General features: G+C 30.0%; 1 long non-coding RNA gene across 1 annotated transcript; it reads left to right on the top strand.

The window, feature by feature from the left end:
- Positions 1 to 8553: 8553 nt before the first annotated feature.
- LOC142326992 (uncharacterized) lies at positions 8554 to 101867 on the top strand. Its single transcript, XR_012756887.1, has 3 exons — positions 8554 to 8628; positions 93554 to 94033; positions 101760 to 101867. It is a non-coding gene; the product is annotated as an uncharacterized LOC142326992 (long non-coding RNA).
- The last annotated feature ends 1105 nt before the right edge of the window (positions 101868 to 102972 follow it).

Raw genomic sequence — 102972 nt, 5'->3', positions numbered from 1 at the left:
TTGTTTATAGTAAGTAATTCTAGAATAAATAAACTGGTAAAAATTTCCTATGTTGATCAGAAAACTGGGAGAAAATCGTCAACCTAAAATTTAAACGTTTAACATCACCATCATCATTTTAGCTGTTATCGATCCACTGCAGGATGAAGGCCTCTTAATTACGTTTCCAATTAATACGGTCTCCTATGATCTTCTGCCAATTTGGTTCGATGTAATTGATAATACCATCAGTTCAACGAGCAGTTGGTCTTATTCGTGGGCGTTTAATATCTAATGGTATCCATTCAAGTACTAATTTAATCCATCTGCCATCAATTCTTCTTGCTACATAGCCTGCCTAACGCTATTTTGATTCTTTAACTTTCACGACGGTATCATGTATTATCGTCTGTTTTCTGACCCGTTTATAGGTCTTCCTATCTCGTCTGATAACTCAAAACAAATATAGTTTCAAATTTCTTTGTACTATCCGAAAACTTCTGTCAATGATTGAACGGTTAATGCTAAAATTTCGCTTCCATAGGTAACGACAAGCAGGATGCATCGATCGAAAACTTTCCTTTTAAGGTAAAAAAGGGATTTGTTCTTGAAAATGCTGTTAAGTCTTCCGAGTGCCTGCCAACCAATCTTAACTCGTCGTTCAATATCTTTGAATGTATCACTCACCCTCAGTTGACATCCGTCGGCTAAGATATATGTAGTTATCTACATGTTTTTCTTCAGAGACAAAAATCTTTCCTTCCTTGGAAAACTTGTTGAAAAAGACCTGGCTCATTTTTGGGTTTATCCTTAGGGTTTACCAGCCACCTGCAGTTCCTGTATGTATCTTTGTAGTTTTTCTGGTTCCTCAAAACAGGCTGAGAAGTATATGGGTGATACAGTATCGCCTTGTCATACACCTTTTTGAACATTTTTCTTCACTTTATGTTCTTTGATACAGATGGTAGCTTTTTCTTCTTCGTATATCGATTAGAGAAAGTTTGTATAGACCGTGTTTATACCCTGATTATGTATTGTGATTATTATAGCTTGCGTTGTCACCGAATAAGATGTCTTTTCGTAGTCAATAAAAACCATGCATAGGGGCATAAATTCCATTCAAAACGAAAAAAGAAATAGTAAATTTGTTTCATCTCGCCCAATGAAATTTGTAGCTGAAACGAATTTCAAGTCTATAAATGAAAAAAATAATAAACAAACGAAAAAGGAGAACGAATTTTATCTTATTTCTAATTAAAAGAAATTCATTCTACACTTTTTTTAAAAGCATTTTATGTATCTTTATGTCTATTACAGATTAAAATAAAAAAAATACCTTCGTAGTCAAAGCCCTTTTGTTGTGTACGTCAACGAACAGTAAGTAAAATTGCCATAGTTTTCAGGAAACATGTAACTATACCCTAAACAATCAATTTTGTAGACAGATGTCTTGATTCAATTTAGATAAAACAACCGTTTTTTTCTGTCTAAACGCAACGTTTCACCTGATGCGTTTCAATTGATCTAGAAAAAATGAAAGGTAAAATGTTACGTAACACGGACTTTAACAATTAGTTCCTTTGCGTCAAATTAAAGGAGAGTTTTCTGCTTGAAATTTATGTAAGAAGTTAGTTTCATTTCGTTTGCAGTAATACAAACCGTATGTATGGGTTTCATGTCCCTTTTTTCTAATTACAATTGATTCATCCTGTTTTATTAGGTGTCCTGTATCGAACCTTTGAATCGAATAGAACTTTGATCAACGTTAGCTAATTGTTAAAGTCGTTACTTCTCTGTTTCTCTTTTCTTTATTATATATTGTTTATTGATAATAATTTATCGTTATAGGCTCCAGGAAATCTTTTCTTATCATACTAAACTTACTACATCGAGAAGATCCTGTAACCGTCATTGACCTTGCAAAACTAACTTTCTGCACCGAGTCATTTTATTTCTGTAGTTTTTTTATGCACGTACATTTCTTTAGTCAGATTGTTTCCGTTTTCATTAAATCGTAACTTTTTTTTTTGTAATTCGGAAACTATTCCTTAATTTCTCTAGAAGAATTTCAATTTTTATTTGTAACAGTACTATTTTTTTTTTTTTTAACATCTTATGGAGTTATTTGTTGTTACTTTCCTTTTTCCAATTAACTTTGCTTTTTGAATAATTTTAATACTCTCGATTACATTATAATAAAAATATATCAATATCATCTTATAAATACAGAATAAACGTAAAAATACGTCTGACATACAAAGCTACTAGTAATTACCAGATCGATTTTTTCACCACAACGACTTACAGAAATGAAAAATATTATTATTGTTTTCAATATTTGTAATCGACGTTGTGTGTTTGGATGATTAGTCACATCTGTTACGTATTTTAAATGATTAAGAGAATTACTCAGCAAAATTTCTGCATATGTTAAATTTTCGCAGATCTGTTTTAAATGTATTCTGTATAGAGAAGTTTGAATTTGCTGTGTCGTTCAGATATGTAGAATAAATTTATACTTAAAAAATCTATCTACATTTTAACACACACACACACACACACACACACACACACACACACACACACACACACACACACACACACACACACACACACACACACACACACACACACACACACATATATATATATATATATATATATATATATATATATATATATATATATTGTAGCGTATTCACGGTTCGACCAGGATATTGAGAACTAACAAGCTAAAAATCTCTTATAGATATTATTTATTAACCAAAACATCGAAAACAAAATAAAAAATAACGACAATAATGATAATAATAATGAATATACGACTCATAATATAGTAATTCAAATACAGAAAAGATTTGTTTAAAGACGGTTAAATTATAAAACCTAGATTGCACAGTCCATTTTAATAAAAACGCTTATAATGACTGATACAAATTAATATTGTATTAACAACAAGATAACACTAATTTGTGTTGGAGTTCTGTTGGACTGGCTAGGAGTCCATAGCCACGTGGGAATTCCACGTAATGAACGTGCAGATTCTGCTGCTAGACTCATGTAGTCAACCTCCCTTCACCACTCGTGTTGCTGCTTCTGACTTTATTAATTGTATGAAACAGTTCCTTCGAGCAAAGTGGCAAAGGGACTGGACGGTACGGTTGATAACAAACTCCGGCACATTAAAGATTCTGCGTTGCCATGGGACTCCTCATGCAGAAAAATTTGTCGTGAGGAAGTAGTCCTCTGTCGATTGTGATTAGGACATACCAGAATCACATATGAATACCTGATTACAGCTGGTCACGTACCACTATGCGCACGATGCAACTGCCGCATGACTGTGGGCCACATACTTGTAGATTGGATAATTGGATTATCCAATCCTGTAGATTGGATTATGCTGCGTTGCGTCGTAAATTTAAATTACATAGAAACATTCGCCAAATTCTGGGCAATAATAAGGAAGTTTTACACCGGGTGTTGCTATTTTTACGAAGTGTTAATATTTTGCAATTATTTAAATTGTGGTATATATTTTTTATTCTAGTGCTGAAGAATTATTTTAAGTGTTTTTTTTCTTTTCATTTAAGTATTATGATTTTTATATATTTTTATTTTATTATCATATATATATATATATATATATATATATTATTATCGATGTTTATTTAAATTTTATATATTTTTATTAGTTGTATATTTTTGTTTTATTTGTTTAGTTTTTAATCTATTTTTGTTTATTTTTTGCTATTTCTTTTCTTCTATAGAATTTTATTCCGGGAGATGATAACACCAAAGCGTTCTTCACCCACACAAAAAAAAATACACTTTATGAACGTGTAGAATAGTCACTTTCACTACTGTTAACCAATAACCCACCGATAAATTTCCTGCATTCACCCACTGTCTACAGTGGACTGCTTGATGACCTCTTCACTTGTTACACACGCTTACTGATATCACCGTTACCGCAACCGCATCGAACTCGGACTAGCGAAACTATTCTGTCATCGCTTATTATCAAGACCGCACCGAACTCGTCCTCGCAGAACTACTGACTCTCCCACTGGTCACTGGCAATATTTATATCAACTGGCCTGCAGAACTAGTACCTTCTCCTCCCTTTAACTGTTGAAGCGTAATAATTTTCATTATTCGCGCCCTTACATTTTCCCATAAATTCTTATTCCGATCCGGTAACCCTTCCTGTCGAACAACAGCTTTTAGAGGTGCTATTGTCTGTATTACAAATAACAGACCTGTTAGTCTGAGAAAAAAATTACTTTTAGTTCCTTCTGGATTCTTCTTTTCATTATTATTTTTTCATTCTTTCTTCTTAATTGGTAGAAATCCGTTTTCCTATTCCTGTTACAATATATATATTGACAAAGGCTTATTAGACAGATGTTTCTCTATACGGAATTATCATTGTGGGCAATTATTAAATGGGTGTTTGTATTTCCAACAGCTGGTGCCATTTTACTTAAATAGGTTGTAAGTATCGATATATAATCACTTAGTGGCAGCTTCGTTAGCATTGCCAACTGAACTTTTTTGTCAATCGATTACTAAAGCATATAAATTATCGTAAAAGCATATAAATGTGATGTATTATACATTTCCATTTCAAACCGATTTCTAGTGTGTGTGCTCCCCATAATTTTCTCATTTAATTGAGTGAGGAGTATGGAGTGCGCTCTAAATAAAGGTAAGAATGGAGTGAGTAGATACTGCTGAATTGGGCGATATGATTGTTAAAGTAATATGTTTCAACAGCAGAGAGCGATATTTCAACAGCAGACTATAACTTCCAGGTGTAGTTACTTATCTCAACTAACTTTTGATCTCGGAAAGATGTTTGAGACGTTAATGATCTGAGAAGCTGTTATATCATAATTATTTGTTTTATTTTGATATATTCTGTCAGTTGAACTAGTTTATCAGAAATTTATTTCTCCTTTTTTATAAATCTAATTCTCTTAATGAAAAACTAAATCTTATTTTTGAAATTTAGATTTATCTTGTCCAATTTTTAATAATCCTTGTGGTTTTAGCAATTTTTAAATTTTGAGATCTTATATTTTAGTCAAGATTTGAAAATCGAAATTTTAATTAAACTTTTTTCCAGATTTTTATAAACTTGTATCTTGTTAGAATAATCAATCTGACGGTTGTCTACAACAAATGCTATTAATGTAACGAATTATAGAATTATACCCATAGTTTCTTACATAAATCTCTTTTTCTGTTTAGCCTCCAGAACCACCGTAAAGTATTACTTCAGAGAATGAATGAGGATGATGTGTATGAAAGTAAATGAAGTGTAGTCTTGTACAATATCAGATCGACCTGAGATGTGTGTTAATTGAAATCCAACCACCAAAGAACACCGGTATCCACGATCTAGTATTCAAATCCGTATAAAAGTAACTGCCTTCAATCCTGGCAAAGGGAGTTTCAATTTAGTTTGGTTGGGTTTCAATTAACTACACATCTCAGGAACGGTCGACCTGAGACTGTACAAGACTACACTTCATTTACATTCACACGCATCATCCTTATTCATCCTCTGAAGTAATACCTTACGGTGAATGACCACGAAAGAAAGAATCATATATAGTCTATTTACATTACTAATATTCGTGCATATCGTATTAACTCGTGTAATGATCGTTTTTTTTCTTTTCACGTAAATATTCGTTGAAAAATACGGTATTATAATAATAAATATCTTCATTAAATATAAATAAGAGTACCCATAATTGCTTACATAAATAGCATTTATTATAAGCATAATCGTTAGAGCGAGTATTTTAAAAAGATACAAGTTTATAAAATGCACGGTTCAATAGTTTAAATCACAATTTAATTATTTTCGTGGTGACTCGATCTACTTGTTTTTTTTCTGTTCATTAAGTTAGCATAAATTTTATCCGTAAAATTTATTTCTACATTAAAAACAATATATATGTTTTTAATTTACCTATTTTTTCACAGACTATCAATTTTCATGGTAAAATGGTCACAATTAATTAACTTCTAAAAAAGGAAAAGATAATATAGAGCAAAATATAGAAGTAAAATTATTGTGTTTTTTCACAGATCAGCTGATAGGACACTTTTTTAAAGTTACAGTAAAAAGGGACTTTTGATAACTGAGTAGAATGAGAAATAATTAATTATTGCGGAATTTATTCCAAGTTTTTTTAAATAGTGTTATAATTCTAAGTCATATAAATTAAATTTTATAACGTAATATTTTATCTAAAACAAAAGCGTAATTTTTTTTTCTTAAAAATTAAGAGAACCCTTTGCCTACAAAAATACAATTGGACGAGAGAGAAAGATATGTGCTTGACTTATTTATAAATAACCATACTTAAAGATGAGATTTACTCAAATAAACGTTTTAGTACTGTTTTAAATGAATTAAATTACTTTTTCTATGGTTTTTGGGGTTAAATAACTGGCATTGCCTCAATACTTGATTAATTTAACCTTTTATATCTTTGCCGATTAGTTACAAACTTTAATAATTTAAAAGATATAACCGGTAAATATTCAAGAATAATTTTGTTTTATTCTGAAATTAATCTTCTGTTAATCTAGCCAGTTTCATTTTATTACTGGAATTTATCTTTAAAAAAAAATAGTTGTGCATCACCACATGACTTCCTTGTACGCCTAATAAATTACATATACACATTTTTTGCTGCAGTTCATTTAAACTTATTTCATTTGAAATTGAGATACCATTGTCCAGTTCTTTAATAAAGTGGACAGTTGCACAGCTACTGAAATATTAGGTTTTTATTAATATCAGATATTTATATAATTATTAATCCAACAATTTTACATAAAATATTAGGAAAGAAGAAAAGTCCATTTATTACTCGTATTACTAGATCACTATTATTCGTATCTTCGAGAGTTACTGATTAACAAAAGTTTCAGATTTCTGGTGTGTTGTATAAATAAAGGATAATTATAATTAAACTATTCTGTCTAGTGAACTCCTATATACTGGTTACAAATGTTAATTTCGGCCTTACGGTGTAAAATATTCAGTTTTTATTATTGGATTATTTGTGAAAAATCAAAAATGAGAAAGAAACAATCAGACAGGAAAAAGACAGATAACATGAAGGAATATATCTCAAAAAAACGACAAGAAGATAAAATATGAAGAGAAAGAAAATGTTATAACAAGGGAAGAATAAAAAAAATTAAGAGAAGATGATAAATATAAAGAGGAAGAAAATGTTAAAAACCAAAGAAAGAATAAAAAGAACAGAAGATGATAAATATAAAGAGAAAGAAAACGTTAAGACCAAGGAAAGAATAAAAAAATTCAGAGGATGATAAATATAAAGAGAAAATTTGAAAACTAGAGAACGTGTACACAAATTAAGATCAAAAGAATTACGTCTAACCAAAGAGCGATTAAATGATTGGCAACAAAAAACAAATAAACGAAATGATGATCAACTTCTACTTACGGAGAATATTGTCCGACAATATCGGAGGAGTAATGAACAAAAGATAACAATTTTTTGCAATTTATTAAAGATCGGGCATGTATGCTTACTCAATGTATATTTTGTTCTTGTAAGGGTCTATTGTTTAGTCACTCGGTAGTTAACTTTAATGTAGATAAAATTAAACAGAGATTAAAGGAGAAAATCCAAAAATAATACGATTCTAAATTATAATTTTCAATTAATATTAAATAATCCGATGTTTCACCAAATCTATTACATAAATACATATGTAATATTGTCTATTAAATTACATACACACATTTTTAAAAGTACATGAAATTTTATTTCACTAATAACTTTTGATTTTTTTCGTATTTATTTTTTGTTATTATTGAATAATTATTTATTATAAAACATTTTTTTACAATCACGGGTTAATAATTATTAATAAATCAATATATTTAAATAAAAAAATTAATTAAAAAAAAGTTAAAAATAAGAAAAAGGAGATGAAGTCTGATTCGAATCGATGTGTCTTCCCCTTGTAAGATCCAAATATTTCATTAATTAAAATTTTATTTGGCTATAACTCTGGAACCAATGAAAATATACAGTTGTTTTTCTACATGAATTTGTCCCTGTAATTATTCAATGTCACTCGTATAATTAATTACCCATCTAATTCTTCGATGTTAAATATTGCTTTTCAAAAAGAAAATTATTAATAATAAATATTTTGAAGTATTTTTATATTTATTTGGTTATTTATATTTTTGGGTTTGAAGTTAGATAAGATTTGATTAAATTTGAATTTTTTAAATCGCCTGTTTCATTGATGTTATATGATAGTAAGGTTTTTAAATGTTAATTTTTAATATTGCAATAAAAAAAGGAAAGAATTTTATTTTTATTATTTTAATATTATCAGTAAAATAAGAATCTACCGTGTATATTACGAATATTTATAAATAATGTACTGTAACAGCACAATAAATATGGTGGTAATTTTTCAGGTCTGTAGGTAAATTAAACTTCAAGGTGTGGCAACACTGTTAGTCATTCATATCGTTCCTTCATCTCATAGCTGACATCTGTCTGTGATAAGCCGACGTCGTTTCGTGTCCTGTAAGCAAGAAAAATTGACGACTTTCCTTATCAGTTTACAGTAAGTTGAACATTTATTTAAATACGTATTTATTTTATAATGTTCGTTGTTTATTTGTTTAAGTATTACTACAGATATTGATCATTAATTTTATATAGTATTTAGGTAATATTTTTATTTCATTTTGTTTTATTAATGTAATCCTCTTCAATCATCATGTTATTTCAAAATAGATAAATAACAACTAAAATTAAGTTAAATATCATATTCGATTTTTTATTTTAATTTTATATTTCAGGTCATGTTAATAACGTTTGTAATTTCTATATTATAACCTAACATGAATATTTTTGAATTATGATCCGTTTTTAAAGAGCGGTAAAATTGAAAGATTATATTTTTCATTTATCTCATTTTTTATCTAGTTTTGGCTGCATTCCTATGACTGGTTCGATGCTATTTTTCATTCCTTTTAGTTTTATTCTAATCTTTTTCTCCGGTATTATTTAGTACATCCTGTATTCCCGATTATCTAAGTTATCTAGTCCTTTTTTATTTATTATTTTGAATCTCCATGTTACATCTCAAAGTGTTATTATATATAACGTAATTTCTACAGAATAACTTTATTCCTGTCGATTATTTTGCTTTGATTCGTTTACAAGACTGTTTTATCTTCGAAATATTATTTTATCTTACAGAAGACATCATTTGAAGAAAGAAATGTACATTTGAAAAAACAATGGGAAAATGCTATGCTGATTTTAAAAATCGGCTGTTAGTTACGATTTTTATTGTTCTAAAGTAGTCAAAGATTACCGTAAGCAAAGTTTCAAATCACCGTTGTTTAGGCTTTAACAGTATTAATCAATTGTCGCACTAAATAACTATTGAAAGGGTTGCTGTATTCTTTCAACAACCATTTGGCTGTAGTACCATCTATACAACAGCTACCTGGTTTGCGAGGCAAACAACCTGGCTTGCGAGGCTCTCCCGCTAACTACGCAGCTCTCATAATACCTAGAGGGCGTGATGTTATAATAATTATAAATATTCTATTATAAAACCGATTTCCTTTAAAAAATACTCGATCTTCTACTTTTCATTTAATTCATTTAATTACGGTAAGGAAAGATATAAAATTTATTTACCGTATTATTTGAATTTATAATTATATCTATCTTTCAAATCAAATAATTTTATTTTTAAATTTATTACAGAAATCAACCACTTGATTTGTTTAACTTATAGTAATTCTTTTTTTATTGATACGACTAATTTCATTTCTTCTAAAGCTTTGTAAAGAAAGAAATTTAATTATAATTAATGATGTTAACAAAACTCCATTCTTTTATTTAATTAACTTCTATATTAGTTTTTACTTTATTAGATTAATCAATTTTATTAAAACTAAATTAATTCAAATAAATTACTCTAGTACAAAGACTAGCACAAGAAATAAAACAAAATTTACGATGATTTTTAATAATAAAAAATAATTATTGTCATGTAAAACAAAAGAAAAAAATATATAGAAGGATATATAACAAAAATATGGAGTTGCTAGATAAATATGCAAATAATAAAATCTCTCACGAATTATCTATCTCCAAATTAATAAAAAAAAACCTGTTTGAGATTACCTTTACAATAATTTTTCAATCAAACTTCAACACATAACAGTAATGAAGTTTCTGTGGCTTTTTTATATTTACTCAACATTATAGATTTTATCATTCACTCAAAATCAATTCTATGATTAGAAGTTAATAAATGAGTAATTTTTGTGACTATTAGTAAAACCTGACCATTATGTTGATAAAATACTAATTATAATTAAATAAAAACATATTAACAGAGGTCGATAACAGTCAGTAAATCAATTTATCGCTTAATCGCCTTTCAGAGCTAAAAATTGCATAAAAAAAATTTAATTAGGAATAAAATGAACAAATATAACTAAATTACGCAGCATAATTAAAATTCGTAAGTAATGCATAAAAAAACATTGAATCGGAAATAAAAATTAGTTACTTTATTGCTTCAAAAAATATCCCCAAATTTACGGATTCACATAGCAATATGTATAATATAGTTAACAATATTTTGGTTAATTTTTTTCGTTATGAAATTCAGCAATCTATTGAATAATTTTGAGATAACATAAAAGTAAAATTTTTTAAACGCTTCGATTTTCTACCGCTGTAACATAACGTTACCGAACGATCTTAAATTTTTGCGTATGTACATTTATACTACCAATATTTCTATTTATACTTCTCATAAAAGAATAATTTCAAACTGTTATATAAATACAAGTAGCGTAGAGGAAAATTCCATGTTTAAGAAATAAAGGAAAACTACGTTCCAACATTTTTTCCCGCTCTCAAATATATAAATTCGTTTTTCTACAATATCAGTAGTTGTTTACTATAGGCAAAATACAAACCACTTCTTTAACTAATACCGTATTGAAGTGTAGAATTAATAAAACGGGAATAAATATATATCCTCTGTTTTAAATATATTTAAAACAGATGATGGATGAAAACCGAAAGCGTTAATAAAAAAATAATCTTAGAAAAGAATTTAAAATTTGGATTTTTACATTTTTAATATGATCAAATTCAAATAAGTGGCCTATCTAAGATTAAACATAAGTCCTTAATAGAAATAACTTGTTTTACATTTAAACAAATATAACAAAATAAAATGTTACATACATCAGCGGTATGTTAATTATTATCTTTTAAATAAAAAAAAAGAAAAACTTACAAGTATGTAGACTCAAACTCTGTAATTTATATACTATTGTTACTTGAAAATTATTGATAATATTATTATTAAATATATTTAAAACCTGATCTGACCCTGGAACAATGCTGCTGTATATAATAATATTTGAATGTAATGAAAAAACGTTTTTTTTTCAAAAAGCGTGACTTTTTGCAGATATATATCAATAATAAAACATAAAAATAGATTAATAATTTGACCGACGTATGATTTTAGTTCCAAACAAAAGCTTGCAAAAAATCTTGTATGCGGGAATGAAAAAATGGAAATTTGTAGCGTATTAAAAATACATGCCTGACCGGGATTGTAACCCGGGACCTCCGGATGAAAGCCCAAGCTCCATTCCATCACGGACATCGAAACGAATAAACATACGTTCTAGTACACGTCTCTAATATTGCCTTGGTTTTATACAGAAAATTATATTTGATTTTTTTTAAGCACTTTTCATTAACAGGTTACGTTATTAAATTTTTGTTTTCCTGTTGTAATGATTGATATCCAGGAAATTTATGTTGTGTTATTGTTATTTATAAAAGTATTTGATATTAATAAGATAAAGAAAACGATATCGTACTCTAACAAGAAAGCATATGACTTCGTAAACTTCATTTTTCGTACGGTATTTTTAATAAAAAAAGTTGACATCACAGCTGGGTGGACTTTCCCGTCACACAGCTATCTATAAATAAAATATAATTTATATAATAGTGATATATTAAAAAATCCTACTTTTTAATTACAAGATAACTATATTGGGTTGAGGTTAAAACCGCAAATTTCAAATCTGGTATTACCAAAAAAAAGCTTCTATTTCATGGACTTTAAATAGTAAAATCGTTTTCAGCGCCCTTGAAAATATATAAATTGTTACCTCACACTACTATGTTTATTACTTTTTACCCTAACCTTAAAACTAGAGTCAAAGTTCAATTTTATAAAATTTTGTTTTTAAAGCAGTCTAGATTTCAATAAAAAAAGGGAAAGAAGAAAAATGCATGACTTTTGTTCGAGTCCGGTAGTTCTGTGGGGTTTGGGGCTCCCAATTTAGTAAAGACAATTTAATTTATATGCGTAATTAGACGAAAATAGAAGAAACCAAAATGAAAAACTACAATCATTGCGAATTACAACAAAGCTTAGACCATTTTTGGGACGGGTGGGATTTTGCCAAACCTTTTTTTGCAACTATTGTTATTTTTTAATCGTTAGAAAATGTGCCTAAGGTATATCCGACCTTAATCATGCAAAATCTCGAGATACTGAGGGTGACCTTGCTTTAAAGTCTCATCCTCTTGACCTTTTAAGTTGAAGATTAAATGGCATCAATGTCTCTTATATAGAAGTAATCTAAGTTTGATCAAAATCGGTCCAGTACGTGAGGGATCAATTATTATTACTTCAATTATTACTGTTGCTATTTGATTCCTGTAAATGTTAGCGATTGATCTTCTAACTCCGTACTTGATCCCTAATTGTTTTAAAATTCTGAACATTTTATTCCAGTTTACGTTATCGAATGCCTTTTCTAGATCTATAAATGCCAAGTATGTTGGTCTGTTTTTTTTAAATCTTCCTTTTACTATTAATCTGAGCGCTAAAATTGCTTCCCTTATCCCTATGCTTTTCCTGAAACCAAATTGGTCCTCTCGTAACACTTCTTCCACTCTTCTATCAATTATTCTGTTCAGAATTCTAGTTAAGATTTTTGATGCATGACTAGTTAAGCTAATTGTTCTGTAATCTTCACATTTATCTTCTCCTGCTTTCTTTGTTATCATGGCTATAACACTCTTTTTTAAGTCTGACGGAACTTCCCCGTTTTCGTAAATATTACATACAACTTTGTATAATCTATCTATCGCTTCCTCACTTGCACTGCGCAGTAATTCTGCAGGTATTCCGTCTTTGCCAGGAGCCTTTCTGCCATTCAAATCTTTTAATTTATCTTAGATTCAGATCTCAGTGTTGTTTCTCCCCTTTCATCCTTTTCGGCTTCCTCTTCTTCCTCTATAGCACCATTTTCTAATTCATTTCCTCCGTATAACTCTTCAATGTATTTCACCCACCTATCGACCTTTCCTTTCGTATTATAAATCGGTGTACCATCTTTGTTTAACACATTTTTAGATTTTAATTTATGTACCACAAAAATTCCCTTAACTCTCATGTATGCTCCGTCTACCAGTGATCATTTCTCTTTCCATTTCTGAACACTTTTCTTTAATCCACTCTTCTTTCGCTAGTGTGCACTTCCTGTTTATAGTATTTCTTAATTGTCGATAGTTCCTTTTACTTTCTTCATCACGAATATTCTTATATTTTCTACGTTCATCCATCAGCTGCAATATATCCTGTGATATCCAAGGTTTTCTACCTTTGTTCCGCCTAAGTTCGCTTCTGCTGAATTAATAATTTCCTTTTCAACATTCTCCCATTCTTCTTCTACATTATCTTTTTTACTCAGACCTCTTGCGATGTCCTCGTCAAAAATCGTCTTTACCTCCTCTTCTGACACCTTTTCTTTAGGTTTTTAAACCTCAATCTACATTTAATTATCACTAAATTATGGTTGCTATCAATGTCTGCTTCAGGGTAAGTTTTGCAGTCAACGAGTTGATTTCTAAATCTTTGCTTAACCATGATATAATCTATCTGATACCTTGCAGTATCACCTGGCTTTTTCCATGTGAATATTCTTCTATTATGATTTTTAAACTGGTGTTGGCAATACTAAATTATATTTCGTGCAAAACTCTCTTTTTGCTCAGTCCATATTCTCCCATAGTATTTCCTTCTTTGCCTTTTCATTGCTTGCATTCCAATCTCCAACTATTATTAAATTTTCATCCCCTTTTATGTGTTTAATTTCTTCGTATACTCACTCAAACTCATCATCATCATGTGTACTTGTAGGCATATAAACGTTAACCATCGCTGTCGGGTTAGGTTTTGATTTTATCCTTATTACAGTGATTCTGCCGCTATGCATTTTGAAATACTCTACTCTCTTCCCTATTTTCTTTTTCATTACAAAACCTACTACTGCCTGCCCTTTATTTGAAGCTGTGTTAATTATTCTAAAATCACCTGACCAAAATTCGTTTTCCTCTTCCCACCGAACCTCGCTAATTCCTACTACATCTAGATTTAATCTATTCATTTCCCTCTTTAAATTTTCTAACCTACCAACCTTTTTTGGACTTATAACAATCCACGCTCTGACTCGTATAATGTAATTTTTTAATTTTCTGGTGACCCCTTCCTCAGTAGTTACCACCCTGAGATCCAAACGGGGGACTTGTTTAACTCCGGAATATTTTACAAAGGAAGGTGCCTCCATCTTTGTTACATGAAAATGGAGAGAGTTACATTTTCTTGGAAAAAAGCAGCTGTAGTTTTCCATTGTTTTTAGCTGCGCAGTACTCAGAAGATTGAGTGATGTTGATGTGGCCGTTTAAGTCTTCCCGACCTGTGCCCTTAACAACAGCTGAAAGAGCTGCTGCCCTCTTTCAGGAATAAACACTATATATATATATAATTTATCCATCAAGTTAGTGGTACAATTACATATTAACCGACTAAGAAAATAAAACAGATGATATATAAGTTTCTAAGGATTAGATAATTATTTTTCTTATCGAAGGTCGAAAGAAAAAATTTTTTTCACATGAAACATATTATGTAAGATGTTCTATTTTCATAGGAAACATTTAAAGAAATTAAATACAAGGAAACAGAAAACTGAAGGAAAAAATGATTTCTGTTTTTGTTTTGTTTTTTTTTTTTAACTTTTCTATACATTACTTTAATTGATCAAATGTGCTTGCAATTTTCAGAGTACAATAAATTTTTATTGAAGAATCTTTAGTCATTTTTTTATGAAGAAATATAAAAAAGTAGTTCTCTAGTAAACAGATTTTTTCTTCTTTTTATATCAGGAATTATTAAATATTTTAGATTTTATTTGTTTATTTCTTAAGTTTTGGAGTCTGATTAACTAATTTGTTTAAAGTGCAACTAACCATCGTTTTTATTACTAAGTGACATTATTACATAAATATAATACTTGCATTAATTATATTTCGTTATATATATATTTACACACACATACACACACACACACATATATATATATCGTGTGTGTAATACACACGAGTATATTATGAAATAATAATTGAATAATGCTCAATTACTGCTATCGACCTATGATGAGATGATGAGAAATGGAAAATGTAGGGAGTGAAAAATTCCAAACAGATATATGACTGAACCTTTCCGATGAAATAAAAGACGCTAACAATCCACCATAGAAATCACCTGATGTCGGGAAATAGATGTTGGCCATGATGGGCTGTTTTATTTTATATATATTCTTATTTGTTTGTTATTTATTTATTTACGGTAATAGCTCTTACATAATATTGTTAAATAAACCGAAATTTTTTTAGATATTACATCAAGAAATAGTAAAGAATTAATTAACTTTGTTGACACTGATTTCTACTTAAAATTTCCGTAAAGGATATAATTAAAAGCTATTTCTAAGGGTTCATTATCAGTCCTATTCAACGAACTTACAAATAAAGCGTTAGTACTGCTGTTAAAAGTAAGTAAATGCCTCATCAAAATAGAATATGCAACAAGCTAAACTTTGACCGATGAAAATTCAATAATTGAACAAAATAATTCGTGTTCCTTCGTGTATTTGAATAAAACATAAGAACAAGAAGAAAATTTGTTTCGTGAAAACCCATTTCAATTTATTTATTTTTTTCTCATTAAAATTTTTTTATCTGGAATATATATTCATTGAACAGATTTCGATACAAAAGTGAGGAAGAACCTACGGTAAAAAAATAAAAGACTTAATGAAGATAATTTAAAATTCTATTTTTTTTCTCATCACTTGAAATCTGCCATTAAAATGCAACTTCAGTTAAGTAATAAATCCATTTTTGCCAAAAGGAGGAGGATCCCTGTTCCTTATTAAAGTAGTAAAAAAAAGTAAACATCCCAGAAAAGAAAAAAGGTTTTTTCAAATATTAATTTTTGTAATATGAAATTATTTTGTCAAGATCCCTGACTGTAAATTTTTTTAAATTCATTAAATTAAGAGCGGGATTAATTTTTTTATTACAGTTTTTTAAGTGTATCCTACACGTGAGTAAGTGTTCAAAGTTGTTTTTCTTTCAACAAAATGAGTTGTTCCGCTAATAAATATTTCAATTGAAGATATAATTGATAACTAAGATTTCAACACGCAAACTGAAGTATATAATTAAAATAAGTACGTTCATCAAATTTCGTTAAAGTATGTCTTATCGTTCATCCGTAATCCCATACTAACATAAAAACAAACAAAAAAGAAGTAATGGGATAACTGATAACGGGTAGAAATTTAAATATTGGACTATTACTTCGATTTTTTATGAAACGCAAAAATAAAATGCACCTTAAAATTTTACGATATAAATTAATTCAAATGTACAGAGTACAATTAATCAGGGTGCATCAAAATTACTCTCTTAAAATGTGAAATTAGTCTATGTACAAACTAATACTTCCCCATATGTCGTTAGGTGAACGCAATCATCAGTTACATCTCTTGGCATTAATCCGGTTCGTTCAGAACTTTTACGATTGTGAGACGAGTATGCCATTTTTACGAGTGGCCTTGTGTGTTGATTTCAGGGGCTAATTTTCACAGTTAATTTAATCACTAGGATATTTCTCTCCTGCCTAGTTTATGAAAAATTTGTCACAGATCTCATTGTAAGTTTTGTTTTCAGTGATAAGAATTCAAGGTGATACAAGGCTCATAAACGGGTTTCTTTTACCCGAATTTGTATCACTGACTGCTCGCTCTTTATGTAAAAATACATTTAAAAAAATTATAGTTTTTTTCTAATAATAGAACCGACTTCACGTTGCAATAAAAATTCACTTCAAAAATTTGAAATTTAACAAAAGATAGAAGTTATCTTTTACTTTTCAGTAAATTTTGGTTTAAGTTTATTCTGTTATTTAAAATCATATATATCATATTTGCCCGAATATAGGTCGCGGTTTTTCCTACAATTTCTATCATAAAATGGGAGGTCGACGTATATGCGGGGACTCCCTCAGGCGAAGGAGTGCATTACATCCTCCATTAACTAGGGTTTCATCAGATGCATTCCTGCTTGGCCAAAAGTAACTAGTACTGACAGACCTCAATTGGACGGCCTGAAGGGGAATCGTGCCGGGAGAAAGACGCAAATACATTGTTAGTTTCCCAAGGTTAGCCCAAGTAACGATTTCAACCTATATTAGGTAGGGATCGATTTATATTCGAGCAAATATGGTATATATTTTACGCAGATTCACAAACATCATAGCTATTGTATGATTATTTTTAACAAATCAGGGAGGGATATGTGTAAGATTTACAAAATATTATTCTATTTGTTTTTTTGTCCCTAAAAACATAACTTTCCATAAACATAATCGGCATACGTATTTTAGCTTATTATAATCACGTCTTATTGTAGGAATAGACTCGTTATAAGTTGTTAATCACCTATATTAATTCTTTTAAACAATGGATATCGAGCCCTCATTAACAACATTTCAAAAAATTAATGTTAGTTCTTTGCTGAATAAATCAATTTTTTTCAAACGTATTGAGTTTATTTAACAGTTGAATTTTAAAAATACTCGTATATCGGTTCCTGCAATATTTCCGAGAAAGATGTTGTTCCTCATATAAATTGTTTTTCCCCATTTTTTAATGAATTTAAGTTTTTTTAACCCAGTCAACACCATATACGACTGAAAATTTTTCTGTTTTTGAAATGTTTTTCAATTTGTCGTGCCGTAATGGACTTTGTATTAATCTAATACTATGAACTCTGATATTCTATTTTTAAAAGGAAATGCATCGGGAATGTAATTTAGTAATAAATAAAATTAGGTTAGTTTACTTTATATACGAGTATATATATATATATATATATATATGTTACAGTAAATCTGATTAATCCTGTGATTACGCATAATTACCAATAAATTTGATTAATCGCCTTCAATGTTGGAGAATTTAGTAAATATTAAGGAATTTATTAAATATATACCGGTAATTTTACACATTCTCCATATTAACATATTTTACATATTAAAATAACAACTCGACTATAAGCAGTAATTACTGAATCTATTGTTTAAATAATCAAAAAATTACTGTTAACTAGTTGAACAGTACGTTACGTTTGGTTAGATTTTATTGATTCCATGTACTGACGAATCGTAAAACTTAACCAAACATAACTTCCTCGCTTCGTTCGCTAACCTCTTCTAATTAATGATAAATATACAAATTATATTTTTTATTCTCCAACATTAAAGGCGATTCATCAAATTCACCGGTAACTATGTATAATCACCGGATTAATCAAATTTACCGAAACACACACACACACACACACACAAACTTTACAATACATAAAACAGATATATATGTTTATATATAAAAAGGTTTTATGAATAATAAAAGTCATTAAAGTAATAAAAAAGGTTCATTAATAATTTTGAACACCTAACGTTAGAAAAAAAACTTTTTATTAATTTAGTACAAAAAAAAATAACTACGTAAATATCTACGAATTGTATAATTATATTGTCATCTGAACAAAACATCTGTTTGTTTAGACCAATAAATATTCATGCTAAACCGTGTTAGAATAAATTTAAAACTAAATACACTGAAAACCCGTTTACAGAAATACAATTATCTAAAAGTACGAGTAGATTTACATTACTTATAAAAAAAAAGGCGATAATTTGCACGAATTAGATAATTGGAGAACGAACAAATTTCATCATTGAGTAACGGTGGAAGAGACTGATATCTTATAGCCTGTCAGAATTTTAGATTTATTAAAATTCTTTTGGATTATAAAAACATAAAACAATTCTTTCCTACCTTAAATTTTCTTTAACTGAGAAAATATTAATATGATTGATCGACGGTTCACGCTATCCGCGTTCTATTCGTATAGCCCACTACCGATGATATTTATCGTGTTCTTTTTTTTTACCTATTTATGTATCATTATCGTACCGTCAATCGCATATAAAAGTAACAAAACAGCCGACTTTCTCAGTCAGTTAGTTGCTGTACCTCCACATAGATACAATAATTCGGAAAACAGACTCTTTCAATAAATCAACTATTCTCAAAGGAATTAAACTCAAATCGGGTATAGAACAAACAGTAGGTAGCAGTATTAGAGAGAATCTCTTGCGTTGCTAAGCCTGTCAACAATGTCAACAGCCGTACGATCGCATAAAATACCTTCATACACCATAATGCTCTTAGGTTCTACCAGAATCGTATGATATATATGTATATATAGAATAGAATGACGAAGATCATCAAACGTTAAATTATCGTTGCGTTCTCTAGGGTATGAGAATTAGACTTAAAGATTTAAAAAATAAATTATTAGTTGATTTTTTTATCAAAAGGTCGATTATACAAGTATTTAATGCATTAAGAACGGAGAATAAAATGTCAACAACGAATCCTGCGGTAGGGCAAGATTCGCGTTGGTCCTTGGTTGGGCTATTTAAGTCGGGTGTTGAGTTTAGAGTTTTAATCCGCTTTAGACGAGGATTGTCTAAAACGATACTGCATAAGTTTTATTCATTAATTTTATTAATACAATTTTTTTTCCTTTTTTATTTTTTTGTATTTCGTAAGCTTTGTTTATTTATTTATTACTTCATCACTGCAATTACTTTCTCATTTATTTTTTTCTCAATATCTAAACATCATAATTGTTTAATATTCGAAAGAGTTATTTAATTAAAAATTTATATATTTTTAAAAAATTGTTTAACGTAACTCTTTCTATATATGTTTAAATATATTACGATCATTAGATAATTTTACACAACATACCGGGTGTACAAAAAAAAAGGGTATCAGGGCTTATTAATAAACTAATAGCTATTTATTTAAGCTATTTAATATCTCTTAAATTTAACTTACAGTAATGAATCACAAATAAAATAAAAGAGTAAGACTTACAGCTTTTCCCTAAAACTGTTCGACTTTTCGAACACCGTTCATCACGCGCCACACGTCCAGTCAATAGGAGAGTTCTTCCATATTATAGCCAGTATGTCTGCTGGACATACTGGCCATAATATGGACATACTGGCTATATATGGATAGCAACCAATAGGAGAGATCTTCCATACTATAGCCAGTATGTCTGCTGGAGTGATGGAAGCGACAGTTTCTTCAACCCTGTGCTTCAAATCGGCTAGATCAGTAGAGAGCGAAAATACATACACAATACTCATTATAAAACCCCAAAGTAAAAAAATCACACGGGGTCACAGATCGGGTAAGTTTGTAGACCACCGCAAACAAGCTCTGTTATCGGGTCCTTGCTGACCGATCTAACGATTGGGTAATTCAACCGATCCTGCACATAGCTATTTACAACAATGAGGAGGTGGACTATCTTCTTTACAAATAAAATTCTCTGGTTCATCTTGCAGTAAATAAAAGAGCATAATATGCATTGTATTCAAATAAGCAACTCCTGTTACGGTTGATTCAGCGAAAAAGAACGCTCCGTAAAATCTTTGTCGGGATATTACAAAGAAAACGTTTATTTTTAGTTTTTTTAAAACGGGATTCCATTCTCATTATAAGAGTATGAGAATTTTCTGACAGATACGAATATTAATTATGTTAAATTTTCCGCTAAGATGAAATGTTGACTCCATTTAACACATTACGATCAGGAAAGTCGAGATTATCATACTGCAAAATTTCTATCTCGACCACGTATAGCGTCGTCAGAAGGTTTCAAAACCTACAAAGTTGTAAACGATATGGAGGCATATCTAAGCATTTCCTTAAATCATTCCACACAGTAATCACTGACATTGCTAATTTACGACCGCATCCTAGCATCTTCTTTTAGTACTACGCGGGAAAGATTTTCTGACACTTTTAACATTTTCTTCAGATACCGTCAGTCATCCCGTACTCTTCCCTTTACACAGACATCCGGTCGTTTAAAATCGATTATATCTTCGACGAATGTTGCTATTACTTGAAGGATCGCAATTAAACTTTCTAAGGTACGCATGTTGAACTTTAACTACAGGTTCACGTTTAGTGAACTGCGAAATACAGAAGTTCAGGAGCCAGCATCTTTGCTAGGGGCGCTGTCAAGAGGAAAGACAGGAAATCAATATAGTGTCCTGCGCGCAACTAAAACTGTCCTTTTTGATTTTTGGTTTTAGCCTTAAACCAACATTTTAATCTCATTCTACATATATAATAAAAATAAAAATCCCGATATTTTTTTTTATGTACCCGATGTACACTTGAAAGTGGTACATCGGTACCACTACATGGTAATATGGTTTACTATCGATAACAAAGCTCTGGCATTTATCTGGAACGAAAGAAGTAAACATTCAAAACCTTGTACGGAACAGTATTTCAAAAGAAAAAGATTTTTTGTAGTAGAGTAAGTAGTATTTAGTCTGCAGTAAAATTTCTAGAAAATTATTTTTTGATGAAGTTTGTTATTTGAATTTTTAGTTTACTTTAAGATTAAATTAAATAAAAAAAAAAAACAATGAAATTGTAAATCGTACAGTAAGAATCTCGTAGATATCATTTCTTCCTCTCAAAAAACAAAAATTTATGTAATAAAAATAAAACTGCTTTTAACAAAATGATACTGATATCAAAAAAGGTAAGACACTACATTTCTATTATCAAAATCTGTTATAATTTAGAATTTTGTTTAAAAAAAGGATACATGTTAAATATATATAAGAGAAAATAGATATGCAATAACAGATAATAAACGATGTTTAAGCGTTACATGCAAAAAATATAAAAATTTGTTTCAAAACTGTTACCGGCCTGATTTCATTTATTAAATAACGAATAATCATAAGAATTGTATTATATCTGTAAATTTGATATATATTATTTGTCATCAGAAATTATTCTTTGAAATCAGTCAATTTTAGAAATTTGAAATGAAAATTAATTTTTGGAAGTTCTTTAACTATTCTAGTACAATTTTTTCTTTTAGATTCGACGAAAATATTATTTACAGAACTATTAATGAGTAAAAAAGTTTATTGGCTGTCATTTTTTAATTTTTTAAGCTAAAACATTTCAAACTTCTTAATTTTTTAGAAGATTGTGCTCTGTAAGTATGAACCGAATTTCGTTAAAATAGCTCTATCTTTATTGAAAATAGCTCTATCTAAATTTTTATTGAAAAAATAGAAAATAAGGCGAGAAGTTTATTTTAATGCCATGAATCTCAAGTTTTGTGTATAATTTGAACACCACAAAAAGACCTGTATACCACAAACATAACACAAAGATCTAGGTCAGTATTCTTCCACCACGTCAGGAGTACTTCCATCTCCAAAGACAAACGCAAATCATATCAGCATTTCTCTATTAGTGAAGAGAGGCAGCATTTTGTAAAACAAAGAAATCAAAATGAAATTTCACTTTTTTAAATTGGAAAAATCAATTGGTAAAATGTAGGTAGAGTTTAGATTGTAACAGACACAAAATATTACCACTGCACAATTTGATTCTCAAACATTTTATGTCGGATATCATGAAAACGGAGAAATTGCAATTCTGGGATCTATGTCATTCAATTCTCAGATCAAAAAAAAAAAATAAGAAACCATCAAGTTTACCCTTTATATAATGCCGTAAAAAATTCAGTCTGAACTCATTTCACCGGGGAACTGAAATTCCGGCAAAATTTTTTGCTAGCCGTTACTCAATAACAAAACTTTATAGCAAATATATTTCTCTGAACTTATTCCCTTATTTCAAGTTCTAGAATCAGTTCCCAAATAGTTACCTTTTCCTCCTGAATCAAGATGTATATTTTTATATGAATGTTGAAATATATTGAAATAGTTATGATTGTTACAAATTTTTAAAGTGGATTGATAAAAGTGGAAACAGGAATACACATGTCAGATTGTAATATTTTTGCAATTTTTGATATAAATAGCAACATTTCATTAACAAAAAAGGAGTTATTTTTCAAGAAAAAAGGATCTACATTTTCTCTAATAAAACATAATACGATTTTTTTTTGTCTTCAGTCATTTGACTGGTTTGATGCAGCTTTCCAAGATTCCCTATCTAGTGCTAGTCGTTTCATAATAGGATAAAACTAGTAATTTCGGAGAAATAGTCGTAAATGAATAAAAAGATTAATGGCCTCCATTTTCGATGTTAAAAGTTTTAAACCTATTTACTTTGTAGAAATGTTAATTTTGAGATAAGGTAATGAATATTAAATTAAAGAATATTAAAAGTAATCTGTGGTATTGAAAAGTGAATATGTGCTGTCATTGTTTTATTTTTTATCCGATATTCTATTCTGATAGATAGTTACTGAAGTAATATTTGAAGGTGGTGAATGTTAAAAGTTATCTGCGGTATTGAAGAGTTAATGTGTGCAGTTATTGGATTATTTTTCCTATTTTGATTAGATAGTTAATGAAGTAATCGTTGAGAGCGATGAAGAATAATCTGCCGTATTGATAAGTGAATATGTGCTGTCATTTATTTATTGTTCTATGCTGGTTAGATAGTTATTGAAGTAATATTTGATGTCGGTGAATGTTAAGAGTAATCTGCGCTATTGAAAAGTGAATGTGAGCTGTCATTGATTTAATTTTTATCCGATTTCCAATTTTGATTAGATATTTACTGACGTAATGTTTGAGAGCGATGAATATTAAGAGTAATCTGCAGTATTCAGGGGTGAATGTCTGCTGGCATTAAAATATACCTAATGTGTGACAAATTTCATTAAAATATCTCAATCCACTCTAACGGTAGAATTTTTTATTGAAAAAACAAAATGGCGGTCAGAGGTAAAATGAAGCGAGATAGAAGAGTTCTCCACATCAACGATTCTTTTGTTTATGTTACTGAATAACCAGTGAATGGCTTTCATTAGCAAAACAGTTCATCTGATAAATTATCATATTAGCAGTTTAATTTTTATGTACTTTTAAAACTAAAAATATTTCTTAGCATGCAAGAGAATATGAGGTTTAGTTTTTATGAATTGCGGAATAAATTTTACAAATTTATTTTGTTTTTCAGTTGTTCGTTTAACGAATCACAAAACCCTAACAGTATATATCCTAGTTTAATATGCATCGTTCTCCAGAAAGGCAAGTTTGTCGATAATATCAGTTCAATGGGAGAACGTATAAGTTGCAGATTTTACACAGTTAAACAACAGAGTATTTTATGTTATCTGGAACCCATATTGGCGTATGTTGATGCTGTACGTGAATGATTACAATTCTCCGAACTTATATCAGTATAATTTTCCTTTATGGGTACAATTGAAACAGAAGCAAAAATTTATATTAATTTTCTTAGATCATGTATATATATATGTTGTTCAAACAACTCTCCTCCACAGACTTTCTCAAACTTACACTCGCTCAAACTTTATTTCTCTTTCTCTTTAAATCTCCCACTTACCCTCTGAAACTTATTTACCGCGTTCTATATCACATTTACCCTTACAACCACGTGAGCAAGTGCACACTAACACGCACCTACCCGTACTAATATCAAGACAAGACTTAGTTAATTTCTGTTAACCTTAACAGTTTTTGCGAAATGAAAACTGAACCGTATATGTTTTAAAATTGTATTATCTCTATATGAAAATTTACAAAATATTTGTTTTCTTAAATGACAGAAAAATTATTAACATCTTATCTGATTTTTGAAAATTAATTAAAGTAATAAGGAATCTCGAATATTATATACGTAGATTACACACGTGCAACTTGGAAATATATATTAGGGCAAGTATAAATTAAACAATATTTATGATATATACTCGTATCAATCCTTGTGGAAATCAACGGACATCTTTTTGAAAGTGTGAAATTACATCAACAGTCAGAAATTTATACTCGAATCATTTTTTATTTTTGCTAAAGATATGTCCACGAGATATAATATATCCACCTATATAATCACGAGAGATACGAACAACTTTAACGTGGAATTTTTGCGTTCAGCCTGCAAACATCACTAGTCTCGATACGTTTCAAACCGAGACTGACAGGATTAAGATATTCAGTCTTACTAGTTAATCGATCGGTAACAATCCAAATAATCAGTAGTCTAAAAAGTATGAGCCTTTTCCGCACAAGATAGCATTACCGTATTCTGGCAAAAGTCGAGGAAGACCAGCATATAAGCAGTCACGACATTGCCAATGATCTAAATATCCATCACCAAACAGTATTAAACCATTTGAAACAGTCCCACATGATCTGACCTGAAAAATTGACTCGATGATTTTCTATCTGCGAATCGCTACTGAAGTGTAATGAAATCGAGCCGTTTCTGAAGCGGATGATTACGAGTGATGAAAGTGAATAATCTAGGGCAAAAATGTGCGAAAAAGATCCCGATAAAAGCAGGGTAAAGCTTCCCAGTCTGTGGCAAAGCCCACACTGATGCCCAGGAAGGTTATGCTGGGTATTTGACAGGATTGAAATAACATCGTGCATCGTGAACTGCTACCGCAGGGCATAACGATAGACTCATACCTGTACTGTCGACAATCTTCGCGATTGCACCTAACAATTCAAAAGAAACGGCCTGAACTGGTCAACAGAAAGGGTTTCGTATACCACGCTAACAACGCCAGACCACATTCATCTTTAACGACCTGTCAGCAAATGAGAGAACTTGATTGGGAGGTTTTAATTCATCCACCACATAGCCCGAACGTGATACTGTCAGACTATTATTAGTTTCGGTCTCTACAGAACTGCCTGATTGGTGTTAAGTTAATTTCAAAAGAAGCCTGTGAAAACCACGTGTCATCATTTTTTGACCAGAAATCACAAAGTTCGATAACGATGGAATTATGTTGTTGATAGTAAAATGGCTGATCATCGAAAAAAATAGTGTATATGTGATCTCATAATGTTGTTTTCAATTTTGGCTTCCAAAGGATCAATACCTTTTAAATAACTTGATAAAATAACGTAACTAATGCATATCATATTAGGAAATGTATACTTCTGGAAAATTGTTTCCGACTTTCTTTTTCCCAGTATAAGAAATAGTTTTAATATTCGAATTTGACTAGAAATTCTTGGATTTCAGACGGCATTAGAATATTAGTTTTCAGTGAGCGAATACGAAATTATAATGTATCCCTTAATATTCCCTTTTAATATATCCCTTTAAAATTGTGGACATTATAGAAAATTAATGTTTTTCTTTATATCTTTTCACCGCAAACATTTATGTTAAATATCAATATCTTTGATTAAAGAATTTAGTACTCTGCTTATTTTATTTTGCAGTTGCTCTTTTTTACTTTACCGATATCTGTTAATTCATATTCACATAGAAAGAGAAAAATAGGGCCCCATTTTAAAAGCATTACACAAAAAATCTTAAGAAGCGTATAGATTTTTGTGTTAAGTCATGTTTTTTGAGATATTCTTTTTATCTTAAACTAAGCGAGGACAATGACAAACAGTTGAAAGTTATATCTTTAAAACGCTTATGTAGGTGAATTTTTTCGATTTAATTTTTTTTTTTCACTCTCAAATATGTGGGTAAATTTTAAGTAGTACCCGTTAGAGGAACTTATTCTGCAAAAAAACCCTCTAAAAAGCAAAAAATAAGAATTAAATCAAATTGAGAATTTAAAAAAATATATATAACATATTAGCAAATATAAAAATTTACTGAAAAGTAAAAAATAATTATATAAATATCTAATAAATAACCAATAAATAAATATAATAATTATTAAATTTTAAAATTAAAAGTAATGAAAATATTAAATTAAATAAAAGCGTGGCGCAGTTTTTTATAATTTATTTAAAACAACACAACATTTATTTTTACAACAATTAATCTTCATTTTCATTTTCAATAACGACGCGAGGAGACGGAAAAGTCTGCTGGAACCTCTCTAGTCGAGACTGACTAGCTACAAGTAACAATCTGGGAAAATACACCCACTCGCTTTCTTTGTACGTGTTCTCACATAGTTGAAGTTCATCTTCGAATTCTGCTTGTAATCTAAGCCAAATTGAACTCACTCTTTCCGCTAAAAGTTTCATTTTAATTAATTATGAATTTTTATTTAATGAATTCATAATTACGATTACAATTGTCATAATTAATAATTTTTCAGATTACCGTCAAAATGTAATAACTTTGTCCAAGATTTCTAAATTTAATTTTTATTTTTAATCTTATTAACCCTTAAAGGTCATCCCGGTGCAAATTTGAACCATCAAAGAATTAAAACTTGAGTTATTTTATTACAGATAAATAAAGTATATACATATACTAAACAACCTTATTAAACAAAAAATATATTTTAAAATACAGAAAATGTCTATAAATACTTATTCGAAAACATTGTTATAAAAACTGCGTCACGCTTTTATTTAACTAAATATTTTTATTACCTTTAATATTAAAATTTAATAATTTTACATTTATTTATTGGTTATTTATTAGATATTTATATAATTTATTTTTTACTTTTCAGTAAATTTTTATATTTGTTAATATATTATATTTTTTATATATTTTTTTTAAATTTTCAATTTGATTTAATGATTATTTTTTACTTTTTAGAGGGGTTTTCTAATTTGTTTCCTTTTTTATTAATGTTAATATTAGTTAAAAGCCTTTTTAAAAAATAATTTTTTATATGTAATCAAATATATTTTTGTATTTTTTTTAAGACTAAAAAAAATGAAAAAATATTTATCTTTACACATCGAAGTTACATACGTGTACCAAATTTCTTATATACGATAGTTAATGAGAAATGAAAATTTTCAACTAAATGCATGAATTTAGCGTAGGGGTAGCGCGTGGGGGTAGGTCATATCAAATTCCGACACTGTAGTGCTGTATTGTCATCGATATTACATACGTGTACCAAATTTCATTGATTTTCATACGATAGATCAAAAGATATAGCAGTTGCAAGATTTGATTATTCCTTAAGAGAGTTAAATAAAAGCTTTTAATAAACAAAGGATTATTGAAATCGGGGGCTGTTGTAATGACTAAAAGTTGAATACGGTCAAAAATATGAACTAAGATCAAATTTTAGAAACTCCCTTTTTTATAACATTAAAATAAATTAACTATCCAAGTTATAATAACTTTAGTAATGACTTACGTCATATTTCGTATAACTAATCCAACATTATTACCATCTGTGTACTATATTTAGATTTGTACGTAACTTATGCTTCCCAAGGGTGCGACACACTACTTTATGTAATTACCACTGTTGCCGCTTATTTACCCAATTTAACACTGCACAGACTTAGCAAATACTACTGCATCTTTACATAAACCGCATGTATGGGTGGTTTTAAAAGCCAGCCGTACTGATTAGCTAGCTCCTTTTACGGTCTACACCATACATTCCCTGATCAAAGATTTTCGTTCTCTTTCCTTGACTTGTCGATTCTCCTGGGTGATTAAATAGACGATTTAATGGAGTTGATGTTTTCTGTTTACTTCTCGTAGAATCTTTTGTTTTGTAATTTTAATAGCTTTTCATAATTAATTTAAGTAATCCCTTTAAATTGTACAATCAAGGGCACGGGAATTAAATAATTTACATCGGATCTTATAGTTTAGCGTTTTTCATCGTTAAAATCCAAACGTTGTATTTATTTCTTTTAAAATTTTTAAATGATCATCAGAATAAAATTTCTTACGATCTTCTGAGATAAAGAATAATTTTTGCCGTCGTTAAAATTAGAAAATAGTTCTACGGCTTAAATAATTAAGGTGGGAAGAAAAAAAAACATGAAATTTTGTATTAGTTTTTCCCTTCAGTAAATTACATAAGACGGAAACGTTTCTACAATGGTAATTTTATATTATAAATTTATTATTTTATTAATTAAAAAAAAAAAATTATATAATTATTTTTACTCGAGTTTTTTTATCAGTTCTACTCTAACAATCATCGCCTCTTATTTATTTATTAGCTCGGTTACCCGGCTTTGCGCAGAATACAGTAATGAGAATTAATTTAAATATTTTTATTTTTTGTATGTATATAAAATTAGAAGAATCTGTTATTTGATAGCACACCGATAACAGTTTTATTTATCTCAAAGCTTTTACTGAAAAGCTTGAGAGTACACTACTTTTTTCGTTTGACCGTCCGGAACAAAGACAAATAAATTATTTGACAACCCGACTCTAGAGCACGCTACATATAAATTGGCCATGCAAAAAAATGGAATTTATAAGTTAATACCTGCCGCACAAAGTAATTACCTCTGTGCCTTGTTGATATTTAAAGCGAATGCAAGCCGAATGGGAAACTGCATTTGAACTCAAAAGGCTGTGTCATTGGATATCAACGGAATATGAAGGATAATTAAGTCTTTTTCTGCGGTATTCCCCGTCATGATTGTTGGCTTCTGTTATGTTTGACAACAGATTCTTTACGATGTGTTTTGTTCCGCTGCACAGCTTTGATCGGTCGATGCTACATAAGAGAGGATCGTTTTTTTAAAGTCACCTTATGGTGCGGAATTCCTGGACTTCCTGAAAATTTAAAAACCCCATAGGGTAATTAAACAGCGTGTTGAGTATCCAAAACTGTATCATTGGATGAATAGATAGTAGAGCTGCCCGGGAATCACATCTATGTGAAATCGTTAACACATTTAATGCTGTCGTTTTGGGAGCTAAAATGACTCTTTCGCGCAGCCATTAATGCGAGTTGTAATTTTCATGTATATTCGGAAACACAATAGTTATAAGTTCATCGAGTGAAGATAACATGTTATATATGTTATAAATTTGAGGGAAACGAAATTAGACCATTAGTTGGGTCTACAAGATATTTTCCATTGGCAAGTAACGGCAATCGTTGTGCAACTGCTCTGCACTTGTTTCTCCACGTAAGCGACCCGCATGTTCGTCTTGAAATTCATTTTACGCACATGTTTCCATAAGGCTGATGAGTTAAGACAGGCGTTAAGTTCGTTGGCTGGCGTAGCCCACGGAATTACGGGTAGGGTTTGTCGAAAATTTCCTGCCAGAAGGACAACAGGACCGCCCGCCCGTAGTGGTACAATTGTACAAAAGTTCCAATGCAAAATTTCCAAAATTATTTATTTTCCAACGTCCTTTATTCAACATAGCCATTTTCGCAATATTATTATTATTTTTCCACTTCTAATTGTCCTTCTATTCGAAAATAATTTTTTCCATAATCATCGATTTCCATGGTAACGACTTTTACTTTTTTGCTATATTTTTGTAAACTTAGTCGCAAAATTTAAGGTTGGTTACAAGTTACAGTGAACAAGTGAAAAGGGGGTGGGGTTTCAGAATTAAATGTACAGTTCCTCTTGTTTAGAACTGTTAATGTTTCATTGTGGAATTAAAATTTCATCACGATAGGAATAAAACTGTAGATTTATGTAAAAGATAAACGGACACACAAATATTCTTTTTACATAGCTAGATAGAAGATATCATTTAGTATTATTAATTAGAATAGAATCCACTTAAATCTAAGATGACACGGAAATATATATCTTGCGTGGAAATGACAAAAAAACGATGGGGTAAGAACTCCCGTTTAAAAATAAAAATTATTCCTATAAAAGTAATCTAAAATTCAATTTTCTTTCATTTTCATCGCTTGAAAGTTTTTGTAAAATCCATCCTCGGTTAGTAAATCGTGAAAATTAGTTTTACAAAATTGAGATGAAACATTCGTTTTCAGTTTTAAATTATATATAAAACTTCTAATAAAAGTTGTGTAAAAAAAATTATTTCTGTTGACATTTTTGTTCTAAAATATAACCGAACATTAACAAAAATATTCTCCAATAAGGAAGACGTTTAATAAGTAATTTTTATGTAATTTCTAATCAGTAAATACAAAAGTCTATTTTTCATCATGAGACATTCTGTCGACAAATATTTCCAGGGAAAACATAACAAATCGCTAAGATTTCTATTACGTGAGTCGCCACCTGTGATTAAATTAAAAAAATTCCTAATTTTCATTACAGTAATAGGGGTTTTACCGGTCATTAGTTACCACATACAAAAAGACAAAAGATTAAGATAATGGGCTGAAACGATAATGGGAAAACTGAATAATGGGGTTTTATTTCAGTTGGTTTTTTTTTAATAAAACTTAATGATAATGTGAAAATAGAACACCACAGTTAACAATTACTATACCGATTTGAACGCACGTCCAATAAATAAACAGCGTTCACTATAAAAAATTAATTACTCGTTAATCTACCAAAACGTGAGATTTCTTTAAAAAAAAATTAAAGTTAAATTAAATTAAAAATTAAATCTGAAGTAATCTAAAATAAACATTTGTTTAACAAAATTCATGATGAAGATTTTTTTTCATTAAAAAAAAATACGTCTTCTTATAAAATACAAGAAGTTTGATTTTAAACTACGTTCTTTTTACTTTAGAAAATTATGAGTTTTTTTTAAACGGTTCGTAAGAAACAGTGACATTCACGAATATATGGGTATACTGTTTATTCGAGAATAAATACAGCAATTTGCTACAAAATATAAACTGCGGCTAAACAACCAATTGAATTATTTAGCTATTTACCGTTAAGAAAATTGAGAAGACGTTGCCTAAAATGACTACGTGTTAGATCTTGACAGTATCATTTAAGTTGAAGCTGCATAAGTTGAGCGTTACCAATTAATTCATTATCTTGCTTCTTTCAATTTTATATATTATTCTTCCGTTATTAATTTTAATTTTATTTTCATTTTTTCTGCTCTCAGTTTTTCATCCGCTTCTCTTGTTTATTAATCCTTATGTTTTGTTTAGCTTCCGATGGTACTGTTTACCTACCAAACTTTATATGTTCAGTAAAGAAAAATTTTAAAATTGCGAAAGAATAAAATTTTCTATTTTAATAACTGATATCTCCTTGAAAAATTTAACAGATTTTTATAAATAAAATATCAATATAAAATGCAATATAAAATACTTTTGGTTCAGTCGATTACAATAAAAAGGGGAGGTGCACAACTAGATGTTACAACAGTCCTAAATCCAAAATTCCAACATCCTACAACTAATCATGTTTGTGTTATACGAGACACATACGTATGTAGAGACGTCACGTGAAATTAGTGAAAGTGGATTCAGGGATGGTAAAAATTGATATTTCCGTTGAAATCTGAAAACCGGAATTTTTCGCGATCACAATAGTTCCTTTACATCGTACAAGTAATTAAAGAATTAGGTGTCATTTTGTTTACAATTAAAAGACTTAAAACTTTATCAAATAAAACATAATTCGATAGATTTACGTATATTTACGAGCTATTAGTGTTTTAATATGGCCACCATTTTCGAAGGTAAAATTTTCAAACGTATTAATTTTGAAACATGTTCTAGGGTACACAAAATTTCATTAAAATATCTCAATACGTTCTTGAGATATAAATCTTTATTGAAGAAATACAAAATGGTGGTCAGGGGGAAAATTTAGGGAGATACGTAGGTCATTTGTCCACATGAATTTTTTAGTTTACTTTGATGTCCTAAATCAGTCCTTTAAGTCTGAGCAACGCCTTTCGGGTCACCTATATATTATTTAGATGCCTTATTTATCTTCTTTTTTTTAAATATTTATTTTTTAGTTGCTGTGGTCGATTCGAACCTTTTTTTATATAATCATAAGATTAATAGATAAACAGGATAGGTTTATGCATGCAGCGTTTAATAGTGCCATCTATAACTTTTAAATGACGTACTCCATCAAAAAAATAAAAATAAATAAATAGACAGTGAGAGAAAAAATAAAATTAATGGAACAATTTTTTTTCAATCGGTAAATGAACATGAAACACATTAAAAATTTTACATTTATTTCATTCTTGCTTTTAATATTCATACTTTCCTTCCTACTTTTATTGTTTTATAATGTATAGGATTCAGTATGATAAATTACACTGTTAACACATTTCTTTTTCATTTATTTATTTATTACGCCCTCATATTTTAACGAACAACAAATGAGATTTATTTATTCTAGTACTTCGTGTCTCTCTCCTTTTTTTTAAATTTATTTTCAGCTCATTATATCTGAACTTCCTGATATATATATATATATATATTAATTATTTATAAACATATAATCTGTGTGAATGTGTACACACGCATGTATTTTTCTTTGAAAAATGCAAATCTGATAAAAGATAAACTTTTAGTTATGTTAAAATAAAAATTAGTTTCGACTCAAATTACCGAGTGTTAGGGACCAATTTTGCGAGATATTTATTAAATACTCAGTTTCACACACATATACAGTCGGCTCTGTCTCTGCCTACGGGTGTGGCTGTTCGATAATACTTACTGATAACGATATAGTATGTAAGCTTAGTGTATACTACTCTGTTCTTTTGTGAGGCCTACGCAGTTTACTCTGCCTTAAAAAATATAGAGGTCCGTAGTGACGATAGCTTCCTCAAAATAACTGACTTTGGGAGTGTTCTTGAAAGCTTGAACTGCAGACGATTTAAGCCCATCATTCATATTGTTGAGCAAATTCATACTCTTGTGAGGGTATCTATGATACCCTTTCAAGAGTAAACAAGACAGTGGTATATTCGAATGGGCCGAATGGGTTCGAATGGCCGTTGCGGCATCCTCAGGAACGAACGAGGTGATAAGGATGCGAAGAGGACGGTAACAAATGGCTTCCGATTGGAATTGATGTGAGGGAGCGACTTCACAGAGGGCTATCCCCGTCAAACTACGTATTCAGTGAATAAGTTCTGGTTTGTGAGTCCTCCAACGGCCTTACATGGAATCCGGGAGAACGTCTTCGAGAAATCTTTTAACTCAAACAGCTGAAGAGAACAAATAATCCAAACGTGGCTGAGGATAGAGCGTACAAAACTAACCCACGTCCACGTATTTTTCTCTCCTCAACAGAACTGTGAGGCGTAAAATGTAAACCAGTTATTTCTAAATTGCCCATTGTTCGGGACAATTTGTCGTCAATTAAACTTGGGTTCAGATGTGAAGAGGTTGCTGAATCGGAAGAAACGCGTCAAAAGACTGTTGCGGTTTCTCTGTGCCAGTGAGTTGAACTCAGTTTAGCGGTTTTGCTTACGTATTTATATTCTAACATATTATTCATTTAACCTTTTTTTATAATTTTTCCTAATACCATTTTTAATTAAACTATTTTTAAATTTCAATGAGGATTTTTTGTAAAAGAAGTTCATTCTGACATTTAACGGGAATTTTAGATAAATTTATTATCAGTTGGATTTGTCAGTGCCACACGAATTTGAGTTAAAATTTTTTTTAAATCAAAAGACGGACATAAAACTGAAACTATGATTTTTCTTTATCAACACAGCAACACGGTCATGTCATCATATAAAATATACCTTGACATCATTCTAACATTCGAAGTATTTTTACGTAAAAATTAAAAAAAAAAAAAAATGATTGGAAATGTATGGTAAAAATAACACATATTTATTCTTCATTTTTAAGTCAGGCTCGTATCATCTGATATTCTGCCTGGCGTCAGGTCCCTTACTACATCTACATTTAACCTACCCATTTCCCTCTTTAAATTTTCTAACCTACCAACCTTTTTTAGACTTCTACCATTCCACGCTCCGACTTGTAGAATGTTATTTTCTAATTTTCTGACGAACCCTTCCTTAGCAGTCCCCACCCGGAGATCCAAACAGGGACTAGTTTACCTCCGGAATATTTTACCAAGGAAGGCGTCTCCATGAATCATTCCTTAGTCTGGCTCTCAACAGACACCATTCCGATATGGTTGCACCTTCAGTCCAGCTACTCTGTATCACTGAGCACTCAAGCTCCCTCACCATCGACAAGGTCTCACGACTCGTAGAGAGGGTAATATATAATAAAAGATTTTAAATAAAATAATGATGAAATAATAACGATCACTTCAAAAAAACATAACTGCTAATAACTTACCGGCTTTTATTTTATTTTAGGCAAAGCTTCAAAAAATTAAAATTTAAAGGAAAAGTATTATTTTCTCATTTTTAGTGTGGTGGTTTTGTAATAGATGGTTTTATTATAATTATTTAATTTTTTTCCATTTCTCTTTTAGAATAATTTATTTATTTTTATGACTCGACATAAAACTTGTTACGCGAAAAAACTGGCCGCAATTAAATGCAACTTTTCTATTTTTAGGCGTAACGACGGGTATTCCTTTTTATTAATGGTATTCATTGGCGTTCTAATTTATTTCTTTTAATATTAATTTTGTAATATAAAACGTCATATTGTGATGTCATCATAGTCGCATGATATCATCATTTATCATAAAACCCCTACTGTGTATAATAAATATATTTATTTTTTTAAATTAATAAAAATTATCATCCCGGCCAGGCATGGCATCTTTTCATACGCTACCAATTTCCACCGGGCTAATGAACATAACTGTTGATGCCTGCTTTTTCATAATAAAAAAAACATTATCAAAATTAACTTTTGAAAATAACAATAAACCTTTATTGTAAAGGATATTAACATGCAATTCATATTCACAAAAAGCACAAAACAAAAACAGTATTTTCCTACACAAGATCAACCAAAAAGTTTTAACTGCTTTGTTACCGTTATATTTTTAATTAACCACAACAATTTATACACATATAGATTTTTTATAGTACATTCAGTTGTATATATTAGGGAACGAGAAACGCATTTATTTCGTTATTCTTCACACATAGTAGTTAAATCCTTTTTGCTACTTTCTTTCCAGGGCAACCCTTAGTCAAGTCACCTCCTGCACTTAATTTTTTCATTTCAACTTCCCAGCCATTACACGGGTTTTACTTTTACGTTTTCTTGACGACCACTCTATAATCTTCTTATCACATCTTTTACTCCCTCAGATTAAATGACCTGCCTACTTCCATTTCCTTGAGGCAATCATTTTAGTTGTATCAGTAAATCCCGTTCGGCTTCCAATCCAAATGTTTCTTATCTTATCTCTTCTCCGTATTTTTGATCACTCCAAACTCTTTACCATACGTTTCATACTCCTGATCGTTGTTCTCAGCTTATATATTATCATTTTATCCAAAACCTACGTCTCACAAGCATACATCAAACCCGGAAAAATCTATCTTTTCCATAATTTTATTCTGGTTTGCCAATTTCATAAACTGTTTGATGTTGAGCAGCTTCTTCCAGCTTCATGTCCAATTCATTCTTATTTCAACGGTCGCCCATCGTACTTATTTTAAGTCCAAGATAAACGTTTGAAAATGATCAGTATAAAAAAAATCAAAAATTTCATTACGGAACTTTATCGCTTGTATTTTAAACTCAGCCTCTTCAAAATGGCTAAGAGCGGTTTCACTTTAAACTGAAACTAAACCACTTCCCATCCAATTTTTAAATAAATTTAGTAAAATCAGTGTCTCTTAGTAAGACCACTTGTAACCACTGTTTTATATTCAACATGAATAAATAATATAAAACATCAGGATAAACACGACCCGATTAATGCTATATGTTAAATTTACATTTTACCGAATTAAATTTAGCTGTAAGATTTGTTAGTCTTTTACCTCTGAATTACAGCGTATTTTTATAATGTAAATGTACAACTGCATTATAAATAATGCTACAGAGTCGTACCTTCCACACTATGTTAAAAACATGAATTTTAAATATTTGAAAACAACCCGGCCCGCATTCTGTATTTGTACTTCGAATCAGTACCAGAGCTATCAGCCCTTCCCTCCGTTCGTTGCCGTGGTTACGATTAACCTACTTGTGCGATTTATAATTTACCAACGCACCGTAGACCATTTATTTTAGTTTATGTTTTATTTTTTACCCATTAAATTATTTTTTTTACGTTCTATTAGCACGATTGTACATCGGGCTAACGTATAAATGTTTCGGATTAAAAAAAAAAAAAAAAAAAAAAAAAAAAAAAAAAAAAAAAAAAACAGCTATTGTTTCATAATCGTGATAAATATTTCTGATATTAGATGTTAAGCCAAAAAAAGATATTTTACGATAATTATAACATCTGGTAATGACGTAACTGAAACTTCCACTTCATTTGCTAAATGCTTAAATTTTATGTCCTTCTCTACCGATGAGGTCAAAAATAATTTTTATCAAAAAAAAACTTACTAATTTTCTTGTCTAATAAAATTTCATTTAAAAAAAATGTTGTAGATTAATTTTTTAAACCCATGTAAACATTTTAAAAGTCGCATAAACTGAAGTTTTATAAAATTTAGTTAAAATTACTTTAAATGATAGTACTTTAGATTACTTAAAGAGAAAACATTTTTATGTTAATTTTAAAAATGTATCCTCTACTTTTGCGATAAAGGTTTATTTACTATTATAAGTTGTATATTTACTATTATGTTATTTATCAATAACAGAAATTATTAATGGAATATTGGTATCCTGTTAAAAAAAACAAAATTCAAAATTTGAAAATATCATTAAAAATTTTAATTCTTTTTATAAACTACAATAAAATAAAATATTTGGAAAATAGCTGAACACTGTCTAACAGACAAGTCACGACCATTCTAGATTAGATAGATATTTCTACTCGTAGTTAACAAATTGCTCTTATTGTGATAAAAAAAATACATACAATAAAAACACGTTAGGTATTCTTTTTACTTCCTTGTACGAAGTAAAGGAAGTATAGTGATCGCGAAAACTTTCAGTTTTCAGATTTCAACGGAAATATCCATTTTGACCATCTCTGAATCCATTTTTCCGAGTTTCGGCATGACATCTGTACGTAAGTACGTATCCATGTCGCATAACTCAAAAACGATTAGTCGTAGAATGTTGAAATTTTGGATTTAGGACTGTTGTAATGTCTAGTTTTGCACCTCCCGTTTTGATTGAATCAAAAGTGTCCAAAAATGCCCAAAATAAAAAAAAAATTGGATTTTAGACTTTCTTTTTTTCTGAATTTTTTCGAGCATCCACTACTACTAAGGTCATTAGCCCTCGTCACGTTCTTAGAAAGAAGTTAGTATCACCATCAGGATCGTCATATGTAACGGTGTAAAGGGCCCTTACATTTTATTTAAAAGTACAAACTACACAAAAACATTAAGACACAAACAACAAAGACAAACACAACACTTAACGTAAAGGGCGTAAAGGGCCCCGATATTAAAATTTCAGATAAGGATCTCAAAAGACCATGAAATTAAAAATACAACTTATCAATACCATTTCCTTCTACCTGTCTCGTTTATAGTTTGTTTAAGCACCCTCGGGGCGACCAGAACCGCCTTTGAGCAGTATAACAGTCGCGCCAGGGCGCCGTGGCAGTTGACTCCTCCTTATAAATAGGCTACAGGCATACACTACGCCCACCCAGAGCCTCGCGCCCTCAGTTTACCCTTGAGGGTCCCCCATGCCATCATTGGACACACCCCAACTCACTGATCTTGAATGCAGACGAGCCAGGATGGCCTAGGCAAGAGGGCTACCTCCCGTCACTACACGTGCCACGCTTCGAGACTCCCATATACATAATGAATTCCACTTGGAGATTCTTTAACACAACTTTAAACATTTTTCAACTTTTACAGACTTCTAAGAAGTCCACTGGCGTGTAAAAATGCAACTATCTTTTCTTCATTTCCATTATCCAGATCAGCAGTAATGTCACTTCTTAGACCGAACCTCTTTCTGAGGCCCTCATATATTGTACACTATTCTATTAGATGCTTATTATTACGTATTATTACAAACACCGCACATTGGTCTTCTTCGCCGGTTAACAAATATGAATTTGTCAATCGCGTGTGACCGATTCTAAGTTTGGTTACAGCTACTTGTTCACGGCGAGTCAACTTAAAGTCGCTTTTCCATTTATATGGAGAAGTTTTCACTGAGTTTAATTTTGTATTTAAACTCCTCCAATCAGTATTCCATTTGTTTCTTACTATGTTCGTTAGACAGTTTTTAACATCTGCCACTCTTACAGGAAATGCATCCAAATCATCGCAGACTGTTGCCTTTCTGGCAGCTTCATCTGCGCTTTCATTACCTGTGATACCAGCATGACCTGGAATCCATACAAATACACATCGCTGTCCTCGTTGGTTTAAAACATACAAAATGGACAGGATGTTTGCAATTAAGACATCCTTAATGTTCTTGTTCTGAATTGCAACAAGTGCACTTAGAGAATCGGAACATATTAGCACTCTCTCTTCGCAATAATGTTCTATGTAGCGAAGAGCTTGCTGAATGGCAGTAAGTTCTGCCGTGTAGACACTGGCCATATCTGGCAGTTTCCAACAATGGGCTTCTCCATTTATATGTATGGAGCATCCAACACCATGTTCGGTTTTAGAACCGTCAGTATAAATTCTAATATGTTCTTCGTAACTACTGACGGTTGCCAAAAATTCCTGTTGGGTGATAACTGCTGGCTTCTTTTTTATTTCTCCCTGAGAGAGATCCAACCTTGTATTTACCGCTGGCAAAAGCCATGGCGGTATTTCTCTAGCAGAAATTGCTAGTGTCTCTGGAATAGCAATTTCGTATTTCCTTTTTAATTCGTGGTACCTAATTCCGGCTGGTCTGGAATAGGTAGCACGCCATAGGATGATATAATGCAGCCATAGGATGTTTGGAGAAAAGTTTGTTATTTATATGGGCAGGAAAAGCCCATATATTTGCTGCGTATCTTAGCAAAAGGATCTCTCTTCTATAATGTAGTGGCAGTATTCCGGCTTCAGACATTAGACTAGTCGCCGGACTTGAGCGGAAAGGCCTGTCGCATACAGACTTCACCACTATCTTCTACCTTCTAAGCTACTTATTGTATTAAAAATAATTGACAATAAACTGCAATATATTCCTGGCATCAGTTAATTATTCTTATTTAGTAGAAAAATAATGATACATAAAAAAGACCTAAGATTTATTTTTGGAGTGGGAGTAATTTATGATAAAATTTTAATGTAAAATTTTCATTATATGTTTAAATAAACCAAAAAAAATTTAATTTAAAAACCCAGTATTTTTCCCCCACCACCATCTTTCTTTTCCTGTTTATCCTTCGGGAATTACCGTAATAATCGAAATTACTTTTAAAAATATTTTTGGATTTTTCTTCGTTTACGATGTTAAATGGAAGAAACTAAAAATAATTCCACTGAAAAAATATTTTTTCCAATAAAAAGTTACCAAGATTTATTTCTTGGCGGTAGGGGGATCATTTTTGATGAAATTCTATTGTAATATAATTACTAAAAGTTTAGATAATAAACATTTATTGTATTATTAAATAACGTATTTGTCCGAATGTAGGTCAACGTTTTTCCCCTACATTTTCTCCCGAGAATGGAGGAGGGTCGGCCTGTAATCGGGAATCATTTGTATGTACCACAACTTACGCTTAGATTAACGTGGGCTTTTAATTTGTTTTGTAGTTTATTTTCGTTTCTATATGACTTATACAGTTTATACTAATAACTAGTAACTGATACTGTGAAGTACGGTTTTAGATGTAGTTGTGAACAAGTCTTTTAAATAAAAAGCTTTAAAATATTATAATTGTTATAAGAATAAAAAAAAACTCCCTTGAATTATTAAGTCATACAACTTGATAACACTATATAGCATTAGAAAGGATTTAAAAGTGTTGCAGTAGTAATACATTAGATGGATCTGAAGTTGATATTCTATAGAAGGAAGAATCAAATAATGAAAACATTTTATTTTCAGATGTCAGTAGTGATGATACCGTCAATTCAAGTGTTCATGTGTTGTGAATTAATTTATGTGAAGTAATGAATTTTTTAATGCATTTTTTTTCGAGAAAATGCAGAAAAATAATTATAAAAAATTGCAATTATTATTTCTTATTAGATATTTCTTACTAAAAATCTTGTACACAATTTTCCTTTTTACTTCCTTGTTCTACAAGTATTGTAATCGCGAAAAATTTCGGTTTTTAGATTTCAACGGAAATATCCATTTTAATCATTCCTGAATCCATTTTGACTAGTTTTGGTGTGTTCGTGTATGTATCTCCCATATTTAAAAAAAATAGTCGTAGGATGTTGAAATTTTGGATTTAGAACTGTTGTAACATCTATTTGTGCACCTTTCCTTTTGATTGCAATCGACTGAACCAAAAGTGTCCAAAAAAGCTAAAAATCCCAAAATATTTATATTTTGAACTTTTTCTTAACTGCAGTAATAAGCCCTCACTGAGAGCTTTTCAACGATATATCGTTGTGGTACTTATTTTCATTGGTTCCAGAGTTATAGCCAAATAAAATTTTAATTTTTGAAATATTTGGTTCTTACCAGGGGAAGACACATCGGTTCGAATCCGACTTCATTTCCTTCTTTTTTTTTTAATATTCATATATTGATTTATTAATAATTATTAACCCCTTGACTGTAAAATAATTTTTACAATAAATAATAATTCAATAATAACAATAAAGAAAAAATATCAGAAATTATTGTGAAATAAAATTTTATGTACTTTAATTCATTTTAATTCAAAATATAATATAATATAAATATAATTCATTTTAATTCAAAAATTTTTACAGAGGTTAATAATTATTAATAAATCAACATATCTAAGTTAAAAAAAAAAAAAAAAATAGTTTAAAAAGATATATGCATATGAAGTCGGATTCGAATCGATGTGTCTATGGTTACGGATATGACACGTTCTCATATCACGTAACTGCTTGATCGACGTGAAACAAAATTAATATATAAACTAATATAAAATGCTGATACGGACACCACAAAAAAATGTGATACAATGTGTGTCCACCACAATGCAATTGTGTAACTGTCTACTTTATTATGTAATTTAATAGGTGTAAAAGGTAGTCATGTGTGTCAACATCACATTTTCTATTATTATGATGCTATTCAGATATAAAATTTAAGAAATTATGTATAATATTATGTAATTATATTTATAAATTCCGAGATTAATTTCTTGTTGGTGGTAAAGTTTTGATCGGTGGATGAAAAAGTTTTACCAAGTTTTCCAGAAAATTAAATTAAATTAAAAAATGGGGGGTCAAGCTATGTTCGGAATCGACGTATATTTGAGTAAATACGGTATTTTAAATAAGCCAAAACAAGTTTTAAAATATTCAAAATCTCGGTATTTTTTAACTTTGATCGATTCCCCCACCCACCAATATTTCCGAAGTTTTTTTTTTTTTTGGGGGGGGGTTATTTGGTTATTTGCACTAAAGCTAGCCTAGAAAGACAAAAAATATACAATAAATTAAAAGATAGCTTTTTTCGATTTTAGAGAAGCGGGCATTCTGGGGCAATTTTTTTTTCAAATTGTGATAATTGATGCATGTACTGAGCTTAATATAAAGTGAAGTTATGTTTGCAAAATTTGAAGAATATTGACTCTAAAACTATCTACCTCTCGGGAGACATTTACCCCAAACTTTTACCAACAAATTGTACCATATACATGAGTCTCTGTACAAAATTTCAACAAAATCGGTTTATCCAGTTAAAAGAATTAAGCTTCAAACACGCCCAAAACATGTGCATACGTACATATTCGGTCTCATTTTTTGATTTTTGGGGTCCCTGGGTCATCATATGTCGAGAAATGTAAAAAAATCCCACACCCTATTTTTTGACTGTTTATCCTACTTTCCTTCTTGCAGGATAGCTTCAGAGCTATGATGCCAGGAAAGTAAAAACGTAAAAAAATAATCTAATAAAATCAATCGGTTTAAAGAATTAGGTTCTTAACTAGATATAATCTACATACAAAGGTTTCCTTAAAGCTTCACTGTAATCTATAAAGCTTCACTTTTTAAATATCAGTTGTTTACGGGTTTTAAAATAATTTAGATCGTATAATTATTAAACACTACAAATAAAGTAAGATTAATAATAAATAATGATTATCATAGATAAGGAAATCTTTATGGCAAAATATGAAACATAGATTTATTAAATAAAAAAATAATAAACGCAGTTTATTGAATATAAAGTAATAACAGTGAAATGTAAGCGATAGGAAATCTAAAAGTAAACAATAAATGCATATGAGATAGTGTGTTGTTAAAGCATAATAAGAATTAAATAAGTCAATAAAGTTTTAAATGGAAAGGTTTTGCGATGAATTAAGAAAGAAAAAAAAAACTTAAATTATGTCATATTTTATAAATAATAAGATAATTTGTCGAAAGAAATGGGAAATTATATAGATAAAATCATATGACATGACAATAAATTCACAACAAAAGTGGCGTGGGATTCCACATAGCCGATACTCTGTATAGGCTATGAATAGGGAAAATAGTGAATAGGGAAATAAAAAATCGATAGTACAAACACTATTAAAATTTAATTTACCTTTACAAACACGGTGCTTCTTTAATCCGGATTATATATAAAATAAACATTGCTTGTGTTTTGGATACACAATAGCTCCTAAATTCAGTACCGACTTTCTGATTTAAAGTTTTGACGCTGAAAATATTAAATTTCATTACTAGCGCGTTATGAAATTCTTTTATATATCTTTAATATAATCGACCTTTATTTTGAGATAAAGTGTATCGTTTGCCGGCCTCCGTGGCACGATTGGGAGCGTCTCGGTCTTTCATCTGGAGATCCCGGGTTCGAATTCCCGGTACTTCATTTATCACACACGCACAAATCACTCATCTCATCCTCTAACGCAAATCCCTAACCGTGGTCCCGGAGGGTAAACAAGGAAAAAAAGTGTTTCGTTTAGGATATTAAAAAAAAGTCACTATTAAAATTACAGATAAAAATTAATCCGTCACATATGTATATTTTAGTTAAAAATTAAAGTTGATTAGCTTAACTCCAATCTACTTCACGGGGCAGTAAAGTCTAAATGTTGTTATAATATTCATTAATTCAACAATTATTTATTTATGCGAACTCTGAAGCGAGTTTAATTTAATTAGCTAACGCAATTAATGTACTTTTAACCTAAATAAACCAACACAACCGGGCTTTTATCTTCCAGTTGTTTATAATTATAATTAGTTTAACAACTTATAGATAATGCATTTATTAATTTGTTAACTGGTAAAATACATAATTATTGTGACGCGACTCATAGTTTGACAAACGTCTGATGTCATTTAAAAGGATAACTTAAATATTTTTTAATCATTTCAGTCTAATTTATAAATTATCGCTACTAATTTATGTTAAAAGTTTCCAAGAACAAATTCCGAATCGATAACTGTGGGTGAACTAATGGAAAATTGGGGAAGTGATAGGAAAATTGCCAAAAACCGATTATCAATATGGCATTAATATACTTTTTAGAAGAAACTTTTTACGTAAAGATATTTAAAGAATATTTTTCTTTTAACACGTTTTTGGCTAAGTTAGACCGAAAACATAGAAAAAAATATTTTAGTACTGGTTATATTAGGATCTTTATCAGGGTAAAAAGTATAAATACTTAAAAGAGTGTTTCCAGTTTGTAGCGTATTTTTTTTATTATAAATAAATATAATTTTAACAAAAGACAAGTAATTTATAAATTTTAACGTTTATTTTTTCACGTCTGATACGAATGTTTACAATTAATTATGATTATTTTCATTATGTTACTGAAAGGTTTTTCAATATAAACATGAAAATAAACTTCAATTTTTAGAGGGTATATTAAAGAAATCCTATGATAAAAAACAATTTTTTAAATTTATGTATGTATGAGTGTACGTAAATTTTAAAGTTAACATGACAAAAATGTTAATGTTTATGTTAAACATGCTTTTATTGAATGTTTCACCAAGAAACAGAAAGAATTTCGGGATATATTCTATAAGAAAAAATAAAGAAAAAAAATTATATAAACATAGGTCGATGTTTAAATGAACTGGTTTTCGAAATACAATTTGTAAATGCTTTGTTTTCTAGTTAAACCTGTGAAAAATTTCATTGTGATTTCTGCTCCGACAGTAAAATGATGTCAGAATGAAAATATTTGAACTTGAATTAAGGAATAAATTTAATAGCTTCGTTTAATTATTAAAATTAAAAATTGAATAAAACAGGATCCGAAACTCAAATAGTTTTTGAGAAAATTAAGATAAAATGAAAAAAAGAAGATTTATCTCACTAAATAAAGGTTTTAACGTTTGATTTACAGATAAATAAATTTGTAAAGAATTTAATTCTAAAAAGACTTTATCTAAGTAACCGTCGACTGTAAACAAAGAAGAGTTCAAGAAATCTGAAAAATAAAACAGCCTATAACGTGAGAAAAAAAACCGCATTATAATTTTAAACCGCAAAAAATACCATTACGATATTGTAAAAATCTAGAAACAAAATCAATTATTAATAATAAATAAAAGAAAAAAAACAGTAGTTTAATCATCATTTATATCTAATCGTTATGTTAAAAATATTACGAAACGAGAATTCATTATTTAGAAATAGTTTTAAACAAGAAAATTATTTTTATTTTTAAGTTGGCAGTTGGCATTTGTATACCAAATTAATAATGATCTATACTGTTGTCATTAAAATAATTTTCATTGACTCGGATTTTCTTAAAATATAAACTCTCAAATGGCTCCGAGGACGTTAGAAAAGAAGATGGTATATCACCTGGCCAATTAGCAAGAAGAGTTCTCTCGTCTTTGAATATTTGATTGAACAGTATGTATGTTTGATATTTGTTATAAGAAACCTTAAATGCTTCCACCTCCAATTACCACTGTTATGTTTTCAGCAATTACGTACTATTAGTTTTGTGAACATCAGACCTCGTTAATTTTGTACTGAATTTAAGAAATTGAATTAAGTTATAATTAGATTACAAATAATTGTTGATCATAATTGACTGTGGAAGATTTAACCGGTACAAAAAATAACAGTATTGTATTAGTAATAATTTAAGTATTTTCCAAAGACACTCGACAAACACTGACTGATGATTTTCGAGGAGGTATTTTCACTATACCCCCTGGTTTTTCCCATTTTTTTTCTTCTTAAATAAAACGATAAAAAATCTTAATAAAATCGATAAAAATTGAAACGAAAATTTTATCGAAAAAATAATTATTTAATTATACGCTGAAAAAGTACAGTAACTGGAAAACCGTCTTAGGGATAACCTTATGACTACAATATATTTAAAACTTGAAAGAGTGAAGTATCTAACACGTAGCTGCTGAATAATTCAATAGAAATGGTGGATAATATCATGAGTGGAGAGGAGACCAAATATTGTTGATCTTTGCAATAGAAAATTTCCCTCCACTGTATCTTTTAATAGAATAGCACTGTATCTCTTAGAAATACAGTGCAATTTTTTCTGAAAATGAAAGGTAGCACCCGCTGTTTTGAAACGAAAAAATCATTACTCGTCACAGAAAGGAACCTTACTGAAGAATTTCATAAAATCGAGAAAATAGCGTTTAGTCGTACTTGCATCATACAGAAACCAACGAAATCCCAAAAGAACGATTAAAGAACGATTAATCCTTTATTCATTCAAAAATGTATTACATTTATTTTTATCTCCTTTTTAAATTGCGTTTTATGCCTAATTTTTACAAAAATCGTTAAAATTATTTTTGGGTAATCTAATAACGTTAGTTTACAATAGCAAACTAATAATTTTACAATACTAGAATTCAAGAAAAAATTATCCTGCAGTTAATGGAAAATCCCGTATAAGTTATTTTGATAAACCTTGCCGGCATTTACCAACGAGGAGAGCTTAGAATTTAATTCCTTCTTCAATGATGAATTTTATAATGATTTTTACCCTTTATGACGACGTTGCTTATTAAATAAGTAAATGAGTAGATAAAACATATTTTTAAATTGTTTTACTAATTATAAAACATTACATGTCTCAAACATAATTTTTTAGACTTTTCGAAACAAACATTTTATTTTTTAAAAAATTAAAAATTTATCGGTTTCTCCTGACAAAACCATAAATAAATAATACATTAATATATTACATGAGAGAGAGAGAGAGAGAGAGAGAGAGAGAGAGAGAGAGAGAGAGAGAGAGAGAGAGAGCCATCCAGTGATGACCTGACACAAAAACAAACAGTAAAAAATTATAATAACAGAAATCGCATGTTAACAAATATACTTATAGTACCAGTTAAGATCCAATAAACACACAATATGCCATTTTTTACCAATAAAAAAAGAAACTGCACCAGCGTTTAGCTGGCTGGTTTAAGAGAGACTGTGATAAAATTTTGACTACAAAAACATAAAAAATACACGATTAATTATAAAACAAAAATTTGATGTGTCCACAATAATTATTTAAAATATAAACAAATTAAACAATGTTAACGTAAATAAATAAGTACAATTTATTTTGTAATTTTATTATTTATTTTGTAATAATTTAAAAAATAATTACAATATAAATCACAATTCAGAAGGAGTTAATAAAAATTGTTTGTGCGCTTACTTGCATACATTGCTTCCACATGCTGTACTTTTTTTTTCCCCCTACATCCCTGGGCCGGACATCCAGTTAAGTATACTCGGCCCAGGGACATGTCTTTGACTCTAAGGCGGTCTTCCCACCCGGTACGGCAGGTCAACCGCCCCGGTACAGATCTTTTGTTTGCCTGCCTCTAATTCCCACCAAGAGGGGCCAAGCCCGGCTATGCCGTTACCACCCCCCCCCCCCCTACGACAGGAACCGGGTCTCGGTCTTTATGCCTTTTCGCCTCTAACCGGCGTGACCAGCACAGGGGTGCTGGCCACAACGGCGCTGCGGCCCCCTGACTCGCAGGCGATTATTTAAGAACGGCAGACACAGCTATAGCTGATTCTAATCCGGACCATCACTTGGAGACAAAGAAGAAGAAGAAAGAAGACCCATAGCTGGCCCAATGTGGGATCTCGCGGTGGATGCCAGCATCCCCACAAAAGCAGCAGACTTGGCTGATCCGGTACGAAGCCCGCTAGCGCCAGGAAGCCTAACGGTAAAGATGGAGCCGGACGAGCACCGCTAGGGAGAACCGTCTCGGTCGCCCCGACGGAAGAGGATCGATACTACGGGGCTCTGGGACCCACCGCTGTAGCGGAGGCTGTAATGGGAACCCAACTGCCGCTGAGAGAAAGCCGGTCCGATTCCAATGAACGAACCGCAAATCCCTAACTACCACTCGCTGGTCCAAGCTGACATCGCTGGAGATTGGCTTCCGGACCCAACAGTCCTTCTCAGGGCTACCTCGCAAATCACACCAACGGCTCTTTTCAGGGTCACAACTACAAAATCCCAAACGGTCCTATTCATGGTTACAACAAGGTTCTAAGGCGCTACGTGCCATTCGGCGATATGTTAAACGGAGATTCATAAATTTCAGAATTTCTTAATTTTTTCTATTAGAATCATTTAAAAAGTTAGTTAACTTATATTTTTTTAAATTAAATTAAAAACAATGTTATTACTTATTTTTTTAAAAAAAGAATTTTTCTTTAAGTTTATTTATAAAAAATACTTTTAGCAGTAAGACTAATGTTAAATAATTTTCTTAAATAATCTATCTTTAATGATGAAGAAACGTTTCTTGTGTAAGTGAAACGCTACAATGTAAGAATGTGAGGGAATAAAACTCCCTACGTGGTAACTAAACGTGTCAACAGTCAGCAAATTTGTATGTGTTTTAGTGTTGTTTTAAAGGTCGTTAAAAGATATACGGGCTATTTTCATTGCAGGATCTATCTTGAAAATAAAAACACGGGGATATAAACTACGTTTGGAAAATTGGCTATTACCCCGGCTTAATATAGAAGACAGGGATATTACATATAACATAAGACGATCCGCACCATTACTAAAATGTTATATCAATAAAAGCTTCTCTCAATGTCCGGTAGAACGCGTATGTGTCGATGTTGAGGTGTGATCGGGGAGGTGGCCGTCTTGTCGTTGCTGATTTCATGAAAATTTGTCACTGCTGTTGTCCTGAGTAACAGTTTACTCGTCGTCATTGATACTCTGACACGCGAACGAACGAAAGGAGTATCGATTAAATATCGATGGAATTTGCAAAGGTGTGAACTCTTGAAGGTGTGGGAGATATGTAAAAAAATCCTGAAAAATCTAACTTCATTTCATCGGAATGAAATTTTAAATCCGCTGCATAATTTATTAATAGCATCTATTTAAAATAATATTATATACTTATGAATAACTTGGAACTAACACTTAAGAAATAAATAAACGTAAAGATAAGGATAAATGCCGACGAATGACACCTTGTTTAATTAATCAGTACTGGTAAACCAGCTTAATTAAATAAAAAATTCTTTGCTTAATTTCCTTTAGATGAGCTGCTGTCATGAACTATTATCATACAAAATGGTAGTCTCCTAAGTACGAAGTGTATATTTGCCATATCTATTTAGATTTAATCTGAAACTAGCTGCAGGGCGTGCCGTAGGCACGCCTCCGCAGCTAGGCCCTCCGAACGGGTTGCCCTGGCGGGTGGCGTCTCGGAACGGGATTATTATTAGGTGTCAAAAATCAATTACTTCTTGTGTAAAAATATTTTTTTTTTTAATGTTAAAAATTGATAAAACGAAAGTTAAATTAGAAATTTAACTTTAGAAATGTATACTAACGAATCGGGATTTTCCGCTAGTGGTCGGTACATTCCCGTGCCTACGTTTTGGTTATAGTTCATTATTTTATGAAGAAAAACAATCACATAAATAAAAAAAATATGTAAAAAAATGTTTAAAACCACTCTTAAATTAAACACACTATAAGCTAAAAAATAATTTTACGATGGTATCACACAATGGATTTGATAACAAGCTTTAATATGTAAGATTATGTGAATGTCATAGCTTCAAATTAGAAATTTGATGTTTTTGCCAATTTTCTTTTATGCGTGTTTGCACCTCACTCTTTAGGCCATTCATCCCGCATAAGAAAAACTTGCAAAAACATCGAAATTTTAATTTGAAAATATGATTTTACATAAACTTGTATGTCACCATCAAAGTTTGTTGTCAAATCCATTCTCAGATGCCATCGTAAAATTATTTTTACATTTTAGTGTGTTTAATTTAAGTGGTGTTTTAAAAATATCTTTTACAAATTTTTTATTTTGTACTTTTTAGCGCATTTTATTTAAGAGTGTTTTATTTAAACGTATTTTCTACGTTTTAGTCTTCATAAGTTTATACTTTACATCTGCGCTAGTACACAGATTTGAGCGTATTTAGCGAAATCGCTACGTTTTACGGTGGGTGACTGCAATCAAAACATAGGGCTAAACGATTTATTCTCCTGAAAACCAAGATTCGGTCTATTTATGGTGTACCCGATGCGTTAAACAGTTAGCGCTCAAACTGCTGACAAATACGCCGTTGGAATCGTGAAAATCGGACGAACGGTTGCCGAGATATTACGGCGAGACTCCATTCTACCCCCCTTCCCCAATTTCCGAACGGCGCACCGGGAGCTCTTGAAAATATTATCATTCAACGGGTACCACTGGGAGCGAATGTGATGCAGTTGAAGGGTGTTGAAAATTTTGTTCACAGCGCTAGGACCGACCGTTTTCGAGATATTTGTGATTTTCGTCCGAAAGCTCGGATCCGGCAAAAAAGTACCTCAAAAACTTCATATATGCGAAATATATATCGATGTATATACGGTGTATCGATATATAATAAATAACAAGTATATACCTGACCACCACGTGACATGTACTATCGAATCGGGGTTTTTCGCTAATGATCGGTACATTCCGGTGCTAAGCTAAGGGTGACGCACACACATGCATACAAATGCGTAGGATTTTAACTATGTGCGATTTAAATCTTTATCTGTTTTATTTTAGATTTAGTAAATGGTTTATAACAGTGCATTTATTTTATACATCTCCTAAGGAAGGGGTTTATCAGTTTTTTCCTTTACAATTTTTATCCCGGTATATGATCTTGACACTTATAAGGAATCTGGATTACAAGCGGCATTTTCAGAATTGTTTGTGTTAATGTAATACTATTGATTATACCATGTCACTCCTTGTAATGAACGGATGGAAGGTGTCATCGCTTGTCGATTTGAAAATTACCTACACGTATCTTAGAGGACTGGCCGCTATGATAAGCTGTACAGCTACAGTATCAGCGTATGTGAAAATGACTAAGTATAAAAGCCGTCTGGAAATCAATTAAATCCTTAATTTTTTCGAATAACCCTGACGAAGGATGCATTTCAGTCATGTGAATATAGCAAATCGCTAGAAATTTTTGTAAGTTATTTTTATAGCTATTTTCGTAAGTGAGATGCACCACATAGGTGAGTCGTCAATCGCTAGGTTATCCCACCCAAAATTCAATATTTATTTTAACTCATTCTAATTCAACTTGTAAAAACTTTTCTTTACCGTTTCTCTTTATATTTGTGGTTAAAAAAGTATCTGAAACTCTGTTATCTGTTAATCTATTTTTAATAGTGTAATACATTTGTATCAGTACTAACTGAAATTGATAGAATTTAATTCTAACGTTCAAAAATATGTGTTATTTATAAGTTTTTAAAATTCTCTCTCGGGAACGCGTTATGCGAATAAAGTAAAATAATTTTTTTCCAGAAAATATGATAGATGCACCGAATGAAAATTTTCAAAGTGTGAATTTAATATAAATTTAGATAAACTTAAATCTAGATGGTATATTATGGATAAATATTAACTTTGTATTTTATTACTATCAATTACAATTTAATGTAAGAGCGCAGTTAGAAATTGAGTTATTAGCAAGAAAGACCTTTGATAATTTTAACTCTGTATAATCTATACTTCACAGTAAAATATTTCTATATAAACATTATTATTAAATTCCTCTCTCATAATTTCTTCTCCCACTCCCCTACTCGACTCCGCTCTCTCCTGATAACTTCATAACAGAGGTCTATTAAATTGTAAGAGTATTAAACAGAATTAAACGTTACACAGTGTAACCTATTTACAACTTCGTTAAAGATATCAAATTATAGTTAAAGTTTTAACTGTATCATTAATCTCAAATAAATTTCATGAACAACTCAATCGTAAATCCGAACTGCAAAAAATAATAAATCCTTACTCATTCTTTTCCTTAATCCCTTTATTTCACTCTGAAATATGTAGGTAAAAGGATCTAGCTGAGACTTGTACAACCAATGCATCATTGAATGGAGAGGGGAGTCAACTATCTATAGACTTCTCAGAGGATTTCAATGTTTCCTTTTCGATGGCTACATAATTATCCTGATAGTTGAGTGTTTTTCGACTAAATCCCGGGTAGATGATTTTAAACAAACAAATAATACTGGTTGTTAGTTTTTGTAACCTACCGGGTTTGCCTAGTGGTGATACGAGTGTAGTACTGATTTAACTTACAAGTCGTTCGTTTTCTGAGGCATTCACAGTCACGAACGGTGTTGTCAAATTTGTACTAGGCGCGGGGTCCGCGCTTCCGCGGTCTCGGTTAGTTAGTTTGAGGAATCATGCTAGATTGGATGTTCGTTTGAGGCCGGCCTGAAGGCAAAATTTGATTTGTATTTTAGTGATGCAAATGTCTGCCGAGGCATTTACATCGGTAGCATCCCGACCGAGGCCTGGCTGATGACTGACATATAATCAATTAGAGGGACTAAAGACGGCCTCAGGTAAAGTCTCTCAGAGCTCGGAACGGAGGGAATGGCGTGGCAACCGGTAACGTCACAAGGTGGGTGTCTTCCCCCTACAGGGTTGGGATGTTTGTTTTTGTAACCCACCGGGTTGGTCTAGAGCTGAACTCGTCATCGCAAATCAGCTGATTTCGATCGAGAGTTCTAAGGTTTAAATCCTAGTAGTTACTTTTACACTGATTTGAATACTAGATCGTGGATACCGGTGTTGTTTGGTGGTTGGGTTTCAGTTAACCACACTTCTCAAGAATGGTCGACCTGAGACTGTAAAAGACTACAATTGATTTACATTCATATACATATCATCCTCTGCAGTTAGTACCTTACGGTGGTTCCGGAGGCTAAACAGAAAAAAAAGGTTTTTTTTGTGTGTTTATGTGGGAGCAAATGAATAATAAAAACTAAAATAAAATTCGTTAATTTATATTATATTATATAAAAAGTAATTTATATTACACGATTTCACGTAAAGGAGGGAGTGTTAAATTCCTTCTCAAATTTTTATATAGAATTTTTGTATTTATTTCAAGCCTTACTCTTAATAAACGGTCGTCTCCGGTGATTTATTTTTACTTCCTTGTACGAAGTAAAGGAAGTATTGTGATCGCGAAAGATTTCGGTTTTCAGATTTTAACAGAAATATTCATTTTGACCATCCCTGAATCCATTTTTACTAGTTTGGACTTGACATCTGTACGTACGTATGTGCGTATGTATCTCGCATAGCTCAAAAACGATTAGCCGTAGGATGTTGAAATGTTGGATTTGGACTGTACTAATATCTAGTTGTGCACCTTTTGATTGCAATCGACTGGACCAAAAGTACCCAAAAAAAATCCAAAAACTTTGGATTTTGTACTTTTTCGTAACTGCAGTAATAAGCCCTCGTTGAGAGCTTTTCAACGATATATAAGTGACACTTATTTTCATTGGTTCCAGAATTATAGCCAAATAATATTTTAATTAATCAAATATTTTTTTATTTTACAAGGGGAAGGCACATCGATTCGAATCCGACTTCTTTTCATTTTTTTAAACTATTTTTCATTTTAAGCTACATTGATTTATTAATAATTGTTATTACCTCCGATTGTAAAAAAAATTTACAATAAATAATTCAATAATAACAATAAAAAAAAAAATATGAAAAAAATCAGAAATTATTAATTAGTGAAATAAAATGTATATTTTTCATTTTAATTCAAAAATGTTTACAGATGTTAATAATTATTAATAAATCAATATATTTAAATTAAAAAAAAGTTAAATAAGATATATGCATATGAAGGCAGACTCGAACCGATATATGCATGGTTATGGATCCGACATATTCTCACTTTCACCACAATACTACTTGAGCGACGTGAAACAAAATTAATATATAAACTAATAGAAAATGCTGATACGAACACCACAAAAAAATCTGATGCAATGTGGTGTCCACCACAATGCAATTGTGTAGCAGTCCACTTTATTAATGAATTGGAGGATCGCATCTAACTTTCAAATGAAATAAGTTTAAATGAAGTGCAGCAAAAAATGTGTGTATGTAATTTAATAAGCGTACAAGGAAGTCATGTGGTGTCTACATCAGATCTTTTTATATTTTATAGAGGAAGTCTCCAATCCTAGTGAAAATTTTGTCAATATATCTTAACAGTGGATTTTAGAAGAGTAATATTATCTACCCCAATTTCATTCCCCGATTATATATATATATATATATATATATATATATATAGAGAGAGAGAGAGAGAGAGAGTGTTCTTAAAGGATGATATCCGTAAATAATTTTTCACATAGTAAATATAGAAAAATGATATTTAGGAAATACTTTTTCCTGAAAACATTTATATTGGTTTAAAATACCCTAAGGACAAATTGAAATTTTAAAATTGGTAAGATTGTAACAAATAATTTTATAAATTATTGAAAAACAAAATTGTGAACTTAAAAAATTCGAGCTACGAAAATTCAAACCAAAATTTTCTACTAGTCTAAAAAGTTCTTAAATAACTATTCGACAATGAAAAATAAAACTAAATGCGCCTATTACTAAATGAGGTGTACCGTAGATCATTTATGAAATTATATCGCCACCATTTTGGTTAGGCTTGTCAAGTTCTTAATTCTTTTACATCAAAATTCTTGTTTTTCAATACCAATTAAAGTAATGTTTTACAATCCTACGCTTTACTTTTAAAATTTTTTAATCACTTCCCACATGAACTTTGAGGCATGGTGTTCTCATATGAAAAACAGGTAATATCGAAGTAGGAATGTTTTTTAAATTTCTTTTTTCTATATTTAACTTTTAAAATGCTATTAAAGGGTTTCCATGCTTTATTAATGTTCTATATAATCTTTTTACAAGTTAATTTTCCAGCTAATTTAGATACAAAAATTACACATATTGCGACGTTCCACAAATCCTTAGTGCTTGTTAGGATTCTCTTTACGTCGTTAAAAAGCATTCACTTTTTTAAATGTAAATGGAGATTTTCGCCTTTTTGTTTCTTAGAATAGCTTCTATTAACATTAGTAGGATTTAGTTCCTTAAGTTTAATCCATACTTAAAATAAACTATAAAATAAAAAAATGTAGATTAACCTTTTTTATATATATGAATAAACCGTTGTATTAAATTAAGGGGTAATAAATTGTTGTTAGTCTTTTTTTAATCGGACTTTTTTTTGTCTTCGGTCATTTGACTGGTTTGATGCAGCTCTCCAAGATTCCTTAGCTAGTGCTAGTCGTTTCATTTCGGTATACCCCCTACATCCTACATCCCTAACAGTTTGTTTTACATATTCCAAACGTTGCCTTCTTGCACAATTTTTTCCTTTCACCTGACCATCTAATACTAAAGCGACTATTCCAGGCTACCTTAATATGTGGCCTTCTTTAAACTATATTTTTTCAAATGCTTCTTTCTTCATCGATTTGCCTCAACACCTCTTCATTTGTCACTTTATCCACCCGGATAAAGTGGCTTACCATTCTCCTATAGCACCGCATCTCAAGAGCTTCTAATCTTTTCTTCTCAGGTATTCTGATCGTCCATGTTTCACTTCCGTATAAAGTATAAACATATACTTTCAAAAATGTTTTCCTAACGTTTAAATTAATTTTTGATGAAAACATATTATATTTCTGATTGAAGGCTCGTTTGCTATTCGCCATTTTATATCGCTCCTGCTTCGTCCATCTTTAGTAATTCTACTACCCAGACAACAAAATTCTTCTAACTCCATAATCTTTTCTCCTCCTATTTTCACATTCAGTGGTCGATCTTCATTATTTCTACTACATTTCATTACTTTCGTTTTGTTATTGTTTATTTTCATGCGGTAGTTCTTGCGTAGGACTTCATCTATGTCGTTCATTGTTTCTTCTAAATCCTCTTTACTCTCAACTAGAATTACTATATCAACAGCAAATCGTAGCATCTTTATCTTTTCACCTTGTTCTGTTACTCCGAATCTAAATTGTTCTTTAACATCATTAGCTGCTCGTTCTATGTAAAGATTAAAAAGTAACGGGGTTCCTGTAAATGTTAGCAATTCTTCTATCTCTGTATTTGAACCCTAATTTTTTTAAAATGCTGAACATTTTATTCTAGTCTACGTTATCGAATGCCTTTTCTAGGTCTACGAGTCAAGTGCCTTTTCTAGGTCTCGTATAAATGCCAAGTATGTTGGTTTGTTTTTCTTTAATCTTCCTTCTACTATTAATCTGAGCCCTAAAATTGCTTTCCTTGTCCCTATACTTTTCCTGAAACCAAATTGGTCTTCTCCTAACACTTCTTCCACTCTCCTATCAATTCTTTTGTATAGTATTCTAGTTAAGATTTTTTATGCATGACTAGTTAAACTAATTGTTCTGTATTCTTCTTCTGGATTCTTTAATTTGACACCGACTTCAAAAAATTAAAATTTAAAAAAAGAATTGAAAAAATATTGTTTTTTTAAAGGGTTTTTAAAAAACATATTTTCATAAATCTCTAAATGTCTTTTATTAATACAAAATTATAAATTTAAATTCGAATTTCTCATTGTTTTCATTAGTGAGACTTCAGTGTATAAGCAAACATAAAAAAAAACTTTATGTTAAGTTCTAAAACTGATAGACTATCAGAATAGAAACGTCGTCAAGGAGAGTTTACCGAAGTTAAACTATTAGGTAGAATGCGGAGACTGTCGGAATACAAATTTGATGAGAACAGTTGAAAATTGAAGCGTAACACTAGATTTTAATAATTACCAGGCAGAGTATTTAAATTATCGGAAACTAGTTTATTATTAATATTTTTCTTTGTTTATTAATCTCCCGACGTAATAATCAGTAATTTTCATGTTCATCAGTTTTCATTTGTAATACGGTTCTTTATTAATATACTTAATTAAGAAAAATGCAGTTTAATAAATATTTTCACAAGCTTTTCTGTTTTTGTAATTTTGACATATATATAATCTCTCTTTCACTTTAAGCTTCCTACTCGAATTTTACCTGATAAGATAATTAACAATTAAATATAAAATAAGATACTCTAGATTTTTCATCGTTACGCGTATTATTTTCAAATATATTCCACGTTTAAATAAGTGAATACAATTAAAAATATTTTTAGGGTCGGATTAATAATCAAACAGCGTCATTATGGTCAAGTTACTTCCATTAAATTTTTTGAATCTCCTCTTGATTAAAATAAAATGTGTTAAAATACGGCATATTAAATTAATATGTTATAAAATTGTTGTTAATTTCATAACAGATAAAGTACATTAATTAGTTTATTTATGTATCTAACTCGGCCTTTCTTATGGCTATGATATATGTAAAACATTTGAAGCATAACCGGGTGCTTGCGCGATTCATTTTTCTGAAAGTAATGATGTTCCCTGTATATTATATTTTTGTAATCGCAACAAGGTGTCAGTTGTAGGATAGAATTTATTTATGATTTTTAATTACATCAATCTATATTCTAAATTTAATTTAATTTATAAAAATAGAAATACACTTTCATTCATGTTCGTACAGTCTGAAAAACGTTCTCTCCGATGGTTAAATTGTAACAAATGGAAAGAATGCAATAAAACAGAATATTTAGAAAGAGATTCATTTTATGCACTGTTGGCTTAAAATCATAAAATAAAATTTCAGTCCACGTACGAGTAGATTGCTAACCTAGAAATATAATTTTAAATAGCTCTATTCAAGTTATGCTTCTGTGACGAAGTTTATAATTCAGTGAGTGTGTTCTTGAATAACACCTGGTGATAAAACGAGTAGATCGTTACAAAATACAGTAGTTATTTTTAAAAAAAAACAAAATAATGAATTAATTCTGCTTGTATTTATCATTATTTATAAATTTTCAAGCCCTTATCTTTACCAAATGAAAATACTTCGATGATTCTTTATTTTTTGTTTTATAAAGAAAATTTTTCTGGTGGGTCCATAGTAAAATTACCTACCTACGTATAAATTTTTTAAATGAAAAATTATATAGCCTATTATATTACTGTACTTTTTGTTACTTTCAGAACATCATTATTAAGTATTACATTTTTTTTTTGTAATGATATAAAATCTGAAATTATTCTGATATATTAATAAAATTAATTTGGAAATTTAAGATAAAAAAATATAGGTATTGCTGCATTTCAAATAGCCTTAGTTAAATATTTCTTTTAAGAGTTAGTTAACGCAATTTTTCTTGTTAATTTTATTATTTCAATCAAAACGCTAATCTCTTACTTTTATGTTTCTTGCAAACAGTCTTTTTCCAAACTTATTATTAGTTCTATCGGGTATTAATATTTTAAATGAAATAAAAAATACATTAATTACAAAAAAATTATCAGGATTATGACATATCATTTCAAAGGAGATTGCAAAAAGTCTTCGTTCCGTTAAAAAATTTCGGAAGACAGTCCTACCAAACTTATCCCAATTTAATATTTTAGTTTAAAAGTGGTCTACATTATCTCTTAAAAAACTACTCAATAGTGTAATATTAAAAAAAAAAACATTTAGCAAATACTACGTCATTTGAGGTGTGAGATCACTGCTTGCGGTGTACTGTTGGGCACTTTTGAAATTAGCTTTGAAAATGTTAAATGGCTGCCATTTCGGTTAGAGTAATCGTATATTAACGTCTTTAAGTCAACGATAAAGTGATGTGTCCGAATTCTACAGGGGGAACTTGGGTGTGTAGGAATTCCTTATCGGAAAATAATATTTTTGATGTAGGCGTTCCTAAATGTAATAGTTTGATGTTAAATAGTTGAAAACTTATTTAACGATGACCGTACTTTATATATATCTTATAAAAAAAACTGAAAGTTTGTCAGTAAGTCTGTTTGTATGTATGTTCTCGCATCACGAGAAAACCAACCGATCGATTACTCTCAAATTTACAGGTTACATTCCTGTTATCCCAGGAAGAGTTGTAAGTCAAGAGCGAGGCCTTAGTTCCTTGAGGGTGAAGTTGTCAAAGATATTCATAAAAGAAGAAAAATATTAATAATTTAAAATTACGAGTAAATTAATTTCTGTCACCATGGCAACAGAAATATCTTGTGAAGGTCTGCACCGTAGTTACTACTATTTTGTCTTTTGTAATTTAATTTCTTTTTCAGGTTCTATAAAGTCTAAATACTTTAATTGTTGTTTACCAGTATTATTTTCACAGTAATGAAAGTAATAAACACTGCGGGAGTTTGGCTAGTTGGGAATGGCGAAGAGAGCTCTGCGGCCTTGGGGAGCTCTTGGGTCGACCCCGGGGCTCATTTGCGTTGACTTCGGTCACGGGGGTCCAGGGGGCTCCCTCCGCCGCGACTGGCTTATATATATATATATATATATATATATATATGTGTGTGTGTGTGTGTGTGTGCGCGCGCGCGTGCGTGTTTGCTTCTGTTTAATTTACCTTTATTTGTTAGCATATTACTGAAATCTGGTATAATAATAGATGTATATAATGCATTGTTGATATTAAATTTTCATGAAAATCTTTGAAGTGGATATGAAATTTCCCATTTAAGCCGTGGTGGAGTTAAATACAGCCAGATAAGCTTTTTAATCCGTCTTCCGTGGCGTTAGTGGTAGCGTCTCAGCCATTCATCTGGAGGTCCAGGATTCGAATCCCGGTCAGGCATGGCATTTTCACACACGCTTCAAATTATTCATCTCATTCTCTGAAGCAATATCTAACGGTGGTCCCGGAGGTTAAGCGAAGAAAAAAGAGAGATAAGTTTTTTAACTAAACAGATTTCTTGTAAGTTATTTTATAATTCTTGCAGTATGTTTTATTTAATATAATTTTTTTCATTTAAGTGATTATGTAATTTCTAAAAAAATAAGTTTTATTGTAGATATATTACCAGAATTACTTCATGTTAATCGTTTCTTATTACTTTGCTATGAAATAAAATATTGTCCTAAATATTCTCCAGATCGTTTGTTACGATTTATTCTTGAATTTAATTTAACTATCTAATTTTTTATCTTTTATTGCTATTTTTATTGTCAAGTAAACGCAAAGAAAATAATGGAAAAAGTTAAGATTTAATCATTATTTACCAAAATGGCGGCACATCTTCAGTCAATTTTCTCCTCGAACGATTTTACTTTCTCATTAGTTTCACAGAACAATTTATAAAGTTTTAGTTAGTTTCCTCTGGCTGTACGATGGGTAAGTCTAGTTTCATATAAACATATTACGTTGAGATGCTCATTTGTTTCAAATCAACTGCGTTCTCTGCATTACTTCTAATTTCTTTAAAGATTTTTTTTAGATAATTATAGCAGCGTGAATGAATGGTTTTTGAAGGCGAATCGATTAAATTACTCGTAGAAATAAAAAATTTGGTATTTAAGTTCAGATGTTTGTCGCTCATGTAGGAAAAGAACTTTGATTTTAAAATAAAATGTATTTAAAAATTATGAGATGATGCACAATTTTATTTTTATTTACTTTTTATTCATTTTTGTGGTAAAATTTTTTTATAGGGTATACTAAAAAAAAAAATTAATTTGTAATATTAAAATAACAAATATAATTTCTACTTTACTTGTTTGGAAATGTTGTAACTAAGGAATATTAGAAGCATACATCTTATAAATGTAAGATTTGAAACCTCAAGCTTAATTATAATAAGTTATTTATATAAACCCTAAGCGGCTATTACTCAAGTTCGTTTGACCTAGACGTCATCCGACGAACAACATTTTTTGCTGGTCGGTGCCTATATATTTTTAATTAAGACACCATCAAAATAAATTATCAACTCCTTTTATTTTTTTTGTAAAGTATACAAAAACTAAAATGGTATTTTCTTTTTTTATTATTTATATCCTTTTATTCGTCGTATGAAAAATCTTATTCGTTTTTAATTTTGTATCGTGGCAGATAGATTAGTAATAGTTATTTTTTTTATAGATTTAATTAAAAAAACCATAATTAGTTCATGGACGATATAAAAGGTTCAATTTTAAAAGTGAAATGTGTTGCCAAAATCTCAAGAGCCGCTGCCAAAAATGGGGGGTGGGAAAGATTATTATTGCCGAAGTGTAATGTAGGCAGTAATGCGAAGTAATGTAGGGTAGCGTAAGCCACTGTGTACTTAATTAATTACGTTGAATAAAACACGCTATTAAATTTAAGACACATCTATATATATAAAGTATATTTTGAGAGGAAACCAAGTGTATAAAACCCATGAAATTTTTTATTTAATGGAAAACACTGTAATATGAATAATTAAAAAACAAAATAAAACTATTATATGTTGATTTTATTTTCATAGATTTATCAGTTAAAAAGATATTTAAACAGTCAATAATATTTTTTTAATCACTTATTTGAAAAAAAAAATGTCTTTTTTGTATCTTTTTTAATCGCTTCTACTTACACTCTCGATTGTTAAGAAACCGTCAGAATCATTACCGTAAATGAGATGTCAAATCGTCTTCATTTGCGTCATTATGGCAAGAAAGAATATCATTTTCATTTGTTACATTTTTCACATTAATAAACAACATTTCAACAATGATTTCTAGAGGCAAATTAAATGTTCTTGAAATTCAGTCGACAATTTTTTCTGCCAATGAACTTTTTACTTCTCAAATAGGTGTAAACTTAGGATCATTATTAAATAATCAATATAATTATGGTGTACTAGATTGTGGTTTTTAAATGATTTATTTACATGGCATATACAGAGTGTTTCAGAACGAAAGGGAAAAGATTTGGAAACTGAATCTAGAGCTTGAAATAAGGAAAAGTATTCACATAAACAAACGTATCTTTGTAAAATGCAGTGAAATACATGTTGATAAACATCGCAGTCAATCAAGATGATGCAACTAATTACTCGGTTGAATTTCTAAATTCTCTCACCGCAAACGACCTTGCTGCACGTCGAATCGCACTGAAAGTCGATGTCCCGATTATGTTTTTCTGAAACTTATGCAAAGTTATGCAACGGAACTCGACCAAAGTAATAAAATTAGAGAAAAATCTAATTGAAGGAAAAATTCTAACAGGATGTAAACAGAAAAAACGGGTGTTTTACCACGTATACCTCTCATTCCCAATAATTCCCCTTTTTTTTTGTCTTCAGTCATTTGACTGGTTTGATGCAGCTCTCCAAGATTCCCTTTCTAGTGCTAGTCGTTTCATTTCAGTATACCCTCTACATCCTACATCCCTAACAATTTGTTTTACATATTCCAAACGTGGCCTGCCTACACAATTTTTTCCTTCTACCTGTCCTTGGTTCCTGTAAATGTTAGCAATTCTTCTATCTCTGTATTTGATCCCTAATTTTTTTTAAATTCTGAACATTTTATTCCAGTCTACGTTATCGAATGCCTTTTCTAGGTCTATAAACGCCAAGTATGTTGGTTTGTTTTTCTTTAATCTTCCTTCTACTATTAATCTGAGGCCTAAAATTGCTTCCCTTGTCCCTATACTTTTCCTGAAACCAAATTGGTCTTCTCCTAACACTTCCTCCACTCTCCTCTCAATTCTTCTGTATAGAATTCTAGTTAAGATTTTTGATGCATGACTAGTTAAACTAATTGTTCTGTATTCTTCACATTTATCTGCCCCTGGTTTCTTTGGTATCATGACTATAACACTTTTTTTGAAGTCTGACAGAAATTCTCCTTTTTCATAAATATTACACACCAGTTTGTATAATCTATCAATCGCTTCCTCACCTGCACTGCGCAGTAATTCTACAGGTATTCCGTCTATTCCAGGAGCCTTTCTGCCATTTAAATCTTTTAATGCTCTGTTAAATTCAGATCTCAGTATTGTTTCTCCCATTTCATCCTCCTCAACTTCCTCTTCTTCCTCTATAACACCATTTTCTAATTCATTTCCTCCGTATAACTCTTCAATATATAAATAATTCCCCGTATCACTTTATATATTTTATTTAAATTCCTCGTATTACTTTATATATATATATATATATATATATATATATATATATATATATATCTGTGTGTATCGATTTAATACGTATTTTAAATCATACATATGATACGATTAAATCATTATATGATTAAATCATACATATTGATTTAATACATACATAAAATCAATGTTTGGGCAAAAATATTTTTTATATCAAAATGAGTGTATACTATCACGTTGATAAGGCCTAATCTCACACAAAGGCAATAGTAAAATCCCAAACAAAGATATAACAAAAATATATTGTATATATTAATAATAATAATAATAATAATAATAATAATAATAATAATAATAATGAAAATATCAATAAATTGTCAATGTAGACAATCAGATTTTTTGTTAAAAAATATTTTCTTAAATTGTATGAAAAAACTTACAACGAAATTGTTAGATTTTTCTAAAAAATAAAAACGATATATAAAATTGGAGTCATAGACCTTTTGCACACGTTATTTTCTTCATCAGGAAGGTTCTGGATTTGAATCCTCGCTAGACTGAGCATTTTCAAATTTTACTTATTTCAGTTATTGTTATAAAACTGAACGTTAGGTATCAGGAAATTTCATATTTAAATAAATGGATTTTAAATAAATAATAAACAAAAGCACTTATTTTAGAGAAATGAAGTGCAGCAAAAACGTGTATATGTAATTTAATAGGTGTACAAGGAATTCATGTCGTGTCCACATCAAATTTTTTTATGTTTATATCACTAAATTTTGTATTAATAAATAAATAATTCTTTGTGATTCTTATGTATTCTACTTAAATATTCACAGTATTTTAAAATTTATGTTGAATAAAAGGGAATTATAAAAAAAACAAAACAATTTAATCGTAGAGCTGTAATAAACTAATCACAAACGGATCTGAGGGTAAATTTCAGGCCAGTTATCATCAGCGTATTAACGGATGGATAGCAATCGCTATTACCCTCGAGTGGTTTTGTTACATTTATATTAAATGACTCGTAATGGGATCGAATCAAATAGGGGTTGGTCATTAATTTTACGCATATATACAAAATTTATATGTTGTAATGAATATATGCGATAGATACCCTTCTGTAGATATAACTGTTTCTTCTGTAGATGTAACTGTTTGCTCATTAATACGTCAAGCGGGAATGAACATTAGTCATCACAAAATGTTATTAAGGGAGCTACTTCTCGAAAGAGTGACGGGGTGGAACGTGGATAAAATCCATAGGATTTTATCCATGATAGGATTACTCCTACCAAAAATGAGTATACGTAAAATGAACGGATTATTAAACTTAACAAAAATGAAACTGAGTGGAACATTTTTTAAATTAAAATAAATCTGTGCTATTGTTTAAATGTTTATGCAATATTTTTTTACAGTAAAGACAACTTAATATAGACCTACTGTAATTATTTATGTGTAAGGATGATTAGAAAAAATTACTGAATATTTGAATTATAAATTTTGATAAAAGAAGTCTGTTCTGAAAAAAAATTATTTATTTAATTTCTTTATAAATTGTTTACTAAAAATCCATTAGTTAAATAAATTAGCCTCAAAATAAAAATGGCCTTTTTCCATCTATACTTCTTTGTCGTTAACTGTATTACGCGTTGTAAAAAAAAAATCTTGTCTTTGAATAGATTTGAAAGGAAGTAATTGTTATGTTATATTGAGTCTTCTTTTCTACTGTTTTTTGAAAGTTTAAATTTATTTGACAGAAATCTATAGAAAGTAGGAAAATTAAGTATAAAATTAGCCGGTTTTGTCTTTTTCCCCTGTGTATTACTTCACTGGAAAATATAGAATATCTATATTAAAGAGGAAAGTATGAAGATAGTTTCAAAAATGGCGTATCGGATTTTTTCCAAATCTTTATGTTTTAAGAGTCAACGAGTTCACATAGGCCAAAAACCTTTGTTTGTATGTATACTCGTATATGTGCGTTTGTATGTGTGTCACTTTACTTTTGGTCATATCTCAAGATTGACCAAACCGATTTTCATCAAATTTGGATGTATGTTCTATATTTCTATACGTGGAGCATTTCTATATGTAATCATATCATTATTTTTTCAAAATTCGTTCAGAAGGTGGGGGATATCGAAAACACGAATTTTGATTTTCTTCAGAGGCACTTAAGAAAATATTTTATTTTGGCAAGTTTATTACGTACATTGCATATACAGGACAAAAAAAAATATTTTTTGTAAAAAAATCAACCTCCAGTTCTTAAAATTGAAATATATATTTTCGTCCTTCCTTCAGTTTAAATATCCTTATTTAAAAAAATCTTTACTGTTTTATATATCCTATTTAGGGCTATCAAAAAATGTTTGCATTTTTCCAAAATTAAAACCGAGGAACTTTTAAAAGTCACAGAAAAGTTTTTTGTAAATTAAATTTTTCCGTTTGTTTTACCTTTTATTGGTAGAATGCTAGATTTAGATATCACTTTAATTAACCAATTTTGTAAAGCTTAACCTAAATAAGAATATTTTTAGAATTTTTTTTTTTTTTTTATTTATTCCTTCCACCCCTAAAATATATAATATTCCGTTTGTTTTTTTTTTTTTTTTTTTTGGTTTTTTTTGGCTCTGGGGGAGGTGCAAAACTAGATGCTACAACAGTCCTAAATCCAAAATTTCAACATCCTACGGCTAATCGTTTTTCAGTTATATACGGGATACTTACGTATACGTACAGACATCACGCCGAAACCAGTCAAAATAGATTCAGGGATAGACAAAATGAATATTTCCATTGAAATCTGAAAACCGAAATTTTTCGCGGTCACAATACTTTACTTCGTGTAAGAAAGTAAAAAGTTTTTAAAAATTTGGACAATTTTTTTTGTTATTTATATTTAAACGTTTATTATGAAAATAAAAATAAAAGTTAAAGATTGGATTTCAATGACCTTTGTAATTAAAAAACTGTGCAAGATATATGACTTATCCGGCTACGCTGGTGAATCCATACAATGCTTTGCCAGCAGCTTAAATATATATATATATATATATAGTGTGTGTGTGTGTGTGTGTGTGTGTGTGTGTCGAATAAACAGTTAACGTATTTAAGAACAGGTTTTCTAAATACTCGTTCAATTATTTCTCTGATGGCTGTTTTCAATTAACAATTTTTTTTTTAATGGGATTTTGACTCTGAGTAAATCTAATGAAGAAATATTCATTCTTTCTTTTCTTTTACTTTATACATTGTTAAAACTGTTTTGTTATAACTATACGTAGATAGTTATGCATGCAGAAAAGGGGTACTTTGTATGAGTAATGTATAACTTGTGCCGGCTTTCTTCAAATAAATTTAAGACCTAAAAACTTAATAAAAACAAAAACAAAACAGATTTATGGTAGTATATAACTCAGGTTTTTCTACCCAGTTGTTTGTAACGCTTCAAAAGTACCATTTTGTTTCGTGTATACTATAGTAACATCTGATTACTTTTACTTTAATCGCTTTTGATTAGAGGAAGAAAAATGATCTAGTTTATTTTCATTCTTATATTTGTGTAAATATATTTCAACGCTGTTTCCCTCATCAGAATTTTTTGGCTTAACCAAAGTTTCCCTTCCCAAATGATTTACGTTACTTAGAATAGTCAAGAGTAGGGTGTCTCGGTGGCCGATATCCAGAACCAAATTCTCAATATCTGAACAGGTTTACATATAATTTATCACAGAATAACCGGTTAAAATTTTGTTTCCATCCAGGATGTATACAGTTCTGTCATGGTAGTTTTCTCCATATCATAGTTATATGGTAATATTTATACCAAATCATTTATTTTCTAACTACAAAAATAAATCGGACTGAGGTTTAAATTATTCATATTATTATTACTGTTCTTTTTTTAGCTGATCACAACCAAATCTATTGCATATTCTAGTGAGAATCTGCTACATTGTAGTACCTGCTATATTAAAATGATTAAAAATGCAAAAATCCAATTAAAATATTAAGTTTTTTTTTTTGAGAATAAAAGCAAGAATAATGGAAGCGTTTCAAAAAAATACAGGATATTTTACTATGTACTGATATTTTTCTGTCTTGGAAAAATTATTTTAGTTTAAAAAATAAACCATGATTTTATAGTAATTCAGAGCATAACGTTAAATATGGTAGAAATGTTTAAAAAAAACCGTACATATGATGCATAAACCGCATGAGCGATTAAATAACTTTAGTAAACAAAATATACAAGATACCGGGAGCGACAGTTGATTGTAATGGGGCAAATTATACACTGGAATTAACCTGAACCTCGAGTTGAACCTTTTGATTTGAAAATACACTGATGAACTGAAAATTAGAATTTAGAAAATTTATCTGTATTCATACGAGTATTCAGGTAACAATTTTTAATTAATTAAACCAAATGTTTGTTTAGGAGTGACAAAGGACGGTTTGTATGGACCCTAGTGAGTGTACGGGCCAATGAATGTATGCGCGTTACCTACAGAAATTTACCTATTTTTAAATATTGATTTAAATATTAAAAGAGTTTCTATTCTAATGTATGGTATCGATAATTCTTTTAAAAATATTTTATTTAATGATTTTTACATCTGTCTTAAATATTACAAACTGGGATTACACTGTATTCTGGCAATGTGGTTTATTTATTTTATCCTGGTAAAGGTAACTTTTATACAGATTTGAATACTAGATCGTGGATACCGGTTTTTTTTTGGTTTCAACTATTATTGTAATTAACCAATCTAAACCACCTTATTGCAATTAACCAAACATCTCAGGAATGATCGACCTGACACTGTGCAAGACTGCATTCATTTACACTTATACATATCATCCTCTCAAGTAATACCTTACGATGATTCCGGTGGCTAAACAGGGAAAAGCAAGAGAAAGAATGTGGTTTATTTTGGTATATGTGTATGTGTATTTTTATTATACAAAGCAGGATTTCTGTTTTAAGTTACGCGTTCTTGTATGGCTAAACATATTTATTATAACCGATGTAAATTTTAGATTTAATTTCATGTCTTTCTTTTTTCGATAAATTTTATATATATATACACGAAAAATGGAACTTGCAGAACAAAGTTTTTTTTCTACAACAAAGAACAAAAGATAAATAAGTTGTCAGTTATATCAAATGCCGATCAACGCGAATTGTGCGAGCAGATATGTATTCAAAAAAGTTAAAAAGACGACGATAAAACCTCCCACTCACTGAGGGGGACTGTCGTGCCTTTTTTTTATATTTAGATAACTTTAAAAGTTGGAAACTTTATTTCCGCTTTCTGAACATTAATATAGTACATGAGATGTCTGTCAACAATTGCAATTTAGTTTTCTTATCTAAGAATACGTATAATACAGTGAATAATTTCGTTTTTAAAATATTTTAATACCGATGCGGTCAGAAGTACGTAATTGAATTTCTTTTCTATTTATTATCTTAATTTTTTTCATTATTAAACGAATTATATTAAATTAAAAATTCACTGAGTGATTAAAATTATATGAGATTTCTTATTTGATTTCAAGCATTCTTCTTCCACCAATATCTTCTTTCTCATCCACAGTAATTTAATTCATGAAAAAAATATTAAAGCAAATATTTTATCTATATTCCTTTCCAAATGAAATATTCTCTTCGTTGAAAATTAAACTAACATCTTTCTTTACTAAATCGTTAATTGTTTTTACATTACTGAGCATGATTATTTGACTTAACAAAAAATAACTTATTACCCGACTGCGGCAAAACCAAAAGGAAAATGGTCTTTATGGCATGTTTTTATATATGTATGTTACGTTGTTACACAACGATGATATGTTTGTAAAAAACTTTTATTTTACAATTGACATTAAATACACGTTTAATTGTTAATATTTAATATTCAGATATATTTCAAACATTTCGCGTACTTGCTAATGTTTTAAATATAAGACGTATACTTTACATGTCGTACGAATGAGTTCAATACTAAGCCTAAGTAATTCTTTACTTCTTTACTGTCATCTGTTTACTGTATTACAATTTGTATATATTGCTGTTCATAAGTTTCACTCTAGAGTCCAAACGGCTGGACCTATTTTAACAAATAAGATATCGTTGTATTCATCTTGACAATGTGGGTGACATAGAGTACATTTTGTCGCGAAATATGATCAAAATGGCGGAAGCTAGCCGCCATATTCTCCGACTCAAAAATGCTGTTTTCAAACCCAAGCAATGTGGGTATCAAATGAAAGCTCTTTATGTAATAATATATAACACTACAGTGTTTGTATATATAATAAGAATTTTCATATGGTTAACATAAACTATTGCTATGTCGGACTTTAGACTTTAAATGAAAGCTCTTGGCAAGAAGATTCTGAGAAATAATTATAAAAATAAATTAAAATTGGTAAGTTGATCATAGTATAGCCGGCTTGAGAATCATGTAAATCACTTTGCAATTATTCTACTCGATAACAGCAGAAACGTCCGACGGTTGAAACGAGCCAATGTACTCGACTTAGGGTCTGCGTAACGGTTTGGAATCTAACACCGTCAAGTTTAGTGGTGTCGTATCTAATTTCTTGTTAATTCTCTTTCTTTTTCTTATTTATTTGTTATTAATGTTTGTTTTGTGGACTATATGATGCTGAAATTAATGGTTTGTGATTTATGACTGAGCTGAAAATTTCGTATTTGATTTTAAGTTTGCTTGCAACTCTTTATTGTTTATTATTTATTTTGGGGGTTCCTAAAGACCTTCTTATCACGTGCTTTTGTCAGGAAACTTACTTATGGCTACGCGGGAGAGCCGATTCTAATAATAATTGTTATTGAGTAAATAAAAAAATAAAAAATAAATAAAAAAATAATAATTAGAGTTTAAACTTTTAGAAGATTGAGTGAAACTCTTCTGGCGTATTTGAATCTGTTGAAGCTTCTTCATGATAAAATACTGCATACTGGTTTTCTGCGATAAAAGCGATAAAAAGCGATAAAAGCTTTGATTTTGTAAAAAAACTAAGCTTGTCATAGTTATTAGATATTATTATATTTCCATATATTTCCTATTTAAATGTAATATGTTACTTTTTAACTCCTTCAAAAACGTCAGAAATAAATTTCAGGATACAGAAATGGGCTGTTATTATTTTCTGAAATCAGTAAGTATGAACGTGAACGCGATTTTTAATAAATCAACATTTTTAATATTGCATGCATTTACCCCTGTTTATATTCTTTGTTAAAATACAGGGCGTTTTTATAAATACCCTGTATGCCCTGCATATAACCCGGTATATACCGGGTGATATGTAAGTATGGAAACAGCTTTATACTGCAAATATGAGAGGTATTTGGAGCGAGGAAGAAATGGGGTTCTACATAGTTAAAAAATCTGTCGTCGAAAAGATTTTTCAGAGCGCTAGGACCGACCGTTTTCAAGATATTTGCGATCCAAAATTTCTGATTCGGTTAAAAAGTACCAAATTTTCCCGAAACATGTTTTTAAGATGTCATCTTACAAATATGACGTTACTGTCTTATTGACGTACGAATTAATTTTATTCTTGGTGACAGACTATTATAAACATAACATGCTTAATTTAAAAAAAAAAAAAAACGATTATTGATTTGAATTTAAATTAACATCCCTGAAAATCGCTGAAGATGGAGTAACAGCACCGAAAGTACTAGGATTTACAGTTTTTAAATTGTTAGTAATTGGAAATTTAATTTATACAATAATATTAATTTTATTTAAGAAATAAACAAAACCGTATAATTTTCTGGATCTTCACTTCTAACTTCAGTTTTTTTTTTTTTTTTTGTTTTATTCGATCTGATATTGTACTCCATTATTCTTTTCTGTTGTTTGATCATTTTTATTCTCAAAATTTACATTACATCCTTGATTATGTGTTTTTTATTCTCAATTGTTGTCTTCCTCTACAGTTTTTACGTTTTACGCGCCCATCTTTGGAAAATTAACTTCATATAGTATATTAAAATATTTGGTTTAATTAGAAATAATATTGAAGAAGTTTCAATAATGAAATAATATTGCAAAATTGTATCGTGCGGGGGGGAGGGGTAGAATAAGAATATTCTCTTTGTTTTGCATTTACTCGTTATGAAACGAGCTTTAGATACTGGAAAAGATATAATGCAACTACTATTAAAGTAAACACCTCATTCTCTTATTTAACTTAATCCTCGCCCCTTTATGTTAACAGTTTTACTGTATTACAATAGAATGATATTATTTAATACTTAGAAACTCGTCTCTAAAGTAATTTTCATTTAATTTATATTTCTCTGTAGAACAGTAGACCACAAATATACTCTAGAGTGTAAGTTTCAGTCGACAGAAATAATAATATCTTCCGCAGCTATAAATATTAAACTATTATACGGAGTATAGTTGAGCGTGAGCGCTGCTTTTAGTTGAACTAGAGATTTTCCGGACATTTTCTCTGTTCATTTCTTTGGAAACAAGAAGTAAAGTATTGATACGAGTATATTTTCGACTAAAAAATTTAATAATTTATTATTTTTCAATAAAAATTGAAAATTTTTAATAGTTCAATAAAATATAAGGTTCACAATTACGTATAGACAAACATTTTTTTATTACAACTGTTTCGGAATATGCCATTTAAAAATTAGGGAAAATTACTGTACTATCTGGATTTTTGTTTATTTATTTGCTTATCTTTCAAGAATCGTCGAAATAATTGTGATAAAACAAGTTGATATGATTTTGATTCAGATTATTTGAAATTAAAAATTTACAAAAGATACTTTTTTAACTAAACCTACCTTACAAATGAAAAAGTAATTTTTGAAATTTATTTATCCAGAATTTATTTTACCAAAGATATTAACCGGAAAAATAAAATACAATTTAAAATAAGTTTTATAGAATTTCTTTTTTTTTTTTAAATTTAATACGATCTCTTCATAATTGGCTAATTATTTTACCATCCTCATCTTGAGGAAGGATTTTCATTAATAATTTTACAATAAAAAATATTAATGCAATAAAATGTTTAAATTATCTTAATAGGATTTATTTTTTAATTTAAAATAGATGCTCCGTCTGTTTTCAAAAAAAGTTTTTTAATTTATTCACCCAGCATGCATTTTAGAGAAAGTTTTAAAGAAATTTTGAATATTGAAGTGAAATAATATTTGATAAAACTTTAGACGAAGATATGCTTTTAAAGATTAAACGAAGTTCCCGCTATTGATAAAAGTAAAATAAATAGAATTGCTTTTATGCTAGATACTTTTTGAAATTTAATCCGAGAGATAACACTCTGGGAGTTACGGAGTTTCAAAATCTCTATGTTCAAAAAATAACTTTTATCGAGGTCGGATGATCAGAAAGGATCAGGAAATAAACTTGGACGAATTGTACTATTTATTGTTCCCAAGCTCTGCCTCCTAATCGCTTGTATATTAGTCATTTTTTCTTAAATTCGCTATCTTTTAACTATTTAATAAATAAAAGTATTTAAAGTAAAATATTAAATAAGAAAATTACGTAAACGAAGTAAATTTTCATAACTTCTATCTAATAGTACAATAATTTAAACAGCTGAAAGAAAGATGTTTCACCATTGAGTTACTTAAAATATAAAACTATTTGATAATAATCAGAAGATTTAAAACAGCCCAGTTAAAACTTTAAGCGGCTTTGCAGCCTTGACAAACGATTAGATTCGAGTAAATAGTTTTTTTTTGTCATTTTCATACATGTTTATGTACATAGTTTTTTTCGTTTTCATATATTTTTTGACTGCGGACATAAATCATAATTCATTTAATTAATTTGATGAATTTTATGGGTTAACTAGATTCAGTTTTCCGGCTTTCAGTCTAGCTGAGTTTCAGAACCCTCCCACGAATCCCAGCCGTGCTGGTTTTTGACTCACCGGGTTGGTCTACTCGACCCACCGGATTGGTCTAGTAGTAAACTCGTCATCGAAAATCAGCTGATTTCGAAGTTGCAAGTTCTAAGGTTCAAATCCTAGTAAAAGCAGTTACTTTTATTAGGATTTGAATACTAGATCGTGGATACCGTTGTTCTTTGGTGGTTGGATTTCAATTAATCACGCATCTCAGGAACGGTGGACCTTTTTTCTTTTGTTCTTTTTTTTAACCACACAGAGGCAACCGGTAATCGCCTAGAAGACGCTGCCTCGGTCGGCCCTGAGTGACGTGGCTGTAGAATAACCACCCTAGTGCATACAGCTAAAACCGCTGCCCCGCCTATCAGGGTCCTTCCTGGTTCATTGAGACATCATGACAACTGCATCCAGTTGCCCCGATGCTTCTCTTCAGAAGGGCTGCCCTTCCCGTCCCTATGTCCTAATCAGAGTCCGGGTATACCCCACAGATACTCTTCCCCACCCTTCCGTACCCTTCCGAATCGCGCGCCCAGGTATATGAGAAGGCCCCAATCCAACCACTCTTGTACCTGGATGGACTAGAAACGCCCTCAGCAATAAGGATACCTCTCTTGTCCCTACACGTGTCCACGATTTGACCCCCGGTGACCTTTTTTTTATCGCCAGCCCTTTTTTTTTAAATTATCATACACGCCCATCCACATATCCAGACAATTACACCCTGGGTATTAGACATTACAGTTTAAAGCTCAAATCAGTCACGATGGAGTTAAGACCCCATAGGATAACGACAGGAAAAAACATGAACAAATCCAAAGAAAATAGAAAAGCCTACGTCTAGTCAAAACAGAAACTGTCGACTTGAGATTGCACTTCATTTACATTCATAGATATCATCCTCTGAAGTTATACCTTACGGTGGTTCCGGAGGCTAAAACAGAAAAAGAAAGGTTTGGTCTAATCATCGCAAATCGGTTGATTTCGAAGTCGAGAGTTCTAAAATTCAAATCCGAGTAAAGGCAGTTTTTTTTTTGTTGTTGTACGGATTTGATTACTATGAGTAGATCATGGATACCGGTGTTCTTTGATGGTTGGGTTTCAATTAACCGCACATCTTAGGAATGGTCGACCTGAGAGTGTACAAGACTACACTTTACATTTACATTTACGACATTTACATTTATACATATCATCGTCTGAAGTAATACCTTACGGTGGTTCAGGAGGCTAAACAGAAAAAAGTATATATTATTTTTCTTTTATTTTATCGTTTTAAAGATGATACAAATTTTACTGTTTTCATTCCTAATTTTTTCATTTTCGTTTCTTCTAAGTATTCCATTTTTCATACATATTTTTAATTCAGTTTTTGTCACATTAGTACTTATTTGAATGTTAAAATATTTGTCTGTTAATTTTTTATTGCATCTATATTGTGACAAATATATGAATAGTTGAAATGGATTGAAAAATTTGAGTGAAACTATTCACAAGAATTTGTAGTCTTTTCAGATGTTGTCAATTATGATGTCCATAAAGATAGTGATGGTATTTTTTCATTTTCAACAACGTAATTATTTACCAAACAATTAGCGAATGTTTTAACGGAGGTCGGTTCTACTAGTAGTAAATCAAAAACTGTTTAATATTTTAAAACAAGAAAACTATTCCGTTAAATTATTATTTTTAATGTAAAAATATTTTTTGGCAGGTAACAATCTCTATAAATATTGGCTCTAACAATAAATTCTATTAAAAAAAAAAAAAAAAAAAAAAAATGAGAAACCCATTCAATTATTATATAATCATACTGAAAATTTAGTTTAAAAAGAATGCTTTGTGATAACCTTTTCTATGATTATATATATATTATTTAATGCCTTGAATACGTCTTGGTTTAACTCTTTTTTTCTGGCTATTTGACTGGATCGCCAGTCAACCATCGATGCAACTTGACAACAATTTCTTACGTATAGAATAATAACTTTTTATTCGCTGACCATTGGTATTTATCGCCTATACCTCTTGGAAAACTAATAGACTAATATCAGAAAAATTAGAAAATTAGAATTTTTCCAATTTTATTTAAGATAATATAAATATTACTTTTGGAATTAATAGCAAAACCAATTTAACACTATGATTGAACGCAGTATTTTGGGATAGGGTTTTTAACGTTTATTAATTCGTTTTTAGGAAAGTTGACTAATATAAAAGTTAAAGATTAATTTAAAAAAAAAAGAAAAGTAATTAAGTTATTTTACTGCTGAATTGTTCAGATATCTGAAAACTTACCCCGACTATTTGGTCAAATTACTTTTCAAGCTTCTACTTCATGTAGATCTAAAGAATTACACGTTACAGCATCTGCTGATTTACAGCAAACTTATGGAGTGACAGCTTAGATAATTTAATATAATTTAAAACAAAAATAAATTTGTCCACAATTATGTTTCTATAAATTATGAGGCTTGCAGTAATTAAGCTCTAAACTTATCGGGAAAGATTTAGCAATCGGTCTCATGAGAATATGCGTTTAACACTAAAAGAGAAACGTTTACTTTACTTAAAGATTTATATTAAAAAATAATGTAAATTTATGTTTTTTTAATGAAATCTATTACAATTATCAATAATATATACGTAAAATATATATTTCTTTTAAAACAATAATTATAATTATGAAATAAAATATTTCATTAATCAAGTTATCTCTTAATTTCGAATAATAATTTTGACTAATAAAAAAAAATAAATGTAATTTTATTTCTTGTACTGTTTTGTAACAAAATAAATTGTTGTTGAACTGTAGATATACTTATGATGAAGAATAGCGGATATACCGAGCTTGTTATGTACACAAAAATAAAGTAAATTTTGTCGTACTATTTAGAAACTTCGAGAATCCATAAGCAAACATTTTTATTAGAAAATGTTTCTAATTTATGGGGTATTCTGTATAAAAATAGATTAACCACAACACCGCAGTACGTCAGCCACATTTCTGTCTTTTAAGCATTTCTTACGTTTCTTAAAAAATAAATATGATGTTATGTGACAACACCACATGACTTCCTCGTCAAACGATTAAATGACATATAAAATTTAAAAAAAAAAATGAGAACTACACAAAATTTTATTTCATTAATAACTGATTGAATTCTAATTTACCGTAAAACCTTTTTGTACAATCAGAGGTTAATAATTATTAATAAATCAAACATGAACTTTATTTATACAAACATTAATACAATTTATATACATTAACTGTATATAATTAACTTTTAACATCATTTGGCGTACATGTTAATGATGAATTAAATAGTTAGGGTTCAAATACAGAGATAGAAGAACAATTTCTAACATGTACAGGAACCAAACAGCAACAGTAATAATTGAAGAACATAAGAAAGAAGCCGTAATAAGAAAGGGAGTCCGACAAGGATGTTCCCTATCTCCGTTACTTTTTAATCTTTACATGGATCTAGCAGTTAATGATGTTAAAGTACAATTTAGATTCGGAGTAACAGTACAAGGTGAAAAGATAAAGATGCTACGATTTGCTGATGATGCAGTAATTCTAGCCGAGAGTAAAAAGGATTTAGAAGAAACAATGAACGGCATATATGAAGTCCTACGCAAGAACTATCGTATGAAAATAAACAAGAAGAAAATAAAAGTAATGAAATGTAGTAGAAATAACAAAGATGGACCACTGAATGTGAAAATAGGAGGAGAAAAGATTACGGAGGTAGGAGAATTTTGTTATTTAGGAAGTAGAATTACTAAAGATGGACGAAGCAGGAGCGATATAAAATGCCGAATAGCACAAGCGAAACGAGCCTTCAGTAAGAAATATAATTTGTTTACATCAAAAATTAATTTAAATGTCAGGAAAAGATTATTGAAAGTATATGATTGGAGTGTCGCTTTATATGGAAGTGAAACTTGGACAATTGGAGTATCTGAGAAGAAAAGATTAGAAGCTTTTGAAATGTGGTGCTACAGGAGAATGTTAAAAATCAGATGGGTGGATACAGTGACAAATGAAGAGGTATTGCGGCAAATAGATGAAGAAAGAAGCATTTGGAAAAATATAGTTAAAAGAAGAGACAGACGTATAGGCCACATACTAAGGCATCCTGGAATAGTCGCTTTAATATTGGAAGGACGGGTAGAAGGGAAAAATTGTGTAGGCAGGCCAAGTTTGGAATATGTAAAACAAATTGTTAGGTATGTAGGATGTAGAGGGTATACTGAAATGAAACGACTAGCACTAGATAGGGAATCTTGGAGAGCTGCATCAAACCAGTCAAATGACTGAAGACAAAAAAAAAAAAAGAATTAAATAGGACGACGAAGTGTATCGAACGAGTACTCCAATATAAATTTATTCGACGAGAGAAGAAGACCAAGGAAACAATAAAAAGATTAAGAGAAGATGATGAATATAAAGAGAGAAAATTTGAAAACTAAAGAACGTGTACGCAAATTAAGACCAGAAGAATTATATCAAACCAAAGAGCGATTGGATGATTGGCAAAAAAAAAAACAAATAAACGAAATGAAATCAACTCCGACAGAAAGAATATTGTCCAACAATATCAGAGAAGTAATGAACTAAAGATACGGAAAGAATTTTTTGCAATTTATTAAAGATCGGGCAAGTATGCCTCAGTGTATATGTTGATTTTGTGAGGATCTATTTTTCAGTCACTTTGTAGTTGACTTTAATGTAGATAAATTAAACAGAAATTACAGAATAATTAAATAGAGTTAAACAGAAATTAAACTAGAAAATTAAAAATAATGCAATTCTAAATTATAATTTTCAATTAATATTAAATAATCAGATGTTTCACCAAATCTATTACATATACACGTATATAATAATGCCTATTAAATTACATATACACATTTTTAAAAGTACATAAAATTTTATTTCACTAATAACTTCTGATATTTTTTCATATATTTTTTTATTGTAATTATTGATTAACTATTTATAGTAAAACTTTTTTTATAATCACGGGTTAATAATTATTAATAAATCAATATATTTAATTTTAAAAAAAGTTAAAAAAATAAAATAAGAGATGAAGTCTGATTCAAACCGATGTGCCTTCCCCTTATAGATTCAAATATTTTATTAATTAAAATTTTATTTAGCTATAACTCTGGAACCAATGAAAATAAGTACGACTTATTATATATCGTTAAAAGCTCTCAATGACGGCTTATTACTGCAGTTAAGGAAAAGTCCAAAATTCAATTTGTTTTTGATTTTGGACTTTTCTGAACATTTTTGGTTAAGTCGATTGCACTCAAAAGGGAAGGTACGTAACTAGATGTTACAACAGTCCTAAATCCAAAATTTCAACATACAACTAATCGTTTGTGAGTTATGCGAGATACGTACATACATACGTACGTACAGACGTCACGCCGAAACTAGTCAAAATGGATTCAGGGATGGTCAACATGGATATTTCTGTGGAAACCTGAAAATTTTCGCGATCACAATACTTCCTTAACTTCGTACAAGGAAGTAAAAATTAAAGAAAAAATTAATTTCCATATAGATACTTAAATTCAAATATTTAACACATAGAAGGTTTCCACATAATATTTATTACATTTTCGCAGTCTAGAGCTTTTATTTCTGCATCACATTCTTCGTCGGCTGCGAAGAAAAACAAGAAGAATATCAAGCGAGAAATAATAATAAAACATTTATTACTTTATGTAATAATACACACATAAAATAATACATATAGTAAAATGTATTTTATTTTATATCTTTCGAGAAAGCAGAAAGAATATAGCAAAAGTAACTTTAATAGAACTTTTTATTTTAACTATCGTAGCTTGTAAAACCTGATTTATATAATTACAAAAGCAGAATTATTATTTATTTATTTTTTTAATTTGATCATTTACGGAAATAATATAATCATAGAAATGACTTGAATTTTTGAACGAATCACTTTATGGGAGATTTAATTCGATCAGTAACTTAAAAAACGACTTGAGCTTTACTTGATAAGAATATTCTCTCATTCAAATCAAGATTTTAGAGAGAACTGAAAGACGAAAACATTTTTCTAAAAAAAATATATTGACGTTCAAAATCTTCTTTTTATCAATCCTTCTACTCATTGCTGAACGTTGTGACCCCATTGACTAGCGTCACCATTCTGAACCGAGTAAAAAATTCTGTCGAGGAAAAATTATCGATGGTGATTTACTTTTGCCTACCACTGACCTTAAAATCCTGTCTACTTACCAACTTACTTTCCTCCCGCTGGGGTAAGATACCCAAACTTCTGCTGTGTGGCTCGGATTATCAGGGAAGCCTCGAGTAGGTAGGAAGTTAGAGAATTTTTAAAGTGCATATACGTAAAGTAAAAATTTCTGAGATTGGATGAAAGAACAGTTGGTAGTTCATTTTATCTTTTATTGTGTGTGTGTGCGCGCGCGCGCGCGCGCGGTTGGAAGGGGTGAAATCAAAATATTACAAGTAATAAAATTAATTAAAATTTGTTTTTCCAAGTAAAGTAAAAAACTAGGAAAAAAGATACGTTGATATGTAATTTATGTATAATATTTTTTTGTCAAAAATTTATCAACAGCCATATTTCTGGGTTATAAAAAATATATGAGGTGAATTTAACTGTCATTCCTTTAAATAAACACCAAACTATAAAAATCCTAATTTCTATCTACATTTTTATAAATTGACTAGTCGGTCAGGGGAGGGCCCTGTACCCTCAACGCCTTCTATATCCTCATGGTTGGAATAAAACAGTTTTCGCATTTATAAGCTCGTTCAACCTCCAGGCGTTTATCTCTTTCTTCTTTAAGTTCTTGTTCTCGTGAAACCCGGCTACTCTTCGCGGCGCTTGATGATCGTCCTAGATTCAATCTCTTCTTAGAGGGGATGATGATAGAGATTGAAAAACTACAAGGAAGAAGAAGAAAAAATAATAATGAAAGAGAACATTATGCAAAGAAAAAAGAGAAGAGGAAACGACGAAGAAGGAAGTATACAGACTTTACAAAACTGGAAAATAAAAAAAACTTACAAAAGACAGAATATTAGTAACTATAGTATTGTGAAAGTTAAATATTTACAGAAATTTATTAAAAAAAATGAATTAATCATTTTACTTCATTATTTTTCTGTTGCCATGGAGACAAAAATGTAATGGAATAAAAGGATTAATTTTTGGTTCTTTAATGAATACATTTAATTCACATCTTCATCCATTCAGGATGAAGATTTATGGCTTAAAACCTTCCCTAGGATAATACAAATGTATTCCGAAAATTTGAAAGCAATCGGTTGATTGGTTCTCGCGTAATGCTGCTGCAAAAAACGGGCAAACTTACACATTTATACATCAGATTTAAAATCTTAAGAATTCATTAAATGTAAACTTTTTTCCTGGATGCCCAATGAAGTATCGTTATTATCTCCCGGATAAAATGTAAAAAATATCACATAAATGCGGCTAATAATTAAATAAAAATTAATAATAATGATCCTTGATTCTTATGTCATTACAAACGTATGTAAGTCATAATCGACCTGACGTAAGATGAAAACTGTTCCCGAATTTTCCAGACCCGTTCCCAAGATAATGTACTTTATTTAGAAAAGTCTAAAACGTAGTGGTTTCCCGTCGCTTTTTCACAGAACCAGACTACTATCATCATCCATCGCCGCGGCAAGTTTATCGAAATAAAAGTAAAGATCTTCAGTTCCTTTAAACTAGAGTATCAGAAACTGTTTTACTACTCTATTCACCATAGAAACAGATTTTGTTATGAACAGCATTACTGTAAATGAATTCTGACTCTGTCACTTTCTTATATTGCATTCTATATACGTTTTAGTCGTAGCAAAAAATAAGATATGAATTAAGAAGGGGCATGTGGAACGGCAGTTCTCTTATTAAAGTGCAGTCTGGTTACAATGCATTAAGAGGCAGCAATTTGTAATACAGTTAAATTCTTCTCTAGTTATTTACCATAACTAAAAATTGTAGTCCCTGTAACCAATATAACGTATAGTAGAACCATTTTTATGAATAATTGATAAAGATTTAATTGTTTATTAATGTAATTAATTTTTATTATTATTATATAATAAATAATATAATAATAATTTATAATATTATTTATTATTACTTATTGTATTTCAATTTACTAACTAAATAAAAATATTTTGATGGATTATTAAAGTTTTGATAAGCTTACGCTGTAAGATAGAAAATTTTATATTTTACTGTTTACAAGAGCTCGTATGTTCAGTTGAAACTGTGTACCGTATATTTGAACGAGAGAGCTGTAAACTTTAACTGTGTTTTTAAATCTACGTTCATCACACAATCCATAATTTTATATTGATTCTAAATTTTTAAAGTGAAATTCGTGTAATACTGACTATTTCAGCGATACCAAATTTATCGCAAAATGCTCGATACATCCAGGACGTAGCATCTATGACGATTTAAAAAAATTGTTTAAGCAAGTGCGATAAATAAGTGTTAGATGAACAGCATGTTAGAACATCAATTTTTTTTGCGGTCGGTTATTACTTTTATAGCTGTTAAAAATTTAAATTTCCTGAAATAACCATTTTTTCTATTTTCATACCAATAAAAACAAAACGAAGATCGATTCGTGAATTTTAATTTATATATTTTTAGTAGAAAAGGCTGATGATTCTAACGGTTAATTAAATCTTTCTACGATACATAGTAACAGGGTAAAATCATCGCCAAGTTAAAGAATTTATATTTGAAACGTGCCGACGTCGTGACGAGAAGTATCGAGTAGAAAAAAATATTCTTTAACGTTCTGATACGGAGAAGTGTACACTACCTTTAATTAGTAAAATATCGGTCGATTTTATACAAAACGTGAAATGAGATATCGTCATTCTTATTATTAAAAATATACATATAAAAATGTTGGTATTTTACTAATTTAAAACAAACAGATTAATAATACTTTCCCAGATGTAGGTGTACTATTGCTGCAGTAATATAGCTGTAAAGAGAAGTATAGCCATCGGCCAAAATGTTGCGTATCGATATTTTTGCAAATGTTGACTTTTCAAGACACCCTAAGTCAACAATACACAAAAAAAGTTTTTTTGAATATAAAATTTCAAAAAAATGTATGAGTACATTTGCGGTCTGTATTTTGATTAATATTTTCGGACTGATTCAACATAGATTTTACAAACATGACTCAAAAAAATTTGTATATTATCACGGCTTTCAGTTTTGGACAAAATTAAATAAAGAGAAGCTTATTTTTCAACATTTTAATCGGAAAAACCATATACGTTATTTAAAATTCCAATGTTTTAAATCCATCTAATTTAGGGCTACGGGAGATTCAAAATTTATGTAAACAGTCTTTTCCTCACATCTAAAAATCCTGTATATCAAGAGTTGAAATTTGGAACAAATATCTGACTAAATATACTCAGTTTCACCCTGATATTTGACCTCATAGGACACGAGAGCATTACTGGACCCGTATATTTTTTTTAGTAAACCATAATTTTTTTTTAGCCTTTATAAATAACATTGCACTAAATCGAGCCGACTTAAAGTAGGTTGATTACTCCAATGGAATTACTCCAATAAATAAACTTTTAAGTCCCAAAAAACAAGGGGGTTGAATGGTTTTTTTTTTGTAGAAGATAATTCACCTCATTCTACACTCTGGCGAGCATGTCTGCAGCAATCGCTCCCGCGGCTGCTTTTATTCTTTGTTGCAAGTGGTCAAGTGAATGAATTTTTTTCTTGATAGGCGATGTATTTTACGAGACCTCAAAAATAAATCTATCGGTGTCATTCCCCTTACGTAAAACATCAATTTTAACTTTAATTTTCAAGATTGGAAATTCAATTGTAACTAGTATTAATGTAGATCACATGGAAAGATTTTTTTTTGAAAAAAAGGTAATCCTATTGGACCCGATCTAAGAATAACAATTTTTTTAAATAATTTCTGATTTTTTTGTTTTTAAAGTTGTGGCTGCAATAAAAAATGTTGTAAGAGATAACTACACTAGATTTCAAATGAGATCCATATTTTTTTACTAAAGTTTTGATAAAATATCATTGGTCAAGGGATCAACTGGGATCCAAAGTATTTTGCTTAGAATTCTGATTTTTTTTCTCAAACATAATTGTAATATTCCATAATTTTTAAGATAAAACTGTCATTTGAATAAAGAAATCAAATATGTCTAAATGTTTTTTACTGAATATTTTTATGTTTTACTCACTTCTACTTTAAATAATGTAAAATTAAGTCTTTAATATTTAAAAACCGTATGACATATTTGAAACAAAAATTTCTCAAGGAAAAGCCGAAGATTATTCATCATTTTACCGGTTTTACTTTCCCGACTGTAGCGACATGTAGGAGCTATAGCTGTTACGAAAAAGTATATAATCGGTCAAAAGTATAAAAAAATCGTCTTTTTTTTAATTTTGTGCCTTAAGGAGACATTTAAAAATCTAAGAAAAAAGATATATGGTAAATAGTCTACGGTAAAAGTATTTTTCCCAATGCTCCCAAGGTCAAAAAATCTAATTTTTTTTTCAGACACGTATGAATGTATTTATGTAAGAACGTATGTATGTTTGTATTCGGTCTTAAACTCTGGATACCGTTAATCGATTTTCTTCAAAACTAGATAGTCTAAGTAGTATCTTGGGAAGAAAGAATGTATTAAGTTTTTCAAAAATTGGAGAAAGAGGACAGTGTACTGGTCGAATACAGTTTCAAATATTTACCGTGGTACTTTACCAAAAGGTTTTTCTTACTAAAGTAGAAGTTATTTATCAAGATCAAAAAATTACCAAAAATTTTATTTAATATTCACTACCTCCCCAAAAAATGACTATATTTTTCTTTTTTTGGCTATAATTTGCTTCAGAAGAAAGGAAGTTAATGAGAGTTTTTGCATATATATTTTTTTTATATCACTTTGATTCAAACCAATATAACAAATTTTATCCATGGTAACAAAAAATACTTGATATTTAGTAATTGCCATCTCGTAAGTTACCCATTGCATTTAAAATGTAAAAAAACTTTTAATTTTTTGTTATTCCTTACTATTTAGTGTATCTTGAAAAAGAAATTACCCAAAAATTTCTCTAGAAAATTATAAACTTGTTTATTTAGAATTATGCCTGTATTGTTGTATTTTTTAAACAATTTTAAAAAGTTCACTTTTTAAATTTATTATTACTGCTTCGAAATTATATTTTTCTGGTATTTTTTTCAATAAAAGGGGATTATTTTATGATAAAGATACGAATAGAATTTAAAATGATTGAATTGAATTAAAATGACAGAAATGAATTCCATAACTTTACTGGGGTCAAGTTATGCAATTTATTCCCGTCTTTTATTATGATATTAAAATAAAAATTATCTCTAAACAAATTTTTTGCAAACACTGGATATAGAAAACCATAGATTTTCTCGATATTAATATAATGAAAAAATCAACGTACCTGTTAAGAAGACTAGCATTATCGGTAATTGTAATAAATAACTCAATAAACACACATTACCAAATTAAACTTTCAATCGACAGTGGTATGGTATAACAGAGTGTAGAAATATACAGATGTTGACTGACTAAATAAGAAACTTATTGTAATAACTTATTGTAATAGAAATTATTACCATCACTAAATTAATTATATTTGTAGATTAACGAATTATTAAAATGAAGTATAATAATTAAATAAATCTACTGATGTATTAATTTGATGGTATATAATAACACATTACATATAGATCACATCAGATCTCAGAATAGATAGATACGCCACATCACAGATAGAAAAAAAGAACTACCACAGCATTTACCTGGATTGATTAAGGGAAACCTGTGGGAAAATCTTAACCAAACAGCATCATAAAATACATAATTATTTTTAAAAAATAATGAAATTATATCTCATATTAATTATTTAAAATATAATCAATGAAATAATATTAAGGTAAACAAATATAAAAAAATGTATTACAAAATAGTTCACAAATCAGAAGCAAAAGGCTCCATTGAAAATTATTTTAGTAATTTATTATCGTAAGTTATCTAAAAAAAACACCCTAGAAATTTCTCATTGTAACAGAAAAAATATTATTATCATTAATAGAAATCCTAACCGTAATGAACAATTTTTTGCTTTACCTGAGAAGCAAAATGCATTATTTTTATTCATATTTAAAATTACATGGTTAAAATCCGTGCATTCAATAATTTTTTTGAATCTCTAACGTAGAATTTTGAGATCTTTTTAAATATTACATTCGGATATACACACAGGTTTGTTATTTGCGAGGTTTGTTATTTACTACAATATCCAATATCATTTTAAGGCACGGCATCAATAAACGTAATAAAAAAAACCAAGAGACCGCAAACACTTCCCTGAGAGACTCCGCGTTTTACAGTTTGAAGTAACATCCAAAATGTTGAGGTCACGACATATTGAAGTGATAGTATGTATTATTAACAAAAGATAAAATTTCAACCACCGGTTTACGGTTTGGTAAACTATAACATTAACCAATTGACATTAACCAAGCTGCTCCTCTGATACCATACCTAGTTCGTTTTTGAATATGTAAAAAGTGTGGATCAAAATCGATACATTTATATTAGCATCCCCGTTGCGGTTCGCTCACAGTGTACGGCTACTTTCGTTTCCCGTTGCGGTCAGGGGATGTTTATCAGGTTAGGACTCGCTTTGTCACCCTTCCCCTCTAGTCAGGGGAAAGGATCTAGAAGGAAAGGGCTAGCGAGTACATTAAGCTCATGCTTGTGAGAATAATAATGATAAATAAAAATTAAAGCCTGTTCAATTTATAACAAATATTAATGTTTTGTACGTAATTTCTTTAGAGAAAGTGTTTGTTCAGTACACGATCCGAAACTTAAGAGTGCTCTGAAGAATGCAGGTTTCAAAAAAGTCAGCCTTCATCTTAAAAATAGTAGTTATTAACTGGTTACCTTCCCTCGTACGGATAAAAATGGTTTTTTTTGCAGTTCTTAGCGTTACCTGACAAGATGATGACCGTACTTCGTTCTCGGTTTTTTAAAAAACAATTTTAATTACTTTAATTTTATGTGTTTTAGTCAAGTAACCGGAGGCAGATGCAGCCAGTCGCGTCGCACATACAGTAATAGTGGCTGTGTTGGTTAAGCCACCGTGCCAGACACCGTCGCACTTCCTAAAAAATCGAAATTAAAAAAAACCGAAAATGGTTTTTATATATTTAGCTGAAGAGTATTTTCAAGCCTCAATTTAGTGAATATCTCTCGTTTAGTATAGTTGGAAATGGGGAATATTTGCAATTGTTTTACCTTTCTTCACCCCTTTCAAGTCGAATTTCGAGAAATCTAGAAAATTAGTTTTTAGATATTTTCATGAAAATTACACACCCCAAAAATCAAGTTAAAATTTGTTACCGAGAAATTAAAAACAAAAATAGAAAAAAAAGTAAATTGCATTGCTACTTCATTTTAACTCTTAATACACGGAATTAAAAAAAAAATTAGTGTGCAATTACACCGTGAGATCAATATGTACACAGATTTCTACAATTTATCTTCGGTAGTTCTTATTGAGCGTTGATGAATCAGTCAGTCGGGACAAATTGCCTTTTAGGTATAGATATATTCGTGCGCACACGGCACACAACACGCAAACGTGCGCGCGCACTCTTACACATATTGAAAATATTTTTATAAATTAGGAAAAACTATAATGCAACGTGAGGTAGAAATAAAATTATTAGGTATTTTAATTACAGATATGATTTTTCTTAATAGTTATTATATAAAGTAAAACAAATGCTCAAGAACGTGTACACATATCAATTGTTAAACAATCATCATCAGTATTCATAAGTCGAATTACTAGTAATTGTATCATTATTACTGACAAAAAGAAAATTCAGTACTTAGTTAATCGGTCCAGGGTTTACAGAAAATATTATATATTGTAAATTAATTTTTTTTTCCATTTGCACAATAGGTGTTATTTTTTTAATATACGATTTTTGTTTTATTTCATACTTATATAAAAATTATTATATTTTATATCCAAGAAATTCCTATACAAAAAAAGTTAAAAGTTACTTATTACTATCATATTTCATAACTTAATATACATTAACCATAAGAAAAATTACAATCTAAAAATAAAACTGAAATTAAAAACAAAAAACTTACCAATTTAATCGATAAAGACTTTCTACTCGATAACAAACTATCGTACTCACTTCATAATTAAGTATAATACATTCTCAAATATCTGTACAACATATAATTTATGAACACGAAAGTATGTGGCGGTTCTGTCTATTTGCAACAGCATCACGCGAAAACTAACCACCGATTGCTTTCAAATTTTCAGAATATATTTGTGTTATCCCAGGGAAGATTTTAGGCCATAGATCGAGGGTCTAGCCCACTTGAGGGTGAAGTTGTGAATTTTTTCTCTTGGAAGACGACTTAATACCGTTTTTGATCTCGGTTTTCGACGTAAAACCAATAAACTATCCGTTTTATAACATATACGATTTTCAGCTCTCTACCTTGACCCCTTACCGAGATGTAGGGTAATCTAAGGTTATGGAAAGGGGATGAAAAGTGATATGTTCGTCTGCAGAAGGAAATTCTATGTCAAAATCGAGGGATTCGTTTTCGAGAGAAAGCTTTTCAGGTTTTAATTGTTATATATCAGTATTATTTTCATAACCATTAGGATAACGGACACAGCGGGGGCCCAGAGGGCAGAACCCCGTGGCTAGATGGAAAAGGGTAGAGAACGAACCGGTTAGTTAAATAAAAATAATTTCCTTTTCGACATAAATATTACTTGGGAGCAATACAACTGATGAAAATTATACTTTTTGCTATTTTACTGGAATAATAATAATAATAATAATAAAATAATTTCAAATTATAAATTGAAGCCTTCCTTAGTTTGTGAATATGACACTAAGATTCATTAAAATCATTTTTTTAAATCATTTTACTTTTCACTAGAATTATTAATAATCAATAACATTTTTAGTTAATTACCAGCCTTGAAAACATATCGCTTTATAAAATGATTCCTTAGGGCTGTAGAGTGCTTATGATGAAAAAATATATGAAATAACAATTTTGAATTCTTAATTTTACATGCCGTTTAGATGACATTGTCATCAATCAAATAAAAACGATTATTACAATAAATAAATGATTCTGCTGGGCTAACGAGTATTAACTGAATTTACAGGTTTATTTTTTATAAAAGATAAATTATTACTAAGATAAAAACTCACCAAATGTTAAAAGCAACTAATTCGCTTATAATCAGGATTAAAACCTGCTGTCATATATCTTCTTTATGTTTGATAAAAGCAAAAACTAATAAAATTCTCTATTTTTCAGTCCAAGCAGAGACCGTCTAATCCCATTGAACTCGGTCATTGTTTGTCTCAGTCAAATATTTTCTTCATCGATTTAATTAACATAGTTTTGCTTCTCGATTCACGATTGTAATTCCAGATAGTCAGAGGATTTGTCTGACGATCAGGAATGTATTTTAAATATAGTAAAACAGACTTAGGAAGTCTATTGTCTGGCGTGTCTAGTAATTTTTTTTTCAAAGATTTATCAATCTCTTAAATGCATAGTAATCTCTACTTCTCGAACCAAACTAAATTCTAACGTAGTATTTAGACGTAATTTTCCGCAAACTGTATTCGCACGACCTCAATATTATCTATATATTGCAACAATAATCTTATTATTTATTTGAACAGCAATGTTAATTACATATCTGTATATTACAAAGGTTTTTTTTTGGTAAATTCTGTTTGAAAAGAGAAGTACTTTTCAGTAAGCCAGATTGGCATGAGAAAGTGTTACTTGTATTTGTTAGTCAAGATACATCACTAATACTGCAATAATTCTATTTTTTTTCTTTTAAATTTATTATTAGAATTATCGATATATTTTAAATTTATATCTCATTATCGATAACTAAAGTTACATTATTTTAATAACTTAAGAAAGAATTTAATTCATTAATAAATATTTCAGAATCATGATTCCTTAAAAAAGCAAACAACACATGTCGGACATTCTCAACAGCTTATAGACAAAGATAAATTATGCCACTAGCTTATGGTAAATGTTATTGATAGACTTTGTGCGTAATTTTTTTTTTTAATATAGAAAGTTACACATCCAGATGGAGACATCTGGTTACAACATTTTATATGATTGAAAACCATCTATTACGTAATCGCTTAATTCCGAATCAAAAACCCAAATTTCACTTAAAACAGTAATATGAGGTGATAATTAAAAATTAACAATATCAATAATACAAATTGAAAATTTGTTTTAAAACTCCAAATGTTGTGATGAATTAATAACGAAGGCTTTTAAACCGTAGTTTTAATATAATAAAACAAAAAAAAATATATATATATAATGTAACTGTTAAACTACGTACAATTTTTTTAATAAAAAAAATAAGTGTCGAACTTTGAAGTTAAAGTTAACAAACACCTTCCGTTGTATCTTTACACCGGAATGCAACTGTAGAACTGTAGAAGCCCCATCCGTTCTCCGTAACAGTATCTTTCTTCCACGCAACAAAAAATGTTATTTATAATCTTTTGTTTCTTTGTTTCTCTTGCCGATTCATATCCTTCCTCCATTCCTCTAAGAGATTTTCGTTAATCTATTATTATATATACTAGGTGGTTGAACTTTCACACGCTCTAATGTTTTTTATAATTAAGATAAGTGGATGTGGTTTGCGGTATTCTTTCTTGTACCGAGGGTCTACTTCAATGAACATATATTTCACTTTTTTTAAATTTCTGTGTGGTGAGTGATTAAATATTTTAAATGGGACTAATGGTCATTTGTTTTATCATTTTAAAGAGCTCGATGGGAGAAATATGATACAATTAGAACTAAATACTGGTCGCCCAATCCGAATCGGCAGCCAACAATTTGTTCGTTTATGTGTGTGTGTGTATATACACAGGGTTATCATAAAAGAATGGTGCGGTTTCAGTAATTCATAGGAAGATTGTAGGGAAATTTCTAGATGTTATATTGGTATCCCTGAAAGCCTCCAACCCAAAAGTTTGTTGATCAGCAGTTGTAACCACGTCAGTTCTTGTATTGTTGTTGCGGTGAGTTTAGTGAGTTACAATGTTCTCGGATAAAGACAAAACAAAGTGTGTTTTATTGATGGCCGAATTAAAATCCGTAATTTTGGTTCAACGGGCGTTTCGACGTGAATTCGGAAGAAATCCACCACACAAAAATAACATAACACATTGGTTCAAACGATTCCAAGAAACCGGATCGGTTAAGAAACAGAAATCAACCGGCAGATCAAGTGTACCAGACGAAACGGTTGAACTAATTAGACGATCGGCAATTAGAAGTCCTGGGAAGTCCATCCCCCGTCGAAGCGTCGAATTAGGTATTCCAAAATCAACAGTTCACGAAGTTTTACGTAAAAAACTGAAAGTACACGCTTATAAAATCCAGATACTGCAGGAATTGAAACCCGATGATTGTGTAAAACATTACGATTTCGCTGTTGAAATGTCGGACAGAATAAGTGAAAACGAATCATTTTTAGATGATATAATTTTTACAGACGAAGCTACATTCCATGTGAATGGATGCGTTAACAGACACAATTCACGAATATGGGGCTCTGAAAACCCACACGCAATTTTGAGAAACAACGCGATTCGCCTAAAGTTAATGTTTGGTGTGGTGCGATGAAAAATCGTGTAATAGGGCCTTTCTTCTTTGCTGAAAAAACAATTAATGGAGTTGAGTGTCTTGACATGTTGATCAATTATTGCTTTCCTCAGCCGGATGAACTCGAAAACATTCATCAACTTCATTTTCAACAAGATGGTGCTCCCCCGCACTTCAATGCATCGGTCACGGACGCTTTGAACGAAAAAATTTGGAGATTGATGGCTAGGCCGGCAAGGACCCATACTTTGGCCTCCAAGGAGTCCAGACCTGACTTTTTCTTGTGGGAGTACATCAAAAGCGTTGTTTATACGCATAAAATTCGCGACCTAAACCACTTAAAAAACAGAATTAATGAAGCAATGACAACCATTAACGAAGAAATGTTAACTAATGTTTGGAGAGAAGTTGAGTATCGTTTGGACATTTGTCGAGCGACTAAGGGCGCACATATTGAAATTTATTAATTATGTAAAAAAATGTTTGAGACGACAAATTTGAAAAATAAAAAACATAAACTGTAAGTAATTCTGTTTTAATTTAAACCATGTTCAAAACCGCACCATTCTTTTATGATAATCCTATATATATATATATACACACACACACATCGGTTGACCAATTTGTATTTGCCGATACATCTTGTAAAATAATTGTACTTCCCTAGTCTATAACTCAGAATTCCCTTTTTAATCGATCTACTCGTAAATTTGTCTGTAATACGGGAACGACATTATTTTTCTCCGCAGAATGATTTTTTATTTTATGACAGTTGTCTATATCACTTTCTAAAACTGTAAAGCCTAAAGTTTGGCAATAACTTTGTACCAGTAAATCTAGGTTCTCATTTTTTTATTGGAACACTGTAAATGTCTAAAATTATTAATTCTTAAATAATATTCTGGTTCAATAGATGAATGTTTCAGATTTAAACTTATCGCTTTTTGCTCATTTACTTAATTTTTTAAATTTTCTACGAGGGTTGTCCGGAAATTTCTCGGCTTAAAAAAGAAGAGTCAAGATTTCTCAAATTTTATTTTTCGTCGTAGTCACCTTACAATTCGATACATTTAAAGCAAAAACTTTCCGAGCCTTTAAAATACCCTCAGTGTAATGCGACCTGTTCAACTGTGCAAAATAAGGGTGGATTGTTTCTGCTTTGACTTATCATTTGAAGTAAATATTTGTAGAGCGAGCCATTTTTTCATATTTCGTAAGAGAAAGTAATCACTGGGAGCCAAATCCAGCAAATACGATGCGTGTAGAAGCACTTCGAAGGTAGATCGTAGAAGTTTGGAGCAACAACCCGAGACCTGTGTGTAAACTCATTATCGTGGTGAATGATCACTTTCTTTCTGGACAACGTGAATGTTTATCCTGAATAGCACCCTTCAATCGGTGGTAATAGGGAAGTGTAATTCCCCGGTGATGGTCCTACCTTTTTTCAGGTAGTCCATGTGCACCACACCACGAGAATCCCAAAAGACCGTTGTCAGGATTTTCCTCCAGATAGAACAGTTTTTGCTTTCTTTGGCGTGCCTTTATCTGCTCCCACCCATTGTTTGGACTCCTGTTTGACTTCTGGTTTGGCATAATGGTGAATCCATCTTTCAGCCACTACAATAAAACTTCGAAGAAATTTAGTAGAATCGAGTTTAAATAAATCTAAACACTCTTGGAAAGAGTTTAGTCAAATTTATTTTTGTTCAACTATATGAACGCAACATCCATCAAGGGGAAAGCTTTTTAATACACAAAACATCGAGTAAAATATACTGGACAAGGTCTATCGAGATATTTACGACGGCAGCAAGCTCGTGTGCCTTCCTGCCTAGTCGGCAATCCCTTAATATGGCATTGTGGATTTTTTGTCGTAATGGTTTTTAAGCGTCCCGAGTGTTCAACATCTTGAATGGATGTACGACTATATTAAAATTCAGAAGCCCATTTTTTTACCATCGAAAACAAAAGGGAAGAATAGTTCAAAGCGGTATATATTTCTTTTTATATGTCCGTAAGTTAAATATTTTAAAATAAAGCACGTTATAACAACTCAAAGTTTAATTTTATCCATTTTTCAGGAAATATAAAAAATTACTCGACTGTCACAAACAAGCAACTAAAAGCACTCGTCTGAAACTTTGCAGCACTCCATCTAAAAGACCATACTTGACAAAAATTATAGTTATTTGGTCATACTTGTGCCATATCTGCACGGGCCGAGAAGTTTCTAAACGATCCTAGTATTTTGCTTCAAAACAAAAATTCGACAATTACCACGATATTATTAATCAACTTCTCACTTCATACAGAGCTATGGGATGTAATATGTCTTTGAAAATATATTTCCTCCACTCACATCTGGATTTTTTCCCGGAAAACCTCGGAGACGTAAATGACGAACACGGTGAACGTTTCCACAAAGACATTTCGGTGATAGAAAGCCGCTATAAAGGGAAATGGAATACTAACATGCTAGCAGATTACTGTTGGACATTAATTTGGGATGTTCCTGAGGCTATTTATAAAAGAAAAGTATCAGCGAAATCATTCTAACACAGGTATGACCATGCAAAATTATAAATTTTATAGATTTTAACTATATTTTCCCTTATTTTTTTTTTAAGCGTAATTTATTTAAAACTAAGGGTGATAGAAAAATTATATTTACAGATCTATAATGTATATAAAAAAGCAATTAAAGAAATAGTATCACACTTAGAGAAGTATTAAAATAATTTTTTTTTTGTCTATCAGTGTAAATTGTTCAACCGATATTAACATTTTTTCAGTTGCTAGATTGTTGTAAGGAACAAACAATCAGTCCCCGGAATAATTGTGTATTCCAACTGACTAACATTTGACTAACATTTACAAGATATTCATTTAAAAACTACAACGAAGATAGGAGTAATAATAAATAAATCTATGCTATTATTATGTCTGACTTAATAATCATCAGCAGCGAGAAATGTAATGAGTATTCTCTCGAGGTTATTCAGTTTTATTCGTTCTACAGAGATCATTCAAAACTATCTGTTTGTTCGGACTGGAATTACTGTTTTTCATACTAGTAATCATGAAACCTATTCTCTTTGCAAAGATAATTCTAATTTCAAAGAGGCAACATCATTTAAATGAACAACATTCAGATATTTCATCGTTCAGTATTCCATACTTTGGGCTCTAATTAAGTTTCCCCTACTGATATTCAATAGCTTAAATAAATTTTCAAACAAAACAGCTCTTGTATTTATGTAAATGACCGGGCTCGCATTTTCCCGAGGAAGTAGTTGATAATGATGGAACTCTAGCCTTTCTCTAGTTTTAATATCATTCATTTCATTTATCTCTGTACCCGCTCCATTTTATTCATTCACTTTATTCAGCGATCATGTCTCGGTTCTGTATAATCGGAGTTTTACTTTCTATAAAACATTTTGCTAATCTTTTTTCAATATTTTATAATTTTTATTGATGATTCCCAAACCTTTTCTCCAAACGAGTTCCTATTTTATGTGAAATGTCAAGCTTATTTTCTTTTCCATGAATATAGTTAGAAATTTTTTTTTAAATAATTGATATTTAATAAATACAAAAAAAAGATACGATGCCCCAATGTTTCAAGTAGGTATTTAAGTATTAATAATACAATTGTTATAAATCATATTCACGAAACACGTAATTCACATTCGTATTCACGAATGCGAATAATGTTTGTTTTAAAGTTACAAATAGTGTTACTTTTTTGTATGCCCAAGAAAACCCAGTTTTGAAAGGTGATTTTTATTATAGACCTACTGGAAGATAAATTGCATGTTTTTTTTTAATTTAGTTATTTATTATTAACTAAAGTTGTTGTTAACTTCGCAGTTTAAATTTTAATCTTCGCTCATAAACATACAACCTTGTTTAATACTACTTAAATGTTTTAGTCTCCCCTAGGATAGTGTAGAAGTATTCCTATGTTAGGAATCAGTGATGTACACTACATAAAGAGATCATGTTTGTTTATTCGTTTGCTTGTGCAAACTTTTCTGAAATTAATAAACCGATTTAATTTGTTTGTTTTAAATGCTTACTTCTTTGTCAGTGACATATTTTGTAACGATTACGTACGTGACCTAATTTATCTTCCCCTAATTGCACTCTCTTTGAAATTTCTTTGTGATAAAATAGATTAATTATAAAATATTTTTATAGAAAACCCTTTATAGTTGATCTATCAAATTTTTATTTTTATATTCTCTGAAACCGGAAAGAAGAGTAAAAAATTCAAAATTTGAATTATTGAAATTATAAAAAAGTGCTTTTTTAAAACTTTCGTAAATAAAAAAAAATGTTCTTATGCTATTGAAACGATTTGGGCACCCTTTCAAAGTTTTTAGTCTCCCTAGAAGCTCTTCTAACCTCCGTAAACACTTTTCAATCAAGAAAAATTGTAGTTTTACAAAACTTAAATTAAATTTTTTTCAAAAAGTGAAGTACTTCTGGACGCGTAAAAAACTTAATGATATCAATTTGCACGAGCAGTTTAAACATCATGCACTTTAAGCTTCTAGACAATTCTTTATAAAAATTGAAAAATTACCATATTCAGACAAATATTTTTTAGAACACCCTGGTATTTTAAGAACAGGAATTTTATTAACAAAAAGTGAAATATTTAACACTAGAACTACGCTTTAAAAAAATATATATATAATGTTATATTCCTACAATTTTAAGCTGACAAGAGATTTGAGAAGAAAGTAATTAGTATACTTTGTGAATTAACTTCGGCATACTAACGATTAATTTTATTAGTAATTTTTCTATTTTATTACTAATTTTACATAAATTAATTTTTTATTCTTAAGTTTTGTAAGAATTCGGTAATAATATTCGTATTCTTTCTTAAGGAATCTTATTGTCGATAATATTCTTACAAAAAATTTTAAATCGATGTGTGGACAGAAAAAAATTGATTCTATTTAATGGGACCACAAATTTCCTTTGGAGTTAAGATCCGAAGTTTTTGGTTACCAATCTAAAAATGCTAAATTTCTGATCTTTGAATCAACTTATTAAGTAAATTAGATTAGATTTTGCTCTTTGCTTTGGGTCTCGATCGTGTTGAAAAATGACAGTAGATAAGAAAGTATGTTAGCTACCTAAGGAAAATTAAATTCTGTGAAAAGATTTAGCTATATCCGTTCACTAAAATTTTGAAATACGGTTTCCATGAGGTCCCTCCCTATTCCCTGGATCGATGTGACAAAAAATAAATGACATCAATGCCTCCTATATAAAAATCATCGTGCCAAGTTTAATTCAAATCGGTTTTATTTATTTCAATGAAACTATCAAGCTAAAAACTGGCTAGTATATAATCATACGTATGTTCCGAAAGAATGTACGGAATTTTCTATGCTATTTTTTTTAAACGGGCTCGTGAATCGTCAAGATATGTAAAAGCCCCGGCATGAAATATTAAATATACTTTCCATACTTTCCCTTATAATTTACAGCTACACAATATAACTATTTAGCCGAGAAAGTAAAAATTTTCTTTATAAGAATCAGTAATTCTTGTCCCTTGTAAAGAGGTGGATTAGAAGTTCCGTACTCCCGTATAATTAATACAAGTTAAAATATAGCAATATTTAAAAGATATGTCTGAAAATCTATTTTACTACTTTGAGTAAATAAAAATCTTAAGATAAAATCTTTTATCTTCAGCTAAAAACAAAATTGAAAAATTTTAGTATTCCGACTAATTTTTAAAGTTCATTTTCTCCCTAGTCACCTGTAATTTACAAAAAAATATAAATACAGTATCGCCCTGTTTGAAATGTTTTCTACTTTTCTGGAAAATTGCTGTACTGAAAATGGGGCAATATCACAAGTCCGATAAAAAAAAAAACGGTAAATTTGAGCTAAAAAGTATTCTGTTCCTGTTTGCTCCTTTCAATTTATACAAATTTGAATGACCTAAAATTTGAAGTAAAAGATATGTCAAAAATTAATATATAATTCCGCCGACCACCCTGGCGGAATAATAGCGTTACAGTGTTTCATCCGATAGGCCTTGGGTTCAAGGCAGGCGTAGCATTTTATTATACACTAAAAAATCTCCATTCCATACCTCTACGTACAAAGGTTTGAGCTTAAGTGATAAATTAATCATAAAAAAATTTATTTTATCAAGATATGAAAATATATATTTATAAAAGTTTGTTTTGTCTATATGTTGCTGACAATATACTGTTTATATATACCTTTGGTTTACAACAACAAACGTTTGTTTATAAACTAAACAAGCCAAGCCTATTTTCTTTTTTATCACAACAGCAGAAAATTTTTTTTTTGCAAAATTTGAAACGAAATTCATTTAGTTGTGAATTAATTGTAAGCTGTTTTTTCATTTAAAATATTTATCGGGAAATTTTATTTACCGAATTTTTCGGAATGAATTTAGAAGAAAGTATAGAAATTGAAAAAGCAAAGTTGAAGGCAATGAAATTTGCAACAACTTTTGTTGAACTTTTAATTTTTAAACGGGATTCTGCCGGTTTCTCTGTATGTGTACTCATACAATATACGCGTATATTTCTTCATTCTTTTGACCGGTTCGATGCACTGCTTCATTAATTTACATTCTACGTCTGTTTTTCTATGCTGTTCTAATATAATTCTAGATCTTATTTAATATGAGGCGTGCTTTTAAAATAAGGTCCGTTTTAAATTTGCCGTTTTTGTATGCGATGTAAACAGATGCAGTCTGCGTTGCTTAGTTGCTTCAATCAATAGTCAGCTGTTAGCAACAATAGTTTAGTTATTTTGTTGTTAGTTGTTTATATTCATCCATTTATAATTAAGTAAATTATAATTGAATAATCTGAATTTATTGGGCAACGTTAATTCTGTGGCTGAAGTTCACAGGCAAATTTGTAACGTTTAAGAGCCAAATTTTATGAGTAACATTAAATTAAGATAGTGATGCCGTTCGTTTCGAGAAGAGCGAACGAACTTTCATGATGTAGAACGTAGCCACCGGCCGTTGCTGATAACGAATAATTTGAATAAAAGATTTGATGGAAAAAAATTGTGAAACCGGGTAGTGTCACAATTGTCTTTGATGTTTCATGATATTTAATTTATGAAATTTTGACTGAGAAATTGGAATGTAAAAAACTGTGTGCCAGATTTGTGCCGAAGATGTTAATTGATACACATAAGGAAAAACGTCTAGCTGCAGCGCATGAATTTTTTTGGCGTTACGTTGGCGTTAAATAAAAGTAATGAATTGTTTGATTACATTATTACCGGAGATAAAACTTGGATTTCTTATTCGAACGTCGAGACAAAGTAGCAGTAGTTGCGATGGCGGCATCCGCCATCGCAAAACATCTTGCTTGTCAAATTTAGTGATACTGGAACTGCTGGAAATGCCGATACGTATTGCAAAACGTGTTAAAAATTCTTGGAAGAGTTACATAAAATAAACGATGTGGGATGCTATCCTGCGTGATTTTTTTTATGCGTAATAATGCCACACGCGGTAAATGAGACAGTGAAGCAACTGGAAAAATGTTGTTAAAAAATTTTCGCTTGTCCGCTTTATAACCTCGACTTAGCTTCCAGCGATTATTTTATTTTTCTTAACCTTAAACAGTGGCTTGCATTCGTAGAGATTTGATAATGACAACTGATTTAAAAATGGCATTGCTGCGTAATTTAAGTCACTTGCGGCAGAAATTCTTGAATTGGGAATAAAGAAGCTAATAAAATGGTATGAAAAATGTGTTGGAAGTTGAAGGCAGTTGTGTAAACAATGTAAAAGTAAAGTAAAAGGCAGCTGGATCGTGGATACCGGTGTTCTTTGGTGGTTGGGTTTCAATTAACCACACATCTCAGGAACGGTAGAACTGAGAATGTACAAGACTACACTTCATTTACACTCATACATATTATCCTCATTCATCCACTGAAGTAATATCTGAACGGTAGTTACCGGAGGCTAAACAGGAAAAGAAAGAAGAAGCTGTGTAAAAAATAATAAATAAATTTAAAGTTTTTTCATGTGTAAATAAAGTTTGTTCATAACTTTCAGTTTTGTTTTTTTTTTTTTAAACGGATATTACTTTAAAAACACACTTCATATATTCTAATCTTTATTTTCCTTCTAGAATCAAATTAACCGAATCAGGACGGTTTAATATATAGTATATTGCACATTAAGATTTTACGAAGAGGTTTACAGAAAGAAATTTTAAAGTATGTTGGGGATTCTTCTAACTTATTTTAGTACTCGTACTTGTTTAGTAGTTATTTTAGTACTAAATTAATCAATTTACATCTTTCAACATTTCCCTGTAACATCTTAAACGTCTTTGTTCTTCATTTCTTTGGTTTTCATATCGTCCATTTGGTTTTGCTGCCGTAAAGCAATTCACGGCAGCAAATACTGCCATCAATTTTTCTTACAAATACTTCAAGAATTTTTTATAATTCATAAATCTGTATTCAATAACAGTAAATTTATCTCTTGCAAAAAGTTGGATTGTGCAATTTTCTTTCTGGTTTTGTCCTTACTTCGTCTATTCTTGTCATTTTAATATCCAAATAACATAATAATACTACTGTAAATAAATAATTTTACTACTGGTATATCGTTTCTATTCAAATATTTAATCTTCATTATTATTCCTCCTGTTCATTTCATATTTTAGTCTTGCTTAATTTTAACCTGAATTTCTCCTCTAGTAATGAGTAATTCATTACTTCTTCTAATATCTCTCGTTTGAGATAAAATTGCAAAATCAACAGGAAATATTAATATTTTTAAACGTTTTCCTGAATTGTTGCTTCGCTGTCAATTTTTCTTTTAGCTTTACTGCATTCTTCATTTACAAAAATTAAAAGTAACTTTCGTCGTTACCAATTCTCCTTCATCCCATCCTTGTTTCTTCATCCTTGTATTGCATTTATTTCCTTTCTTTGTTGTATCTTTCTTTTTCTCATTTTTTTTCTTATTATTACCAAATTCAAACATAAATTACAAAAAATTCTTCTTTAACTATCATATAAAAATCTTTGCTTGACTTTCAGCTTCTCTTCTAAATTAATCTAAATCTAAACATTACTTGTTATGTTCCTGTGATTTTATTTAAAACTATAACTAGCTTTATCTCCCGTTCTATTCTACTACAAATTATTCGTCAGTAATTTAAGTTATAACATTAGTAGATGTGTGTGTGTGTGTGCGTGCGCGCGCGCGCGTGTGTGTGTGTACTCTATCATATTCCGTCGCGGCTTCACCCGTGCTATATGCTTACAGAATTTCAAAAATTATTTGCGGGCTGTTACTCTTAGAGTTCGTTATTTACAATTTACCGGATAAAATATAATTTTTAGACAAAGGATATGTATTTCCAAAATCAAATTTTTAACAAAATCAGGAGAAGTTGTTCAAAAACTACTTTTCACAGTACAGCAAAGTTCAGAAGTTCAAACATTCAATTTTTTGACATTGCATACATATTTTTTTATTAAATATTTTAATTATATTACCTATCTGAGTATACTCGTATCTCAAATTCAGATAGATATTTCAGAGTGATAATCAAAAACTGATTTGAGACCCGACATATTTCTCTAAGATTGAACTCTATTTTATGTATACGTTGCTCTTCAAGAACGTCCAGGTGTAGATTCACGTTTTTTACGATCATAAATTTTATTAGTCTTAAAAGGTTTTCTTCCTATCTGTGACTTCGCCGATGTAGGTGTTACGAGAATATTAATACCAAATACCATACCAAAATTAATACCAAATTGAAAGTCGAATCTACGCCATTGTGTACGGCTAACCCTAATGGAACTTAGTCAGAATACAAAAATCTATAATGTGCTACATTGTTCACGTGAGGATGAATTTTCGCCAATGACCGCCAGATTCGACGAAATTAAATTTTGTAAAACACAATAACTTCTGATGAAATCGATATTGATATCGAAATTCAGTACTCCTCAAACAATCAAAACTTTGTTAAATAATTAGTCATCATTCCCTTTAATTTTATCACAAAACAATTTGTTTTTACGTATATTACGATATCGATCTTTTATCAACAAAGATACTAAATCTAGTAAATCACATAAAAATATTCTGAAGAAGTTGCTATTTGAAATAGACAACGATCGACAAAGAAAATGACAGTCGATATAGACAACGATATTAAATTTAGTAAAAGTAGTTCTAGGTTGTTTATTTAAACGTTTTTTTATTTATGATTTATATAGGAGTGAGATTGGTGAGGTTGGAACTGTGGAAAACGTTCGGGAATCATAAGATATCTACTGTTAAAATTTAGTAATGATTGGTTCAGTAGTTTTTGCTGTTATCGGAACAAACTTAAAAGATATTCTCTCTTATATAGTAGTGATATATATATATATATATATATGTAGACTTTCAACAAATGAACTATTTTATTCTTATTGTTTTATTTAAACAAAAATACCATCTAAGTTTTTATTTAATTTTGGTCAATAAATATATTCCAGAGAAATACAATTTAAAATAAGTGATCAAGGTCAAAATACCAACACGCTATCTTTCTAAATAGCACGTCCTAAAAATGTGAAATAATTAATATTCTGTAAATATATTTAAATTTATATTTTATAAATGATATTAAATTTATTTATTTTAATAAAATAAGGTGTAAAAAAATTTATTCGTAAAATTTTCGCTAATCTCGACTGTTATATTGATCTATAGAGCGTGTGCCAATGGTTTATATTATTTTCTGTACTTAATCTCGTAATTTCAATTACTTGTAGTTACGTTACTGAAGTGATATCCTTTAATTAATGGTAGAAGGTAGTTATATCGTGAAGTATACTTTATTAATAGATATCCAATAAACAGATAGCAAGCTTTATCGATATTGTTCAAACACTTGCAACGTATCAGAGCCAAACAGTACATTCTATAGATGCAAAATTATGAAAACGAAGCTTTGACTTTGTAAAGCATATATAGGGTGGCTAGTTAGCATAATCTCGCAGATTTATTCATCCCCTATCCATGCCTCTGTTTGAATATATAATATATACTATATTTATTATATAAAGTTATATAAAAGAGATAAATCAATAATTATAAAAATTAAATTTGAATTAAATGAAACGCATTAAAAAATTTAAATAAAAGGTATGTACTTATAACTTGTAGGTGTATAGACAGACACTACCAACATTATTCAAAAACATAAAATTGGTTATAAAATACTATATCAAAAAGGATTAAATTATTAATAAGATTAGAAATACAAATCTTACTGAACTATTTTAAACGCACCAGATGTTAAGTAAATAAAATATGAAAAACCTAACTATAGTCATTTATATAATCTAGCAGATTGAATCCTCGCAGCAGAATATAATTAATTATAGAAATAAAATTCTCGATTTATTTACTGTTTAATATTACTTTTTTAATTATTTTTTT

Source organism: Lycorma delicatula, chromosome 6 (genome assembly GCF_047948215.1).
Source record: "Lycorma delicatula isolate Av1 chromosome 6, ASM4794821v1, whole genome shotgun sequence".
Lineage (NCBI taxonomy): Eukaryota > Metazoa > Arthropoda > Insecta > Hemiptera > Fulgoridae > Lycorma > Lycorma delicatula.
This window is presented reverse-complemented; position numbering and strand designations above follow the sequence as displayed.